General features: G+C 44.9%; 1 protein-coding gene across 1 annotated transcript; it reads right to left on the bottom strand.

Annotated features, from left to right (window-relative positions):
• Positions 1–33,759: 33,759 nt before the first annotated feature.
• Positions 33,760–130,433, bottom strand: CAVIN2 (caveolae associated protein 2). Its single transcript, XM_085648777.1, has 2 exons — positions 129,323–130,433; positions 33,760–38,515 (listed from the first exon to the last, which is right to left on the bottom strand). Exons 1-2 carry the CDS (start codon positions 129,809–129,811, stop codon positions 37,739–37,741), a joined length of 1,266 nt encoding a protein of 421 aa, XP_085504903.1. The 5' UTR covers positions 129,812–130,433; the 3' UTR covers positions 33,760–37,738.
• Positions 130,434–144,179: the final 13,746 nt, after the last annotated feature.

Genomic DNA, 144,179 nt, shown 5'->3' with positions numbered 1-144,179 from the left:
GGGTTTTATTCCTGTTGGTGTTAGTGATTGTATTACTGTTTTGAATATTGATGGGTTGAACAATAGTACCTTTTTAGCCTCCCATAATACGTACTTTGTGTGTGGAAATAAAGGTTATTACCGTCTGCCGGCTGGGTGGTCTGGGGTATGCTATGTATCATTTCTATTACCTCCTGTATTCTTAGCACCCGCATCTTATCATAAGGATTTGAAATTATTAAATAATGTGACTGTAAATAGGTATAAACGTACTCTATCAATTGATTATATAGATCAGACTGACACCAGTCTGCAACAGTATATTGATTTTAACTTAGGACTGTTTTTCTTTGTTGGAGCTGCCCTGAACAGTAGGAAGATCCGAAGATTAACAAGAGTGGTAGAAGCTGTGACAAATCAGACTGCTGCTGCTCTTGGGAATCTTACGGAGGAATTACAGATCACTAGAATTGTTGCATTGCAGAATCGTATGGTACTAGACGTTATGCTAGCTGACAGAGGAGGAGCATGTAAAATTATTGGAAGTAGCTGTTGTGTGTTTATCCCTGATCATACGCCATCAGTTTATAATGCCATCAATAAACTGCATAAAATTGCAGCTGAGATCCATACAGAAAACGGCACTTGGTCTTTTTCTGGATGGTTTTGGGCGTTAATTACCGCCTGGGGATGGAAGGTTCTAACTGGTCTCTGCATTATTGTAGCGGTTCTGTTTTCATGCTGTATTTGTATCCAATGTGGTCCCTTGCTCTGCTCATTATGTGTATCATTCTGTATCCCTGATAAGAAAGCTATTGCCGATGTTGCCCACCAAAAACGTTTAGCTAAAGAAGTTGAAGAAATGATGACAATTGATATATATGATGATTATCCTAACAAACCGGATGTCTTCAGTAAATGCTGAAAGGGTCGTCTGTTGTAAATTGAAACAACGATGTGATTAAGCATTTACTAAAGACATTAATTCCTCTGTTATAGATCGTGTTTTCTCTGTTATGTTGGCCGAAGCTTGGACTCCATTTTGTATTGTCATGCTTCCACGTGTTCCCCACGAGAAGAGTCCAACCTCTGTGTTAGTTGCTCTTGTAATCTGCCTAGTAACAGTCTATAAATAGCTCCTTTGTCCATCTGGCACATGCCCAGACTTGACCACATCTGTTATCAGTTAGCCTTGCTTGACCATGTTTTCGCGGGCTCAAGGAGTGCGTTAGCTCCGCCCACATATTGATTCAGTATCGAAAATGACCATAAATGGTAATGTTCTTCGTCTTCATGTTGTATCCACCCACTTATGAGCCCCTCTACTGTGTATAAAAGGGGACCATGTACGAAGGTTCTTTGTACTACTCTATGCAATACTGAAGAGTGTTGTGTGGATTGTAGGACCACCCTTAAGGGTTAATAAATGCTGTCTTTGTACTTTGCAGTTTCTGTGCCAACTTCCTTATAGATTCCATTACAGGAGAGCGAACCCTTGTGTCCTGCGGGCCTAGCTGGGGCCTGTATTCAACAGGTGCACTTGCCAGTCAGCATGACAGTACCAGACTGCACGCAGGTTCTGCAGTGGCAGACCTTAGACACACTTACCAGGCCGCTTATGTGGGTGGCACAACCAGTGCTGCAAGCCCACCAGCAGCATTTGTATTTACAAGCCCTGGGCACTCCTGGTGCACTTTACTGGGGTCTGATAGTAAACCAAAGAAGCCAATCATGGAATCCAACCAACATATACATTTTAAATAGGGAGCACTTGAACTGTGGCACTGGGTGGCAGTGGCACAGTGCTCTGAGCAGCTAACACCAGCAAAACACATGAGGCAAAGTGGAAGGGAGACTCACGCCAAGGTGCCAGGTCTAACATTCAGTCAATTACGCACTACACATACATTCATCTAAACTTTCACACACTAACATACAAATATAGCTCTTTTTTTAAACCAGGAAAGTTAGTTCTTACAAGAACTTTTTTTTTCTTCTTTTTTCTTTTATATTATTATTTTTTTGGTTTTCTGAACAGTTTTTTTACTGTTTTGGTTTTTGTGGAAAAAAGGAAAAAACAGAACTGGAGGAACAAAACAATGAACTTCAGAGAAAATTAAAAAATTTAAAAAAAACTAGCAAAGATGGTTTTCTGGCTTCCTGCAAATTAAGTCAATGGACTGCTCTCCGTAGCAAAGGACGGCATTGCATTTTAGGCAGAGGATTTTCAGTGTGGCAAACTGTGGATGGATGTCCAAGTGTTGGTCTGATGGATCCACGCGCGAAGTACTCGGCTGTGATGCCTGTGAAGGACCAGGAAGAACTCGCATTCTTCGGCACTCTTCACGTGCCAGGTTGACTGGATGCATGGTTTTGAGGTGTTTTTTCATGCTGGCTCTACCACATGAATACTTTTTAGTTGGATCGCCACGGGAGAGCACTCGTTGACATATCTTGCATGTCACTAAGGTGGCATTGGTTTTGGTTTGCCCCTCTGGAAAAGTTAAAAATGTCCAGACCACAGATGAATACCTTTCTGGGCGTGGTGGTTCAACCAGAAATTCATCTTCAGATGAATGTGCAGATGCTGGAGATGCCTGCTGCCCTGAAGCCATTGTTTGCAAAAAAAGTTTGATCCAAGTGTAAACTTAGTCAAAAAAAGTTCTTCTCAGCAGAGAGATGCTCCTCCAAAGAAGGTCTAAGGAGAATGATTGAAATGGGTGGGGTCTTTCAATAGTTAGAATAGGAAGTCTAATGAACCAATCAAATCTATTTTTTTCAGGTCACATGGGATCCGCGCACCGTGCGCATAGGCAGCACGCACCGAGCGCGGATTCATGAAATTGTATTTAAAAGCAATATAGGATGATTAAAAGTAAAAATATATTAATTTTATGAGTAGCTTAGATTATGTCCTCCCTTAATATTTACATGAAATACATATATATATATGTTTTTTGACATTTAAAATATTTCGCGGGATTCGCGCACCCACCGCGTCAACCACGCACATGACGTTTCATGGAAGTGCGCGAGCGTCGCGTAATGTATTTCGTACGTGTCGCTTATGCGCTTGGAGTCGCGTACATGAACCCTGTTTAATGTCTACATGGCCCCCCTTGAAGACATCGTGACCCCTTATGGGATAAAAATAGTAAACTACGCCGACGACACACAACTTGTCGTCTCTTTGTCACACCTAGATAAACACCCAGACAGCCTGCTGAACTGTCTCCAGGATATTCACTCCTGGATGTGCGATTCTTCCTTGAAACTGAACGGTGCAAAAACGGAAATCATGCTCTTGGGCAACAAATGGACCTCCATCCCACCATCAGTATGGCCGGATGCCTTTGGTGATATCCCCAAACCTAAAAAAGAGATTAAGACACTGGGGGTGTGGCTTGAACCTGATGTCACCATGAAGACCCAGGCAACCAAAACTGCTGGAACGTGTTTTGGCCTCTTGCGGTCAATTCGTAAGATTCTCCCCCTCCTTCCTCCTCTTTCCAGGAAATTATTGGTTCAAGGGCTCATCCTAGCCCGGCTGGACTACAGTAACGCCGTCTACCTCGGCGCACCCGAATTTACCCTGGCCAAACTCCAACGGATCCAAAACGCGGCGGCGCGGCTAATCATGAACCTTCCCCCCAGAGCCTCTGCCAAGCCGGCTCTCAAAGCTCTTCACTGGCTTCCTGTCCGCCAGCGTGTTGAGTTCACAGCCCTGTGCACCACCCATAAACTTATCAACGGTGTTGGTCCAGCAGTCCTGAAAGACATGATCACCCCCTACAGGGCTTCCAGACTCCTCCGCTCTGACGGCGAACATCTGGCCACAGTCCCTAGGTTTAAGAAGGCACGCACCGGTGGACGACGTTTCTCTGTCAAGGCCTCTGTAGGTTGGAACTCTCTTCCTCGCAACCTGCGTCTGGAACCCTGTCACGCTCTTTTCCGAAAAAAATTAAAAACCTTCCTGTTCCCCAAATAGTTCACTCGGTTTTCCTCTCTTGGTCACACAAAGCTATAGCGCGGGGATGCCTACGGGTCACCAGGCGCTTTATAAATCGCAAAATAAATAAATAATAAATAGCAATCGAGCACGAAAATACGTACCCAACGCACACCGTACGCGGATCCTACACTACAATCGTAAAATGGCAACTATGTTCCGCGCAGGGATCGAGAAAGGTGCGCATTGGGTGCACGAATCCAAAAAATAATTGAAAAAAAATAATAAAGTATTAAAAATATAGTTTACAAAATATTTTTAAAAATTATAAAACAATAGTTACAAAGAATTTACAAATATTTGTAAAAAAAATTTCATTAAAAACAAATAATATTTATTACTTTTTTAAAGAAATAAGTAAAAAAAAACTTACAAAAATGGTGAAAAACAATATAAAAAGCATAAATAAAGGAATTGATATACTGAAAAATAAAGATTTAGAAATCCTATGAAAATTATTAAAAATCATAGGTTAGAGATAAGTTATAGATAGGCATTAGCATTTAAAAAGCCTTTGAAATTCACTTAAAAAACCATAAGTTTCAGATATGTTATAGTTAGGAATTAGCATTTAAAAAAACCTTTGAAATTCACTGAAAAAAACATAGGCTTCAGGCACGTTATTGTTAGGAATTAGCATTTAAAAAACCTTAGAAATTCACTGAAAAAACCGTAGGTTTCAGGGGCGTTATAGTTAGCTGGACATTTCCCTCGTACAAAACCATTGAAATTCCCCCGTTATAGTTAGTTCAGCTAACTATAACTCGCGCCCCCGCAATGCACTGCTGATGACATCACATATTACATCACTCATGGCATGGTCAGTGACATCACTGATGACATCACTGATAACATCTCAAATGACATCACTGATGACATCATCCATGTGATCATCTGATGCATCTTCTCACAACCTAATATAACCTTTGATACACCCACTCTAAATGACATACTGCCATTCTCAAAACCATGGACACTCCAACACCAATAAGTACATACCCCATCACAGAGTCTTAGGTCTACACACCCATCCACTCACTCACCCGTACAGTCACTCATACTTATGGTCACTCAGTAGAGGACTATCATATGCACTCATGTACCTATATAGACACTCAAACACTGCTACTCATCCATAGAGGTACTCACACACGTACTCAGTCATGCAAATAATGAATCACACTGCCATTTACTCACCTATACAGTTATACACACACTAGCTCAATTACTCATACAAATACTGCTCTTATAGAATCAATGATACAAGCACACACTCAATCATACAGCCACTCACACGATCACACACTCTCACTTATAGTCATTTCTGTACTCCAACACACATATATACTGCCGTTCACATATGTACTAAATCACACATATACTAATGAAATATAGATTCACTCACTAACACAACCATACACTTACTCACCCACCCATACAGTCCATCACAGGCCTAGTCTTGAAACCATGCACCCAGTGAATCACCCACTCACATATCTATGCACAGAGTCACATACACCCCACCCACACAAACACTCAGGCACCCATACAGATACTCATACAACCAATCTATAACCCATATAGACAATCATGTAGCTATTTGAAACCTATACAGCCACTTACACACCAGTAGACAGACAGATACAGACAATCACACAGTTTACACCCTAACCCATGCATTCAGTAAGATACGTTTAATAACTCACTTATAGAGTCAGTCACGCACCAACAAAATCATCCATTCACACACTTATACACCCACTCATTCTTCAATATGCCTTTCCCTATATATAATAAACATATTTAAACTTTACAGAAACACACAGACACTGGATGATGTCATCAGTGATGTCATCAGTGATGTCATTTGAGATGTCATCAGTGATGTCACTGACCATGTCATGATTGGTGTAATATGTGATGTCATCAGCAGTGCATTGCGGGGCGCGAGTTATAGTTAGCTGAACTAACTATAAAGGGGGATTTTCAATGGCTTTGTGTGAGGGAAAAGTCCAGCTAACTATAACGCCCCTGAAACCTATGGTTTTTTCCAGTGAATTTCTAAGGTTTTTTAAATGCTAATTCCTAACTATAACATGCCTGAAACCTATGGTTTTTTCAGTGAATTTCAAAGGTTTTTGAAATGCTAATTCCTAACTATAACATACCTGAAACCTATGGTTTTTTAAGTGAATATATATATATATATACACACAAATATATTCACAGATGGACAAAACAAATAGCAGAAGGAGCAAAATTCATCCATCACAAAAGGGAAAACTACTTCCGTGCTACGTGGGCTACACTTATACGCAAGAAAAAATAACTGGAAACATATCCCATTGGAGATGTAGTAAACACTACTCCAATTCTTGCTATGGGAGAGCCACAACAGTAGAAACAAATGTAGTTAATATCAGGGAACACAACCATCCCTCCAACATCACAGAAATAGAGGTCAGAAATGCTCTAGAAACAATAGGATAGGCAAGCACCAGCTCCCAACAGACCAGTTGCCAAATACTAAAAAATGTATTAACTAGAGTCCCTGAACATGTCACAGGACAACTACTATCCATCCCCACTCTAAAAAGATTAATAGCCAGAACTAAAAGAGCTACCACCCATGCCCCAAACATTTGCTAAATAAAAATCTTAACAGAATACACGGTCACCCACAGAGAAGAGAGATACATTTTTCATGAAAATAACAGTCATAAAAAATGAATTATCATCTTTGCCACCAACAACAACATACAAAAACTAAAAAACAATGAAACGTGGATGATGGACGGCACATTCAAAGTTTGCCCCAAACCTTTTTACCAACTATATACCATCCACAGTGAATATGAAGACCCTAACATCCCCTTCACATACGCACTACTCCCTAAAAGCAAAAAGCACCTACATAGAGCTCCTTACAATAATAAAACAACACACAGACAACTACTTTCCACAAAAATAATCATTGACTTTGAACGAGCAATAATTCAGGCAATTTAAAAAATATACCCACACACTGCAATGCAAGGTTGCTATTATCACTTCAACCAAAGTATCTGGAGACATCTCCAAAAATCTTCTCTAAGTATAGATGAATCCACCAATAGCAACTTTGCCTATCAAATAAAAAAATTAATAGCCCAGGCCTATGTACCAACAACTGAAGTAGCCAACTATTGTAACATACTACTTGAAAGCCCTTTCTACCAAGCAAACAAAACCAAATTAACTCCCTTCCTAGAATATTTTGAAGACACTTGGGTGGGAAGACTACATAGGTCCGGGCACTGTAAAAAAACAAAGTTTCAAAATCCCTAGTGGAAAGTCTATGAAAGCACTCTAGCTCATAAAGCTAAAACTAACAACATGGTGGAAGGATGGCACAATGCCTTCCAAGCCACAATAGGAAGAGGACACACAACCTTACACAAACTAATAGAATCCATTAAAAAAGAACAAAGCTATCAAGAGCTAAGGCTAGAGCAATCCCTCACTAAAATAGGCCCTAAACTAAGTAAACAAACAAAAACAATGTATGAATACCTACAACATAAAACTCGACTATTTCCAAACACCAAAGGGCTAGAATAGCTAGACATGATTGCTAAATCGATACTATAAACAAAAAATAACCCTAAACATCATAAGTATTTTTAAATGACAAAACATTTCAACTATACAATTCTACTCTCTTTTAAACTAATAATTATAATTAATTTAAAAATTAAAAACGTACATATAAATATATGACATAATGTAATTATTAAAAGAAAAAACAAACACAAAAAACAAATATGACCAAAAACATTTCCCACCCATAATAATAAAAAATAACTTACAGTTACTTTGCAGTAGACGGTCCTTGAAAATGAATAAATCCATTGGAAAACAAAGCCCGCCAAAAAATGCAAAAATACAACTGTCCAAAAAAGGTTCCAACGACGCAATCCTCCCAATAAGGAAACACTCATAAACCAGATTTTTTTTTTACAAACACAAAAATAGAACTGTAGAAAAAAGGCTTCAACGACGTAATCCTCTCCATTACAAAACACTCAACGACCCAAAAAATAGCTTGGAAAAAAAACCGTCAACAAACTTGAAAAATAAAAGGAAATATAAAAAATTCACTTGTTTCAAAGAAACAAAATACATTTATCTTTTTAAAAAAATGCACGTCCACGAAACGTAAAACCTGCAAAGAAAAAAAAAGAACACCCTCTCACAATAACTTGTAAAAACTCACAGACATTAATATCAACATTAAATACAACATAACATAATTAAACAACACATAACTAACACTACATAACACTCTACTTCTATCTAACACTACGTCAAACACATAAAATACTAAACTACCAAAACAACACCTAACTACACCAAAATCAAACAATTAACGGCCGAACAAATCTAACTGCACTACTACTACCTCATCCCTACCCTAAAACTACCTAAATCAAACTTACACTAACCGATATAATGCAGCTCCCAACCGCGAGGTTCTGTCTTGGAAAATGACCTAAAAATGAAACAGATAGACAGAAATGTAAAAAGAAAAATGGCAACGTAATAAAAATGAAAAAAAGACTAACCACCCATAGGCAAGAATGGAGAATTAATAAGAAAATCTATTGGTGAAGGCGTGGTGGGGGCCCAGGTCAGATGGAGCCCCAGAGTGGATGGTCTTCATGGTAGCAACAATTTCTGTAGTGGTGATGGCAGGCCATGTGGTCAGTGTTCATTCATTGGCTGTGATGGGAAGTCGAGCTGAGATGGTGACAGGGTCTGGATGAAGGTAGAAGTAGCTTCTATGGAGGTAATTCTGTTACAGAAGAATTCCGAGAGCTTGTTGTGAAGGTCATGTGAGAGGACGATGTTGTTGGAGGTGGCAGGTGGTGCAGTGAAATCTTTGATGTTGGTGAATATTTCCTTCCTGTTGTTGGTGCTTTTGCTGAACTGCAAGAGATGTGTGCTTGTGTTCCATATCTGCTGGTGGTAGTGTCTTATGGCAGATTTAAAGATGTTTTATCTGCCTTTTGGAGCTTTTTGCCTTCTGAAGCCATTTTTGTGTCTAGGAAAGGTTCAGTTTTGCTGTGGTATGGCTTCATATGAAACCTGTTTTAGAGAGGTGTCATAAACCTAATTTTCCCAGTGAGTATTAAAACCGTATTAAAATCTCAAGGGATGTTTGATTTCTGGAATTGAGCTGGATCATTCTATCAGTAAAATTCGATATAACTGATCAGCAGTTTCATTATGTACGTTGAAGTCAACTTCTTGTTTGGGATAATGTGAGGTTTTTAGAACTCATTTGAAAGAAACTCTTCGTAGAAAATGTTCAAGGATAATGAAAGCAATTTACAGTTTGGCAGAGAGGGTTTGCCCATTTGATATGACATCAAAATGGGAATCTAATAGATACTTCCAGATTTCATGGCGTTTGAGTGGGGTATTGAGTCCCCCCACATTCCAGGACAATGTGACAATCATTCCTGGGAGCTAGTGTAAGGAGCTCTCGGACCTACCACTGTCTTGGCGCCCTCCTCTCCCTTCCCCACCTGCCAGCTACCCACTCGTACCCTTATTGTAGTCCATCTAGCATGCCTAAACATTCTTACCTCCTGATAGGCCTTGGTGGCATTCTCTGTGTTTACTGAGCAGAATATAAAAAATAAAAACCCTAACATCCCCTGAAAAAACTGTGGATCCTTCTGTTCCATACTCTCAGAACTAGATATCAACATTAACGTAGTATGAGGCGAAACGGTCAGGAACTGCCCCCAACTAGCAATAGCAATACTATAGTTTGGGCTGGGATTCCCTCATTCCGGCTGTACTGGTGTATCACTCATAGGTTATCTCTTTCCGACTAACCTAATTAAGTCCTCTGAGTAACCAAAGCTCTTCTGCCCCTGGTAGGCATCTATTGTTCAGCCTCGCAGATCCCTGGGAGAGCCAGGCACCTTCTCCTTGGGAGCCCAAAGGTTCCTGTATTTGAGAATCTTGGGACATTCCAGATTGCTGCCGCTCCTGAGTAAGGAGCCCCAGCACCTTCATTGCCACCAGTAGATTGGTCAGATGGTAGTTTTTATTCTGGTACTCGAAAGCCAAACCAAATGGAAATGTCAAATGATATCTAATGCGCTCCTTATTTCGTTTTTCCGTCACTGGTCAGAACATTTGGCATCGCACTAGAGTGGCCTGGGACAAATCTTGATATAAAGCACAGGTAGCCCCTTGAACGGACACCATGTCCCTTTTTCTTGCTGCTTGGAGTATGGCCTCCTTGACTTTAAAGGAGTGTTGTTTCACCAGGATATCCACCCTGTGCGCTCTTTCTACTTTGACCTTCATCGGCAATTCTCCTATTAGTTCTCCAACTAGACCCACGAAAAAGTCCTCCATGTCAGGGCCCTCTACCCCCTCTTCCAGGTCTTTAATTCTGATATTTTAACGTTGTGACCTGTTTTCCAAGTCTTCTTTTTTCAGGATGGTTGAGTGAAGTTGTGCCATGAGTCTTTGTACTTGTACCTCTGTTTGTCAAGTGAGTTGCGACAGATCCATTGTTTTTGTTTCAAGGTCTATTGTTCTTACCCCCACTGAGTCAACATCTTGCTGGGGTGTCATCAGAGGCCCATTTAGTTCTGATTTGAGCGCGTCCAGGGACGTTGTGAGTTTGGTCTTGAGCTCCTCTCGCAGATCAGGTTTAAAACCATGTAGGGACGCCAGCAGTTCTTCTTTTGTTAATATCATGAAGGAATGGGTTGCACACCTCATATTCAACCAATATTCTTTGTAAATTAGATGTCCAAATCCACATTATGCGTGCTTAACACTGGTGACGTGCTGAGCCCAAAAGCACGTGTGAACTAAACAACATCAACTTGGGGCTATCTTTTAGCCCCAAAACCAGTGGCACTGCCAATATTTCATTTGCAAATGTTTCTCTTTTCTTTATCAATTATGCTTCGTTTAATTCCATGTTTTCTCCTCTTTTACGCTGTAAACCGTTACAAATCCACATGCAAGGAAATGCAAATTTTCTAGGTTTCTCATGTTTAGGTGGGCCATCCGAACCTCTTCTCCAAAAACACGTACAAAAGCGAAGTTCATCAAAAGCAGTTTATTAAACCCAATGCATTTCGGGCCTCTGGGTGCCCTTTGAGAAACCTAGAAAATGTGCATTTCCTTGCATGTGGATTTGTAACGGTTTACAGCGTAAAAGAGGAGAAAACATGGAATTAAACGAAGCATAATTGATAAAGAAAAGAGAAACATTTGCAAATGCAATATTGGCAGTGCCACTGGTTTTGGGGCTAAAAGATAGCCCCAAGTTGGTGTTGCTTCTTTTGTTAATGCCATTCCTGTTGTCTTCTCTGGTTCCCATGTGAGCTCTTGTCTATCTGTCTTGGCAAAAAAACTAGAGACCATGTTAGGTTGTGGGTGGGATTTCTTTGGTGGCATCAAGATAAGTCCCCAGTCGCACAGGCCAGTTGGAAGCTGTTCCACACCACCTCGCCTTAGATTCACCCTGCTACTGGGAGACCCACCTACAATGTCCACTTTGGATGTGGTCTACACTCCACAAGCATCTTTCTCTACCCCTCCATCAATCCAGTCTCTGGTGCACTCCCCTCTCTTTTTCTTAATACATTAGCGCTTCTGGGAAATTCTCCTAGGGGCACTCTCTTTCCAACGTGTCCCATGCGGCGTCTCCTGGAAGCCACTATTGTTTTCCTGTTAGCAACTTTCTCTCCAGGTGGTCTCTTCCCCTCACTTTCTGCTGTGACTCCCATCGGCACACCGACATGCCGCCGTTTTGGAGACAGTGTTAATTACAAGTTGAGAGCTTGTGTTGAGCTGCGCACAATTCACCTGGTGTATCTACACCTCTGATTCAACAAATTCCTCAAGATTTATCATTTTATTCATGAAATGAAAATAAATTTACTGTTCCACTGGTACATATATTCAATTGCATTAACGCAAAACAATAATACAAAATGAAGGTTTTACATGCTAAATGAATTGGAATACATCATTCATTTATATGACATAGATGCATGTTTTGAGCAATTTATCTGACAAACACGGAAAAACATTCATAAATAGTCACGCCCAATGCATTTCGGAACCGGGCGGTGTCTTCCTCAGGGGAAATTCTGAAATAAGAATAAAAATAAACAATGCTCTGTCAATGTTTATGTGTTTGGAGGCTCAAACCATTATTTGAAAGTAGTGTTTTACTACTTACTTGAAAACTAGAAGTATTAAAGTTCGTACCTGTATTGTCAAAGATCAATTTTCCAGTACGGTGGGCACTAAAGAAAACCATACGTCAATAATATGTGTAATATCCCGTTATAGTTACTATAACTCGCAGATCATTGAGCTCTTTATGAAGTGTTATGGCGAAGCTTACCTCTCTACGATGTGTGATATTTGCTGTCTAAACGATAAGACACAAGAGTTTTGTAACGTAAGTATACTGCTGAAGAAAATACCGTTAATACATATGGGCGACATTCTTACCTCTAAGTTGTCTTACTCGTGTGATCTGAAAGGCGGAAAAATACGCATTGAGAATTACTAAACGCCGTCATGTTGAAAGTCCGAGATGTTAACAAAGAAAAAGCAGTATTCACAAGCTTCTTACCTATAAGGTAGTCATAGTAGGTAGATGATATTCACCATAAAGAAGATTGTTAAGATCTCCCTCAAGTTCCGCGTTTAAAACTAACTGACGGAAAGATGTTCAAGAACAAAGAAAACGGACTGTTACTTGCAGATCGGACTACGATCGCATAGTAGTTTGGGCGCCATCTTGATGAGGGTGCCGGCTTGATGTAGGCGAATGGTATATAATGATGATACACTTTAATAACAAAAAAAGGGTATATAATAATGTGCTAAGATATGTAGTATGATACTCCTCATCGGTCGATATTAATGAGACACAATTAAAATAGTGTGTCTGAAAATATTAATAAGATGACTATGTAGCTCTAAAAAAACAGAAATACGTCATAAATAAGGAGAGGTAAAAAAAACATTATACCGTTTTTTTCAATATCCCCTAATTGTGAAGCGTTTCAAAAGAAATTAGAGATATACCGAATGTCACAATGTCCTTTCTATGTACTGCGTTTAGAGACGTGATACATAATATTATAGTATATCTCTGAAGTACTAGAATTATTACTACTAAAATCCATAGTTCCAATGTTGCTCAATATACAGAGCGAATATAGGTTCAAAATGCTGAGAGTGTAATCACTGACTCATGAATGTCTGTGGATCTAATCAGTCTGTGTTTTTTGTGATACTGCATAAACAAAAGGATGTTATCATTACTCCAAATGTGAGTTTCTCCCAATGAATACCAGTTTTGAGTGAAATCTGTAGTGATGTTAGGATGTTCATGTATAAACCATCTGGTGATGTGATGCCATACCTTACATTATATGAAACAAGACATATCCGGTCTATCATTCATTCCCTTTGGAATTATTGTATCCAGATATTTTATCCAATATACTTCTCTTTGTAGTAATTTAAGGTGATTGTTAACTCCTGGTTGGATTTTGATTTGTTCAATTATCTGGAATCTGAGTTGGGAGATTGAATGGTTGGCCTCTATCCAATGAGTCACTAGTGCTGAATTTGGGCTTTTGGTTCTTATACGACTTTTATGTTCTGTTTTCCCGATATAGATTTTTCCACATGGGCATTTGATGCCATATATAACTTTATTGGTGTTGCAATTACTTGTATGTCTCAATGGTATTGCTTTGCCTGTTGAGGGGTGTATCAAAACATTTCCCAAGATGACATTATTACAATGTGAGCAGTTTAAGCATTTGAAAGTGCCTTTGGGTGTTGTTTGGATGACTTGGTTGTCTGTTTTGGCCAGTAGTTCAAGCAGGTTTTTCCCTCTGGTGTAGGCATGTAATGGGGGTTCTTGAAATATTTTGTTGAAATCTGGTTCATGAGCCAAAAGTTCCCATCTTGTGTTAATTATTCTCTTTATGGCTGGGGAACTTGTTGTGTATTTGGATACAAATTCTATGTTGTTTGTTTTCATTGTCGAAGTCGTGGTGAGAAGTTCCCTGCGGTTTTTCATGGCTGCTCTCTGTGCACATTCTTGTAAAGTCTTTTTCGGATAGCCTCTTTGTTGGTACCTTTGTTTATGTTCTTCTATTTTGTCATTACTCACTTGAGGATTCGAGCAGATACGTTTGATCCTTTTTATTTTTATGTTTTTTATTTTATTTTGATTTTAAATTTTACAATAATACGAAAAATGACAGGCATACTATATAAAACATAATAATATAAAGAAAAAAAACAAAGAAAAAAAAGAAACTACAAAAAATGTCCAACGTGAAACGTGAGATATGAAATAAATCACTATTTACCTAAGTAAATTCAGATCCTAAATACTAAACAAACATTGGCCTATTGAGACTTGTGCTATGAAAAAGGTCAAGAATAAACGGAACAAGCATGAGAGGCAGGGGGACGACATAGATAGACAACTGTGCAGACAAAACCTAAACCAAATCAATGAGACCCATCAGCCATCAGACCAGTCCTTGAAGGGGACCCAGATTCTAGCCCCAAACTCCCGCCTTTTCCTCCCCCTTAACAGAAATACAGAAGACTCGAGATTATATAATGCTAACATCCTGGCTCTCCAATTACAAAAAGTTGGAGCTTCAGTACTAATCCACTGGGATGTAATACATAGCTGAATCATTGCCATTGCTAGAAAAAGAAAGGCAGCCGTATATCTGGAGCCCCCATTAGACCCATTACCATCGTACCCCATTATCACAAGTTCAGGGGAAATTTTAAGACCACGTTGATAAAATGCTCAATCTCATGCATAAATACCCCCAACTTAGGACACACGTAAAACATGTGCACTGCATCCGCAGCCTGTAATCCACATCTGGCGCATCTATCGCCCTTCTGTCCCCCCCATTTTGAAATCTTAGCGGGTGTATAATATAGGTCGAACATCGCCATAAAGCTTTGAGACTGTAGGCTGCCTGAAACTGAAACCTGGCTTGCTAACTGTATCGTGAGCCTAGTATCAACCCCTGTCTTACCGAATTTCCCATCCCACTTTAAATCCTGCGAATCCAGATCATCTGGTAGACAGGATAAAAGATACTGATAGACCATGCCTATTCTTGCTTTCTTTCCAGCCATCTCAATTATAGTTCTATTTCCAAATTTAATAATCATCTCATTTCGGGATTTATCAAGAAAGCTTCTGATCTGAAGATATTTAAAAAAATCGTGGGTATGTAAATTGAACTTCTCCTTAAGAAAAGAAAAAGTAGATATTTCCCCCCCCCCCCGAGCACAGATCACCAATAACCTGCAATCCACGTAGCTGCCATCTTAAAATGACTTGATCCTGAAAAATTGGTGGCAACATATCAGCAGCGGAGAGGGGCGTATATATATTAATATGTGCAATGACACACCTGCGGCGAATCTTCCTCCAGATGACAAACGCCGCGTAAATCACTTTGAATCTTGTTTTTTTTAAATAACTTGGTTCTAATATCTTTACCAGAATGCCTTTAGCCGCATCTCCCAGGCCAATTTCATAAATAGTGGGCCTGTTTGCTAAAGGGACAGCTGCCCTATCCCCTACTAAAAGAATTCCAAAGTGTTGCAGCATAGCTGACCAATAATACAATAGCAAATTTGGGACCGCCCACCCCCCTCAAGCTCTTGGGAGGCACATCCATTTAGCTGCCCTCCGTGCTCGACGATACCCCCAGAGAAATCTCGAACCAGCCCTCTCAGCACTACTCAGCGAGGCTAAAGAAAATTCTAACGGAATAGTTCTGAACAGATATAATAATTTCGGCAAAACTAACATTTTAAGAATATTACAGCGGCCATATAAAGAGAGATGCAAATGATCTAGTCTTCCAAGTTTCGAATTAATAGATTTGACCACTGGGAGCATATTCATATCAGGGATATCAGACACAGAAGCAGAGATTTTAACCCCCAGATACGTTGCTTCCGTAGTTATAGGGATGTCTGAGGGACACATAAAAGCTGAGTGAAGAATCTGTGTCTTGTCGACATTCAGCTTATATCCTGACAATGATCCAAATTGGTGTGCCAAATGTATTATAGTTGTGAACGCCATGGAGACATCCCTTGTTAAAATAACAATGTCATCAGCGTATGCCAGCGTCTAATAATCTGTACCATTAACCGTAACCGGCAAGATTGTTGAATCTTCTTGAATTTTAGTAAGATACGGGTCAATGTACAAAGCAAAAAGCAACGGTGAGCATGGACAACCTTGTCTTGTACCCCTACCGATGTTAAATAAAGAAGTTTCCAGCCCAGAAATACGAATCGATGCATGTGGGGAAATTTACAATGCTTGCCCGCTTGTATAAATTCGGAGCAGAACCCCTTCCATCGGAGCACTGCCCAAAGAAACCCCCAGGAGACCCAATCGAACGCCTTCTCGGCGTCCAATAGGATCACCCCGAGGGGAGATTCAGTGGCCTGGGCCCAATCTAGCAAGGCAATAACCCGCCTTACATGGTCGGCTGTATCCCTACCAGGAATAAAGCCATGTTGCCGAAGAGACACTAAAGGGGTAATTACCACAGCGAGCCTAGTAGCTATAATCTTTGAATACATTTTACTGTCCGTATTAATTAATGAAATAGGACGATAGGATGACGGATTCTGGGCAGGTTTATCTTTCGTTTTTAAAAAGTACAATAGTTGTTTGCCTCCAAGATGCAGGTATAATGCCCCTCTGAGCTTCCCTAAAAACTACTGAAAGGTCCTGTTGAATTACTTGAGCAAAGGTCTTGTAAAATTCTAACGGAATAGCATCCGGTCCAGAGGCCTTGCCATTAGCCAACGATTTAATAGCCAATTCAACCTCCTCCCATGCAATAGGGGCTGAAAGGATTTCATTCTGCCTTGTTGTGATTCTGGAAGTATCCATGTCCTGCAAAAAACCTTCAGTCATGGAGTCAACAGAGGCCATGGCCTCATCTTCCTTGTATAACTGAGAATACAATTTTACAAAAACATCCAAGACCCCCTCCTGAGTAGCCTGCAACTGACCCTGCTGATCCAGAACACTAATAATTCTATTTGCAACACTTCTCTGTTGAAGCCGTTTGGCAAGAACTCTGCCACAATTTTCTCCAAATTCAAACATCGTCGCACGATATTGAATGTATTTTGCAGCAAGGTCCTTACCAAAAAATTCCAGTAACTTAGATTTGACCTTGGCCACCAACTGTTGACTTTGATCACAATTAAAACCTCCTTAATATTCTGTGTCAATGCCATCTCAGCACCTCATAACTGCTCTAAACGATCCTTTATCTGAGCCTGAGTGATCCTCCAGCGATAAGCTGCAAAACTCTTAGTCTCTCCGCGGACCGCGGCTTTGAATGTGTCCCATACTCTCCCTACCACTGCCGAATCCCGATTGAAACTAAAGAATTCTCCAATCCATTTGACCATATGGTCCCGATAGATCTGATCCAAAAAAAGATTTTTTTCAAAAGTCCATGGTCTTGGGGCTCTAATCCCTCTTACCCAAGGACACTCCATAATCACAGCATTGTGGTCGGATAAAGTTCTTGGATAAACCTCAACCAAAGCCTCCCCTACCAATTGGTCTGACATAAAAAGCTAATCTAATCGCACCATTTTATTATGAGGAGCAGAATAATATGTAAAACCATTTTCCGTTTTATTATGCCACTGCTAAGCATCAGCAAGCCCGTGTTCAGAGATCAACGCCTGAAGGGTATAGAAAACCCTTGGCTTCCTCCCCTGATACTTTTCATTACCCGCCAAATTCCAGTTGCCTGGCAAATGAATATTTAAATCGCCACAGAGAATCATTGGGTGCGGCCAGAATGCTAATTCAATATTTAAACATTTCATGATCGCAGGATCGTCTAAATTTGACCCATAGATAGAGCAGATCGTAATAGACTCGTTACAAATCGAGATTTCAGCTAATGCCCACCTTCCCACTCCATCCACTTTAGTCCTTCTACAGACACCAGCCCCTCGCCTTACCAATATGGCTACACCTCTAATCATTGAGGATTGTTTTGTACAAGCTACTAAATCAAATCCCGGAAATTTCAGACATTCCCGCTTACCCCGTGGCACGTGCGTCTCTTGTAGACAGAGAATATCAAGTTGCATAGGTTGTAAAACTTTAGATAAGAGCGCACGTTTCTTTCCAGCGTTCAGGCCACAGATATTCCATGTGGCTATACGCAGCCTACCCTGCATCATTTAAACAATGTAAATATTTCAAGCTCAATTTGTTCTTCTATACTGCTAAAGAAATACCGTCATTTTTATTCATGTTATCACCGTCACCCACAACCCTAACATTATGCTTGTCATGCCTGAAAGACACCAAAACCCAATCACCAAACACCCCCCCCACCACCCTCAAGACTGGATCCATCCCCCATCCAGTCCCCCCCACTCCCGCCCACAACCCTGAACAACACCCCCCCATAGGAGGCAACAGGACCTGAGTCCTTATGATGGTTATGAACCCACACTCCCCTGAACCCCACCAACTGACTTTGCCCATCTTAGCCCAAGGATCGAAATGACAAATGTAACATCAACATCATCCACTAGAGAAAGAGCCTCCAGCCCCTTGATATATCTACGGAAAAAAAAGATATTGACCCCTACAATAGGAAACTTAAGCAGACGTCATAGACCTACAGAGCATTCAAAAATTCCTTCGCCTGGACCTCAGATAGGAAGAATCTAGTCTGACCCTGATATATTATTTTCAATTTTGATGGAAAAAGCAAAAAGGCTTGTGCCCCTTTTGCTTGAAACCCCGCCATCAGCTGGCGGAGCTGCCACCTCCGCTCAACTGTTGCCTGACAAAAATCTGGTCTGACAAAGAACTCACAGTCCTTCCCAACCCTCTTCCTATCTGGTCTTGCAAGGTTATAGACACTTTCTCTAGCTATAAAATTATTTAGGCAAATCAGTATGGCCCGCGGCTTGTCCGTAGCTGACCCCGTCTTCTGAAGCTTGAAGGGGAAACGATGTGCCCTCTGAACCTCCCGCTGCCAGTCCCATTGCTTTAAGTCTCGAAATGCTTCTGCGAAAAGCTCTAAAACAAAGTGCCTAGGATCAAAACCCTCTTTCCCTTCTGGAATACCTAAGATTCTTAAGTTGTTCCTCCTGGCCCTATTTTCCAAATCTGTTAGCTTCCAGACCATATCGTCCCTTTGTGCCTTAACCAGGTCCGTGAGGCCCTTTTGCGTTGCCAGGTCATCCTCCAGGGCTGAGATCCTTTCTTCGGCCACTACCGTTCTTGAGACTATTTCTGAACATGTTTTGACAACTCTCCGGATTGAGTTCTGCATCTTTCGACATGCCCCCTGTGTTCGAGAGCTCTCCTGACGCGCCTCCTCTCTATGGGCCATCATAGTCTGGTAGATAGTTGATAGCGTTATTTCAACAGGAGGCCCTTGAACGCCATCATTTGGTTTAGAAACATCAATAGTGGGGCCGGACTGGGTAGAGAACGAATAGTCCCATGCCATTGATGCGGCTGATTCCGCTAACCCAGATGCCTTACTTACAGCCAACCCTCCTTGACCAGGTGATTTTAGCCTTGCGGGTTTTCGCACAGTGCCCTCGCCACCAGGTAGAGGATCGGATTTCCGTGTACCTTGCCAGTCTATTAAGTCACTATCATCATCCGTCCATTCTTTGTCGAGCTCTTCATCCTCTGAAGAGCCTGAACCTGAGTAGTCCGACATAGAATAAAATTTGTCTGCATCTTCCAGCTCTTTAATTAAGCCACTACCTTCATTAAGAACCTGCATACTAGTGTCTAAGCCATCCGCTACCATCATGTCAGAATGTTTGCTAGATGCTTCCATATTCATTTGACTCGAGCGAGGTCCCTTAGACACTGAAGAAGAAAGGTGAACTACATTTCCCATAATTCCACTGGTCGAAGCAGGTAACGCAATATGGAGTGGATTATACTCTTTAGATGCCGCCTCTAACAAATTACCACTGCTTTCACCCTGTGACTCATTACCACTTGGGGAGACCGATCGCTGAGCCACCGAATCACCCCCATCCTGCTGCGAACGAGGGGTGATATTAGACTCAAGGCTAACAGGTAAGGCTCTGTCAATTACTTTATCGACTACACTCTGCTCCTGCTTGCCGGGAGTTGATCTTCCAGCCTTCGCCACCTTACCTGCCTGCAGTTTAAACAATGAGGGAAGCGCCTGTTTTGCTTTACTGGCTCCAGCGCTGGCCGAGAGAGCAGAGCCCGAAGCCCCCGTCACCATCTTCTCTGGAGCACGGACAATCGGAAGATCTTTCTCACGAAGGGTTTTTCCGGGACTTGCTGAGTGGGCCGGTCTTGCACTACCGGCGCAAGTTTTCGGCATCTTTGACGGGACTTTCGGTGCCATTACAGCAGAGAAACAACGGGATGTGGGGAGTCCGCTAAACCGAGCTAAATACAGCTGATACCAGGAAATTTTACTCGCTAAAGCTCCGTGACATTTGAACAGCCGCCAGAGCATAGCCGACACCTTCAGTCCTCCAAACACAGCAGTCCGTTGTATGGTTGATCATCCAGGGGAGCTCACAGCCATTGCTCACACAGCCGAATGACCGGCCGCCATCTTTGCTCCCAAGTTTAGGCTCAGATACGTTTGATCCTAATGAATTGAGAATACGGAAGGTTTCTGATGAGACTTCTGGGATGAAAACTGGAGTGGTCTAAAGCATTGTTGCGGTCCGTGGGTTTTGTATATATTGAAGTTTCAAGTCGTTTGCCTTCAAGTGGTTTGAAGATTGTGACGTCAAGATATTCGATGGATTGTTCATGAATTTTGTAGGTAACTTGAATCCTAGGATCATATGAGTTGATAGTCATAATCATGTGTTCTAATTTTTCCCGTGTTTCCTTCCAAATTAAAAAAATGTCATCTATGAAACGACAGTATAGTTGAATGTTGGTCCACCAGGAGGGGTTGCTCATAATGTACCTATGTTCGAAAGATGCCATAAAAATATTGGCATACGCCGGAGCCCCCGAAAAACCCATGGAGGTTCCTGAGAGTTGGGCGTAATATGTTTCATCCCACTTGAAGTAGCTGTGATGTAAACAGAAATGCAGAAGTTGCAGAAGAAATATCTTTTCAACATCGAGTTCGTCTAGTTGTAACAATGCCCACTCGACTGCTTCCATTCCTGCCATATGTGGTATTGACGTATACAGGGCCACCATGTCGATTGTACAAAGTAACCAAGATGGTTGTATATCAGAGTGTATGCTTTCCAATTTGTTGAGGAAATCTGTGGTGTCTTTGACATATGATGTCCATTTTTGTACAAATTTTTGAAGGTAATGATCAAGATATCTGCCAATTGGATCAAACAGTGAGCAACATCCAGATACGATGGGTCTAAATGGTGGATTCATCAAATCTTTGTGAATCTTTGGTATCATGTACAGATGAGGTCTCCGTGGGTTTAAGGTGGTAAGAAATTGTTTAGTGGGTTCGTCAATCCAATCAGTGATTAATGCTTTTTGTAAGATGTTTTGCAGGATGCCTAATAATTCCATTGTTGGGTCAGTGGGTAAAGGTAAGTATTTATCGGGGTCCAATACATGCCGATTAACTTGTTGTTGATAAAATTGTGTGTCCATAATAACTTTAGCTCCCCCCTTGTCTGCTGGTTGGAGGGTGATTTCAGGATAATTAGCTATAGCTTTGATGATGGTTCTGTCCTGTTTAGTCAAATTCTGATGTTTATTTTTACTCAAGTCCAGAGCTTTTATGTCTTTTTTGACCATTATCTCAAAAGTGTCAAGCATTTTATGCGAGACTGGCGCCTGGAAAGTACTTTTAGGTTTGAATTTCACTGGTACTTCTGATGGTTGGAATGATTCTTTGTTGACAATGTTAGTGAAAAAATGCCTTAACCGTAATGTGCGCATAAATTTAAATAAAGTTATGTCAATTTCCATTCTATTTGTAGAGTTGGTGGGCACAAAAGAAAGACCTTTGTTCAAACGTTTTTTGGGTGAGACGTAAGATTTACAGAAGAGATGTTGACTATTAAGGTATGTTCTTCCCGCTGCGCAGCGATTTGCCTGCCCTTTCCTCTCCTGGTCGGTCGATTGTACTTGGTATCTCTTTTTGAGTTACTGGTGGTAAACCTTGATCTGGGGCCTGCGCTAAAAAAGACACCGCCCTGGTTGTTTGTATCTGTCCAATGGATTCTATGGTTCGTTGCGATGAGCTGGCAGTTTGTGTTCCTGGTTGAATTGGAGTTCTGCTGGTAGAGATGTCTTTGTCAGTCATAAGACTTTCATCAGAAGAGTGGGTCATGGGTTTGCGTTGTTCAAATCTTATTCGAGCATAAATTTCTGCCCACGTGTAGACTTCGTTTAATTTATAGTCTATTGTGTCCCTCTTATATTTCCTCAGTTTGCCCTCTTGGAGTTCTTTGCTATATTTGTCCAATTTTTGGTTTAATCCCTCTAAGTTAATTTTCCATGTGTCATGTTCCATTCTTAATTGAAGTTCTCCTTTTAGAGTTATGATTTCATCCTCCAGTTCTCGTATCGATTTTGATAGTTCCTCAATAATCAGTAGAATAAGATCCAATGAGCATTTATTTAAAATGGACTACCATTTGTCCATGAAAGCCGGATTTAAATGAAATCGAAATAGCATGGGTTTGATTGAGAGTCGAAGTCCTCTAGGTATACGCTTTGCCTTAGGATACTGCACCAAGGTTGATGCACGTAGTTGTTGATTTAATTGTCTCCTTGTTATATATTCCAGTTGTTTTAATTGCTGTGATATTGAGCCCCCATGAGTGTCCATAGTTTTAACTTCTTGGATTAGAGCGTATATTTCTGAGACAGGCATTCATCTGTAGATGCCATGGCAACGCGACTACTTCTTAGTCCTTGGCCTGGGTCAATGTAATGGGTTATTAATGGCAGCCCACCTTTGCTGGGAGGAGTCGTTCCACCCCCTCTTCCTGTATTAAATGGATTCACTTGCGGGCCTCTGTCTGTGTTGCTGCCATGGCAGGGTCAGGAAACCGTGCCTGCAGTCCCAGTGTCCACAAGTTCCACTCCCACTCCCCGAGCCACACCTCACCTCTCCTCCTTGACAGGCTGAAGCTCTCCTTTTCCATCAATTGCGGTAAGCTGGCCGTCGGAGGAGCATGACTGCTGTAGATGCTCGCGGGCCTCGTGTGGAGCCCTCCCACTGCTCCACCACATGCCTGCACCCGCTCCTCCACTACACGGCCAAGTGTGTTCCGGATGGGCTGTGCTCGCTCTCCCAGGACTCTGCACTTTCTCGCAGCACCGGTCACACTCAGCATCCCTGCTTCTCCATGATTCCAGGTCACCGTTAGGGTCCGGCCACATTCAGGTTGTCATGCTGCCCCAGGCCCCCCCCCCCCCGGCTATCCTCCTTCATCCGGTGAGTTTTTCATTTTTTGAGTTTTCCACCCCAGTCCTAGTTTATATATGATATCTCCTGCCCCCAGACACCAGAGGAAGAAGCTGATCACCGCCTCAGGCCCGGCTTTCGGTGTCATTGATTGTGGAGCCTCAGTGGATTACATCCACACTGCCATCTTGCCTGGTCACGCCCCCATCATTTTAGTTTTACAAGTCCGTAAAATTTGCAGAGGGAATCACCCTCCTTGCTCAACCTTTAAACATTGAGGAGGATTGTCGATCTGGGAATTCAGTACCCTGTTGTGTCCACTGCTAGAACATGTATTTAGCCATCAAGTCACAGGTTCAAATCATGATGTGTTCCCCCTGGCATTTATCCTTCCCTTGATAAAAGGAGCACCACTGAGATTGGTAACAGTATACATTTGACATCTGTCACCACTTCAGCAGTGATCATGCACATTTCGAAATAGATCATGATTTTCATGACAAACTTGTTAAGTTATCGGAGACTCCACCTATAACACAGTGGCTAGCCATTTATTTGTGCCCTTCCTGCTTTTTCCCCATCACACCAAAACTGTGAAAATGTGCAGCACCGCTCCTGCAATAAAGGCATCTGCACCTTCAGAGTGACAAGGGAAAAACTGACTATCACACAAGCACAGTTATTGATGTTTAGAGCATTGATGCCTCAGTGGTCTGCAAAAGACAAAAGGGGCAGAAAACATTTCATTCAACTTTCCACGATGCTGCAAAGCCAATGACAGGACTTGTGTCATAGTTTCAGTGTGACTAACAGTAGAGAACCTGTAACTACAATCAGTCATCATGTGGTTCAAGCTACATGGTGATAGGCTGCATCACTGGCACTGAGATGTCAGTCGACACAAGGTCTGCCAGGCAGCAGGAGATAAGTGAGGGATCGCAAATCAAATGGCAGCTGAAATTGGACTGGATAGTTGGGAAATTATATAAATAAGACTAAATACTGCTGTTATGTGTGTGCTGACAAGTACATATGTTTGTGTTTGCATGCATGAGGGAGATCATGTGAGGTTTCCACCTTTATTTGGCCTGTTGATGCCCACTCCTGCTATAATGTTGACCTTAACACAATTATAGTAATTCATGTCCTATTCTGAGCATCCATGACATGATGGTGTCTTCACTTTGTATATTGCAGCCATGGTAAACTGATGATAATTCTTTCCATACTATGGGCCCACAAGGATAGCAACCACAGGGCTAATACTGGACATGATATATTATGGGCATCCATTGCATGACACAGTGATAAATAGACGGGCAAGATAGAATATAGCCTTGTGTCATTGTACTATGTATGTGCATTTGATGAAAGTCACACACTGCTGTTGGGGCATCAAACGTGCATTTATTGAAAATGAAAAACCTGGTATTGAAGGAAGAAAATTCACTTTTTTCATGTACTGATAAACTTTTGTTTTGGTAAATTGAGTTCATTTTCCCAAAATGAAAAGCTTGCATGTGATTGCAAAATGTGTTAATTTGTATACATCATTAATTGAAAAGCTGATGTTTCAAGTAAAAATGTCTAAATATAAATATATGTCAACTGGAATGAAGACACGGATTGCTTATGCTCGTGAGTGTGTCTTTGTTTTTGAGAAGAGAAAGACAGAGTCAGAGTGTGTGTGTGTGTGTGTGTGTGTGTAGTTTAATATGCCATTTATTAGCACTATGAAGTATGGCAATAGCACTGACTCACGAGAGTTGAAGCCTCTAGTGGGTCATGATGCCCCTCCCTGCTCTCAACAATGGTAATAAATAGCATATCATAATCTGCATATCTGCATATATTGGTCTGTAGTGTACTGCTAAGTGCCATCCACCTTTGGAATAATAGCTATGGTTGCTGATGGACATTGGCATGGATTTGTGAAAATGTGTGGACACTGGCAAAGAATGGTCAGTGCAGGGATTTCACAGATCTATCTAGGGGTGCAGCTTCTATTGGTGCAGCAGGTGCAGTGGCATTATGCCCCCAGAGGTCCTGAGGTTGCACTGAGCCCTAGTTCATACTGTATTTAATAACTGAAAACGCAGTCAGAAGGGACAGTTCCTACCTTACAGCAAGGACCATGACACACTGGCTACGGTGCTGCGTCTATAAGTGGTTACTGATTAGGTCCGAAGCGATACCAAAGGGGATGATGGACGGAGCACTTGTGCAAATCAAACACTCACCCCCAGTCAACTGATCTGGGTTTAATCCATCATCATTCTTTAGCTCACTCCACCACCCCAGTTCAGACATGGCCATATGCAAATAAGTCTGACCCTGTGCCTCATGGGAACAGTCCAGCCCGAACTGCCAAGCTTTGTCTTCCCTGGACCGGAAACAAGCATTCTGGGACCGGTTTCGCGTTCATAACCCTCGTCAGCCAGGCTATCTTGAATCCAGTGGCAAAGTGAGCAAGGGACCCACGTCTGGGCATACCCTGCCAACTTAGGGCGAACAAAGCGATACCAAAGGGGATGATGGACGGAGCGCTTGTGCAAATCAAACACTCACCCCCAGTCAACTGATCTGGGTTTAATCCATCATCATTCTTTAGCTCACTCCACCACCCCAGTTCATACATGGCCATATGCAAATCAGTCTGACCCTGTGCCTCATGGGAACAGTCCAGCCCAAACTGCCAAGCCATGTCTTCCCTGGACCGGAAACAAGCATCCTGGGACCAGTTTCGGGTTCATAACCCTCGTCAGCCAGGCTATCTTGAATCCAGTGGCAAAGTGAGCAAGGGACCCACGTCTGGGCATACCCTGCCAACTTGGGGCAAACAAAGCGATACCAAAGGGAATGATGGACAGAGCGCTTGAGCAAATCAAACACTCACCCCCAGTCAACTGATCTAGGTTTAATCCATCATCATTCTTTAGATCACTCCACCACCCCAGTTCAGACATGGCCATATGCAAATCAGTCTGACCCTGTGCCTCATGGGAACAGTCCAGCCCGAACTGCCAAGCCATGTCTTCCCTGGACCGGAAACAAGCATCCTGGGACCGGTTTCGGGTTCATAACCCTCGTCAGCTAGGCTATCTTGAATCCAGTGGCAAAGTGAGCAAGGGTCCCACGTCTGGGCATACCCTGCCAACTTGGGGCGAACAAAGCAATACCAAAGGGGATGATGGACGGAGCGCTTGAGCAAATCAAACACTCACCCCCAGTCAACTGATCTGGGTTTAATCCATCATCATTCTTTAGCTCACTCCACCACCCCAGTTCAGACATGGCCATATGCAAATCAGTCTGACCCTGTGCCTCATGGGAACAGTCTAGCCCGAACTTTAAAGCCATGTCTTCCCTGGACCGGAAACAAGCATCCTGGGACCGGTTTTGGGTTCATAACCCTCGGCAGCCAGGCTATCTTGATTCCAGTGGCAAAGTGAGCAAGGGACCCACATCTGGGCATACCCTGCCAACTTGGGGCGAACAAAGCGATACCAAAGGGGATGATGGACGGAGCGCTTGAGCAAATCAAACACTCACCCCCAGTCAACGGATCTGGGTTTAATCCATCATCATTCTTTAGCCCACTCCACCACTCCAGTTCAGACATGGCCATAAGCAAATCAGTCTGACCCTGTGCCTCATGGGAACAGTCGAGCCCGAACTGCCAAGCCATGTCTTCCCTGGACCGGAAACAAGCATCCTAGGACCGGTTTCGGGTTCATAACCCTCGTCAGCCAGGCTATCTTGAATCCAGTGGCAAAGTGAGCAAGGGACCCACGTCTGGGCATACCCTGCCAACCTGGGGTGAACAAAGCGATACCAAAGGGGATGATGGACGGAGCGCTTGAGCAAATCAAACACTCACCCCCAGTCAACTGATCTGGGTTTAATCCATCATCATTCTTTAGCTCACTCCACCACCCCAGTTCAGACATGGCCATATGCAAATCAGTCTGACCCTGTGCCTCATGGGAACAGTCCAGCCCGAACTGCCAAGCCATGTCTTCCCTGGACCGGAAACAAGCATCCTGGGACCGGTTTCGGGTTCATAACCCTCGTCAGCCAGGCTATCTTGAATCTTGAGAAAGAGAGAGTCAGAGAGTGTGTGTGTGTGTGTGTGTGTAGTTTAATATGCCATTTATTAGCACTATGGAGTATGGCAATAGCACTGGTCTCACGAGAGTTGAAGCCTCTAGTGGGTCATGATGCCCCTCCCTGCTCTCAACAATGGTAATCAATAGCATATCATAATCTGCATATATTGGTCTGTAGTGTACTGATAAGTATCATCTTCCTTTGGAATAATAGCTATGGTTGCTGATGGACATTGGCATGGATTTGTGAAAATGTGTGGACACTGGCAAAGAATGGTCAGTGCAGGGATTTCACAGATCTATCTAGGGGTGCAGCTTCTATTGGTGCAGCAGGTGCAGTGGCATTATGCCCCCAGAGGTCCTGAGGTTGCACTGAGCCCTAGTTCATACTGTATTTAATAATTGAAAACGCAGTCAGAAGGGACATTTCCTACCTTACAGTAAGGCCCATGACACACTGGCTACGGTGCTGCGTCTATAAGTGGTTACTGATTAGGTCCTACCACGTACATTAGAGGCCTCAGCAGGGAGCTGGCTCTAATGTCTAGCAGTTCCAAACATTGGGGCATATTTATAAGGAGATAAAGGCACCAGAAAGTCACTTTTTGTGACTTCGGGTGGCACTATGCCCTGAACCATATTTACAAAGTGGCGTTAAGCCGCTTTTTGTGGCTTAACTCGCTTTGCAAATATAGTACCCTTTCATGCAGGTATCTGCGTGAAAGGGGCATGCAGTGGGTATTGCTGTGGGCTTTCCACCACAACACCGATTGCTTTTTGCGATGCCCCAGATTAACAAGGAGGTGTAAATCTGAGGCAGCGCCAAAAACTAATGCCATGCCATAGCAGGCATTAGAATGGCACAGCGAGGAGAAATACTTTTATTTCTCCTCGTTTTTGCTTTTGCTATGCGTGCTGCATTCTGCAGAATACATGAAAAGAGCAAAATGCCTTCAATTATTGTTTATGTGAAGGAAGGTGTCCCTTCATGCACACACCCAATCATTAAATAATGGCGATTTGCTGCTTCTATGTGTGATGCAGAATGCAGCACACAGAGAAGTAACACATCACCATTATTAATTGTTTATATGCCTGCTTTGGCGCTAGGCAGCTAGTTTAGCGCAAGCGCCAAGGAAATCACAGGAGAGGGCTATATTGTTGGAAATACGGAGCATCCCTGAGTTTTGGGCATATTGGAGCACTGCGCTGCCAATTTTGCCTCAGCTTCGTACTGCGACCTTTTTTTGTGTTTGTTAAGTTCATGCCCCCTTCGGAACCGATATTAAACCGTGGCTAGATGCACTGAGACATTTGGCCCAAAAATGCCTTACAACAAACCAAATGGCAAGTATTTAACTTTTGTACTCCTTGATGTGCTAACTCAAGTTCTGACCTATAAAGTTATCTTTTAATTTATCTAGCTTTCATCAAAGTTGTACCACATTTTAATTAACTTGAGTATTCCAATGTGGTTTCTAATGTTCCATATAGCCCGACAAAAAATGATGCACGCTCTGAAATCTGGCTTTATCTTGTTCAAGTTTACTGGCCCATCATGGTATATGCACAACATGGGACATTAATGTTTACATCTGTATTTAAGTTTAGTTCAATTTGTACTTACATGCTGTAAAACACACCCATTGTCACAGTTAGTGCAGCACTTCTTCCATAGCTACCACATCCAACCTGCCCCATCTCCCCTGACACTGCTGGGGGGCTGTGCCCCGCAATTTGTACACTGCTGGCTACGGCCATGCCTCTGAATGATGCAAATTGTTCAAATAAATGAGTATCACTGGACATGGTCAAATTGGAATCTTTAATAAAAAGAAAAGGAAACGCTACCACTAAACAAATTTAAGTGATAAAAGTAAGAAAAATTCAACTTGCCTTTGAGCCTACTATTTTCAGACAGTCTTCATCTAGGTGGTCCAGATATTAGTTTCTATCGGGAGCTGATGTATCAGAGAACTCTGAACATATTGCTAACCTTTTCTGACTGCTGATTTGTGGATATTCAAGGCTTAAAGGTACACCATGTTCTACAAAAGGGGTGTATACAGCAGAGATCTTGATTCACAAATTATTGCAGGGAAAATGTGGGTTAGTAAGAAATGGGTTGGGTAATACAAGCTGGCAGCAAGTGCATTTTTGAACATGAGGATGCAATCAGAGTGTTGTGTACAGGACAGCTGTATTTCTCAGTAGAAGCCATAACCTTCACAAATATCTATCTTCAAACTGAATGTGGCCAGCAAACTCTTTTCAAGAATTGGAAATTATGTAACATTTTGTCTGATTGCTCTATGAGCGCTAAACTCTGATTGATGAGCTTATATGGTTGGCAAGGTATACGGTTAAGAAGAGGATGCAATAAAAGTGTTTCCATTATCTATATTAGTACTTTATTGGTCAGGAGTTTGGAGAATGTAGCTATTATTTCACATATTTTTGCAGTTATTTTGAAAGACACCTTGACATCGACTTGGCAGTTTTTGATCTGCCTTTCTAGGTGGTAGCTGCTCCTGGCTGTAGTTCTTGCTAGGTGAGACTTGGTGACGTCAACATGGTACTTGAGTGGGGTTCTCTGTAGTTTTTGTTCAAAGACATTCAAAAGTCGGAAGGAGCCCTGATGATTAGAGCAGTGCACGGAGATTCAGGGGATGTCAAGGCAAGGTGTTGCCATTGATCTTGAAGAACTGTGGAACTCCTGCTGCAGACCTCAAACCTGCTAAGAAGCCCCTGAAGGTAAGTCTGTAATAAAGAGTATCAAACGAAGCATTGATGACGCATAAGGCCATAAGACCGCCAAACATGGATCCATGAGGAAGCATATCTTTGTTTTGTGTCTGGGCTTGAGATCAGACTCATTGTGGCAAAGACGACCTGGCAATGGTGGAGTATGCTGCACATTAAAAAAAAATAAGTAGCGCAATCACCCTATGGATGGAAAACTCATGGTCATACTATGGTGTTTGTCCGCGTGATTATATAAGGACATTCGGAGACATGGTAAACACAAAGAATGCTAAGAACAATTATTTAGGGAACACCACACATACGCAGGGTCCAAAAGTTTGTCCTATATTCTTTTTCTTGTTCAAAAAGTTTTTATTGGTATTATAATAAGAAGAAAACAATACAGAAGGAAACAGCGCGTGAGAAAGGCTAAATAAAGTACTGGACAATTGCATGTTGTATACATCAATGTTACACATGATTGCTATAGATAGATTCGTAGAAGGGCATTAGCTGTCGGCCATACCCAGAGAGTGTGGCGTCAGGGTGAAGAGTCTATGTATGGGGAAGGTGTTAGTCTTGAGAAAGGCACACAAAAATATATGTAAAATGTACATATCTCCACACGTGTGTCTGGTATCATATCTAAGGTGAAAGGGGTGGGGGATAGGAGAGAGCGAGAGGTGGAGTCATGTGATTCAGTGCAAGAGGATGCAAAAATCTAAGTAGTGCTGACGAGGGTAGAACCTATGGCCAGGGGGAGATTTGGAGCATATCCGTTTAGGGTGTATGTTGTCTTTCAGGCCCTGCCTCCATCCTGGGTTCCAGAGGACATTTAATCATACTTTCTCTTTGTCAACAGGGACAGTGGGAGTGGGACTACCCAGCCAAGGTCAAACATACATCATTTGCGGTAGGAGAACCCATACTGTGGGGAAAGCGTTTGAGAAACATGATGAGCTCCAGTCAACTTCCCAGCTTAAAGGCATTTTGGTCATGAGATGATACAGTCAACCTCACCAAAGAAATATGGCTCCCTACAAAACAAAATAGTCCGTTCTCACATACGAAACTCCCATTTCCCCACACACAACCAAATGTAGACAGTTCCTACATACAATGAGACGACAAGGGAGAGGTTTATATCACCTGCATCTATCTTTTTAAGAAGCAAAGAGCACTTTGATGTATTCTTTTGAGGGACACAAAATAACCGGCTAATGCCTGCCTCTGATTCTTTTATCGTAATTGTTTGAACAGTGAACATTATTCGTGGGGATTGGAGAGATAAGACAAAACCCTGATCTTAATGTAGCGAACACCCTGTGCCATGCCCATTCCCTTATTCTCTAACTGCCAGAGCAGGACAGTCTGGGTGCACGTGAAGGGCCAGCTTGGACGTTGCTCTTTTCTGCCCCTTTGAGGTGTAGTGTGCATTCAATGGATTAACAGATACATGACTCCCTTAAAGTCATAAAAGCAGTTATAGGCAGTGAGAAGAAATACTGCCGCAACTTTTCCGGAGCCGTTAGCCGTACTTTTCAGTACCCCCACCCCCAAGTTGTATCCCTTTCCAGTAGAAAGATCGGGACACGTGCCAAAGCTTCATAATTTGCTCCTGCGCAGGTCACATTTCCACTGGCTCTGGGCAATATTACTGTGATATTTGCATCGCCCCAAGTTTGAAAAAAAACTGCATTTTTTATATTTGTTAGTCAGTACAAATGACAATTGAAAAAAAGAGTGCCTGACCATTAAAGCACGTTTGATGATATGACCCCTTGTATCCTGTGTAACTCTTGTAACCCTGCTGGAGGAACCTAATCGAATACAAAATGTCCGACAATGTGTCCGTAGAGTGGCATTCTCGGAGGGAATCCCGCTCCACCCGATCTCGATAGTCTTGGGGTTGTCACACTCGGATTTTTAGGGTTCAGAAACGCTCGGACCCGTGCTACCAACTGGAAAATCCAGCCGGCAAAATAACGCGTGCATCAGGCTCCAAGATCATCCTGACCCCCTCCCAGCCCCCTTCCAGACTTGGGAAAGCCTCCCCCCCGCTATCTCATTCCATTTCAGTATTTGACACCGTCTGCTCCATCTCTCACATCCTCCATACACAGGCCCCCGCTTCCATCACTTGCTCTGGGCAGCTTTTAAATGGCACTGAACGTGTCCTCAAAATGGGGAATACACGTACTATTTTGAACAGGGTAATTCCAGGTGCACCGGTTGTTCCCCATTTCTGGGACAAAAACTCAGAAGAGGCAGGTTTAAGTACAGAGATACTGGCCACAATTGTTACTTCTGGTAAGAAAGTATCCTCTCACCTACATCTGGCCCACTCGTGATTGGGACCGAAATGTACATAATGTGCTCATTTAGGACTATCACTTGGAAGGTGAAGATGGGACCTGAGAGACCGAATTGTTTCAAATATTATTGTGCAATTTTAGCAGTCACGATCAATTCTATGATAAAGCACTTGGATGTGAATCCCCTCACTGTCTTACTCATGTATTTACCCGCCAGAGAGAGCGCTGAAGGTGAAAGTGCGCCTCCAGGGCAGACCTCGGAAAATATATAAATGACGCCAAGGCACCATCGGGCCTTGTTACAATATTCCTATTAGCAATCCTACCAGTGACGTTTAAATGTTATATTCTTTCTAAATACGTTTTAATTCACGTCGATCTTGGTTTACCTGAGTACTTGAATTTGAAATGTTAGCACGGATGATTCCTGCCAGAAATATATTTTTCTTTTAATCGGGTCCTGGTTGGAGTTGAAACTGAATAAAGACTATATACGTTTCTGAAAATTATGGATTTTAGTGGATGCTGTTTTAAATTAGGGATTTTTTTGTTGATAAAATTAACTGAACAATAAATAAAGATTGTTCATACTTGTATGTTGATCTTATGACTACCAAGTCTTATAACATTGCCAGCAAGTGAAGATATGTACAAATAATCCGACCCAGGTAAACTGTTTATGCTTGGTACCTTGTGACTGTTCGAAACTTTAAGACAGTTTGTGGTGGGATTTGAGATTGGTATTGTCTTGCCGTGTCACAGGCTGGTTTTTAAATGTTGAAACTATGACGCTGTGTTTTCTCTTCTTGCCTTCAGCACTATATGTAGACAAAACCAGGACTTGTGGTAAACGAGTTGGAGGTGCGGCTCAGTTTATGACTGCCGCATCCTGTTTCAGCTCCTGTTTTTAAAAGAATAATTTACATTTGTAAACATAGTTGCAACTGTAAAAAATATGTCTCAAACCGAACCTGGAGGGAAGAAGCAATGAAGATCTTAATGGACAAAATGACGGTTTCTTGGTGCCTTTTCCAATATTTGGTCTTCCCAATAAATTATTCATTGAATTAATTTTAATGAAATTTTATTTACATGATGAGGTTAGTTGCATACATGAAATACACAATTCACATTAGTGGTACTAACACATGACTACGGTAGTAGTAACTTGCCTTCGGTGTTTTCATAGGTGCATGGTGAAACAGTATATTTTTAGGCTACACAGCGGCTTTCTCGTGAGCAAATGTTACAGAAAATGGTTCAAGGGGATTTACGAGGAACTGTTCCCACGTAGAAAAAGGCCATATTTTACCATAATTATAATAATGGGGAGAGGATGTGGTCCCTCGGCTACGCTGCCGACTTTGGCGCTGGAAACCAGAGTTGGAGCCTCGAGGTCGCGTCCACGTCCTGTGATTCTGGGCAAATCACTTAATCTCCCCGTGCCTGAATGTGTAATGTAAATACGGTGCTATGCAAAGCGCTCCAATACATATGCAACAACAAAAAAATATATCAAACAAGAGAGTAACAGGGGCTATGATGCAGGAACTTAGAACTTGTTTGAAAAACAGACAAATACATTTTACACTATTTTGGTGTTTGGGTAAAACGGAAACAAGAAAACAGATTTTGCACCGCTTCAGAGTACAGAAAGAATTTTGCACCAGACCAAAATGGAAAAATGAATTGTCAGAACCATTGCCAAACATGCACAAAGAAGTTATTGGTTATAAATAAATACTTTGAAGTGTTAATAAAAAAAATTGCGTGGAAATCCTTATCTATAAAGGAAATCATACTCCACAAATAACATTTTTGAGAATACAGAACATATTGCGCTATTTTTCTACTTATGTTTGAAAACAGGTTTGTTCCAGGGTACGCAAAGTGGCATTTTGTGCTGCCCCCCAATTCCTCGTCCCCAGTCCCTCTCTTGGTTTATCCTTTGATAGTCAAGTGGGCAAGCATCAGTCAGAGAAACACATTTGCACCTGGTTTATAATTCCGTTTCAGGAACAAACTTTGTACCCAAAACTGAATTAGTGGTCATTTGTGATCAGGCCTTTAGTCTCTAGTTCTGTCACTGCTATTATCTAAGATAATTCTCCCTCCGATTTGAAAAACTGCTCATTACTACTCCTTGTGGGATGTAGGTTCACACTTCCTGTGACAGTCTCGAGCTCATGAAGCACCTCCCTTACCAGGGATTGAGTGACCACCTCATGTGAACAACACTGCTGCAGGAATCTGTGCCCAGAGCAGTAAGTGGAATGACTCAAGTATTAAGTGTGTGGAACATGGAAGAAAGGAGGTAAGTGATCAGCAACTGTGAATACCTTAGAGTAACAAACACAGCAGGAGCAGTGAGCACAGGCCTATGACTGCGTGGGCCTGGGACTTATGGCTGTGGGATACAATACATAAAGCGACTGCAAATAGGTATGATGCTTACTTTTATTGAAGCCAGAGAAATGGTAATCCTTTATGGGACTGGAACATGAATGGCATTAATTTTCTATATATCGAATATCTAAAAAAAAAATTAAAAACTGGCACCTCTGGGTGAAGGCAATTTACCATTTAGAATGAAGCCAAGGTGTGAACAGCCTGAATAGCAGTCGCTTTTTCAACTGAAATGTTTTTGGATTGGCTGGTGATCTGCTGATCGGTCAGGAAAACACAGCAGACCGGTCCCATATGAATTCATAGTGGACCGAACCCCACTTGACCACTCTTCATGGACACTAGGGCAGATCTATGTATCCATCGCATGCCTCCATTACAACATGTTACCTACATGATACCGCTTCCTAACTCCCTCGTAGAAGCTCAATCACGTAGAACTTCAGAACTGCAGAAATTCCTAACTCATTATCTATGCACATAACTTTAAATGTGAAATATACCTAAATGTCTTTGGAGATATCAGGTTTGGGACTAAAAATAAAATGTAAAAAATAAAGGTTATACCATTTGAATTTCTTTACTCCGGTGAAGGTGCAATGAATATAAATTACTAAAATAGAAATTGAAATAGGTTCATGCCTTAATTCAAGAGTGAATTATTCATGGCGAAAGAAGATTCGGTTACTTAATGAGCAACCATTGTTCAGTTTCATCCTCGAGCTGCTTTTAATTCTTGTGATTTTTCTTTATTTTTTGTTTCCTTTTTTCCCACCTGGCAGATTTCACGCAGCACTTAGGGTTTGGTGGCATTTTACACATTTGTATCAGAAGTCACTGCCATACAAGCAATGCGTTCTCAGCAGGAAATACACTTTTACATTAGTTCATGTACTATATGTAGCATAAATGGCATGGTGATGTGTTCTGCATCCAGTCTATACATTTTGCATCAGTGCTCGAGTACAACTAGCGAAAACAGACCCCAACGTTAAACAAACATGAGTCATTAGCAATGCATAGATTTTGCACCTAACCCTGCATTGAAGCACGCAATGTCATGGAATTATTGCAGAAATATAGCAAAGAAGGATTATATGCTATGACTAAAATAGTGTAAGTGTACTACTAATGGAAGAAATATATCAAGAAGAACGTAAAACATATCTTAAGCTCCACTTCGTGGAAGTATACATATACTATTGCTAGGCATATAAAATGCAAAACACGCTCAGCTGTTTTCACAACATTTCTACATATTTTGAAAAACCTCATGAAGATGGTTGCAAATCTATGATAATAGCTGCATGCTTGGATAGAACAAATGTAAGACCACGCATACAATATATGATCAAAAGTAATGAGGACGTGTTTAGTTTCAAAAAGTTTCACAGAGAAATTTCAAGATGGCAAGAAAAGCAGAAATACCCTTAGAGTCTGATTTCCACAGCTACGATACATGGTCCATTCTGTTGCTCAAAGAGAAAAAAATGAGAACTTTTGTTATGCCACACAAATGTGAAAAATACTTGGTCCCTCAGGCTTCCTGCAATCCCAACTTTGCTTCCTTCGATGGTTTGTTTGCAGACAAATGGGCCCTTCTGGAAATCAGGACACTTCCAAATTGACCAGCCTGTCTCTGCTAGTGACCGCAGACCTTGCAAGCTGTCCACATCACTGATAATACACTGTGACTAATATGTGTACAACAGGTCACCATAAGGAAGATCTGTCTGGAGACGGCTATCACTGAGCAGGCCTCATTTCTGAACATTTAAACTCCCCCTCTTGATCATAGCCTTAGCCTCTCCTTCAACAGATTCAATAACATATCTCCCCCCTGCTGTTTGTGCAGAAAGAGTTCTGCCAGTCAAGGTTTATCAACATGCACTTTGCCTCCAATGAATCAAAATGTTCTACCCAACACATGAAAAGTGATATAAGAATTCGAATAATACCATTGCAATCGTTTGACAACAATGGTATGGGAAATTCTTCCCCCAACTTGATACGCTGGGCAGTGTTCAAGGCCTGGTTTTGCAAAAGGCCGGTGGCGCTGTCCCCGTCTCTGTCCTTGCTGTCGCAGTCCAAGTCAACTTCCCATTGTTTTGGTGACAATGCAGTGCACTGAAGCTGTTTTCATGTATCCGCTGTTTGCTATGTGACAACACGTATGTTGCAGACATCTTTCCAGAGGTGATACACAAGGGAAAACATAAAAACAGGCCCAGATGCTCTTAAATACTCTACTATAACTGCATGGTGTGAAATATTTTGACCTCCCTTTTCAGATTCATTCATGATTTTGCCCTAAAATACCATACCATTTATTATAACCAACCTGACCTTAACTTTCGTAGGCCCCATACTTTAAGCAGACTCATTCTTCTGAGATGCAGAATGTCCCATGAATTACTGTGAAACCTCATTAAAGAATTAAAACAACAGGAAGCAAGTGCTTGCGATAATTTTCTAAAGGGCATCACCAAAAGCTGAATGTCAGTTTGTTTTGAGCATCATTGTAGTAAAACACAACGTGTAGAAGAAGTTAAAGAAACATGGAAATGTAATGTATGCTTTAAGAAAACCAAATGAGTTCAACTCAAAATCTGCATTTACGAAAAAGACATCACTGTGTAGTTAGGCAGTAAGGTTTATCTGGAGCACTGCTGTATTTGGGGTTTGCTCTTCATGCAGCTCTTCCTCATCTTCAGATTCTGCCTTAGGCTCAGGCTTGGACTCTCTCAAGTCAGATGTTTCTTGTGCCTCCTCAAATTCATCGTTGTCTTCAGTGATTGGGAGCTCATTGTTCTTGCTTGTTCCTTTATTTTCCTCTGTTTCTTTTTCCATTGCATCTACAAAAGCTTTGACCTCTTCCTTTTCGGTTGATGCCATTTCTGAGAGCAATTCATTCACTGATATTTTTTCATTCTCCTTGGAAAGTTGAACTTCTACTTCTGCTTTTTTGGGCTTCTCGTGTTCACTGGAATTCTCTCCTTCACGAACCTTCTTGACACTGAACGTGAGTGGTGGCACTTTGAAAGAAGAGGATGCTTTGTGGTGGGTATGGGTGAAAGACTTTTTAATTTTCTCCCTTCTTTCAGGAGACACAATCTTTGTGCCAATCTTATTCATCTTCTTTTCAATATTTTCACGGGAAAAAGCCTTTTTGAGGCTGTCCACCTTCTTGAGACTAGACCATTTGATTTTATCGGCTCTGGATTCTTCAAATTTGTCATCCATATCTTCTAGACCGTCAACATCATGGGTGATTTCTTCATCGGATGACAGTTCCACAGTATGCAATGTTTCTTCCACAGTTTTGTCCTCATTGTTCGGCTCTTCCTGCCCTTCGGTAATACTCGGAGTCGATGGTGGCTCCTTCACAAACACATTGGCAGGGATTTCATTTTCCTCCTGAAAGAAAAATTTAAAGTGTTGAGTGTTATACTTTTTATAAAATCCTAAAAGGACAGACAAAGAAAATGTTGCACATTCTTTTTTTATTATAAAGCACTAGAACAAAATTATAGCTTATTTTAATTTTTAAATGAATCTACACAATTAAAACCTTGAAAACCATTTCGAGACTTTTGAAAAATTCTCGGTAAGCTGCCACTGAAAACGATATGCTTAAGTGATTTACATGGTGTCTACTTGCCAAAGTCTTAAAGCAGACACAATATGACACATAATGAACACAAGCAAGCAGGACAAGGCAAGCACCTGAAAATCTTCTCAAACAACAGACCCCGTCCAACTATAAAAAGTCAGAAGACTTACAAGTAGAAAAAGGAAGTTTATACCACAATGATTGACTCATTATAGAAAATAGTGACTCCATTCCTATGTAGGGCTACCTTGAATGTTTTTTCAAGTATAAACATAAGTACACCGAGAACAAGCCGAAGCACAGAAAAACATTCTTCGGTTTGAGACTCAGATAAAGTATCCATCTTGGCTTCTTAAATTCCCCAGCTTGTTTGCTCTTTTGTCTCTGTGACATCCCTACGAGTATTGCTGATGGCATCAACATTTAAGCTCCAGACAGTTTTACAGCTTTCGTCATCCATTGGTCTGTTTTTATGTCATTTGCATTTTGCTTCTACCCACTACAGCATACAGCAGGGGGCAGGGGTCTGCCCACCTCATCTATTGGATAACTTCACTATGTGTGATTGCATTTGCTCTTGCACAAGGAGCACATCCATATACAAGCTGGTTTATTTGCCAATACTTTTGTTTCCTATTTATTACTTTGATGGTCCCTTTGTGTTTAGACTCTGATGTGATGGCAGGATGCTTTATACCGGTGAGCCAGGTCATGTCACCAGCCACATTCCACACTTTATAAGTTCCTGTCTCTAGTCAATGCTGTGTTCTATATGGAGTGTCCATCTGACTGCTGTTATATCCCAGCATAACAGATTGCCTCCATTTGAAACTGTTCTGTATTTAGTTGTTGAAAGCTACATTATTACACATGTGAATTCATAAGCAGATAATTCTTCAAACACAATTATTCTGGGCTCCATTTCACCAATGGTTCTTTAATAAACTTTGACCAGGAAGAAAACCAATGTTTATCGTGTTTAATCTGCAGCACTTGTAACACTTTTTGAAAAAAACGTTCTTTCTTACTTTCATTCTTTTTTCTTTCTGTCTTTCTTTCATTTTTTCATTCATTCTTTCATTCTCTATGGAAACGACTGGCACGACTGGCAACAGATCTAAATTACTAATATTGCATGCTTTAGAGAGCGTCTTCAAAAGGGCATTTTTATATATCTGATACACCTATCTACAGTTTTCCTGACACCCCCTTTAAATAGGTATATTTTATTATATAAAACAGTGCTTAACCCTCTGGTAGCTTGGCACAAAAGCAGGCAGGCTTAAGTTACAGTGCAATGTGTAAAGTTGTATGCAGCACTCAAGCAGTAATAGAGTGAAAACACAACATAGGAAAATCTAAACCAATTTAGAAAAACAGAGTACATTTTAATTTTAAAACATGACACTGAAATTACAAAAGTCCAATAAGTAAAACCGGAGTTATAACTTCTAGAGATTTAAGTAAAAATGGCAATGAGAAGCACAAAGCACCAATCTTGGCTATCTGATCGCCCTGGGCCAGGTCAAAGTCAAAAGTTCAGGCTGACTGTGATAAAGCGCGGGTCAGATACAAAGACCAGGTTTGCCTCGGTGGTAGTTAACCTTGTAACTCAATCCAGTTCCACCCAATGACCCTCAGTTGGAGCTTCGCATTGGCAGGGGACCGTGAGGAGATTGTTGTTGGCACGAAGAGCTTAGCGCCCGTCGGAGTTTCCCATCAGCAGGAACATGCAGATAGTTATTGCTGGCTCAAAGAGAACTGCGTGAGTGAAGTCTAGAGTCTCCTGCCGGCGAGGTTGCGCTGACAGTCAGATGCAAGTCCCATGTTAGTGTTGGTGAAGTCCACTGGTATTTGTGAGTAGACTAGGGACAGTTCTTTTTTGACAGAAAGAGACCAAAACCTGGAGTCCAGTTCTTGGTAAGTTTGCAGATTGGAGGAGTACACTGTGACACCAGCCAAGGGCCTTGATTCTGGGGAGGCAGCTCTCAGGATCAGGACTCCAGTAGCACAGTTCAAGCAGGTCCAATTGGTGCTGGTCATCTGGCCAGTTGCAGGGAAGGCCTCTGGAAGCTTGTTGTGCCACTGTAGCTAAAACAGGAGGTCACTGCTGGGATCAAGGACTCAAGGCAAGCAAGCTTCCTTCTTCATCCAACAGGCCAATCGTTCTTCTCATCTTCTCAAGTCTAGGGGTGATCTGATGAGAGGCTTTGAGGGTGCTACTTTTATACCCAGTGCCGGTCTGTGTGTGGGTTCACCCTCTTTCAGTGGCACAGCTAGCCCTCTGGCGGCACGTGGAGGTTCCTGATTTTGTTGCCCCGTGACGGCCGGAGTGAAGGGGGTGGGGGGGGGGGGGGGTAGGGGGGAGCTGGCGAGATCTCCAGTTCCTTTGCTGCCTGTGGTGGCCGCTTGAAGAGCGGAGAACGGGAGTGTCTGCCACGAGACTGCAGGTAAGATCAGTGGGAGGCAGTCGCCCTGAAACTCATGATGCTCGGGGCAGACCGTCCCTCTCTCACTAGCTACGCCACTGCACTCTTTGGCTTACCCTAAGCTGGTTGTGGTCAGTACTTCCCATTCCCTTGGGTTTGTCTCCACCATGTCTAGGGTAACAAAGGGCAGGCAGGCCATGGTGTGGGCTGCATTTGCAGGCATCTTCAGAAGTCATGTGGATGTAGGCACAGCCCCCAGGCTACCTTTTAACTATTGAAATTTGAAAGAAAGGTTTAGGTCTGGTAAAAGGTTTATTTTGTCACATCAAAATGGCAGTTTAAAATTGCATTACATGCTGCAGTTGCAGGCATGAGGCATATTTTACTGACCTACTGTAGTGGGGGGCACAAGGGGTGCTGCAGCCCATTAGTAGCGTTTACTTTAAAGGCCTTAGGTGCAGGTAGCATCATATACTAGGGACATATAAGTAAGTTAAATGGAATAATCCGGTGTTAACCAATTTTTCCAAGCTTAGAAGGGAATACACAAGTACCTCATCACTGGTTAGCAGGAGTAAATCATGAGTCCTAAAACCAATAAATAACAGGTTAAGTAAAAAAAGGCAAAAATCTGGGGTGACCCTGCAGAAAGGGCTAGGTCCAGCAGGGATCATATTGAAAAACTCTACTTTGACATATAGCAGACTACTACATTTTAGTAAAACATATATTTTACATTAGTACATCCTGATATTTTATTTTTTACTGTAAATACACAGGCTGTACATTTGAAGATTGTTAAACTATTTAATTTCGAATTGAAATTTTATATTGGTTTATTGTCAAATCCTTAAAATCTTGGGGGCAGATCTATATTGGAGATGCGCCACTTTTACGCCGCCGTCGCGTCACTTTTGTGACGCAGCGGCGGTGTAAACACTGCGCCACATTGCGCCATATTTACATCGTGACGCATCTATGGAGATGCGTCACGATGTAAAGCCCTGCGCCACGTAATACCTGCGTCAGGTTTCACGTGGGCGTGTCGACAGAGGGGGGGGCGTTCCGTCGCAGGAACGCCCCTGAAAAGTGACTCAGTCAAATCTATAAGATTTGACTGAGTCACTTTCCCAACGCTGATGCGCCAAAACCCTGCGCCTGCTTGAAGCAGGCGTAAGGCTTGACGCACCATGTTAGGGATAGGGTAGGTTGGAACAGTGCTGGAGTTGCGTCGCGCTTGCGACGCAACTGAAGCACTGCGCCAACCTTACGCCATCGGATGCGTCACGCATCTATTTATTCCTGCGCCATGATGCGCAGCATTGTAAATGCGGCGCATCATGTGTGGCGCAAGGGTAAACTTGCGTGACGCATCATTCCTGGCGCATCCTTGCTGATTTGCAGGGAAGCGCCAGGAAACATAAATCTGCCCCTTGGTGTTTGAGAAATGCTTCCATTTTACTTAATTTAATGTATCTGTGATTGCCTTTCAAAAAAGAATACTCAGTTTTCCGTGTGCTGTGGAGACGAAAATGTGTTTGTTTTAACTAATGCCATGTCAGCCCTGTTGTCTGTACTGATTAGTCAGAGGGTTAGGATACCAGCCCAGATCACAAAACGACACCTCCCTGCTTTACATCAGATTGTGCTTCTAGTGGGTTTGGGCACTAGCCCTGGCCAAGCTGCGGCAGCCATGTACCTGCATAGCATTGGGTCGCCATTATCGCAGTTTGTGCAGATTTCTGATACATTTACTCCTATTGAGGTCTCAACACTGACCCTGACTTTTTTATAAGCATGTAGCTTTTACCTGAGGGTAAAGTACAGAAGAGAGGGACCCGAGAGACCTTGGAGTAGGGAAATGGTGATTGAAAGGGGTGGAGACAGGACCTGTACCAATGACGCCTGATCGTTATGTGTAGGCTTTCCAACGTATCCATGACAGAGGAATGGGAGAAGTGGAAGAGATTAGGATGGGGTCTGGCTTCAAAAGATGGATGCCCAGTCAGGCTACGGCTGGTCATGAAGGGAGGTAGATGTTCGCTAGCAGCCTTCACTTCTCTTCTACAGAGAGATACAACACTGAAGGTTAATACCTACATTGCTGGACTGTAAACAGCCAGCAATGTAGGTACATTGTGCACATCGGTGAATGATTTGGGTATTGGAACTCGGACAACTTTATATTCAATTTATTAAAGTGTATGAGGAGAATTGTTAGTGACTCCAGGCTTTCTTATGCACGAGTGATCACCGTCCGTGCCTGAGAATGTATCCGATGAACTGGCACATGCTCAGCAGTATCCCTGCTCCTGTAAACTCTCACTCACTAAAAGGGATGCAAGTGAGGCTGAAGATTCCTCTCGGTATTAGATTGCACTAAGGTGCATCGTGTTCAGAGCCTTCCTAATGTTGGACGGAATTGCCATGTGTTGACTGATACGTGTCACCTGATATGTTTCATACCTGTCAAGCAATCCAAGTTTGTTTTTTTATCAGACTGAAGTTTGCCGTCTTTATATGTTAATTATTTTGATGATATCTCTAGGACCAACGCAGAAGGAGAGCGGTTACCTCAAGGATCTAGATACTTGGGCTATGTTTTTCCTTACCCTGTGAAAGTCTTAAAACGTTCTGATGAAAAGAAAGATAAACCTGACTACAATTTTAAGACAGTCAGATGAATAGACCACTTTAAGCCAGTCTTCAATCTACCCAAAGCCAGACAAAAATGTAGTAAATCAGACCCTAAGTGAAACGACAGCAAGAAATAAGTTAAAACGTGTACAATTGTAAGCAGTCTAATGTAGATACAAAATGTAAACATATAAATCTGTATGATAATGTGGCAATGACAGTAAAGTTCCTGTTTGACATTTTATAGCCCATGTCCTTGTATTACTATTTAAATGTGTATTACAGTGAACATGGATGAGCATTACCTATTTTTATTCTTGACATCACTTGAGGCCAGAAAGAACAAAGGCATTTAGTGGTTGCAAGCCCAGTGATGTGCTAAATCACTGGGTTTGCGACTGCTCAATGGCATATAAAAATATTCTAAACCCAATGCACTATGGATCACAGTTTGGCAGGGAAGAGATTAGGGCGTCCCTTCCACATTCCGGTTCACATACCTATTTTGGTCACAAACCATTGATAGGTACCGACGTCAAAGGAGGCGGTAGGTAGCCCATTCATATATGGGAAGGGGTGAGAATGAAAAAAAACTGTTTGGAAGTTGGCAGTAGTCCAATGGATCACTGGCAGCTCATAAGCAAACATTTTGAAATAGTACTCTGTTTTTCTAAAATGCAGACCTGTTTCCCTTAATGATAATGGGCTGCATTTAAAAAAAGAAATATATATATATATACCATCTCGGTAATAGCATCCTATCGGAGTGAGTCTCAATTTGCAACCTACCTCATGAATATTGATGCAGTAGGTCATTTTTCAACTGACTCCAAATGAGGTCTTTGCGAACTGGCCATTTAGTAATTAGGTTGAATCGCAAAATTCGTTTTCATTCGTAAACATTTAGTGCACAATTAGTACATCTGACCTAAAATGTTCCTGTACACAAACATATTAAGTTAACATTTTTCTACCCCATAGTACAATTCTCACCTCCAGTGTGCCAAACTATAGCTTATCTATTTTTATGACATAAAACGCTTTTTTGTTTAAATTAAAGTTGAATCAAATGGAATAGTGTCAATTTTCAAGTCTGAATATAGTCGTCAAAATGTAGTTACTTTCAATTGTTCGCAGTCGGCAGGCACCCTTGCTAGGTGAGAGCTACCTACTAATTGTGTGACAAAATGCAAGAGAAATAATCTGTACCTACGAAATATTACTATGAGCTCTATGTTACAATCAAGAAAACCAGATTGCCATTTTATTTCATTACACCAGCCAAGTTCAAGTTAGGACAGGCGAATATGATGTTTAAGAAAATTATGTTTTTATATTAATTAAAACATTAGCTTTGATATTGACATGAAAGGAATAATTTTCAAAACGGCGACATAGAGTTGGCTCGTGAATTTCATGGCCCAGGGGCCACGAGGTCTGTTTTGTGGACTAGCAATGAGGGAGGTGTGTTTAAATCACATGCAGGCAAAAGTCAAGAAACCTTGATTGGTACATATTCGGGGCCAGATTTACAAGAAAGTGACGCATCTGTAGAGAATCGTCACTTTCCCTGCGCCACCCTGAGAAACCCTTGCGCCATCATTCGGCGCATTATAGCGCAAGGATTGACAGATGAGTCAGCATCTACCAGAAATTCTGACGCATCTGTTGGAGCAATAGTCACTCATTGCTGGAGTGTCGTGTCACAAGCGCGATGCAACTCTAGCAATGCATTTTGAGGACTGTTCCCACTACACTGCATCACTCCTTATGCCTCCTTCAAGCAGGCGTAAGGTTTTGACACAGTGGGGTCCTAGAAGAGACGCAGTGAAATCTTGTAGATTTCACTGCGTCACTTTTACAAGGTTTTCCTGCGTGGGAACGCCCACACTGCATACATTATACCTGACGCAGGTATAATGTGACGCAGGGCTTTACAATGTAACGCATCTCCCTAGATGCTTAACGTTGTAAATTGGCCACATTTTTTTATGCCGCCGATGCATCACAAAAGTGTCGCAATGGCGGAGCACAAGTGTAGCTAGGGGCTTGTAAATTTGCCCCCATGTTTCTAATTTTCAAAAACCTGTGGACATCCAACTTTGCACATACTGCTGACTAGTAGCTACCACGTGTCAGCCCATGTTTAATCACTCATAAGCTTGGTAGATACAAGATCTAAGAGATAGGGAGATAAATGGCTTCACTACAGAAACAGCCTTGACCATCTTCCCGTGGTAGACTGTTAACAGGTGAGGACACCTGTTGAAGAAATCCCGCGAACAGGTCGATGTACAGACCGAACCTAATTGTAATGATGACCCACATTACCACTATGCGAAAATGGTGACTTGGCATTATATTCCTGCTGAGCATTGAACATACACTGTCCAAAATAAAGACGATCCTGCTGTCTTTTTTGGGACAGTGGAGAAAGGGGTACAATTGTTCTCTTTGTAGCCTGCTTGCAATTAATAACCCAAGGGAACGGTAAGCACCCTAGTAAAGAGGGCAAGAGATCACTTTTGCCCTTTGGGGCATGACACTTTTGGGCAGGAATCAAGTGGCCTTCAGGGCAGAAAAGGCAGGCAGGAAGGAAAACCTTACATTGGTACCTTTCCCAGTCATCTGGTAAAGACGGATTGCTTTCTGCAATCCCTCTCTACCCAACAATCCCCAATCCATGCAAAGGAAACCCTGTTCAGGCAGACATTACTTTTACTCTCAACGTGATTTGTGAGTGATTCCACTATTTGGTCAATATGTGCTCGACTCAAAGATCTCTTGTGTTTTGTGCAAGCCCATTTAACCCCTAGTCCACATCTCACTCCTAAAAGAGAATGCTACTTAGACCAAGATGTACTATTGTTCTGGTCATAAAAAGCAGCCACAATTTGCGGCCAATTGTTTTTGTGACCAGATCCCTATTTTAAGGACTGACTATACTAATAGGTCAGTTTGCATAATAAGGAATCACAGTGGGTCACAGTCCAAACAACCAGGTTAGTTGTAAATCAAAAGGATGGTGCCTTGCAAGGAATGATCATAAATAAAGTAAATTATTGTTTTTTTTAAAAAAAAAAAGCTTTTAAAGATTTCTTTACAGGAAAAGGGCTTTTAAAAATTGTTTAAAAGTTTCACCGAAATTGTCAGTGGCCCATGGATCGCTGCCTTGTCTCCCTAAAACGTTTACCTTAATTTGCATACATTTAGATTTGAACAGGGCTTCATCCCAGTGATTTCACTAGAGGGTGTGATAGTTGTGCCAGTTTCACAATACAGACAAGCTCAACAGGATGTCATGGATGGAGCCACCACCACCTACTGGCTGTGAGTTGTTCCAAGTAGTGATGTGGCTTAGTAGCAGCAGAAAGGGCTGAAGGGAGACCGGGTGGAGTCCATGATGGGGCTTTTTTTCTAGAGATTATTAAAGGCTGCTCTTGTGTCAAGGGCACAAGCTGGTCAGTTAGTGACATGGCTTCCTGTACTGGAGGTCCCGGAATGGTTTTTGCCTTCAGTATCTCGACCTTACCTTGAAACTAAAATCAGCATTTTTCCAAGACTGGCAAAAGTTCTCAGTTTTGAAAGCAGACTCAACCAAGAGCTTCTTAGGTTTTCTTGACAGGACAACTCTTTTCGAAAGCTTTTGTTTTTTGGAGCTCGTCGGCAAGGGCCATTCATGAAGGTTATTTTCCTTTGCCTTGTCTCATGCCCGTTGTCACTTTTCTGACACCTTTTAATTTTACTCTGCATTTTTTGCCTCTCAGAATAGCCTACACATTCCACATGCTTGCTTTTTCAACATTTCATGGTGGTTAATGGGTTACTAACTTATTTGATTGCAGTGACCTCAGTCACTGATTTCTTACCCTAATCTTTTTAATTAATTCAGAAAAGGTGACTTGCTGTACAGTATATTTCAAGGTTAGCTTTTCGCACATTAAATGTGCCCTTCCAATCTAATTTCCAGTCGTAGCAGCTTATTCACGCATCTTTTAATGTTCATTTGTCTAGTATGTTACATTCAAGTGTCTCTAACTATCCGTTTGGGTCAAAACATCATCAGTCTGAAAAAAGCATCGCACTGCTTTCCATTAAGGACTGGCACACCATGAACTGTAGTCCTTGTAACACTCTAAAAAATATTGCTGATAATGGCCAGATTGTTATTGTCAGGCTACATACACTATGGAACAGATTTACATGCAAGGTCACGCAAGCAACAAAAGCCCTTTTTAGTGGGATTTCTAAGCCACACAAAGCCCCCTTGCATGGTTCTGCATCGCTTAGTGAATCCAGAGTCGCACAAGGTAGCACAAATTGCTGCCGTGCATTGCTCTGCGCTGGGAAAGTGTTCCATGGGTGGAGAATAGGCGTTCCCGTGTGGCCACCTATGGCTTTTGACACAATCCCAGATTTACTAACATTAGTAAACCTAGGACTGCATCAAAATACTACGCCTTCCCAACAGAGGTGTAACAAAGAGAAACATCTTTATTTCTCCTTGTTATTTCCTCTTTTGTTCAAAGGATTGTTTTTGTGCAGAAAGGTGAGCCTTCCTACACAGAAACAATCCTGCCTGCAATTAAGGCTCCCTTGCACCATGGTGCAAGGGTGCCAGCATTGTGACTAGACAGCACACAGGGGCTAAATTATGAGAACCCTGCATCACTTTTGCACCACGTAAAGTGGTACATGAAAGATGCAGCACTCTCATAGAGATTTATGAAGCCTCGCAAAGCTTCCTTGTGTGGCTTTGAGTGGCCTCACAAATCATGAGTAAGGGGATGCATTGCAAATCACTGTGCCACCTTACTCTGCGCCGCCTTACTCTGCACCCAGGATGCGTTCCATGGGCATTGCAGTGCATCTCCCATGCAACATGCAGGGAATTTGATGCTGCCCCAGACAAAGTGATATAAACCTGGGGAAGCGCCAAGTCCATACACCTTCCGAGGTGAGGCATAACCAGGAGAAATATATTTATTTCCCTTCATTTTTTCCAATTTCCATATGTGCCGCAATCTGCGGCACACATAGAAACAGGAAAGATCCTCATTGGATTGTTTTTTTGCAGCAAGGTGCCCCTTCCTGCACAAAAACAATCCTGCCTGCAACAGAGGCACCTTTGTTACATGGTGCAGGGGTGACTACATTGGCGCTAAGCTGCCGAAACGGTGCCAGTGCAGGTAAAAAAGACAGGAATGCACCATATTGCCTAAATACAGTGCATTCCTGCCCTTTCACTTGGGCATAGGGCAGCACAGCAAGATGGCTCGCTGCACTGCCCTACACCAAAATGCCTTAAATGAGGCACTGAGTGTGCCAGCACAGGGAGAGAGCAGAGATGCATCATATCTTAGAAGACATGGCATATTTCTGCTCTTCCCCTGTCATGCAACACAGCATGACATGATAAATCTGCCCCTATGATTTTATTTCCTGTCATTGCATATTTGACTAACTGATCACTGCTGCTAATCAAAAAAAGGGTACAAAAAAATCAATGGATTTTACCCAGATCCGTGACTAGGGGTGAGTGTTTCATTTGTTCAGCATTCTGTCCATCACATGTTTTTTTTTACTTTTGTCACCCTGTGTGGGCAGGGTATGCCCAGATGTTGGTCCCGTGCTCACTGTGCCACTGGATTCAAGGTAGCCTGGCTGATGAGGGGCGATACACCGAAACCGGTCCCAGACTGCTTGATTCTGATACAGGGAGGACCTGGCCTGGCAATTCAGACTGGACAGTTCCCATAGGGAGCAGAGTCAAGACTGATTTGCATATGGCTGAGTCCAAGCTGTGGTGGCGTGCTGAGCAAAAAACAGATGGATGTGACCCAGATTTGTGACTGGGTGTGAGTGTTTGATTTGCTCAGCATTCCATCCATCACCTGTTCTTTTTAAAATTTACATAAATGTACGGCTTAAACCACAACTTACTTGGATTGTACGTTTTATAAGGCAGACGTTTGTTTCTTTATATACACATTCATGTGGTATTGAGTAGCAGGGTTGGTACCGGTAAGCTTACAACTGCTTTTGCAAGAATTTTTATTTACCCTTATATATATAGACAGAACCATTGTTTAGTTATTGCAAGGCAATCTCTGGCAGGCCCAAGAGTATGGTGCATTGCCCCAGAGGATGATTCAGCTCGGTTCGCAATAAACCTTCCCCTGCATATAAATAGTTCCAGACTGCAGAGGATGACCAGCCAATCAGGGACTTGCTAGTTTACAAACGTAAGGCTTCAGTGACTAGTGAGCAATAACTGCATGGAATACTGCATTCACTGGTGCTTTACGTGCCAGGGCATAGAACAAACTGTTTCCCAGACTGATTATTGTGGCCCTTGAATAATTTTAGTCATTTAATTGTATGAGTTTAGACACGCCGATTATAAAAGACATAAAAGTAGGACAACACCCCGAAAACGACGATAGAGATAGAAGGATTTACAATGAAAGCACCTTCCAATGTAGCATCTAGGCTAGACAGAAGAAAGACCAAAATGGCCCCTGTGTTTACAAAGTTGTTTGTTTAATCTCACCTGTTTTCACTAGCTCAGAGCCTTTATATAGCAGCACTCTATCCTGAGGGGAGTCAGTGTGCTTAATAATCAAACAAACTGAGCACCTTTGTCTCAAGAAACATTTTTAGCCAAAGAAAAGCAAACACGTAGGAAAGTAACGTTTGAAAGTATCAAAAACAAACATGCAGTGGAGTGAGCAGGTATAAAGAGGAGGATGGTGTAATGTTGTGACATGTGCTGGGCGCTAGGACCAGCACATGAGACTAAGAGATGGGGTGGAGACCTGGGTGGCAGAAGAGGAGGAGCGAGAGAGAGGGCAGGGCAGAGCAGTGATAGGAACGTAAGGGATGCAAGTGAATAAAGCTCCCTTGAGTAAAGATAGTGTCTGCGTCATTTGTGCTGACGCAGCAACACTACAACTGGTGACGACGGTGGTCGTAACCTGTGCATGCTGCCTACCTGTCTCCTGTCGTGCGTGCGCTCCGCTGCCTCGGAGCTGTACTGAGTCGCGGTCCGGGTGCCCACCCCGGTCACGTTGTGCCCACTGTGTTGCTGTTCGCTCCGCTGCCTCGGAGCTGAAAGGTCTGCTGCTGCGCCCTGCATCCCTGGAGAGGATTTGCCATTACCGCGACCCGGGAGCCCACCCTGGTCGCGTGTGCTGAGGAGGCGGCGCTGTGTCCTGATCACGATCCAGGAGATCACCCCGGTTGCGTGCTCTGGGTTGTAAGTGTCCGTGCCCAAGTGCCGCCTGGGGAGGAGTGCGGGGTCCAGTGCTGTGCCCGGTGTGTCTGAAGTCATCCGGGTTCGAATGTCCGTCTGTTCCCGCGTTGCTGCTCTCACCGGCTGAATTAAGCCCGAAATCTCGCGAGGAGCGAGATTTCACCTACGGCCATCTTGAAGTCAGGCACCTAACCCAATCCCCTGCAGGGAGTGCCCAGCGGCCATTTTGAGGTCAGGCGTCTGCTGCAAATTTGAACAAGCATTGGCAAAGGACTGTGTGAGGAGCTTTCAGGTGCCTTATGGTAAGTTACAAGGGCATATTAAGGGACTTATGGGACTGCCTCCTCATCTGGTCGCCTGCCCTTGATGTTTAGGGATACAAGTGGCAAAATATATATTTCAAGTAGCTGGTGGACTGCTCTTCTGTATAGGTGCCCTACTATTGACCCTGCACGATAGCGTAATTAAAGAGTGACGCTGACGGTAACATTTTGAACTGAGTGGCAGGCGCTGGGAAGCTTCCTGTGATTTGACCATCCTTCACAAAGCATTTGTTATACCATATTCATATGCGACGTCTGGATCGCCAACGTAAAGACAGAGTCATGCCTCTACCAGCACCAGCACCAGGCAGGAGTCACCTACGTCCACAGTGCAAATGGGTGGACACAGACTCGGCTTGATCGGAGTCCCTTTTCTATGCCCGCCGGAACCCTTGGTCCTCATATCGGGGGAGGTATGGGCCTTCGCTGGCAGGAGTGGCCAGAAGACTTTGAAGAGTTCATGAAAGGGTCTCAGGTGACCGAGGAGGAGCATCAACTGATTGCATTATGCAATTTAATCGGGAAAGATGTTGATCAGATTATAAAGGTGCTTCCGGTTGACGCTGCTTCGTCCTATGCCAATGTGCGTGTCGCACTAAACAGAAAATTTCTTCACAAACGGAACGTTGACTACGAAAGATATACATTCAGTCTGGCTTCTCAAGAAAAAGACGAGCCCATGAGTACTTTCATCACGCGACTTAGACATTTGGCCAGCTACTGTGAATTTGATTCTTTCTCGACGGAAGATGCCCTTCGCCTGCGAATCATAGAAGGATGCCAGTCTTACGCAGTTACGCAGATGTCTACCAAAGAAAAGCTACTCTCTGGATGAGATTGAAGAAATGACGCGAGTGCATGATCAGGCAGATGAACATGCCAAGAAAATGGAAGCTGGAAGAGGCGAAAAACGTAAACAAGCAGGTCCTCCCCTGCAAAGCAAAGATCATCCAGACCCAAAGTTCAGTCCCATTATACAAGTCATCGGCGTCGCAGTTCTAGCCGGACTGACAAATGACAGGAGAGTCCACTTAAATGCTATCGCTGTGGTTATGACTTACCTCACACAGAGACATGCCCTGCATTAGGCCAAAAATGCAGGAAGTGTGGTCGGGACAACCACTTTGAGAACGTCTGCGGAGCCCCTCGCAAAGACACTCACAGAGACAATTACAGACAATCCAGACAGTCTAACACTCGCCATCATGCCAAAGCAGTGTGGGGCTACAGTGATTCTTCCACTGGTTCTTCACAGTCCAGTCGTCAGTCTCATGGGTCATATCGATCCCGTCGATCACAATCTCGTGAGTCAAGGTCGCTGTCACCAATATCGCAAAACAGTGATGAGTACGTCTGCATGGTTGCGGACTCGGACCGGCTGAAGAAATACCCGCGACTAGATATTAAAATGGACACACACTGGGCCAAATTTGTTCTGGATAGTGGAGCATCTCTCAACTATATTTCAGTTGCAGAATACAAGAAAATGAGTCCACCACCACATTTGCATAAAGCCAACGTGCGGGTGTACACTTGGATGTCAAAGAAACCTCTTCCGTGTTTATGACAATTCCCGAATAATCTCACATACAAGGACAGAACCATTCCAGCCCACATTCAAGTAATTGATGGTCCTGAAGCTGATTGTCTTCTTAGCTTGCCCACGGCGGAACGACTTCGACTAGTAGACATTTTGTATAAAATCGATGATGAACCGGACATAGTTCACAAGTTTCCGAAATTATTCATCGGACTTGGAAAGATAGCTCACTGCCAAGTTCGATTGCACGTAAACGAACGAGTGACTCCTATAGCACAACATCACAGGAAAATTCCATTTCACATTCAACAGTCTGTAGAGGAGGAACTGCAGGATCTTCTCCAGGCTGACATCATTGAGAGAACATAAGGACCCACGCCCTGGGTCTCTCCAGTGGTTGTTGTGCCTAAGAAGGGCTCACCTGGCAAAGTGCGCCTCTGTGTAGATATGAGGGCACCCAACACCGCCATTGAAAGAGAAAGATACCTGGGGCCTCATATTAGCGACATGATTGCGTCACTCAATGGCGCACAAATATTTTCCAAACTAGACCTTAGCAAGGGTTATCACCAATTGGAACTTCACTAAAAATCAAGATATATTACCACATTCTCGACTCATCAAGGTTTGTTCAGATACAACAGACTCTGCTTTGGGGTCTCTTCTGCAACAGAGATTTTTCAGGAGGTCATCAGAAAGGTAATTCATCACATTCACAACACTCTAAACAACAGTGACGACATCCTGGTCTATGGAGCAACAATGCAAGAACACGACACAGCACTGGACCGAGTCTGTTATGCTCTATTGGAGGCCAATCTCACTTTAAATAAAGACAAATGTAAATTCCACAAATCCACATTAAAATTCTTATGACGCAACTTCTCAGGCGCAGGAATGAAACCAGATCCCGAAAAGATTGCCGCTCTGAATGACACCTCCAGGCCGAGAGACGCAGGAGATATACGTTCCTTCCTAGGCATGCCAACAATCTTGCAAATTTCAATCCGAGAAGAAAAACTGAAATCACAGTGGATGCGAGTCCCGTAGGACTGGGAGCGATACTAGCTCAATATGACAAAGAGAGTGATCAACGGTATATTGTAGCATATGCCAGTCGGAGCCTCACAGACACAGAGAGAGCCTACTCCCAGCCTGAAAAGGAAAGCCTGGCGGTAGTCTGGGCCTGTGAGCATTTTCACATCTTCATCTATGGGAAACACTTCACACTTATCACGGATCACCAGGCCCTGATAACTATCTTTGGAAATCCCCGAGCTAAAATGCCACCCAGAATAGAGCACTGGGGCATCCGCCTTCAAGAATACCCATATACTATCATCCACAAGCCGGGAAAAGCTGTGAATCCTGCTGAATATATGCCACGACATCCCAAGGCAACGTCCAAATCCAATCCATCATTAGCTGAGGAATACATCCATTTTGTAGAGGCTCAAGCCAAACCACCCGCAGTTCCCTTGGAGGCCATCCTTGACGCTACCAATGAAGATGTCACACTGCAAAATGTAAAACATCGCATTTGGACAAACAGTTGGAGGCATTTGGAAGAATCCGGACAGAGTGAACAGATTGACAATCAGGAACTATCCTCTTTCAGACATGTGAAGGAGGAACTGTCCATCACCTCAGATGGTCTTGTAGTAAGGGACAAGCGTATCATCATCCCGAAACAGTTGCGCCAAGGAGTCATCAACCAAGCACATGAAGGTCACAGAGGTATTGTAGCCACAATAGAGAGCACTGCGGAATGGGTCTGGTTCCCTATGCTGGATCAGATGGTGGAACTTACACTGAAAGATTGCCCACAGTGTCAGCTAGTAAGTCAAGAGGATCCCCCTGCGCCGCTTCAAATGTCTGAACTGCCGGATGGCGTTTGGCATCATGTCGCAGTGGACTTCTTTGGACCACTACAATCCGGAAAGTATGCACTGGTCATAATGGACGAATAATCACGCTTCCCTATTGCGCACCTCGTAACGTCAACCAAAGCCGCCACCGCCATACCGGTACTTCATGAGGTGTTCGCAGCATGGGGCATACCGAAGGTAGTGAAAACAGATAATGGCCCACCATTCAATGGACGAGACTTCGCTGAATTTGCCAAGCACCTCAATTTCAGGCACCGGAAAATCACTCCTTTGTGGCCCCAGGCCAATGGAATGGTGGAAAGATTTATGACCACTCTAAAGAAGACCATCTAGCAAGCCGAATTTTCAACGTGTGATGTGCAAGTGGCTCTAAATGAAGTATTACGCGCCTTTCGAACCACACCTCATACTACCACGGGCAAATGTCCAGCAACCTTAATGTTGGGTCGCACCGTGCACACCAGAATACCAACTTGGGAAGATGCAACTAGTGGTTTGTCTCAAGACTCTGAGCACGAAGAATTAGCAGCCACAGACAAACTGAAAAAGGAGAAAATGAAGGAATATGAAGACCAACGGAGAAAAGCTGCACAGCTATCCATCCATGAAGGGGACTGGGTATTGTTGCGACAAGAACAACAGAGAAAAGCAGACTGTTGATATCATGCATGCCCATTACTGGTGACAAATCAAAAAGGGACCATGATTACAGCTGAGTCGGAGAACAAGAGGGTCACAGGGAATGTGATGCATTTTCAAAAATGCACGCCCAATGTCCGAGAAGCATTGACTGCACCCCACAGTGTGGCAACAGGAGATGCATCAAAGTCAGTAAGTGATCATCGACCTTCCATATCTCCTAAAGAAAGGGAACAGGTGGCTCAAGAGGCCCATCTCCGGCCGCAACAAACTCATCGAAGACCAGTTCGCCTAATTGAAGAACTGTAACTATGTTGTTTTATATTATAGTTTAATCGGGCATGCACGGACACATCTAAAATAGTTAAAATTGTTTAAGAAGGGGGAAGATGTAATGTTGTGACATGTGCTGGGCGCTAGGAACAGCACTAGAGACTAAGAGATGGGGTGGAGAGCTGGGTGGCGGAAGAGGAGGAGCGTGAGAGAGGGCAGGGCAGAGCAGTGATAGGAACGTAAGGGACGCAAGTGAATAAAGCTCCCTTGAGTAAAGATAGTGTCTGCATCATTTGTGCTGGCGCAATAACACTACAGATGAATGAGAGGAAGGAAGGGAAGCCAAGTATCAGACAGAAGCAATGAGGTGTATGTTGGGAGTGTCAATCAAAAAGTGTATATGTCGTTTTAGAGGTTTAGTGGGTGTAGCCCCAAGTCAGGTACGAGCAGTATTACAGATTTCTTTTGTACTGTTTGCTCTGGTAGTTGAAGTTTTTTATTTAGTATTGTAAAATCAGGGCAACATACCCCAGCATGCACAGTTAAAATAAGGACTGAATGATCTATTGACCCCTGAGACCTCTACTAACTCAAGGAAAGAAAATAAATCATTGATGTTACATAGTTGACAATAGACTCCTCAATAGCGCGCATCCTGCTAGGTACTACATGATAGAACACTGATGGAGCCAAGCAGCACTGCCTGGAATGTCTCATGGCTACCTCAAAGGCATTCCGGTGACTTACAATAAGCTTAAAGAGGCAAACTAGAGTAAAATGCAAAGGCTACTTAATTGACTTGAGCAGCAGAAGGAAGCATTTTAGAACAAAGAATAATGAATTAATGTCTGGAAAACCACGTGTATCTGTAATATCCTATCGCTATTCTATCGCTTACTGCCAATTTTACTACATTGATTACTTTGTGTCATCCTAGTAGTTACATCATGAGTTGTGAGACAGACACCCAACTACTTATCTAAAGTTACTGAGACAGGGAGCTCTACTGTCACATAATGAAGGAGTGCAGTGATAGGTCAAAAAAAGTGAGAATTACTTGAATTCTGGAGGGAGAGTTGGACCCAACTTAATACTAGATCATTAATAAACATAAGAGTGGTAGAGGACTTTGAAGTGGATAAAGTAGAGGAGCAAGATAGAGTACAGAGACCCAGGTACAAGAAGCGAGACGGGGCCAATCCCCAACAGACCTAAGAACTAGATCCACAAAATGACCGGCTAGTCAAGAACTTTTGGTTGAAAGCCAATGATTAAAAGACTCTTTTGATCAAGCACAAGATCTTTTTACAGGATCTCTGCAGAGAAGCATGCAATATGGCAATCACGCAGTGATATATGCTACAAAGAGACGGTTCAGACTAGTGATCCCCCGTTTCAAACAGCTCCTTCGAATAAAAAAAGAGCAACAGCTGACAGAGATGAGGAGAGGTAGAGGAAGAGAGTGATGAATGAGGCAGTAAAAACAAATCTATATCATTTTACTGAAAGTGACAATAAATGATCAAATATCTAATAAAACTGATTAAACAGTAATGATTACACCTTGGTGTAAAATTAGAAAAAGATAGATGATATTGATATCAAAGAGACTAAGCCCTGTCCAGACATTTGTTCGTCTCTTCAAAACCTATTAAAAGTTTGGAATGGCAGGTGGGTATGAGTTGAAGTGAGAAAGAAATGAAAGGGGAACGCCTTGTCGATGGTGAACAGTTGAGCATATATTGGGACTCCAAGTAAGGCAAGAGATGAGAAAGGTGACACAAAAGACAAAAGCAGGTATAAGTGACTTATGACATTATCACTAACAACAAACAATGCTGCTCCAACAGTGTGATTGGGAACATCCTACACGTGTGAAAGTAATTCTGAAAAGGAGGCCTTTGATTGTAGTATTTGAAGTGTGCTTCGCGCACAGAAGGTGAACAGGGTTTTCTTCTGAGTGCTCGAACACTCCACAGCTGACAGGTTAGTACTAGTCATGGCTCTACAATAAAGTAACATTTAACTTCAGCTTTATCTCATCTTTAAATTGGTTGTGAATAGAGCCAACCTACAACCCAGAATACCAATTAGCAAGAACAGGCGACCACTCTCAGCCCATAGCATAGAGAACTGCTAGAAGAATTACATCAGGGAAAAAGGATGAACAGGCCTTTCTCTTAAAATTCAGAAACACAGGCACTGAGGCACCAGGGCATTGGGCACTGTGCTGGCAGGGGAACTATACAATTAATATGTATAAAACCACAACTCCCACGAGGTGGTGAATTGTTGTGGAATTCCAATTCTCTTGGTCCATGTAAGTGAAAGTTAAGGCAACTGTGTGCTATGGAACATATCTACAAAAAAAGTCATGCATCGCAGCACAGCAAGTCACCTTGCTGCGCTGCATGTCAGAGAAGGGCAGCAATGCAGTGTATTAGAAATAATATGATGCATTCCTGTCCTTTACCCTGCGCTGGCCCACAATGGGCTGCCTGGCGCCCACGCAGGCACCCTTGCACCATGGTGCAAGGGTGTCTGAGTTCAATGCAGGAGTGTTTTTGTGCAGGAAGGAACACCTTCTACAAAAATAATCCTGAGAGGCTTTTTCCTCTTTTTCTATGTGTGCTGCAGAATGCAAAGGAAAAATCGGAGAGAAATAAAGATATTTCTCCTAGTTATACCTCTCCTGGGGAGGCGTATCTTTTTGGCATATTCCCACCTGTTCTTGTAAATTTGGGAATGCCTCAAAATCCATGTATGTTGCATGTAAACACCCATGCAACACCCATGGAAATGCCTCCCTGACGCAGAGTAATGCAATGCAGGGATTTGTGCTGTGTTACATTGCTCAAGATTTATGTCGCTACGCAGGGCCGCACAAGGTGGTCTTGCTTGGCTTCATAAATCTGATTTTGGAGTTGCGTCACTCTTGCACCACGTTGCATGGTGAAAGAACGACACACTGGAGCTTGTAAATATGTCCCTATGTGTACTCATTCTACAAAGCACGCACACGAATCCCCATGAGCAACGCCCGTAATAACAGTGCCCAAGTCTCAGAGGAGTAAGGGGAGGCCTTGTGCTCTGTTTAATGATGATGGGGCATATCATCAAGGACCGGCGATAATTATCGCTAAGCGCACTTAGCGCTAGGATAATTATTGTCGGGTAAGGTGGAATTTTATCGCTGAGATAGAGAGCTATTAGCAACGCTTATCTCAAAAACGATAAAATTCCAAGCGCTAACTGCCAAATGTAAGATTATCGCTAGAAATCCAGCGATAATCTCACAAAGTTTGGCAATAGCTTGATGATAGGGCAAGGCATACTTAGCCATGATATCCACCTTACATAGGATATCATGGCTAAGTCAGTCTTGAAGCAGGCGTAAGGAAAGTAGCGATAACAGAGGTTATCGCTACTTTGCTTGTCACTCTGCAGGTTAGCGTGCCCATTGATAATTGGAGAAATGCCGCTTAGCGACATTTCTCCAGTTATGTCAGGGCAGGAACGCCCACTTTGCATCTCATTAGAGATGCAAATCTGGGCATTCAGAATACGGGGGCTAATGCAAGGTTTCACGCGATAGCGTGACCTTGCTGATTAGGCGATAAAATTATCGCCGCTTTTCGTCCGAAAACGGACGCAAAAGCGGCGATAATTTTTTATCCCCTCATTGAGGATATGCCCCGATGTGCTCCCATTAGGTGGAAGCAGTGAAATAAAAGATGGACATGGGAGGTATTGTTTATATTTAGATCTGATTGCACCATATCATTTATATCTGCACCATTACCAGATTTTGATACAAAAGTATGCTACAGCAGTCTTGAGCAAAAATAGATCCTTTATACTTAACCCACTATTCAATGATCGAAAAGTATTGTCTTCTTTCATATTTGAAGACTTGGCTTTTTACATTTCACAAAATATATAAACCTAAAAGTAAAAAGAACACTTCAAAACATTTTCTTTAAATCATTTTCTATTACACTAATGCAATTTTTGTGAGGGGTGATTTAGTAACAACATTTGATTAAATGGAGGTTGCTGGTGCACACAATAAAGACATCCTCCTTACCCATCTTAGGAACGAGCAGGTGGTCATAGATTGCACTCTTCCATTTTGGTTCAAAAGTGTACGCCCAGCCTTCCATACTTATTGGGCCAAGCCCCAGAAAGCTGGAGATGAAAGCTGCATGGCACACAGATGTGAAGTGTTCCTCTGGTGCTGCTTCTCCTCACCATGTGTCAGCAGGAAAAAAAGTACTGACAGGATGGCGCTCTGCACTGGAATGCACCTCAGACGCTGCTCCTCCGTCGAGAGTCATACCTGCCGCTATTACAAGTGATCCCCGTGTGTGCTGCTCCCTTCAACCTCCATTTCATAAGGCTGTTCATAGGGCACGCAATAGCTCAATGGGGACTAGTGTACTGGAGCCAGATCAGCACCTTTGACTCTCTACCTGCTAATGCATAAATAAAGTGATAAACGTGTGTGAGGAGTACTGCTGTGCCAATTGTCCGGTGGTGGATACTGTGATGGCAAACTGCGGGGGAGAAGGTGGAGGGGCAGCGCGGGGGAGAAAAATAGGGAAAATAAAATATTACTTACCGGCTGGCTGCAGCCTCGGTGGTCTTCTGCTTGTCTGCTCCTGTCGACTCCCTGCAGCCAGTTCACAGGCTCACAGGCAACGCATGGCCAATCCTGACACTGCTCCCATGCTGGTGATTCCATTACCAGCAGGAGAGCAGCACCAGGATTGGCCTGAGTGGCCTGGTTTGGCGCTCAGACAGGGACTGGGAGCCTGTGTCTCTTCGCCTGGCTGTACAACACAGCTCGGGTTGGAGAAAGGCAAAGTGAGCATGTCGGTTTGGCAGGGCTTAGACAGCCGGCCAACGCACATGCGCAAATAGTGCCTACCATTCCTCCTCCGTGTTGCTGACTCTCCATCAGGACGACCCCGCCCCCAATAAACGAGTCAGTGACAGCAAAAAATAAAAATAAAATAACGATAAACTTGTTTTATTATCATTTTATTTTTCCTGTGCGCACTGCTGAAAGAGCAGTGGGGCGCTGCTCCTCCGCCTTCAGCGAGCGGAGGAGCCACCACTGCAATGGTCCAATGGCTGTTCTGGAAAAGGACCCACAATATGACTGGTATTGCCAATTAAGCGGTGGTTGAAGGGCGCTAACCCTTCCTCCCACTCTGTCCTGTCAGAGCGCGAATAACAACACTCTGACAGAGCAATGGCTGAAGGACGAGGAGACAAGGACTCCTGCTGTATGTAACAGTGCTCAGAGCATGATGCATTCATTTTCATGATAACAGTAGGCTAGAGAGGAAGCACAACTCTTCCTGGGACAGACATAAGCCTGAAGTGCGCTGTACACTTTACAGCCAAGTGTACAACATGCAGCACTTGACCACACAATGACTTGACAGGATATGAATATTCCATCCTATGCCTGAATTCATGTAAGATACTAATCCCCTCGCTGTGCCAGCTGCATGCCAATAGAACCGTAGTAGAAACAAGGAGCTCCATTGTTTCAATCCTGGGCCAAGGTCCCCTCCACACTGTGTTTATTTTGAGCAGAGAAGATACATTCTCTAAGCGATGGGGGTTGAATAGATCCTTTGCTTGCATTGCCTTCAGAGGATAAGAAAAGTGCATAAGAGAGTCACTTCATAATTTGCTGCTCTGCAGGAACAGCATTGCAAGAGTGTAAGGACTAGCTATGCAGTGCAGCACAGGCTGTGCGTGGATTCCACTTTTAAAGAGCAGCTCTTCCGTAATGTCACACTTTTAACCATACGAGGGACATGGCCTGATAGCACAGAGCGCAAACTAATCGTTTTTATTTGTAGAATCTGATTTGGAAAAGTCTTAGCACATTCTCAAAACGTATGCTGTCAAAAATGGACGTGGAACACCAAACCTCCCCTGATGTGTTACAAACAGAAGAACGTGGAAGGCCTGAGGTTCATATAATAACATTAGAATAAAATGAAATGAAGTGTAGGTGCAGCAATGTTTTGCGATATATATATATATTATCTACTGGCGGTCGCCAGTAGATAGTTATAGTTAGGACCGAGTTCCCATAGGAAATTTGAAAATTCTATTTTGAATAACTTTGGCGCCGGTTGACTTATCTTCATGAAATTTTCAAAACTAATGGGGCGCTCCGCTCAGCTTCTACCCTGAAAGTCTCGGGGTGATTCGTCAAGCGGGGGCTGAGCAAAAAGGGGGGTCCCAAAACGCGTTTTCCCCATGCATTTTCCCATAGGACCTTTAGTCGAAGGTACAGCCCGAACGGCTGAACAGAATAACTTGAAATTTGGCAAAGAGGTAGTCCTCAGGTCAGGCATGTGCCTTTTGCATATATGGTGTCGATCTGTTCAGTAGTTCCTGAGAAAATCAAAAGTAAAATCACATATATATCTGGGCGGAGCCTAACTACACATCTCATCGTGAGATCTGATTAGCTGTCAGCACTTCATCCAAGAAGTGTTGGCAGCCATCTTGGGACCAATATACATGATAGCACCTCATTAAAAAGCATTGCAGTTAATAGAAGGTTTTAAGACTTTAGTTACATTATAAATCATTTGTTGATGGTACCATACTCATTTTAGGTATTGTGGTGTGTTCTAAGGTGATTTTACCATGTGAAAAAGCTTTCTGCTGTGATATCATGAATCATGTTTGAGAGAAAACTATTTTCTCATGCTTTTCCCAAAGAGGTTTGGAAGGTGATCATAAGCTAAACTGAGAGCATATTTTCTGTAAATTCACATTATCTTTCTCAGTCACGTGAGAATGAAGTCGGACATTCTCAATAAAACATGTACATCCAACAAGGGCAGAGACTGTCAGTTGATTCCTTTGTGTTCTACTGCAGCTTCCCAGAGTGTTCTAAAGGACAACTAGAGCGCTAACAGGCCTACTTATTACAAACGTATGGCACAACTGAAGCCATCTTGGTTGGAATAAAGTGGTAACTCTTACAACATTTAATTTAAAAAGGAACAAAATGAGGGGGTTCATTTTGCCATAGAAAGTATGATTTGCGCTGCAGAAAGAAAAATTAGGGCACATTTTGAGTGACTTCTCAAATCCTCTTCTATTTTATTAAAAGATTCTGACATGCAGACTGAAACATGCACTTTCAATACCAGCAGCAGACTTCCCTGGTGAGCAGTAGCTTTACTACAGTGATCTAATAAGCAACTAGTGTGCTAACATTCAGAATTTATGGCAAATGTGTGACACATCTGAATGCCTTCTTAATGGAATCAAAGTAAAAAACTGAAAGTTTTTCCTACTGAGGAGACTGTAGTTAATGAGGAAATTAGGAAACATCATAACAAATAAGTCTCCCAAAATGGCCACCAGAGACAAAAGAGCCCAAATGTAGCCCAAATATCACCAAGATGTAGCCCAAGTATAGCCCAATGACAGAATATCCCAGAGTGTTCTAACGAACAACTAGAGCGCTAACAGTCTTACTTATGACAAAAGTCTGGCACACCTGAAGCCATCTTGATTGGAATAAAGTGGTAACACTTAAAACATTTAATTTACAAAGGAACAAAATGAGGGGGTTCATTTTGCCATAGACATTATGATTAGTGCTGCAGAAAGAAAAATGAGGGCACATTTTGACTTCTCAAATCCTCTTCTATTTCATAAAAAAATTCTGACATGCGGACTGAAACATGCACTTTGAATACCAGCAGCAGACTTCCCTGGTGAGCAGTAGCTTTACTACAGTGATCTTATGAGCAACTAGAGTGCTAACATTCAGAATTTATGGCAAATGTGTGACACATCTGAATGCCTTCTTGATGGAACCAAAGTAAAAAACTGAACGTATTTCCTACTGAGGAGACTGCAGTAAATGAGGAAATTAGGAAACTTCATAACTAATAAATCTCCCAAGATGGCCACCAGAGACAAAAGAGCCCAAATGTAGCCCAAATATCACCCAGATGAAGCCCAAGTATAGCCCAATGACAGAATGTCCCAGAGTGTTATTAAGAACAACTAGAGCGCTTACTGTCTTACTTATGACAAAAGTATGGTGCACCTGAAGCCATCTTGATTGAAATAAACTGGTAACACTTAAAACTTCATAACAAATAAATCTCCCAAGATGGCCACCAGAGACAAAAGAGCTCAAATGCAGCACAAATATCACCCAGATGTAGCCCACATGTAGCCCAATGACAGAAGTGTGCAAAACACTTATTTTTTGTGTATTTGCAGTTTTATATAGTGCAGACTTGTCAGGTATTGTAGTGCTTTACATGAGCATTGGTTACATCACACAAGATCAAATTCATTTTGGTTGTAGACATGGGGAGATCAAGTGATTTGACCAGAATCACAGAATGTTGAGCTGAAGCAGAAACTCCAACCTGGTTCCCCAGTTGCAAAGTCTGCAGCTCTGGAAGTAACACCACATCCTCTCCCCTAGGTGCAACATTTAATCAAGTGGTCAACTGGATAAAAAAACATAAAGATTACAAATAATTTAAAAGTTCTTTGTCGCTATTTGAAAACTCAGAAAAAATGTCCTCATTTTAGTTTTTTAGAGCACTAACCATAATTTTGATGCAAATAGGACCCTCTCATATATGTAATTTCTAAAGGAAATACTCTAGGTATTACAGTTTTGATTACATCAAGATGACGTCAGGCGTTCCACACTTTTGTAATAAATATAGAATGTTAGCAATCTAGTTGTTCATTGGGATACTGTTGAGAGGCAGAGGCCAGGGGCAAGGACTCTGAAAATTGAAGGCAGGTAGGAGAGTGCATAGGCAACAATTTTACCACACTGGGCAGGCAGGAAGGGCAGTGGCAGCACAACAGACTATGGAGGGCAGTGGAAAGGGGGGCAGGGGCAACAAACCAACAATACAGGACTGGCAAGAGAGGCTGTGGCAATATAATAGACCATTGTGGGCAGAAGGAAGAGGCAGTGGTAGTACAACCATACATGCCAACAGACCCGTTTCAGCCAGGAAACGTCCAATGTTTTTAAGCTCAAATGAGCTTTATATGATCTGTCTCCTGTCTACAATCTCCTCTTTTTCAATGTAACTCAAAGGGGAAAATCAATACCCCAGTTTTATTTCAAAATCTCCCTCTTACCAAGTTCAAAATGTTCGCAAGTAATGTACATTGGATCATGGTAGGCAGGAGGAGTTGAGGTAGGGACATGGACTAGGATAACAGAGGACAAGAGGGACATGGAGAGGGGCACCAAACTGACCCTACAGGGCAGGCATCAGGGTTTGCAGTAGCACAATACACCACACAGCGCATGCGGGACGGGAGTGCAGCACAACAATCCATAGAAAGCAATAGGGAGGGGACAAGACCATGCACATGGACAACAGAGAACAGAGGATAAAGAGGCAATGGTAGCTAGCTGACCATAATGGACAGACAGGAGAGAAAGCTGCAGCATAACAGACCATAAATGGCGGAAGGACGGATCAGGGGCATTACAATGGAACAGACAAGCCAGGAGGGAGGGAATAGGGGTCTGCACATGGAAACAGAGGGAAGGGGGCAGGGCAGGAGCAGCAAGATGACCATGGAGGTCAGGCAGGATGGGCACTAGAAACAAGACACACCATGGAGAGCAACAATGAGACTATGATGGCATACACACAGACCATGGAGGGAAGGTGGGAGGGGGTCAGGGACAGCTAGCTGACCACACAGGGAAGGTGGGAGGGGCCATGGCAGCACAGAAGACCATGCATGGCAAGCGGGAGGGTTAGTGGCAGCACAATGGCTATGATGGGCAAGAAGGAGGGTGCTGGGGCATGCACAAAGGACCATGGAGGATAGAAGGGAGGGTCAGGACCTGGCACAGACAAGAGAGTTCAGGGGAAGGGGCTTCTCAACAGACCGCGCGGGGCAGGCAGGAGGAGCAGTTGCAGCACAACAGACCAGGGAGGGCAGAAGGGTGTGGCAGTAAAATGGACCTTGGAGGACAGGAGGAAGGTGATAGGGGCATGGCATGTGGACAGGCAGGGTGGAGGTGGCAGGGACGAGTTACAGTCATCTGACAATGCTAGGCAGGTGGGAGGGGAGTGGCAGCTCAACAGAACACTCAGAGTAGATAGGAGTGGCAGGTCCATGGTACATGGTGGGCAAAAAGGATGGAGCAGGAGCATGCACAAAGACATCGGAGGGCAGGGGGAAGGAGAATAGGGGTGGCAAGCTAAGCACAGAGGCTAAGCAGGAGGTCAATGATGGGTCATGCTAAATGGAGGGCAGTGGCAGCACATCAGACCATGCATGGCAGGAGGGAGGAGGCTAGTCCATGGATTCAGACAACAGAGGATAGGGAGGAGGTGGATGGGGCAGCAAGCTGACTGTTCAGAGAAGGTGGGTATTAGGAACTTTATTGTTTTTAAAATGTGTGTCTGTGCGAACTACTTAAAATATGAACAAGTATGCAGCATAATCTCACTTTTATTCAGGAAGAAGAGGACGTTTGTGACTGTGACTCCGGGCTCACTTGGCAGAAACAGCCCCAGACCCTCCACACCCCATCGCAAAATGTAATGCCCGTGAAAAGGGTAGGTGGACGCAGTGTTATATAGAACATAGTCCTGAGAGCACGATTGAAAATGAAAACTAGATATAGTATATGGTATAAACTATGCACCAAAAAGTGTGATATAAGATGAACCGGGGCTTGAAATATAATATGCAATACATTGTGCGCAATGACAGATTCATTGGATAGCACGAGATAGCACAGGCACTAGCGTGTGCTATGCAATATGCGCCTTGAAGTGTAATATGCACGGGGCAGTGTTGTGTAACCTAACTAGTCTCTAAAGTTGTAATATAAAATATGTGCTGGGGAGTGTAACGTTGCATATGCACTGTGACAAAGATATGGATCCCAGATTGTAATATGTATGGCATAGCACTGTGCGTTATAACATAGGCATCGAGGAAGGCACGTTAGATGGGGCAATATAACCTGTGCGAAGGCAAGTGTGGCATGACTTATCCACGGGGTGGTGTTACAGTACACATGGGCTAGAGAGTGTCATAGCATACGCACTAGCTGGCGGAATACAACACAGAGGTGTGAGGCACTCGGCGGGCACTGGTGGGTGTAACACAGCATTAGGCTTAGCCCGGAGCACGCTGGGACTCTCAAGTGAGATTCATCTCCTTTCCAGAGAGTAAAATAAAAAGTATTACACATCCGGTGGTGGATGTGTATTTTATTAACCGTGAGGGGGGTTTCTTGCATAGTTTGGTCGAATTTTTGTCGAATCCCCTTGGAATGGCTTGGTGTGCGTGTATATTAAATGTGCCATCAATAGATATCCATGTTTGTCTGAATAAACGACAAGGGTGTCTACTTGGAGAGTACCCACTGGCGGGGACGCCGGGATTAGGCACGGTGGGTCGTCAGACACGTCAGAGCTTCACTAGTGGTGTAAATACATTCCACGTGGATTCATTCTATGCATAGTCGCCTTTTAATGAATATCACGCAAATCGTCATGGTGATAGGTACATACGGTTTGTCCAGCATGTCCTAGGTGTTTCTATAAATATATATTTTTTTCAAATAATAAAAAACAAAGGCCGGCCCCGGGGGATGGGGTCCCCGGGGCCATAAGTGGCCTGAGGAGGGGGGCCACGCAGCCCCCTCCTAAAGAATTTTTTTTTAAAAAGGCCATGACCCGGGGGTTGGGATCCCCGGGGACGATTAAGACCTTGGGAGGGCCAAATTAATTTTTTTCAACAAAAAAATTAGGGTGCAGACCCTGGAGGATGGGGTCATCAGGGCCAGTAAATTAGAAAAAGAAGGGGGGCCACACAGCCCTCCTTCTTAAAAAATAAAATAAATAAAAGACCGGCATCGCACCGGAGGCCACGCCCCCTCCTTGCAGCACTCTGCAAACGCGCCCCCTGGCCAGTTGTAAGTTGGGGAATTAATTCCCCTTCAGTACTGAGGGTCCCTGAGGGCCAACTAGCCCAACAGGTATCTCCAGTATGCGCCAGGGAGCTGCGTTGCAGACAGGTGTTCTGAGGCCACGCCCCTTTTTACACCTCTATGCAACGCAGCTCTGTGGCGCTTACTGGAGGTACCTAGTGGGCTAGTTTGACCCTAGGGACCCTTAGGATTCAAGGGGACTTAATCTCTCAACTTAGAACGGCCACAGGGTGCATTTACACAGTGGTGAAAGGAGGGGACGGGGCCTGAGGTGAAGTGTGCAAACACGCCCTGTGGTGCGTTTTAAGTTGGGGAAATAATTCCCTTTCAATCCTGAGGGACCCTGGGGGCCAACTAGCCCACCAGGTGCTTTCAGTAAGCGCCACTGCGCTGCGTTGCAGAGAGGTGGTCTAGGCTGTGCCTCTTTTTACATCTCTCTGCAACGCAGCTCTGTGGCACTTACTGGCGGTACCTAGTGGTCTAGTTGGACCCTAGGGACCCTCAGGATTCAAGGGGACTTAATCTCCCAACTTAAAACAGCCACAGGTCGTGTTTACACAGTGGGGAAGTGAGGGGACGGGCCTGAGGTGACGTGTGCAAACACGCCCTGTGGCGCGTTTTAAGAGGTAGTTTTAATCCCCTACCCTATTATATACTAGGGGCTTACAGAGGAGGTCATGCTGATCACACGGTGATCCCAACGCATAGTGTTCCCTAGTGTATGTAGGTGGTTTCACTGTATTCTGAGTGTCTTTTAACATAGCACTGGCTCTAGGACTGGTTAGTCAGACTCAGTTACCACCAGTATCCGTCTGAAAAAGTTGAGGGTACAGGATGATTTTGCAACAAGGTTTCTTTCTGCTCCTCTGATTGTTCTTTCTGCACGTTATCCTTCTTCCTGCACTTTTCTTTGTCTTTGAGGACTTCTGTTGCTTCCTTCTGCATTTCTTTTTTTTCTTTCTGTGCGTTTTTTCTTCTTTCTTCACATGTCCTATCTCTGTAGGCATAGTTAGAAGTTAGCATTTAAAAAACCTTTGAAATTCACTGAAAAAACCATAGGTTTTAGGCACGTTATAGTTAGGAATTAGCATTTAAAAAACCTTAGAAATTCACTGAAAAAAACATAGGTTTCAGGGGCGTTATTGTTAGCTGGACTTTTCACTCATACAAAACCATTGAAATTCCCCCGTTATAGTTAATTCAGCTAACTATAACTCGCGCGCCTGCAATGCACTGCTGATGACGTCACATATTACATCACTCATGACATGGTCAGTGACATCACTCATGACATCACTCATGACATCTCAAATGACATCACTGATGACATCATCCTTGTGATAGTGTGGCAGACCTCCTCTCCCCCTAATATAACCTTTGATACACACATTCAAAAATAGAAACTAAAATTTTCAAAACAATTGACATACCAATATCAGTTACAACAACCTATTCAGTAATTCTGAGATCCACATACACATCCACTCATTCACCAACAGTCCTATACAGTCACTGATACATGTACTCACTCATCATATGTACTCATACACCTGTACATCCTGTTACACAATGCCACTCATCCATAAAGTTACTCACACACATAGTCACTCATGCTAATAAAGAATCAAACATCCATTTACTTGCATATACAGTTATACACACACCACCACACTTACTTCTACAGAAACTTACACATACTTAGTCTTTTAAACAATCACTTATAGAAACACATACTTATTCATACAGGAACTCTTTCAATATCTCACTCTCACATATACTCACTTATATACACCAATAGTCACATATATTAGTTTAAAACATATGTAGTTACTCATAAAGACACTACTGAGACAGTCATTCACTCACTAACACACCTATGCACACACTCATCCACCCATACAGTCCTGCACACGTTGTCTTCAACACATACAAACAGTGAGTCACTCATTCATACACCTATGCACTACGTAATACCCCCACCGAACCATACAGAAACTCAGACACTCATACTGATGCTCAAAAAACCAACTAATAACCTATATAGACACTCATGTAGCTACTCATCAACCCATGCAGCCACTTATACACAAAGTGAGAGACTGATACAGATATTTACATATTTAAACATTACTCACTAAGCCGTGTATTCACTAAGATACACTCAATCAGTCAGTTATACACTCAATTTTTCAAAAACAAATCATCCATTTAGACATTTATATACCCATTTATTCTTCCATCGACCTTGAGATATACATATATAAAACATATGTAATTTTCAGAAAAACACACATTCACTGGATGATGTCATCAGTGATGTCATTTGAGATGTCATCAGTGATGTCATGAGTGATGTCACTGACCATGTCATGAGTGATGTAATATGTGACGTCATCAGCAGTGCATAGCGGGCGCGTGAGTTATAGTTAGCTGAACTAACTATAACGGGGGAATTTCAATGGTTTTGTACGAGTGAAAAGTCCAGCTAACTATAACGCCCCTGAAACCTATGGTTTTTTCAGTGAATTTCTAAGGTTTTTTAAATGCTAATTCCTAACTATAACTTGCCTAAAACCTATGGTTTTTTCAGTGAATATATATATATATATATATATATATGTCCATGGTGTGGCTTTGTTGGCGTGCTTCCAAACCACTGGTGGTGCAGGTCGGAGGCGGATGACACGCATGCCTCACTAATATTAAATCCACTCCACTCCCAATCCAGAAGGAGCCTGCACTCAAATGTGAAAAAAATTATTTTATTTGGCAGCATATGCTTAAAATAACAGGAACGCGTTTCGCTGTCCTTGCAGCCTTTGTCAACCTGAAAGTGTACGATTACCACAACACATTTAAATACTGCCCACAGGTGTTGCTAGCCACGACATAGAAGAGTAAGTGCTGTTTTTCAATTTATCTTTAAAGGCACAATCCTCTTTACCAGCAATCACCTGTGAACTATATTACCTACTGGCGGTTGCCAGTAGTTAGTTATAGTTAGGACCTTGTTTCCATAGGAAAAGTGTTTTTTGATTTGCCAATATCTTTGGTGCCGTTTGACGAATCTTTGTGAAATTTTCAACGAAAGGGGCTCTCCGGTCAGCTCCTGGCTTGAAAGTTTCGGGGTGATTCGTCACGGGGGGGGGAGCTGAGAAAAAAGGGGGATCCCAAAACGCGTTTTCTCCATGTTAATTTCCATAGGAACTTCTGACGCGGCTACATCAAATTTGGCAGAGAGGTAGCTCTTGGTCCAGAGTGCACTCTTTGCTTTAAATGGTGTAAATCCATTCAGCAGCTTTTGAGAAATTTTAGTATAAAAAATATTGATATCTGGTGACCACTGTGGATCCGCGAACCCTCCCGATCACGAGCTTCATTTTGATTGGCTGCCAACACTCCAAACCAAGAAAAAAAGGGTTGAAAATGGTTAAAAACACAAAAGCGGGCAGGGTAGAAACACCCTGCTCCTCTAGGCCTGATCAGGGCGTCCTAAAAGCATTTTTTTCCCGGCTGGAATCCCATTGGGTTTCCGAATCCTGCAGAAAATGTTTTAAAAATGAAGCGCTGTCTCCCGTGCTTTGTTTTTTTAAGCCCCCGGGTGGGCCAGGTCCCGGGAGCACTGTTTTATTGTGGTGCAAGGGGCCGCGGGGCCCCTGCAGCCCCCGGGTCCGCCACCTCCCGGGGCTTTCCTATTAAAATGAGTGGGGGGGCTCCTTCACCCCCATGGTGCCCCAGCGACCGCCACCTTCACAGGGCTTGAAATTAAATAGGGTGGGGGCCTCGATAAATTAAAATGAAAGCCGGTTCAGGCCCCGGGGGATGGGGTCCCCCAGGGCTATAATTGTCCTCACTAGGGGGGCCACAAGGCCCCCCTCCAAATTTTAAAAAATAAATTAAGGCAGGCCAGGCTCCGGGGGATGGGGTCCCCGGGGCCAATCGAGGTCAAGGAAAGGGGGGTCACATTGGGTTTCCGAATCCAGCAGAAAATGTTTTAAAAATTAAGCGCTGTCTCCCGTGCTTTGTTTTTTTAAGCCCCTGGGTGGGCCAGGTCCCGGGAGCACTGTTTTATTGTGGTGCAGGGGGCCGCGGGGCCCCTGCAGCCCCGGGGACCGCCACATCCCCAGGGCATTTCTGATAATGTGCAGGGGCACGCGGCCCCGCCGCAGCCCCGGGGACCGCCACCTCCAGGGGCTTTCTTATTAAAATGAGTGGGGGGGCTCCTTCACCCCCATGCTGCCCCAGGGACCGAAACCTCCCCAGGGCTTGAAATTAAATAGGGTGGGGGCCTTGATAAATTAAAATCAAAGCCGGGTCAGGCCCCGGGGGATGGGGTCCCCCAGGGCTATAATTGTCCTCATTAGGGGGGCCACAAGGCCCCCCTCCAAATTTTTTAAAATAACTTAAGGCAGGCCAGGCTCCGTGGGATGGGGTCCCCGGGGCCAAGCGAGGTCAAGGAAAGGGGGGCCACGCGGCCCCCATTCCTAGAAATTAATATACATCTATTTTAAAAACAAGGCCTGGCCCCGGGGGGTGGGATCCCCAGGGCCGAAAGTGGCTCAGGGAAGGGAGGCCACACAGCCCTCCTCCTGTACAAATTCTTTAGAAAAAAAAAAGAAAACAAGGCCATGTCCTGGGGGATGGGGTCCCCAGGGCGAAAATCGGCCTCGGGAGGGGGGCCGCGTGGCCAACTTCCTGTTTTTTTTCTTTCAAGGAAAAAAATAAGTGTCAGGCCCTGGGGGATGGGGTCCCCAAGGCCCAAAAAATACTAAAAGAGGGCCACACAGACCTCCTTCTGAAAATACAAAAAGAAAAGAAAAGTCGGCATCTTGCCAGAGGCCCCGCCCCCTCCCTGCACCACTCTGCAAACGCGCCTCCTGGTGCGTTCTGGGTTGGGGGATTAAGTCCCCTTGAATCCTGTGGGTCCCTGGTGGCCAACTAGCCCACCAGGTACCTCCAGTAAGCCCCACACAGTGGGATTGCTGAGAGGTGGTCTAAGGCCACGCCCCTTTTTACACCACTCTGCAAACGCACCTCTTGGTACATTGCTGGTGGGCGATGAGGTCCTCTTGTGTCCTGAGGACCTCAGGATTAAAGTGGACTTCATCCCCCAAGCAGCAGTGCGCCAGGAGGTGCGTTTGCAAAGTGGTGTAAAATGGGGCCGTGGCCTCGGACCACTCTCAGCAATCCAGCTGTGTGGGGCTTACTGGAGGTACCTGGTGGGCTAGTTGGCCCCCAGGGACCCTCAGGATTCAAGGGGACGTAATCCCCAAACCCAGAATGCACCAGGAGGTGCGTTTGCAGATTCGTGGAGAAAGGGGGCATGGCCTGTGTCTACCTCTCAGCTATCCCACTATCTGGGGCATACTGGAGGTATCAGGTAGGGTAGTTGGCCCCTAAGGACCCCCAGCAGCGAAGGGGACTTTAATCCCCATCCAAGAGCTCGCCAGGAAGTGCGTTTGCAGAGTAGTGGGGAAAGGGGGCGTGGCCTGGTATGAGAACTTAGCAATCGTGCTGTGTGGGTCTTACTGGAGGTCATAGGAGGGGTAGTTGGCCTTGGGGGCTAACAACCCCTCCTGTTACCTCCAGTAAATCCTACACGGTGGGATTGCTAAGAGGTATTTGGAGGCCACGCTCACCTTTCTCTACCACTCTGCAAATATGCCTCCTGCCAGAGTACTGGTTGGGGGATGAAGTCCACTTTACTCCTGAAGGACTTTGGCAGTCAAGTAGCCCTCCTGGTACCTCTTGAAAGTCCTACGCAGTGGAATTCCTAAGCGCTGGTCGGAGGCCCAGACCCCTTTCTGCACCACTCTGCAAACGCGACTACTATGTTATAGTTAGAAATTAGCATTTAAAAAAACCTTAGAAATTCACTGAAAAAACCACAGGCTTCATTGACGGTATAGGTAGTTGGACATTTCACTCGTATAAAACCCGAGAAATTCAGCCGATATAGTTAGTAGAGCTAACTATACCTCGCGCCCCAGCAATACACTGCTGATGATGTCACATATTACATCACTCATGACATGGTCAGTGACATCACTGATGACATCTCAAATGACATCACTGATGACATCACTGATGATATCCCTGATGACATCATCCATTTAATATTTGATGCACCTCCTCACACCCTAATATAACGTTTCATACACCTACTATAAAATACAGACTAACATCCCCGAAACCAGACACACAAATACCATTTAGTACATACCCATTTCCTGATTCATAGGTCTACACACACATCCACTCACCCATACAGTCACTCATGCATGTAGTCACTGATCAATACAGCCACTGATATATGCACTCATACACCTATACAGATACTCACATACCGCCACTTACCCATAGAGTTACTCACACACCTAGTCAGTCACCCAAAGAAAAAATCACACTGCCGTTTACTCATTATACAGTTATACACACACCACCTCACTTATTCATACAGATACTACCACATACTTACTGTCTTATACAATCACTGACACAAGCGCACTCATCCATACAGCCACACTCACAATAACTCACTCTCAACATATAAGCACTTATATGCTCCAACACTCACATATACTGCCTTCCACATCTGCAGTTACTCATACATGTACCATTGAGACATTAATTCAATCACCAACACAGCCATACACACGCTCACCCTCCCATACAGCCCCTCACAGATGCACTCATGAACCCATACACCCAGTGAATCACCCACCCACACATCCATGAAGGGAGTCACACACCCCCACCCAACCACACAGAAACTCAGGCACCCATACAGGTACTCAGACAACCAAGCATTAACCCGTATAGACACTCATGTAGCTACTTACCAGCCTATGCAACCACCTACACAACAAATCGCAGACTGATACAGACATTCACTCACCCATGCATTCACTAAGACACGTTTAATCACCTACTTATACAGTCAGTCACACACCCACAAAGTCATCCATACAGACACCCATACACCTGCTCTTTTTGTTCAGTTCACCTTGGCGTGTATATAGATAACATTATTAAACTTTTCAGAAACACTCAGTCACTGGATAATGTCATCAGTGATGTCAACAGTGATGTCATTTGAGATGTCATCAGTGATGTCATCAGTGATGTCACTGACCATGTCATGAGTGATGTAATATGTGACGTCATCAGCAGTGCGTTGCGGGGGCCCGAGTTATAGTTAGCTCTACTAACTACAATGGCAGAATTTCTCTGGTTTTATATGAGTGAAGTGTCCAAGTAACTATAATGTACCTGAAACCTGTTGTTTGTTCAGTGAATTTCTAAGGTTTTTTAAATGCTAATTTCTAACTATAACATCCCTGAAACTTATGTTTTTTTCAGTGAATATATATGTGTGTGTGTGTATTATTCAAAACATATTATCTCACGTGAAAAGCAGAACTTTAAGGAATAGTTATGGCAAACCTTGTACTGCACTGTCAGTTATATTCTTTGCTGTCATGTGCTAGAAGAAAAGACTCTGCAGTTCTAATACCATTTTCTGTGAAACTATTGGATTCATTGTGGTTTATTTAAAATAATATTGTGGCAAGGAGGCACTTTCTATCACTAGCTCAACAATATTTACAGAACAACAACAGCATATTCTTTATAGGAACCCAGTAAGAAAAGAGCATCAAACAATAAACCCTTGTAGTAAAGCATCAAAATGTCACACCTAACACTTGGATGCATAAAGAGAGTGTTTTTCCCAGACACTTCAGCGGTAATGTTTGTGTGTTTCTTGAGAATATTCCTTCACACCTCTGAGAGATCTGCAGAGTGCCATGTGCTTGCTGGCTCACTTCCCAGGACTGTTGCAGCCTTGGGATATTGGTTGTAGGCCATCTTTCCTTCCCACTGCAAACTCCACTTTAAACAGTCATCTCATTCTGCAGACATGGTTCGCTGCTCTGCTCAGTTTATATATGGTATACAGCAACAGTTATTGGGTGAAAGTTTATATAGATGTGAAATGTAAGCAGACCTGGAAGGCATCTGTATAAAAAACTGTCAGTTTGCCGGATTTAGTAGATTCTAGCAAGCTGTAGCCTTTTATTCTGCTTATTGTATAGAAGATTGATTTTGCGTCTGCTTTTCTACATTTTAACCTTTGTTTAACTTAAATTATTTAGGAAGGAATCCCAGAAGCAAGTAGAGAAAGGGTAGAGTTATGTATTCATACAATCACATAGGTTTCGGCATAGAGAAGTGTAGATGGATTCTTTGACTAGAGATCAACAGGGGTGTTCCTAGAAGGAACGTGGGTGCCCCAGGGAGCAGGGTCCATGGGGGCGGGGGGCTCGTTCTGACTGATGGAACAGCTGGGAAATCGAGAACATCAAACAGCCAGTGCCCTTTGAAGGTCTTTATTATCAATGACAGGATAATTATTGTTTTGAACATGTCATCTTTCGTGCAAAGAACGTATCGTCCCTGCTTTTGCCTCAAAGCTGAAGTCACTCAGAGAAGAAACCGTTTCTTTGATCCTCTAGTTGATGCCAGTTACAGAGAGCATCCCTCTGCCTGCCAATCAGGGTCACAGCTTGAAGTGGCTACACAGAGAAGGATTTCTGTCAATGCAAAGCAATTATTGGTGGTAGCAGAACCAGGTAAGTGATTTCCCTTTAGGGTTTTCAGGGTAGGGTAATGGCGCTGTAGAATGGGTAAAGTGCCATTCAGCCTGAAAAAGACAGGGCACATATGTTTTATTTTGAGCCATATTCTTCCCTGGTTTTTTGTGGTTTCTATAACAACCCTGCTGAGCTTCCAATTCTTTCTTTGTAAATGTACATCAATATGTAATTAGTACTGATCCGGCAAGCCAGTCATATAGGCATTCCCCAGGGACGCTGGGCCTAGGGGGCGGTGTTCGTGGCTGCTCATTGAAGTCTGAATCACCCCAGCCTGCCTCTTCTATGAGCAGAGCCCATTGGTTGAGCTCACAGCCACTCACACTCTCCTTTCTGCCTGCCGGCACAGCTAAACTCTACAGCATGTAATTAGGTGCAGCTGTGGTACTTGGCACTGAAGTGTGGGAGCCACTGCTTCTAGATCCCAATGCCAAAGAACAATTCTCACCTTCAAAAAGGTGGGTCATGCTTGCTGCTTGCACTGCTCATGTCACAGCTCTATACCCTAGTACCCAAGCATGCAGCCTGCCTCTTCACAGACACTGCCCCAACACAGAACAAGATGGCAGGGTTTCCCCAAGGCCACTCTCTTTAGGCTACAAGGTGCCTGCTCTATACCCTTGGACCCAAGCATGCACCCTGCCTCTTCACAGACACTGCCCCAACACAGAACAAGATGGCAGGGTTTCCCCAAGGCCACTCTCTTTAGGCTACAAGGTGCCAGTCAGACGAGGAGGGTGGGAAACCTCCCTTTATCCGATCTCTATACCTTTGACTTTTCTCTGGCTCTTTCCTATGGCATTGTCATATTCCTTTCCCACTTGTGATAAGACATCCCCCAAGACCACTTTCCTTTAGGTGACCTACAGAACCTCACCCTCCATCTTATACTGCAACTCTCTTTTAATGTGAAAGTGCATGGCTTTGTACATCTCTCAGTTGAACCTAAGTCACTTGTGTCACTCACGCGCATGCCCGTCCATATCTGCACTGAACTGAGTCATCGTCTCCCGGGCGAATCTAACAGCTCTTCTATTTCCTGCCTCGCACATACTATTTCATTGTGGAAAGCAGCTTCCAGAAAGAAGTCTCCAGTCATCTCCACTGAGGCATTCTTTGCATTAGATACAATATGTAGATTGTGTTCACAGTCCAACAAAACAGTGCTAGGAATTTTCAGATGTGCTTAGGAATTAATTGGTGCTACTATGCCACTCTGGGCAGGATGCTTATATAATTTTCAGTTCATCTACAACTCATAATTGCATCTTGCCTTTAGTTGGACAAATCTCAGTGCACTTTAGTTATTGTGTTTCGTGATATGGCAGTTTACTCCTTTACACCTTGCTTTATGCAACTATTTACCGTCATTCTAATTATTGAAGAGGTAATACATTTCCTCACTTTTATATTCGGAGAAACTGCTGGTAGAGACATTGCTCTGTTTGAATGTCATCATAAGAAGATTTCAGTGCTGCTTTGTAAGCTGCTAATTTTTCACAGCATAGTGCATCAGTCCCTGTTCAGTCACAGCTGTGGCACAACCAGCACATGGGATGGAACAATTTAAATCCAAATTACAATGTGGGCACTTCAGCACACCAGCATAAACACATTTCAGGAGTGTGTCTTGGCTTTCGTGGCTATTCGGCAATCAATCAATCAGGGGGTTTATAAAGCAAGCTACTCACCCGTGAGGGTCCCAAGGCGCTGGGGGTGGGGTGGTGCAGCTCCGGTTCAGTCGAAGAGCCAGGTCTTGTGGTTCTTCCTGAAGGTGTGGAGGGTGGGGGAGCATCTGATGTTCACTGGGAGCTCATTCCAGGCTTTGGCTGTGAGGTAGGAGAAATCTCTTCCTTCTGCTCTGGTTCTGAGGATGGGGGGGGGGTCTCTGCGAGGTCGAGGTTCCTCTTGGGTACGTGGAAGGAGACTCTCTTGTTGAGGTATTTGGGTCCGATGTTGTGGAGGGATTTGTAGGCGTGGGTGAGCAGTTTGAAGGTCACTCTCTTCTCGACGGGGAGCCAGTGGAGGTTACGTAGGTGTTGGGTCATGTGTTCGTGCCGTGGGGTTCCGAGGAGGAGTCTGGCTGTGGCATTCTGGATGGTTTGTAGCCTGTGTAAGAGAGTTCTGTTGATTCTGGTGTAGAGGGCGTTGCCATAGTCCTATCTGCTGGTTATGAGTCCGTGGGTGACCGTTTTTCTGCATTCTGGGGGTATCCATTTGAAGGTCTCGTGGAGGATCCAAAGGCAGTTGAAGCTGGTAGATGCAGTGGGAAAGCAGATAAACAGCAAGGGAGGAAAGCCAAGAAACACACCTGGAAGCATTAATGTTGGTTTGCTGGAGTGCACCTACAGCAGGTCTTCTACTCTTTGCATCAAGTTCCCGCCTTCTACGTCCATTACAGCATAACCTCTGGGCGACTCATCTTCTGTGGGAAAAGCCTCATCTTCTACCTCGTACTGCGGCATTTGATTCAAGAGACAAAAGCCCATGCCTTTTAACAGGCCTGTGTTGAACCGAATTTCCCACCTCCTGGATCTCTGTTCCTGAATTCCAAGTTCATGCCTCACATATTCTACTTCATTTTGTAAGTTTTTAAATCATCTATGAAAAGGCAGTTTTCAAGTTAATAAGTATTAGTTTCCATAAAACATAAAACAGATTGTACATCTCGATCATATATAAAGTTTATTGAAACTAAACATTTTGGACTTTCGTATTGTACAAAAATACTGCCCACATTTGGAAGAATGTCATTCTTAAAAATGTTGCTTTACAAAATGTTTACGTTATTTCCAGTTAGCTCAAAAATAATATGATGCCATCTCCAGCCCCATGCCAGGCTGATTTCTCCCGCTGAATGCTAGTATACTCTATTTTCTTTATTCGGTAAGTTCTTTACAACTTCAAAAATATGCTTGATATTTCAAATTGCTTACTACAAGGTCCGCACAACGTGTGTTCTAGAGAAATATATCGGAAACAGTTGAACAATTGTATAGTTGGGAAATCATTCAAGCAAAACGTCATGAATATTGGGCTGCGCGCAAAACCTACAGACAATATTCTAAAAGGGAGCAATACTTTAAGGTACATGGGCGCCAACATTTTAAAATGCGATTTTATTTTACTATACAGTGAATTCTGATCATCATTACATGACCATTGCCAGATTGGCTTTTTTTTAAATAACAAAATTAGCTGTTTTAGTAGTGTGGCAATCGATCAAAATGTGCCCCTATGGCAGGCACCTGTACATTTTCCATAAAAAGCACACAAGTTCCACTCTGTCATTTTAATCTCTACCAGAAAAGCAACAGTAGACTGAAGAAATCCAGCTTTGAAGGGCAAAGGGCGGATTGACGCTGATCGCCTTGTAGTGAAATGGTAATCTTTTTCTGGGCCGAAGAAGACAGCACCAAACGTTACTAAAGAGGGAAACACTTTGGCGTTAGGTCCAAAACATTAATTGCGGCCCCCCGCCAGCAATCCAGCATTGATCACTGGCAGGGTTGCTTTGTGAGTTTAATAACCCTGCCTCACTTCCTGCTCTTCTGTTGCTCTGAGTATCTTCTCGATATACATCGCTCATCGGGTATATCTCAATTACATCCTGCCCTTGGGTTCCTCAGCCTAATTCTCTAGTCTCAGCGCATCTGTGTTGATGTAGTAATACGTGTGCTGACTTAGTGTGTGACAATTTTCTGCGATGAACTGCTGCTGCTGGTTTAATTTTTGACGAGGTAATGCAAGCGCTCAGTTGTAGCTTCGAAGCACCTCCGGGTGAATACAAACAAAAAGCTGTTTTAAAGCAGAAGGAAAAGTCCACAATTGTCCCCTACTTTCAAACTTTACTCACTGGACTTCAATAATAGCAAAATTGTTCTCCTGTCACGAACCTAGAGATTACTGCATCAGTAATTGTGTAGTACCAGCAACCTGAGGCGTCTGCTTCGGTCCCTGAGAACTGAGGACAAAGGGTCGCTGCTCAGCTTCTCTCGTCTGTAAATTATCCGACTGCCTGCCGTTGGTGATTGTAGTGTTTGTGCATCCTCTCTTATTTATGTCACACATATTTTGTTGCACCAGGAGGCACAATGGGGGATGGCTCTCTCCCATCTGCACTTCAGGCATCAGGACATGCTAACGTTTCCCAAACGCTTCCTGCTGTGTGTAGATCCATGCTAGAAAACATCTTTCTTCTGGAAAGCCACCCACAATCCGAGGTTAGTGGCTAAGGGCCGGATGCATGCGCCTCTGCAAAACTCCAGGAAATGGATCTGTTCTGACACTGTAGGTTTTGAATGTCTTTGTTATCATAAGAAGTCATCACGCTATAAGAGACATGGCTTGGCAGAGAACCCTCTCTTACCATAAGCAATATCATACTTAAAGAAAAGAAACAGTTCATCTACCATCTTGTTTAATTTCAATCACTAATGTAAACAACCTCATAGCCAATACCCATGACATGCCAACTTTTCATGTGTTAACATTAAAGTTCAAACTTCAACAAGCAACACCTGTTCCTCAATTCGCTCTCTCTTCTCAGCCTGGTGACCTGGCCATCTTTATTGATTTCTTTCTTTCTTTTTATTTATTTTATTATGTTTTGCGAAGTTTTTTATAGCGCTGGCTTGACCCGGAGGTATCAGAGCGCTTTACATGAGGATCAGAGCGTTACAGGTTACATAATTACATCAAGTTACATGCTTCATGTAAAGACATAGGAGAAAACAAAAACATGAGATGAGGGGGAGGGGGAGGGAAGGAAACACAACGAGGCGACGAGGAAAACAATGTCAAATGTCCGGCTGGGTATGTGTCGGCCGAGGGGGTGAACCAGAGCCGAAACTCCTCTATAGCTGCATAGGACAGCTCCACTGGGCATTGGCCAAGGTTGCTCGGGCTCCGAGGTAAGTACAAACAGTTAAGTTCCATCGAAAGGCACCGGTCGTGGTGTTACTGGGAAGCGCCTTCCGCTACATTCTCCAACTGGCCCCGGGACAAAAGTGGTGAGAGGAGAGGTGGAAGGGACAGATTCCAAGGTCGGCAGATTGTAGGACAACCCATTGTTCTTGCCTTCAAATCTCTTGGCAGGGGAGGAGCTGAAGAAGAGTTGTGCCTAGAGACCTGATTCTCATCAGATTTTAGTCTTCTATAGCCCCCCACAGCGACATTGCAAATTTGTTCTGGGCACCATTTTAGAGTTAGGCAAGTCCGGGCTGACCTATTCTTTGAATAAGCAGGACTCACTGTGCCCCAGTATATAGCGATGATCATAGGGAGCCCCTTGGAGTGACCCAGCCGACGTCTATTTTTTGTGGTGCTTTCGACCTGGATACCTGGTTGTGCACCTTCGGGCTTCTCTAGCGTGAGAGGGTGGTAGCTTCCCCCAGACAAATGTCCCCAGTGGCGGCCATCTTGGGGTCAGGTGCAAATTGAGGCTCTGGATTCTCCTCACATCCAATTCCCACGCTGCATCCTTTATGGACCTCGGGGACTCATGTTTATAACCTCCCCACCAACTGGCACCTCCTGCGCTACTTCAAAGGAGACCTACCCACTGGGGTGCTGCTCCAGCCATCTTGGAGTCAGGCGGCACGGCGGGTGTACCCCCGGTAGCCCCATTGTCACGCACCTTGTTGATGCTGTTCAGTCCCAGTTCAGTCCCAGGCAGCCCAGGGGCCCACCAGGCAACGTGCACAACAAGCCGGCTCTCCGGTTTTGGAATCCCACGTGCCGCGTCTGCACCTGTGTCTCCAGCACTCCGGATCTTCAGCAGGGCCCGGCGCTCGTCTTTGCCACACTCGACCCAGCCATATGAGTCCCTGCAGGATTCCGTAGACCTATTCATTATGGTCCTCTCTGATGGAAAACATGTCACCTCATGTTGGCTTACTCGAACCTCGGACATCCCTGCATGCTCTCTTTCATCCCAGGCGCCCCTTACTTCCGTGTCTGATTAGGGCTCATACTCGTACTGCAACTTAACGCCCACTGTGGGCGGTGGCCTGCACCTGCTGCAATCCATTGCAGACACACTCAGGTCTAGAATTCCATGCGGGCATGTGGGGATTTATTGCTGCTTTTCTGCTCTACCCGCCCCCTGGCAGTGCCTCCATGACAGCACATTCAACATCAATGCGCCAGGAAAGTGCTCCGTGCTCCCTCGATTACTTGACTCCTCCCCTTGACACTCAGCCTAACCCATATGTTTTTCTCTAAGGGTATTTCTGACGTCGTCCTGCCACTTGAAAATAACAGCTGCCCGTGTTATGCGGCCAGTTTCCTCCTGACTGTGCCCCTCGTGTGGGTGCTCCGCAGACCATCTCTGCCATCAAAGACTCAAACCGCTGGCTGCTGCTGAATGTTGAGCTGTTGCTTAGCTATTAACACCTCGGGCACCGCCTTGCTCTCTGGCTCTTGCAGTGTGGTTTTGAAATTTGCATTATTTTGTTTTGTCTTCATTTTATTTCTGTTCCTTTTCAGTATCAAGGACAGATTCGTTGACACGAGGGTGTTTTTCAATAAAATGATTGTAGGCTTACTCGATTTTAGGTTATTTTCTGACAAGCTGAAGGGGATTTCCAGCTTTAACAGTTTTTTTCTGGAATGTTAAGCACAGAAACATAATTTCTTTTGGACTGTACCTTATCTTGACCTTTTTTACATTCTCCTTCTCCATTGTAAAGCTGGCAATGCATAGTCCTGTTTTTATGATTTCAATCACTAATTAAATACATATCCACGACCTCTTCCCCCCAGCCGTATCACAGCATCACCACCATATGACCTGCCCAATTTCAGGTCCATTTGAGGAGACACTATTCAGTGCAATGCATATGGTTGTGAGTATTTGCTGTCTATGCACAGTTTTAGACAACTGGTCGACTTTCAGCTCGGACTAGTACCTAAAATATGTCCCATTTTTTATTGCTCGTTTGTGCACACAAGGCAACAAAAATACAATGTGTGATCCAGGATGACCCTGCGCAGGAAATTCTGGAACAGGAATGGGAAAGAGGAAATCGGTGGTGCTGCAGAAGCAGCAGCTGCTCTTCCTAGGCCAAGCTTCAAAATAAAATGGTAATAAACAATTTTATTATAATTGTATTCTTAGTCCTGCAGGCTGCAAGCCGAGCCCACCGAGAGTCAGAGCCAGTCTTTAGGGCGGGGCAGGGCCATCCATTCCGACGACAGCAGCTGCAGCAGGGAGGAGGCGTGGTGGGGAATGTAGGCATGTCGGTTTGTCCAGCTGTCTGAGGACGGCCAAACCGACATGCACACTTACATCTCTCCAACCCAAGCTGTGTTGCACCGCTGGGTGGAGAAGATGCACAGGCTCCCAGTCCCTTTCTGAGCGCAAAACCTGCCCGCTCTAACCAGTCTCGGCTCTTCACTCATGCAGGGAATAGTATTACCCGCATGAGAGCAGTGTCTGGATTGCCCTAGGGAAGTCTGGGAGCCTATCTGCAGTCCACCCCCATGGACTCTCTACCTCTCTCCATACTGCACACCCTGTTCTCTTCACTGGCGCAGTGTCATAAACTTGCCCACTATAAACGGTGGCCCCAGTCTTGTGAGAGTCAGTGGCTGGAATGTGAGCTGCTACGTTCTGTCCATGGTGGGAATCAGAGCCGGGATGTTTGATAACAGCATTTCAGGGGAGTGAGAACATAATCTCACAGTCCTTGCATCTCACAAGGTTTGTAATTGTCCAGTGTGCACACCGAGCAATTTCAACAAAATCATGTGGTCCTGGAAGTGGAGGTTCAAGGATCTTGTTTAATGCACCAATTTCTACCTGATCATGTTAACTTGGTAGGTTTGCAGTGCACATTCATTCATCCAATATACGACGTATTGTGCATAGGCCACCAGAATATATTGTTCCAGATCTGACACCATGGATCTTTCCTGCTTATATGGACCCATCTATCTACCCCAACCCACATGAGCCGTATTACCCACCACACTAATCTGAGGAGCAGGGCACTCAACGTCGCCAAAAAAGTGTTTACCGTGAGGAGGGGGAATGCTAACAAAAAGGTCTAGCAATTTCGGGATAATTAACATTTATATTAACAGAAGGCTGCCTGCCAGTGACAGTGGGAGAGCGGTCCAGATCCATGAAGCAAGAGGGTCCATAATTATCTTGCACCATCTGCTCCCAATCTCTATCACTAGTTGTCCCAGATACCATCCCGATCCCTCCGGCCAGACAAGCAGGAAGTCCATCACAAAGCCATGGGTCCCAATGGGCTGGTGAAACATGTCTGATTTTGCCCAACTGATTCATAGCCTGAATAGCATCCAAAGCGTACAACATCCTGTATGATGGTGGGTAAGGTAACACTGGGGACTTTGACGAACAACAGAACGTCGTTCAAATACACAGAAGTCATAGGTGGCTGAGTCAGGTAGCACCTGCATTAGAAGGTTCAATCTATCTACCCAAAGTCTTACTGCCCCCATTCAGCAGGGATCAAAACTATATGACTCCATTTCCTTAGGGTCCTTGCCGGGCTTTAGAATAACGGGTGTGACCTAGACTAACTCCCTTCTGGGCTTCTAGGCAGGTTCTACTGTTCTGAGGGCAGGAGAGGGGCTGTGATTCAATCAATCAATCAGGGTTGGTAAAGTGCAACTACTCACCCGTGAGGGTCTCAAAGCATTGGGTGGGGTTGGTGGCTCCGTTGAGTTCTGGTGTCATCCAAAGATCCAGATCTTGAGGTCGTTCCTGAACTGGGGCAATGTTGGAGACTGCCAGGAGTGAAGGAGGAGGGTTGTTCGGGCTTAGGCTGCGAGGTGGGAGAAAGACTTTCCTCCCGTTCTAGTCCTGATGATATGTGGGACGGTGGCCAGAGAAAGCTGAATTGATCGGAGGTGTCTTTTGGGTGCGTGGAAGGAGAGGTGGCTGTTAAGGTATGCGGGTCCGGTGTTGTGAACGGCCTTGAAATGCGTGGGTGAGGAGTTTAAGGGTTATTCTTCTTTTGACTGGAAGCCAGTGGAGATCACAGAGGTGTTGGGTGATGTTACTTTGATGAGGGATGTCGAGGATCAGTCTAGTTACGGCATTCTGAACATTCTGGAGTTTGCAAAAGAGTTTCTTGTGGATTCCAGTGTAGGGAGCATTGCCGTAGTACAGTTGTGCGTTACATTTTTTCTAGATTCAGTTGGGATCCATCTGAAAGTCTTTCAAAGCATGCAGAAGATGTTGAAGCAGGTCGAGGATATGGCGTTGATCTGGCGGTTCATTATGAGCGATAAGTCAAGTATGATGCAGAGGTTTTGTTCGTGGCCCGTCGGGCTGCGAGGATATCCGAAGGCAGAGGGCCACCAGGAGTCATCTCATGTAGAGGGGGTGGAGTCAAGGATGGGAACTTCTGTCTTTCATGAGTTGAGTTTCAGGCAGCTGTTCTTCATCCAATTGGCGATGGCTTTCATCCCTTCTTGTACGATGTGTTGGGTTCGTTGGTGAGGGAGAGGATCAGCTGTGTATCGTCAGCCTAAGAGACGATGTTGAGCCTGTGGTTCCTGATGAGGGTGGGGCTGAGGGAGGAGCCCTGGGGCCTCTACAGTTGGTCTCTGTCGGTTCCGAGAGGTAGGGAGGGAGTCTGACCCACTGAGTTTTGCCGGTGAGAAAGGAGCTTATCCATTCAAGGGCCTTGCCGCAGATGCTGGTGTCTTGGATGCAGGTCTCATGGAATCTGGTGGCTAATGGGAAGTGGGTGACGGTGTTGAATGCAGCAGAGAGGTCCAGGAGAATGTAGTTCTGCCGTGGTCTCGGAGGGAGCGGATGTCGTTGCTGGCGGCGATTATGGTGGTCTCAGTGCAGTGGTTGCTTCCGAATCCGGATTGGGAGTAGTCCAGGATGTTGCTAGCTTCAATGACGTTTGCTAGCTGGGTGTTGATGGCCTTTCGATGAGCTTGTCTGCGTATGGAAGCAGAGAGACAGGCCTGAAGACCTTGAGGTCCTTCGGGTCCGTGGAGGGCTCCTTCAGGAGGGGGTTGACTTTGGCGTGTTTCCCATTGTCTCGAAGGAGCAGTTGATCATCCGATGTAGTTCGGGTGCCATGGCAGAGGAGGCTCGTGGAAGACGTGGTGTGGGCAGGGGTCTGAGGGTGCTCCGAAGTGTATGCTTTTCATGGTCTTCAAGGTGTTTTCTGTAATTTTCACATTTCTGTTCAATTTTCACATTGTGGTTCACTTGTATGTCTCAAATTTTGTCTGTAAAATGAAGATAGTATATTTTGAATGCCCCGTTGAATATTGAAATGGTTGTATTACATGTCTTGAATAATACAAAGTAGTGAAGTAGGGTTCAGTGAATAGATGCACTGTTCCTCAGTCTGCTGTAATAAATAGCAGCCTACAAAATTGGTGGCCAGGTATCCTCTTTTTTCATAGGCTTTTGAGAAACAGCAGCCCTAGGCCAGCCATATAGGGTCTCTGATTAATATTCATATAGGATTGTGGCATGGAGTGCCAGGATTAGGGTTTGGGAACAAGGGGGTATGTGATCCTGCCACTGAGCAGCACTCCTTGAAGCACTGACGTCATGTGTGATACTGGCCGCACAAAGGAGGGCTGTTTCGGGCCTGCATAGAAAGAAGGTCCCTGATGGGATCTGTGCATTGAATTCAGTTTCAGGCCTCTACCTGCGAGTGTTTATTCCAGCAGGAGCTGAGCTCTGTAGTCTGCACTCAACTCTAGATGGGAGAAAGTATTGTCATCGGCTGCTCACCTTTGCACACATTTGCACAGAAAGAAATTAAACAGTAATCTTGTATTAGCTGTCATTGTGCCCTTTTAAATACCTCATACCAAAATGAAGTGGCAGTGGACGCATGCTTGTAACTAAATTAAGTATTAACATTAACATTCCTGCAAGACCTGGGAGAGAAAGTCTTTTCTATTCTATCAGCTTGGGAGTAGGAAAGATTGCAGTGGTATTTATAGCAAACGCTGCTGCTGCAGCCAGTCTGGATAGACATGTTACTGCGGTCGGCATACACTTTAAATGGGCTGAAGTTGTTGGACTGTACATTTTGTCCATTACAGTAAATGTTGAACCTAAAAATGCAATATGATATGGAGCAATTTTTAATGTGTTTAATATTTCAAGACTATGCGTTCCCAATGCTTTGTAAACCTTGCTTTCTCGCTAAATTAATTTCCTTTAAAATGCACCATTTGCCAATACTTTCCCATTTTATTCTTGGGTGAGGACCCACCTTGGACCTCACATTTGTCCATTAAGCTTGCTCGCTCACTACATAAAAGTCATCCCCAAAGTTTACGTGCACCATTTTCAAAGATCACCAGCTGACACTGAGCAGAAGACTAGTATTAAGTTGCGTGTGGAGCTGCTCAGCCATGGCAGTGCTGGGGTTAGTATGGTTTGGAGGACAGAACTCCTTGGGAAGGTGGCCAGGGATCATGGTTGGATGAGGTTGCAGGTGAATGGGCCGGCTGTGGCAGGGTCTGAGTGGACTGACGGATTCTTCTTGTATAAAATGTGTGCGTGGGACCGCACTCCTTCTGGGGATTCCAGGGCTTTCAACAGAGGAGGGGAAGGATGGCTGCCAAGTAGCACCTGTCTCTCTTTGCCTTGAGCTGACTCCAATTCTTTTTTTAACTGCCGGAGCTACAATCTTTGTGAAAGAATTACCAGAAATTGCAAGCTGTGAGTCTATACAACTTCACACGCCTATTCATTATGCAGGTTTTCTATTGTTTACAGAAATATATCAAACTAGCCTCTGGAAAGCCTTCATTGTCAGCAGGGAGTATGAAAAAACACACTGCCTTGCCTACAGAAACATTGCTCAAGTGTAAACGCCTGAAAAATACATACAAAATGATCTGCAGATATTGATCACAAAAGGAGCTCTGAGTAGTATAAGTTACCAGAAGCGGAGTAGAATCATACACACTAGAAGAAGGAAGGTAGGACAACAAGAAACTGGGAGTGGAACATCTTCCTTCCTCAATATAATTAAAACTCCTATCCCGTTTAACGCTTCATCTACAATGATAAATAGACCTAAATGTGCGCTTAGTTCTGTTGCTTTTGAACCATAATGCTTTTAACCCTGATTTTTTTAATCATATCAGTGATGAATATTTCTCCCATGAGCCTATACATTTTTTGCTTGGTGGTGTTGTCTCTCAGGGGATGGCCTTCAGTGTGTTAGCTTAAACAAAAGCATATAGACCAAGGGTATCCTGTGTTGGCGTAAGTGTTGGTCTTCAAAGTCTTTGTACAGTTTGTAAATCAAGCAAGCGGCATTGGAAACTGTTTTGTTTTACCCCTCCTGCTGCTCTGGGGCAGATGTCACTCTACTTTTGTAATACCAGGCATTAATTTTGCTTAATGCCTGGTGCACACAGTCCTGAATAATTTTCGCCTGGTAGTCTGTAGGCGTGTAAACTGAGATTCATTCCTCCATTGTAGAATTCCTACTTTTAAAATCTAGTTAGGTGCCACATGAGTTGGAGGTATTTTACTCCTACTTATTTCTCCTGAAATTAGTTAACAATTATCGCTTCTGGGCAACCCGATTGTCCCAATCATTTTCCTTTTTAGGTCGAGCCTAGCGCATCGCGCATGCACTGCTCTGCTCGACTTTTTATAAGGGCTTTTGAAATCTCACTACACGCTTGCACACGCTTGTGCGTGTGCTTTTTGTTTTGTCCCAGGCTATTGGGCTTTGCATGCGTCTTTTTAACAAAGACAGCATGCTATTGACCAAAGGCGGGGTTTGTGTCAGGCGCACCCATGCTAATGTTTTCCTGCTTACTGGTGCCCTGCGTAAGGTTCTAGGCCCAAGGCCTACTTAGTATATGCCTAAAGTGATGTATGCAAATATGTTATGCCTAATACTTTTATGCTGATTGCAATGTATGCGTAACGTATTCATGCCATGATGTTTTCCTTCCAGGCTTGCGCATAATGTGTTTATATGCTGACCTGACGTTTTCATTCTAGGCTCATGGTTAATGCCTCATACCCCGATATTTTTTATGCCTACCGAGAGGCAGAGATGTTTTTGTTTCATGCCTAATGCCAATTTGACAAAGGCCTAGAGCGATTTATGCTATGTGCAGGGGTTTGCCAGCAGCGACTGGTGGTTACATGTTCATTGATTGACTCCACATTTAATATTCTGTATCCTTTGTGTTGGTTCTAGCAGCGGCCCAATTGGCGCTGCTCTGTATATAGTCCCCCTGTGAATTATTACCCGGTGCCGGCTGGCACAGATTATCTGCACCTGTGATTCCCTTCTGATGTGTTTATTTTACAATACACATACTGTTTTTCACCTAAACTGGTGTGGTCTCTGTTTGTAGTGTGCCTCGTGTGTCGCCTGTGTGTGCTGCGTGGATGCTTTACACATTTTCTCCGGAATTTGGCCCACCGGCTCTGCACCACGCTACCCCGTGTCTAACATTGGTGTTCAGCGGTGGGATAGGACTTCTGTTTGCGCAGTACCACAGCGACAACGGGTTGCAATGCAAACTGAGCCTTAGAGTAATCTCAGGTTTTGGGGGATTATTGTTTTTCTGATTGTGCTTTCCTCCTGAAAGTGGTATTTGTGAATTGTGTTCCCCTGTTGCACTGTGGGTGGTGTGTCCCGGGTGTACCTCGCCATGATGGGCTTAACCTACAACGAGGATGACCTTGGGGAGTACACGGAGCAAGAAGTGATGTATTTCTGCAGAGAGAGAGGGATACCCCCAGTAGACAACACGTGCAGGAAGCTGTTTCTCTAGGAGGCCCTCAAGAGGGGGGAACCCTTAGAGCCCTGTGGGGACCTTTCCGATTACCCCTCCGCATATTTAAAGGGTGAATTTAGTGGAGACCCGGAGGAGGACCTCGAGTGTGAGGAGGACTCTGAGAGTGAGGGTGCCCACTCTATAACCCCGGAGGGTGGTGACACTGACGAGGAGGAAGAAGATGACCGGGTGGAGATGCCAGTATCGAGTGAGGACACCAGAGTTACAGAGTCCCATGCTGGGTCCAGCCCCGGGGGCACTGCCCCGTCCATTTCCCTGTCCCCAGAAGAGTGGGTAGATAGGAGGGAAGAAAGGGAGCATCAGCTGGCGCTGGAAGGACTCAGAGTGGAGCTAGCGTGGCTGAGTGTGGAGGAGAAGAGGCTAGAGACTGAGAAGGTCCTAGCGCAGGAAAGGATGGCTGAGGCAGAGAGGGCCTTTGCCAGGGAGAGACTAGCTCGGGAGGGTAGGTTGTCCCCTGAGAGTGGTTTCTGTGGTCTGGATTCACCAGTGAGGGTGGGATCCAGTGGTGGCAGCGAGAGTGGATCCAATGCAGGGAGTCCCACTCCCAGAGCCCGGGAGACGGTGTCTGATCCCCAGGAAGAGGGGGACAGGTTAGAGTTCAGGGGCAGAGGAAAACTGTCCCACCAGTCCTGGGGGGAGTTTGCGGAGGTGTGTTGGACTGCATTGGAGGATTGGGTGGTGAATAGAGCAGTGAATGATTGGGAAGGGCTGTGCCAGCTAGTTGTCAAGGAGCACATGCTAAGGAGTTGTTTCCCAAGGTTGCGTCACCACCTGTTACAGTGTGGGCTCTCCGACCCCAGGGAGCTTGCACGGGAGGCAGACCTCTGGGTGAGTGCCAGGGTGTCTGAGGAGGCATTGGGGAGTGACCCTGAAGGGAGTGGTGCAGGGATCTTCCAACCCAGCGAGGTGGAGAATAGCCCAGCTATGTCCCAGGGAAGTGAGAAGGTTGTAGGGCCTCACGTCCTTTGTACAGGGAGGAGTGAGACAAGAAGGTGTCCCGAGGTGTCCCAACCGCAGTCTCAGGGCCTGGAGAGTTCCATAAGGGAGCCCCAGGTTGGGAGCCTAGGCTGTCCTGATGTGCCGCCCAGTGGAGGGGATCCCCTAGTGTCAGGAGAACCCGTGGCGACTGTCATCAGAGCGCCTGAGGTTCTGGGGTCAGCCCAGTCGCAGGGTTTAGATAATGGGCTGGGATGCCAGGTTCAGGGGTTGCCAGACCTGGCGGAAGGGAGGTCTGTAAGCAGTGTCCCTACCAGTTTGACTTCTGGGGGTGCTTCTCCAGGTGGGAGGGTGCGGAACTCTGGAAGGGGGTGCAGAGGGAGGAAGGTCTCGCCTCTGGCACCAGCTCAGCCACAGGACTTAGATCCTGGGTTGGGAGGCCAGGGACAGGTGCTGCCTGACCTGGCGAGTGGGACATCTGTAAGGAGTGTCCGCCCAGAATTGTCTTCCAGGGGTACTACTCCAGTTGGGAGGGTGCAGAACTCTGGGAGGGGGTGCAGGGGGAGGGAGGACTCGCTCCTGGCACCGGCCCTAGCACCGGTTCAACCTAAGGGTTTAGACCCTAGGTTGGGGAATCAGTTGCAGGGTCAAGGCCCTGGACTGGGGAGAGAGTGGTGGTCTGAGGGTGCCTCGCATGGGAGGAGGGTGAGGAACCCCAGAAGGAGAGGTAGGGGGAGGTGAGCCTCGCCCCTGATGGCTGGTCAGCCTGAGGGTGCGGACCCCAGGTGGGAGGAGCAGTGGCAGTTTGGAACTGCAAGGAGGAGAAGGAGAGTGGTCAACGGGTACTACAGGCCTGGGGCTGCTGCCCCCCACTCTGTGAGACAGCAAGGGACAGAGACATCTGGATGGCCTAGGGGCTGGTCCTGGCCACAACCAGCTAGGAAGCCCCAGTGGGGTGGCTTAGTTGGTCAAGGGAGGTTTGAGAGAGGGAACCATCGGGTTCCAGAGTGGCGGAGAACCTGCGGGTGCTCCAGCAGTTGCGGGCCTGCGTCCACGTTTTCTCGCCCCAAGCAGGGAAGCCCATCAAGGCATTGATCGGTCAACCCTGGCTTTTGGCTGAGAGGGGGTTGTGTTGGACTTGGCCCTTGTTCCCTGAATTGTTTTGCTTTCCCCCCCTAGCCTTTCTACTGACAGGGGGTGGCTGAATGGAAAATTTTAAATACTGCGCAATGGCGTGCAGAGGGTTATTGGCGCTGTTTAAAAATGTCATGTTTAAAATGTCACCCTGTTTAGGGTGCTGTCTGCCTTACATAGGCTTATATTAGGAACTCCCCCCCCCTTAGGGCACATCTCCCCCATGGTAAGAAATGTAAATGCCATGTGTGGTGTGAGAGGAAAATAATAAATGCTGTGTAATGGCATACGCACCTTTATTTCCACCATTGTAGAAATGCACCTTTGTAAAATGTCAATTTTAAAAATGGACGCCATTTCTGTATGCTTGCACCGCCTGCCTGAGGTGGGTTGGTGGTCTAGTGTCTGAAGTGACAAGGTGCTCCAAACTTCCCCCACAGTGACAGTTGAGAACTGCCAGGAGCCTTCTGGAAGATTCTAGCCCTTGTTGGTAGGTGGGAGGAGGGGTAGATATGTAGAGGAGCTGTGCCTCCATGTGCTCAGACTGAGCGTGGACCTGAATGAGAGGCGACACTCTGCCAGGAGGTACCGCCGCATGGGCCTGTGTGCTGGCCCCTGTGCCCAACTGTACCCCTCTGCTGTCCACAGGGCTAGTGAGAGCCCTATTGCTGGAGTGAAGAATGCGATGTCAGGAGGAGTGCCACTTTATGGGAGATGACTGCTTCTAGGAGCTGCTGTCCTGTACTGATGAGTGCCCACTGTCTGCCGATCTTGCCCAGCCTGGCCTGCCTGTTCTGCTGCCCTAGCGCCTCGTGAGTGCTATACTTGGACTGCCTGTATTCCCAGGAGGTGAGGATTGTGGGCGCTATTCCCTTGGGTGGGACCCTGGGACTGTGAGCTGTCTAGCGCCTCATGAGCGCTGCCTCCAGCACCTGCCCAGGAGAAGAAGATGCGTGGGTCCTGCAGCGCTGTGCTGCCAGAGCGCTATATTCGCAGTGACTGTGCTCTGTCGGCTGTCTAGCGCCAAAGGCTCATCTGCAATGTTGGTGGGGTTCGCAATGCGCACAGCTTTCCCCTAATGTTGCTACGGCTTGTTCTGCATGTAAGGAACTGTTCTGCCAGCAGAGCCTAATCTTACAAGGATGAGAACTGTTTTTGTACGCCCCAATACTGCCCATCTGAGAGACAGCTACTTCCAGGGAGTGGTGGCAATCTTTGCAACGTGTGTGCATGTATGAGGTTCACCCTTCTGACTTGAGGTCTAATGCATTTCTACGCGCAGTGTCATCCTGCCATGATGTTCATGCTTTTATGCTAATGAGAAATGCCCTAATGATGCCTAATGTACCTGCAAAGGTTCATGCCTAAGGGGTTTATACCCCAGGATTGGTGCATAGGGTAGTTGAGGACGCCTAATGCTAAAATTATGCATAACGTGTTGTTACCCTAAGGTTGTTGCTTTCATGCCCAGGTGTATTTTGCGAAGTTTTGCGAAGTTTTTTATAGCGCTGGCTTGACCCGAAGTTGCTGAGGTTACACCTAATATGTCTTACAATCATGCTCCAATGCCTATTGTTGCGCCTAATACATCTATGCTGATGATTTACTGCCTGTGTTGCTCAGGCTTTGAGGCTAAGGAGGGTGCCCTGGGCCCACATGTTTATGCCCCATGCTCAGGTGTTCATGCACACTGTGACGTATGTGGATAGAAGGCATACTGTGTTCTATATCCAAGAGTTAGCCCTAGTGCTTCCATGCTTTGATGTTGATATGATGATGCAGGGATGTTTTCCTTCTAGGCCTCATGTGTAGGTCCCATGCTGAAGGTCTGCACGTTGTGTTTTCGCGCCCTAGGAGGTGCTGTGATCCTACCTAATATCTTTTTCCGAAAGGTTGGCGCAGCTGATCCCAGGCCTGAGTGGGGTTTGTGTCAGGCGCACCCATGCTAATATTTTCCTGCTTACTGATGCCCTGCATAAGGTTCTAGGCCCAAGGCCTACTTAGTATATGCCTAAAGTGATGTATGCAAATATGTTATGCCTAATACTTTTATGCTGATTGCAATGTATGCGTAACGTATTCATGCCATGATGTTTTCCTTCCAAGCTAGCGCATAATGGGCCCGATTCACAGAACTAACTTAAGACAAAATCCTAAACTTACTACCATTTTGATATTCACAGAAGGCACTTACTCATTTTGGTATTCACAGAAGGCACTTACTCATTTCGGTATTCACAGAAGTTAGGAGTCCTAACTTTAGGACTCCTAAATGCCTTCTGTGAATACCGAAAGCCTTAAAATTAGGATTTTTCTCAGTTTAGTAGTAGTATAGTTAGGACTCCTAACTTTAGGACTCCTAAATGCCTTCTGTGAATACCGAAAGTCTTAAAATAAGGATTTTTCTCAATTTAGTAGTAGTAAAGTTAGGACTCCTAACTTTAGGACTCCTAAATGCCTTCTGTGAATACCGAAAGCCTTAAAATTAGGATTTTTCTCAGTTTAGTAGTAGTAAAGTTAGGAGTCCTAACTTTAGGACTCCTAAACTGAGAAAATCCTAATTTTAAGATTTTCGGTATTCACAGAAGGCATTTAGGAGTCCTAAAGTTAGGACTCCTAACTTCTGTGAATTCCGAAGTGAGTAAGTGTCTTCTGTGAATACCAAAATGAGTAAGTGCCTTCTGTGAATACGAAAATGGTAGTAAGTTTAGGATTTTGTCTTAAATTAGTTCTGTGAATCGGGCCCAGTGTGTTTATATGCCGACCTGAGGTTTTCATTCTAGGCTCATGGTTAATGCCTCATACCCCGATATTTTTTATGCCTACGGAGAGGCAGAGATGTTTTCCTTTCATGCCTAATGCCAATTTGACATAGGCCTAAAGCGATTTATGCTACGTGCAGGGGTTTGCCAGCAGCGACTGGCGGTTACATGTTCATTGATTGACTCCACATTTACTATTCTGTATCCTTTGTGTTGGTTCTGGCAGCGGCCCAATTGGCGCTGCCCTGTATATAGTCCCCCTGTGAATTATTACCCGGTGCCGGCTGGCACAGTTTATCTGCACCTGTGATTCCCTTCTGATGTGTTTATTTTAAAATACACATACTGTTTTTCACCTAGACTGGTGTGGTCTCTTTTTGTAGTGCGCCTCGTGTGTCGTCTGTGTGTGCTGCGCGGATGCTTTACACATTTCCTCCGGAGTTTGGTCCACCCGCTCTGCACCACGCTACCCCGTGTCTAACAACGACATTTTAAATTAACGAGGAATGCCAGTCGTTGTAGTAGTAGTGTAGTAGTGGGCCCTGCAGCTGACCCTCTTCTTCAGATGTCTCTTGCGCGATCAATCTACTTAATTTAGGCTTTAAATGCTTAGAGTGAAACACAATTGCAAGCAGCCTATTCTGTTCCTTCTTGACGCCTGGTATCAAGCGGCATGCCGCAAGATACGCTTCTGCAATATTTATAGGTGTCCTTGTAACCCACCGGAGACAGATTAAAAAGAAAAACTGGAGATTCAACAACTGCTGTACTTCAACAAACGATAACACAATTGGAATGACAAAAGGTGCCAACTCATGTCCAGAAAAAACAAGGCGGCCAATGCTTAAAAAGACACATTAGATTGTATTTCTTGAAAAGTTGAGCACTTGGAGAATTCCACGAAGCCATAAACGGTACTAGACAGATAAGTGACAAGCCAGACATTGCTACACTTAGCGTGAACACAGTGTTTCTGCTACCCAGAGCTCAAGGATCGAGAAAGAAAAACCTTTTTATCGGTGCTCATTCTGCTTAATAGCATGTTTGTGAAGAACAGAACAGGATGGATTATGTTTCCAAGTGGCTAGAGATGACGCAGGCTGGAGGATAATAATATGTTGTTACGAATGGACACTCAGAAAGCGAGAAAACTTAAATGTGATCTTAGTACTAGAGGCAAGCGTGTTGTACTCTAACCATTCTCTGTACATGAGCGAAATGTAATGGAGCAGGCACAGAAAGATGTGCACAGAAAATGCCCTCATAAACCATTGGAAGGGTCAGTAAGTGTATGCATGAGGGTATCCTGCATCAAAGGAGATACATGTGAAAAGGTGGGGCGGGAAAAGGGAATCACCCAGTCTTAAATCCGCACAATTAAGCTAAGCCTTCCCATTCTAATTGAATGCAGTAAGCTGAAACTTGGTTAAGAGATCAGGGGAAGTGTTGGGCAAAGGTTTAATGATAAACAATATTAGAAAGTGAGTGTGTGACCCAAAGACACTTATCAAAGTCCAATAAAAACTGACAACCCACTCTACTGACCACACAACCCCACAGAACTGAATCAGACTATTTAGAAAGTCCCTCTTTGGACCTCTCAAAAGCACTGTGATGCCACATAATGGCAGAATGTGTGCTGTGTATGTGCTACTTGGCAATAGTATTACCTTCAATAAGTATATTGTAAAGTTGTATTGCATAGAATGCTGTTTTAATGTTTCAAGGCGCTTTGTTGGATACCAAAGACCAGCAGGTGTTTAACGCAAGTCTTGCCCTTTTTCCCTTTTTTCAGTGCTGGACTAGGCTACTTTACAATTATGATATTGGCACACAAACAATATTAGCCGTGGATGGGAGAATAATTCCTGGTAACTTGGAGAAGGAAATGATCTGCAGTTGGCAGAGATCGAATGGAATGAAAATTCATAAATGTGATGGGTGTTCCATTACTTGTGCAAAGGTCAGGTAGAAAGACTCACCTGTACAGATTGCATCTGCACCAGGTGCCTTCCAAGGGTTTGCATCTGATTTACAACTTAGTTAAAAATGAGCAATAATAAGTACAAACTCTACCTGCGCACAGTTTGTCGATTTTAAGGCAGTATATACTAGTTTTGCTCCCCTGCTTGAAGCTAGTGGCATTTTTGTTGTATAAAAGCTGAAGCAACTATTTGTGCCTTTTTTCAGCTTTAACAAGGTTAATATAATAAATAGAGAGCGTTTATAATTTTCATTTGGGTCACCTGAAATCAACTAGATAGCAATTGATGCAAGAGTATTTTTTTCTACAAATGGTAACAACTATGGTTTTGCATGTGTGAAATTGACATTACCAAAGCTTCTCCATACAGCTACCCTTCTTTGTATGATCATTTAACAAGTGGTCAATCACTTGAACCCTGAGCTTATAAATATGTCCACATTACGTTAAGTAAAGGTTTTATGATAGTCGAGAAGACTGTAGACGTCAAAAGGTTAAATAGATTTCAAAAGACATAAATGGGACATTTATTTTCCGAATTTCCTAAGGAGTCATTAAACACACTTTGAAAGAGTTTGTATACCATACACACAACTGATATCAAATAAAAGTTACATGTCTGCACATGACTGCAAATATTATTGCAAAAATCATGCTCTCTATCTATGTGGATTCGAGCTAGGTAAAAACCACAATTGTATTAGTGGCAACCACAAATCGTAACCCCCTGGAATGCTGCACCGAAGTATCCAGAGGAAAAAAACACAAGCATTGGCATAGCCAATAGGTCTCGCCTTTGAGACCTTATAAGTGTTCAGCCATGCAACAGTTGATGTTGTTGCACCAATAATATTGTGCTGCATAACTAAATATTTATAAGGTCCCAAAAGCGAGACCTATTGGCTATGCCAATGCTTTTTTTTTGTACAAAAGCACCAATTACAAACCATGCTGTAAGGGGGAACAGATGCACAAGAGCGAGGGATGTCGTCATGTGAGGGGGGCTAGAAGCACAGCGGTGCGGGTGCAGCGTGGAGGCTTCTAGCGAGTAGACATTAAAGGCGGTGGCAGGGCGACTTATGCACAAAGAACATTGCAGGCAGACGATGTTTGGTCTCTTAGAAGTGGGCGCTATTACACACCTGCCCCACATAGGCAAATGTCTTGAAATAGATGACCTAAGCACCCTTCCCCCACCCAAACACATGCACACATTTCACGGAAGTAGTAAAAGGTTCAGGGGTTTGGGATTTTTTAAAATGATAATTACAACCTTTCTATACGACCCTTGCAATGTTACAATAACATACATTGGGTTTGTACTTTCGTTACGTTGTTAATGGTGCATTAACATGGCACGTTTTAATGCTATTTAGTTGCAATGAGAAATTAATTTTTCCAGGCATTGTCCATAAACGATACCACATTTACAAACTATATTAAACCTGTTGTGTTATAACATTGTCAAAATATGCTGATCAATTAGGATGACAACAATGATATCACCTGAAAAACACAGCAATTCACTTGAAGAAGCAGAACTCGGAGTGTTTGGGAGGTAGGGGCAAATGGGGGTGATGTCTAAAGCTGATAAAGAAAACCTCTTCACTCACACGTTAGCCCAATGGCGTCTTGCACTCTATATACGTCTCTTTTTGGGCATGGCACACGCTGTTCAGTGATGGTGAAGCAGGAGAAAGTGTACGTTGGTTGGAGGGGTGATTTGAACATCCATGAGGCTGGCAAGACATTTCTTCGAGTTACTTTGAGTGGAGGAGCGGCAGCCTCCTATGTCCTAACGTAGGACACCAGCACCAAGCGGAGGAATCCACTGCCACAGAATCCTCCATCGCCACTACAATTTGACTGCATTAGAACAAGAGAGCCGAGGAGTCCAGACCTCAAACCCTCCCAGAGATTTGCAGAACACCAACAACAAAAGTAGTTTCACATTGCTGCAGTTGTTTTGTCCCCTTTTTCACAGCGTTTTACGACTCACAAATACATGTTATCAATAGCTCTTGTACATGTGTAAAGGAAAATCAGATCGAGCTGCTGAGATATAACAAGTAAATTAAGTGATTAAATCAGCTTGTCCCAGTCGGGTGAAAGGCAGTGGCTATCAGTGGTGGTATGTGGGGCCGGCGGCAGCAGAGGCCATTAAGCAGCTTTTATTGGAGGTCAGCTGCTCTAGCGGGCTCGCTTGTGTTACAGCCACAAAACCGAGTGCAGGAGTGAAAAGGCCAAGAGCAGGAACAGACCGAACAGCAAGCCTAGGATGTGGCCAAAGTGCACTTACGGTAAAGAAAGAAGCTGCCACATGCTGGTGACCTAGAACTGTTTAAAGCTAAATAAACAAGCTTGGTGCGCGCAGACTGGAATTTGAGGTATGCAGCTGGCACCCGGCGCGCTGCTGCTCACAGGAGAAAGGGAAACTAATCAAAAAAGGTATGAAAACCCAATTGCTTCCTGCAGACAGGTTGTCACCATTGCCATTAGAAGTTACCAGTGTTACGGCCAAATGGCTGACCCCAATTCCTGCTCACATTGGACATGCGGATTGCGCCGGAAAGCGTCTATGATTGGTACACACAGCTTCCACTGTAAAGTGTTCATAATGGGTAAACACGAATGGCTTCCAATGAAGTTGTGCAAGCAAGCTCAACTTCCGTGGATAATAACCATGTTTGGAAACACACTGATATCTATGTTGGGTCATCGTCAGCGCCTTTCATTCTGAGTTTACTTTCTGCATCATTAGCTGTGTGCGTTAAGCGTGCAGAAGTAAGGACCACCATAGCGAGCACAAAGGAGAACCTAAAATCCGCAGCCAAAGTTATTACATTAAAATAAACATGCAAAAAAAACTGACATCTAAAGCATGGCGCCAAAAACTACAAAGAAAATTTGGAGCTAATGATGAAATGTACTAAACCTCAAGGGCAACAAGCGCGCGCGCCTCGCACTAAAAGTAAAAAAAAAAAAGTGGCGGCAAAAGTGAATGCGTTTCCCTTGCGGGGGCGAGCAGCGCCAGGAGCGATAATTGCTAACAAATGGCGCCAAAGCTCGCTGCCGCAAGGGAATCGCCAAACGTGCACGGGTGGCCATTGAAAGCAATTCAACGCGTGCACATTATGGGGACAAAAGCGGATCGATTCCAAGAGGTCCCCCCTAAGCGGCGCATGCGGGCTGCGTAGGCGAGACCTAAAAACGTACATTTCTGCAGATCCCCTGCTCTAAGAAATCCAAGGAGGGATCACTTGTATTTGTTGTGCACATTTCTTGTACCGATAAAACCCTAAGATCCTTCTCATACGCACAGACAACTCTGTTTGAAATACATTTCAGTAGATTAAAAGCCCTACAATATAAAACGAAGGGCCAATAGCTTTTGTCAGGCACTTTTCCCCTCCCACAAACCACAAAAAGCTGCTGCATGCTGCAAAACACTATTTGTTTCAAAAGTGAGCTGTAAATGTCACTCCATCCCATACTTCCTCACCTCACAGAAACACAATATCGTTCCTAGAGCAGCTTTTGATAGGGTTATACTGTAACTGTAGCTTTTGGTAAAATGTGATGTTTCCTGGGATGATAATCCCTGCAGCCACAGAAAGCTGCCCACACCAGACGATATGGAAATGCAAGATTTTATCTGTGCATTTCTTCCAGCTTCTTACCCGGGGAACAATAGCTCATTTCTCAGAATACCACATGTTCTCCTCAAAGTAACCTGAAATACTGCTAGCACTGATTGCCCATTTGTGTAATGTTTCACAGGAAAAAAAAAACCTAGATGCGTTGCACTTAAAATAAAAATCCACACGGAACAGTATTACTTACTTTGCACCCATGGCAACCATACATCACACACGACAGGTGTATGATTGTGCCTGATTGCATAAGGGAAAAGAACTTAAAGCATCATGGAAAAATATTACTCTAATAAAAAATCACTCTGACTTTGAAAGAGGGGACAAAGAACTTCCATAAGGGGTGGCAGTTCCTTAATTCACTTTCAAATTGTCAGTTTTGGTAAAGAAAGCATACAACACATGACATAAGCAGCAGAAGTTTTCTCCATTGGGGGGGGGAGGAGCGTCACCTCCCCCTTCGCTGTGAGTGCAACAAATGTGAAAAAATAAAATGGCAATAAAATGAATTTATTACCATTTTATTTTTCACTGCAATCATCCTGAGTCTAGTTGGAGGGCTGGGCGGGGCCATTGCTGATGATTGGCAGTAGGGGTTAGTGGTGCCCACTCCAGTTCAAAGTGTGCATGCCATTTTTGTCTGGCTTGTCTTGGACCGTCAAGCCAACCCCCTCCAACCAATTATGATACTTCTCTCATGCTGCCTAACATAATAAGCAGCATGAGAGCAGTGTCTGGATTGGTACAGGAGAGCTGGCACTTGGGCTTGGACTGCAGAACAGAAGAACACAGAGGTTGTGTGGATAAGCAGTAAAAATCTTTACCCCTTTATGCAGCGACAGTCGGTGCAGGTAAGTGCAGTGGGGCGTTGGTGGGGCGATGGATGTCGACAGATGTTGAAACAGGATTTATTTATTTATTTAATTTTCCTATTCCATCGACTTCCACCCAACCCACCTGCCCCACTTTGCTTACCTGCACCGGCCACTGCTGCCTTAATGTTTACCTTTTTGACCCACTGATAGGCATTGCTTATATTCTTAAACTTAACTGGTGAATATCAGTGGTTTATTGCATTTGAGCCTCAAACATAACTCAGTTGTTCTATATTTTTGTGAATTTACTTTTCGATTTACTTACTGCGCACAGCCTATAATCGTGCACAGATTGGCCTGCTACCAGGCCCTGCTTCCGGCCAACATGACTGCCCAACCCACTCTGCACATGGCCTTTGGCTGTACAGTGAGGGTTGGCTGAAGGGCTATGCCCTATGTGCATCTCTCCATGGTCAGTCAACCCTCGCTGTGCACGACCTGCCATGTACTCATTCTGTGTTGTGCGGAGTCTTCAGCCAGACCCTTTACCCAACGACCTTTGGCTATAGCTAGCTGGGGTTGATTGTAGCACCTGTTTGGTTGTGCACTGGGCTGAATTTGCTAGTTGGCAAATTTCATGAAGATGAATTGTAGAGCGCCAAAGTTGTTAGTGAATAAAACTCTAATTGCCCTCTCATTTATCTTTGTACCCCCCAATGGATATTATAAAAACTGGACATAACAAACAGTAGGGCCACAAGGATGACCCCTGTAAACTTCCTCCATTAACTGGGACAGACCCCTCCCTCAGCACTATACTAGCCACCCCTGAAATGTTTCCTCCAGTGGGCGGTGGTGCTCTTTTTTGGAAATGTGGGATCCATTTTGCAGTTTCCATATTGGTAGCACTCATAGCACTTGATGGGTTTGGGCTGCTGACTTTGTCAGGGTACGTTTTCTTCTAGTGGCTAGTTTGAGATAGTGAGCCAGTCTCCTTCCCCTGTGAATTATTTTGGGGGCCTTTAGAGAACTACTTTTATCTGCCCCCAAATTTTTCTGGTGGGAGTCCCTCCCAGATAACTTTTTGGACACTCTGGTGCTAATTGAGAGGTCAGCCTTCTTAGTAAGCTTCCTGCCATCCATAAGCTTGATTTCAACCAAGGAATGTGCTCCTTCAAAAACAAGTTGTACAACCCTTCATAATCATTTACTATGCTGCCCCTCACCCAACCCTTCAGCGCCTTTCCATCATAGTCCAAGAAATCCACCCATGTTTGTGTAGTGAGATTGTGACTAACCCTCAACCATTGTCAGTACCTTACTGACTAAATTGGTCTTCATGGCAATGTTGATGATCTGGTCCCCTACCTCTAGTGCAAGGCATGTGCCCCTCCCCACCAGGGGCCGGTACCACCAAAGACTACCCCTCCTCCCATGGCTTCTCTGGGGCCTATTCACTTCAAAGCCACTTAATAGGCTGCCAACCATTTATCAATGTCATCATCCACATTGTATCTGGGCACCAAATCTTTTGGGATATGGAATCTGGACTCATGCGAAGACACTGCAGGTATGCTGCCACCCTTATTGTTTTTGCGGGCTCCCACTTGGAGGGCTTTGATATCCAGCTCTCTGCAGCTAAACTCATGGGCCATCTTCCTTTCCTTCATGGCCAGCCTCCTCTCTTCTAGAGCCTATTCTTTCTCCAATTTGGCATTTTCTAACTTTAGTTTTCTCCCCTCCCTCCTGTCCTCCAGCTCCTTTGGGGTCAGGCTCTTTGAAGACACACTGTTGCTTGCTCTAGAGTGGACAGCCAGTCCTTGGAAAAAAGTGTCGCCCTCTGTAGGCTGTATGTTAAAACCCTCTTAGGTCCTGCTCTGATCCTTCCTCAGACATAGACCCCTCCTCATCCACTTCTCCTTCTGGGTGTACTGCTGCCCATGCTCTCAAGGCTTTCTTAAGCTTTGCCTTCTTGGCACTTCCCTTGAGAAACACCCCTTTCTCCCTGCTTGAGCTGCGCCACTGTGTATGCTTCAAGGTCGGCCAGTTCGAATTCCAACTTGCCAGGTAGGACCACAGATGTTACAGCGAAAAATGGACCTTGGACAAAAGGACTTTGGAAAAATCAAAAGATGTTAGATCAGGAAGAATTCAAAAAGGCTCAAAGGGGTCTCAGTATGTAGTTGTAGTGAACAATGAGTTACTATATGGTAGTGCACAATCACAAGTCCTATCTTCACCGCTGATCACCAGTGTTATAAATGGGATTCATGATTGGTTGAGGTATGCACCCAGGCCAGGCAGGAACCACCACTCTAGTCAGGGTAACCTAGATACACACTAAAGGATGGGGTTGAGATACAGCAAACTGCACCTATCACTTCTAGTGACTTCTTAAAGGTCCATATATAGTCAGTGCAAGGATCAGGAAGATTCAACCCCTAACCTTACACAATGGAGTCAAACTCCGCACTATATAAAAAAAAGGATCAGCACGCCCCATCTCCTACGTACAAATGATATCCTCAGCGGTGTTGCTGGGATTCACATTAAATCTTCATTCAGACTTAATGGAACAATAGAAAACCATCTGGCTTACCATGCGTGTTTGAACAGGAATAGGTTTGAAGTCAGGCTGACTTTGAAACAACAATAGCAGGAGATTGATTTTCTGGACTTGAGACTTCTTTGTACATGAGGGCACCATTCATAGTGGCATCTCCAGGAAAGTCACTACATACAACAGTGTTTTGCATGCCATGAGTGCTCACCCCAGATCGACCATCAACGCCATACCATATGGCTAGATAGTTAGAGTTTGATGGAATTGTAGCCAGGATAGGGCTTTCCACAAGAGACTTATTAATATTAGAAGTGACTTCAAAGAACAAGGTTACAACGATGATTGTATCAACAAAGCTGAAGTGAAAGTTAAGAGACTGGATAGGAAACAGTTCCTCTCCACCAACAGGACACATAAGAGAAAGACGACTTGCCAAAATAAGGAAGTCATTTTCACCACACAGTACAACATGTATGGTAATCATATGTTTAACATCCTATGTAACAATTGGCCTATTATTCTTGACTATATCACAATGCCCAAGAACATTGTATCATCAAAACCCCAAATTGTATATCGGAAGGGTACCACCCTAAGGAAATTCCTTTGTCCCAGTTATGTGAAGGCTACTTAAACTGAATCCAGTTCAGTGACTTGGATGCCATGGACGCTAAACGGCTTCTTCACTTGGGGGGGCTGCTCTGTATGCCACTTGGGTAAAAACAGGGCACTCACATTTAGCTATAATACACAAATGGAACACAGGATACATTCTTTCATAAACTGTAATACCACCTTCATTGTTTACGTGGTTGGATGTGTTTGTGGTAAAATATATGTTGGGCGTTGTACACGACAACTAAAAATGTGCATCCAGGAACACATTAGGGCAATTAGACAATGAGATGGCAAGTATCCTGTGGTGATTCATATACATCAGGGCCATCCCACAGATACATTTATTTGGTTTCTTGCAATTGAACAAGTCATGAATAATGAAAGGGGAGGAGATAGGGATCTTCTCCTTAGAAAGACAGAAGCTAAGTGGATATGCTGCATCAGAGCTGCGCATGTGGGCCTCAGCTCCAATAATGAGTTCCGCTATTTTTTATAGAAACTGTATTGGAACAAATCCCGCCAATCTAGGCTCTACACACATTTGATACGCCATTTCAGCCTTCAGGATAGTGCAATTCTGACTATCCACAAAAAGATGTGGAAGTCATACGTAGTTTGTAATGGCATTGCTGTGGGGGGCTCTGAATCTAATTCCAATAGTAAATACATTTGATGCTATAGGATCAACATAGACTGTGTGTTTGATGGTTACTCATTCAATGGTCACCATTGAGGTGCCTTTGGATGTTTTTATTTCATAGGTTAAGTATGACTTGTGTTTGATCGGCGGCATGTAATACACCTAAGATGGTGGGACTAAAGTGCAGTTACGTACTATATGAAGCTATCGGGTGGAGTTGGAACATACCCACAGATGGGACTGATTGAGTGGATCTGCATAAATTAAATGGGAAAGTTTGAGGGCATATTGGCCACTCAAATGCATAGACACCGTTGATCGGAACACACCGCACATAGGTAAGACATGTTGAAAACTTGGGATTCTGTAACTTAATAGTGGGGACTCTATCAGCATCTGGGTGCCATGGCCATATCGAAAGATACTAATGCATTGCTGTCAATATGTGTTCCAATATCAGTGGCAAATTCTTCTTTTTTTTAACCCATTAGATTGTTTGTTATAATGTATTGTGGGTATAGCGACATGCATCACTAAATGCAAATCACGGTTTGGGTTTTGTACACAATGAAAGGTGAATTGACTGTTGGCTGAAATATATGGTTGATGTGGTCTTTTGTCACTGACCAGTAATAGTTTAAATCGACTGATGTTGGGAATAAGTGGCGCAGTGTGGTCTATTGATCTGAAAGAAACACGTTAGTTAGATTCCTCACCTTAGAATATCCCCAGGCGTCAGACTGGATCCGGAAGATTTTTGTAGCAATACCCCTTGCGCGTCGCTAGGCGTCGTCTGCGGCTCCGCGTACGTCGTTGGCGTCGTGCGCAGGAATGAAGTCGGAGTAGTACTTAGACGCCGCCCTCGCGCGCTGATGTCAGTTCTTCTTTTTTCCGCGCCAGTAAGCGCCGATCCGGGAGAGCTACCCCTTTAGTCAATTTTTGACTAACTTTTTCAACTCTTTTTGGTCACTTTCTCGACTCTGGTGCCGGTAGGATGCCTGGTTTCAAGGCCTGCGACGACTGTCACCGACTGATGTCGGTGACCGATCATCACCGCCGGTGACTGTACTGCTTGGGCCTCGACCACGACGCGGAGTCGTGCTCGGATTGTATGGCCCTGACCTCGAAAGCTAGGCGGGAGCGGTCCGGCAAGCTCCTCGAGCTTCGCCACTCGGCTCCGCGCCCCTCTGGATCCCGGTCCAGGAGGAGGTCCAAGGATCGGTCGCGGAGCCGCACTCGACATCGTCACTCGTCTGGCTCGAAGTCTTCGGGTAAGTCGAGGCGCTGTAAGAAGTCCAAGAGGCGACACCGCTTTTTGGACTCCCCTCGCCGGTCGCACGACTCGGCCGAGGGTCAGGGTGGTTCCACCCCCGCGGCTCCGCCGGAGCTGCAGGCGCCGCGCAAATCCCCATACCCGCCGGTCCCTGGGATTGACGCGACGCCGGCGGAGGTCAGTGCCTTCCTCTCGGCCATGAGGAGCCTGGCCCCGCCGTTGATGCCCGCTGACGTGCCTTCGGGCCCCGCGGACTCGACTGGGCGACCTTGCGTGCCGGCGGCTCTGGCCCCGGCGCCGTTGGAGGCTCCGGCCCCGACGCCGCAGGTCCCCGAGGGGCCCAAGACTGGGCCCCCGTCGACGCCGGTCGACCTAGTCACGCCTCCTCTGCCAGCGTCGACACCGGTACCACCTCCGACTCCGGTCGACTCCGGTCGACGTCGATCCCCGGTTTAGCCCCTGTCCGGTCCCGACGCCGATGCGGCGCCGCCCGACGCCGCATCCGACGCCGCTAGAGACACATTACGTCTATCGACCGGCTCCGATCATTCCTCCTGTTTACCAGGAATCGGATGACGGGGGCGACTGGGAGGGGTCTGAGGACCCTATGGCCCTTCAAGGGCAACTTTCACAGGACTGGGCAGATGAACTGGGGGAGGCCAGTGGGTTGGATACCTCACCAGACACTGGATTCATCTCTCCTCTGACTGTGGCTTCGGAGGAGGGTGCAGCTTTTTCTGTGGTGCTGCGCAAGGTGGCCGCGGCCCTTGGGCTTTAGCTGCCTGCCGTGGCTGTGAGGACTAACATCCTCACTGAGGTGCTTCAGTCTGCCGCATGCTCCACTGAGCCTCTGCTGCAATTCAATGAGGCCCTCACTGACGTTCTGCAGGGCACCTGGTCCAAGCCCTCCACAGTCCCTCCTGTGGATAGGAACGTTGCCAGGCGCCACCGCCCTGCTCCGGGCGACCCCAGTTTTCTGTCCCAACACCCCACCCCCGAGAGTCTGGTTATCCAGGCCTCTACCTCCCAATCCTCCTTCCCGTCCGCTCCTCCGGACCGGGATTCCAAGAGACTGGAACAGTTCGGTAAGAAGCTGTTCTCCTCGCTCAGTTTGGGCCTGCGGTCTTCAAACACTGCCTGTCTCTTGGACCGTTATTCCCACTCTCTGTGGGATACGGTGGAGGACGTGCTGCCACTGTGCCCGGAGGAGGCCCGGGCACGGCTTTCCTCGGCTCTGGCCGATGGGAGAGATGCAGCGCGCCATTCCATCCGATGTGGACTCGACACTACGGATTCGCTGGGTAGGGCGATTTCTACCACGGTGGCGCTTCGACGTCACGCCTGGCTGCGGTCCACGTCCTTTTCAGGGGATGTCCAGAGCACACTCATGGACATGCCTTTTGATGGCGCTCGCCTTTTTGGTGAGAAAGCGGACAGTGCGCTGGCTCGCTTCAAGGACTCCCGGGCTACGGCCAAGTCCTTGGGCCTCTCGGCCCCGCGACCACAATCTTCCGCTTTTCACTCCATTCGTGGCCAAGGAAGGGGCACCTCCTCACGTCCGCCTAGCCACCGGCCGCAGAACCAGCCTGCACGCGGTCGCGGACGTGGTTTCCCCCGAGGCGGTACTGGAGGACAACGCGGTCAGTCCACATCCACCCCGGCAGCATCCGCCTCAAAGCCTTCCTAGTCCGAGCTTTCAGGCCCATTCCTCGCCAGTGGGAGGCCGGGTTCGCCATCACCTGCTCCACTGGCCTACCATTACTTCGGACAGGTGGGTGCTGCAAATAGTCCGAAGGGGCTACTCCCTCCCCTTCGAGACGACCCCTCCAGCCATGCCACCGCAGCACCACCGTATCTCGGAGGATCATTTGAATCTTCTGCAAGAGGAAGTTTCGGCCCTCTTGGCCAAAGAGGCCGTCGAGCGCGTTCCGAGCCCAGAAGTAGGTCGTGGTTGTTATTCCCACTACTTTCTGGTTCCCAAGAAAGGCAAAGGAGGCCTACGCCCTATCTTGGACCTCAGGAACGTCAATACCTTCCTCCGGAAGGAACGGTTCAAAATGTTGACTTTGGCTCAGGTTCTAGCTGCCCTAGACCCTGGAGACTGGATGGTAGCGTTGGACTTGCAGGACGCATATTTCCATATCCCCTTCCTGCCGGCCCACCGGCGTTACCTGCGGTTCACGGTGGGTCAGGAACACTTTCAGTTCACCGTGCTCCCCTTCGGCCTTACCAGTGCCCCTCGGGTGTTCACGAAAGTGATGGCGGTGGTCGCAGCTCATCTGCGCAGATCAGGGGTTCCAGTCTTCCCCTATCTCGACGACTGGTTGTTGAAGGCGGGCTCGCCCCAGACAGTCGTCTCCCACCTCCAGACTACGGCGGATCTCCTGCATTTGCTGGGGTTTTCCATCAACGTGCCGAAGTCACACCTTAGCCCCTCTCAGAAGCTCCTCTTCATTGGAGCGGTTCTCGATTCGGCGCAGTTCCGGGTCCATCCACCGGAACAGCGGGTCCGGGATATACAGGCCCTGATTCCCATCTTTCGGCCTCTATCCTGGGTTTCGGTCAGGCTAGTGTTGCGGCTTCTGGGGCTGATGCCCTCCTGCATCCTACTAGTGCATCACGCCAGGCGGCGCATGCGGGCTCTGCAGTGGGACCTGAAGTTTCAGTGGGCCCAGCATCACGGCAACCTGTCCGACCATGTCTTGATCTCGGAGGGCACTGCACAGCAGTTGCAGTGGTGGCTCACGGACCGCGATTGGGTCACGGGCAAGAGCCTCTCCCTACCCCTACCGGAGCATGTCATAGTGACGGATGCGTCCCTCCTGGGATGGGGTGGCCATATGGGAGAGGCGGAGATCAGAGGTCTCTGGTCTCCGGCGGAGTCTCGCCTCCACATCAACTTGCACTGAAAGCCTTCCTTCCCTCTGTCCGGGGAAGTGTCGTGCAGGTGTTCACGGACAACACCACCGCCATGTGGTATTGCAACAAACAGGGCGGGGTGGGGTCGTGGACCCTTTGTCAGGAGGCTCTGCGCCTCTGGACATGGCTGGAACACCAGGGCATCACCCTGGTGGTTCAACATCTGGCGGGCTCTCTGAACGCCAGAGCAGACGAACTCAGCCGCCGGTGCATGATGGATCACGAATGGCGTCTGAACTCCGAGGTGGCGCAAGGTCTCTTTCAGCAGTGGGGAGAGCCTTGGTTAGATCTATTCGCCACCGACGAGAACGCGCAATGTCAGCAGTTCTGCGCGTTGGAATTTCCAAGGCGGCACTCGCTCGGCAACGCTTTTCGTCGCGAGTGGAGTTGCGGTCTGTTGTACGCCTTTACGCCTATACCACTTCTGCCCAGAGTGCTGAAGAAGATCAGGCGCGACCGGGCTCAAGTCATCTTGGTGGCTCCGGATTGGGCATGAAGGTACTGGTATCCCGAGCTACTCAGTATGTTGACCGATCCTCCGATACGTCTGCCCCTTCGGGAGGATCTTCTGTCGCAGCAGCAGGGGACGGTCCTCCACCCGAACCTGTCCAGCCTCCACCTACATGCGTGGAGATTGAGCGGCGGCAATTGATGCCATTTGACTTGCCTCCTGAAGTCTGTGATATCATTCTGGCAGCCAGGCGTCCCTCCACAAAGACGGTATATGCCTGCCGGTGGAACAAATTTGTGGCATGGTGCACAGCAAAGGCTGTGGATCCCCTTTCCGCCCCTCTTTCTGAGGTTCTCCTCTTTCTTCTTTCTTTGGCCCGGCAGGGCTCTGCCCTGGGCACCTTGAAAGGTTATCTTGCTGCCATCTCTGCCTTCTTACGGCTTCCTGATCAGCCCTCTCTTTTCAAGTCCCCTGTAGTGTCACGCTTTCTTAAAGGCATTACTCACACGTTCCCTCCTGTCCCTTTCGTAATGCCTCAGTGGGACTTGAATCTTGTCTTAACATTTCTGATGTGCGCTCCCTTTGAGCCTCTTCACAATTGTCCTCTTCGTCTTCTCACTCTTAAGACTGCTTTCCTGGTAGCCATCACCTCGGCTAGACGGGTGAGTGAGCTCCAGGCTCTATCGTCCAAGCCTCCTTTTCTATCTGTTCATCCGGACAAGGTTGTCCTTCGGCCTCGTCCTTCCTTTCTACCGAAAGTGGTGACCCCCTTTCATCTTGGGCAATCTGTCACCTTGCCCACCTTCTTTCCGCCTCCGCATCCTTCCAAAGAGGAAGAGCGGCTCCACCGTCTGGACCCAAAACGTGCGCTCTCCTTTTATTTGGACCGCACGGAACAGTTCCGGGTGGACGACCAGCTTTTCGTTAGCTACGTGGGTGCTAAGAAGGGAAAAGCTGTGCACAAACGGACCATCTCCCAGTGGGTCGTTTTGTGTATAAAACTCTGTTATTCCTTGGCAAAAAAGGACCCTCCTGTTGGGCTGCGAGCCCATTCTACTCGGGCCACGGCGGCTACTACTGCTTTGGGACGGGGAGTCCCTTTGCAGGACATCTGTCAGGCGGCGACGTGGGCTTCGCTGCACACGTTTGCCAGGCACTATTGCCTAGACAGCCAAGTCCGGAGGGATGGCTTCTTTGGCCGTTCTGTCCTCCAGGACTTTCTGGTGTGATCTTGGTTCGCAGACCCACCACCGGGGTTGGTATTGCTTGGGTATCTATTCTAAGGTGAGGAATCTAACTAACGTGTTTCTTTCAGATGAACATGTTACTTACCTTCGGTAACGATGTATCTGTAAGAAACATTAGTTAGTTAGATTCCTCACCGACCCACCCATCCTCCCCGTTCTGCGAACCGACATCTAGGGTTAAGGCTATCTTTTTCAGGCCCCTAGATTTTTTGGCACCAGTGTCGGTCTCTTGCATGGCTCTGGGTTCCTGGCGCGGAAAGCTATGTACAAGAACTGACATCAGCGTGCGAGGGTGGCGTCTAAGTACTCCGACGACGTCAATCCGGCGTACGACGCCAACGACGGATGCGGAGCCGCAGACGACGCCTAGCGACGCGCAAGGGGTATTGCTACAAAAATCTTCCGAATCCAGTCTGACGCCTGGGGATATTCTAAGGTGAGGAATCTAACTAACTAATGTTTCTTACAGATACATCCTTACCGAAGGTAAGTAACTTGTTCTTATTGACCAGTCATGTTTCATATTGACTATGTGATGGGCTGTAATGCACTGTGGTATACGTAGTCCTTAGAGAAAATCTTTCGCACTGACAGGAAGTCAACAACTCAATGTTGCCGACATAAGGTGAAACATGAATGGCATTTCTTTGGGTAATTGGAATAGGTAGCTTGCTGCAAAATATTGGTATATGGTATACCAACTGTGGGAAACTAAGGTTAGGAGTACGTGGAAATCACAAATTTGTACACATTAATGAGTCCGTTTTGGTTGTAGTAACAGAGGGAACCGGGAACCACATAATGGATAGAGAGCGTAAATAATTAGTAATATAACGAAGAGTCAAGTGTTATGCCAAGACTATTGTGGAAATGGACAAGCTATAAATGCTTGATAATCAAGATTTATGAGGGAACACAGGGCTCAACTAGGTAATGTTTGTGTTATAGACATGATTACCGAATCAGGACGGAAGATAGATTACATTTCATGGACCAGATGTACGAGTGAACACAGTGTTCAATCAAATAATGTTTGTGTTATAGATACAATTAATGAATCAAGGGGAAAGGCGGACGGTGTGTTGATCCATACCAGGGAGTCTAATCAATAAGGTACATTTTAATGTTACTGTAGAATAGATATTTGTATAGAGAATGAAATGCTATGAATATATTATGGTACGGATTATTAAACTGCGTATTAACTGCTTATGGATGATGTAAGATTGAATCGAACAGTCACACTATAGTCTATCCCGATCTGTAATGAGTTGTTTTTTATAACAAATATCAGATATATAGTGCACAGAGGATATATATTATAAAGTCTTATTGTAACATGTTATTTATTAGGCTCAATGGATTTATGACATAATACGCAGGAAGAAAAATATCTTGTGGCATAAATGTTTTTAATGTATATATATTGTCTGTATTTCTGTAGCCCTGAAGAAGTCTCATGTAGGAGGTGAAACGCTTTGGCTATTTTGGCTACTTCTGAAGAAACGTTTTTATCATAAGAAGAAAGAGAAGATGTGAATAAAAAGAAAATGTAAAGAAAAATAACATTGAGTCAGTGCCTTAAGTCTGAATAAAGATTTAATGTGAAACCTGGCAACACAGCTGAAGGTATTATTTGTACATATGAGTTGGGGTGTGGTGATCCTTTTTTTGACTTACTAAAAGATAATCTGTGCTCACCCTCTGATAGTTTGGCACAAAGCAGCCAGGCTCCTCTAAAGAGGCAATGTGTAAAGTATTTGTGTAACACACACACACACACACCATAACATAATTAATACACCACAAAAAGAGCCCACACAGGTTTAGAGAAATAGAGAATACTTATCTGAGCAAAATAAGACCAAAAAACACAACGTAAATCAGTAGAAGTTGAGATATTAATTTTTAAAGATTAAATGCTAAAATTGTGCTTAGAAGTCACAAGCAGTCACCTGAGGTTATGAGGAACTGACGCAAATTCGGGCCGACAGCAATCGATGGCAGACTGGCTACAGGACCCAGACAGGTCCCACTAAAGAAATACATTGGATGGATCTTTTGTTGACGTTGAGAGTTAACTGGGTAGTCGTCGAGCCACACAAAGCTGGTCCCGCATCATCATCAAGCTCCGTTGAAGGGAATTCAATGCGTCATCATTGAGCTGCTCAGCCTGTGGAACTGCTGTCATCGGTCAGCCTCTGCATTGGCATCGGACCACAATGCAGCAAACTTTCTCACACAGTTGATGCAATGCATCTGTTTTTGATGAAACCACTGCACAACCCGCTGCTGAGGCCAGAGCTTGGAGGGGGCACCTCAGACAAAGGTTGGATTCACAGAAGGCAGAGTCCAGCAGCACCAAGAGAATTGTAGGAAGCCTTTTGTGTCCCTGAGACTACAGAAAACAGGATGCAAGCCAGCAAGCCCTCGGAGATCACTTGGAGGGAAGGAAAAGTTCTTCCAGCAGAGTCAGGGAGCAGCAGGCAGTAGGTCAACAAACAGGAATTCAGTCCTTAGACAAAATCAGTCCAACTGAGTCCTTTAAGAAGCACAGCAGTCTATCTGACAGAGGTTTAATTCAAGATACATAATTGTCTGATTTGTAGAAGTTAAAAACTCTGTATTTATACCCCAAAATGCCTTTGATATAGTGGGTGAGTTCAAAGGAACTCTCTAAAATGAACAAGGATCCCTTTCAACCCAGTCCTGTCAGCCAGGCTACATGTGGTGGGTAATCACTACCTATTGAAGTGTAAGTGTCAGCCCCTCCGATTCCTCCCATCCCAGGAAGACCCATCAGAATGCAGATGAATGCAGATGAGTGCTCAGAATGCAGATGAGCCTCATCTTCCTGTGTTTGTGGCTATCTATATGGAACGCACAAAGTGTAGCTGTCACCAAACCCAGATGTGTATTGGAGACAGGCTGTCAGGCGCCAAGAGCAGTAAGTACAAAGAACTATCCACTTTCTAAAAGTGATATTTCTAAAACAGTAATATTAAATCCAACTTCACCAGCAAGGGGGATTGATAGTTACCATTCCAAACATATCAAACGTAAAAAAGCTACTCCTTTCCCATCAGGAATTACAGCTTAAAAGTGTATTAAGGATTTCCTAATGCTGGCCTATGAGAGGGGTAGGCCTCGCAGTAGTGAAAAACGAAATAGGCTGTTTGTCACCACAAGGACATGCAAAACATAAAGGTACATGTCCTAACTTTTACTTACATAACACCCTGCCCATAAGGTTGCTTAGGGCCTACCTTAGGTGTGACTTTTAAGTAATATAGGGGGAGTTTAAGGTTTGGCAAGCAGTTTTGAAAGCCAAGTCGAAGTGGTAGTAAACTACACACACAGGTCCTGCAGTGGCAGGCCTGAGACCGGTTTGAAAGGCTTATTTTGTGGGTGGCACAACCAGTGATGCAGCCCACTAGTTGCATTGAAGTACATGTCCTGGGTATATGGTATACCACTTTACAAGAAACTTACCAGTACAACAAATATGCCAATCAGGTATACACCAGTGTCATCATGTTTAGGGGAGAAGCACATGCACTTTAGCTCTGGGTAGCAGTGGTAAAGTGCTGAAAGACCTAAAGCAAAAAAAAAGAATCAACAAAAATGAGAGGCAAAAGGCAAAATGTTGGGGGAAAATACACCCTAAGGATGTCCGGTCTAACAGTAAGCTAAACCTGCTAAATTTTGTGTGGATTTATTTAACAGTCACACATTAATTAGCAGATGAACACTTCATTCACACCCTTCCCATTAAATCCTCTTTATGGAATCTGTATGATATAGAGAAGTCCATAAGTAGGGTAAGTGTCTGCCAAATGTTGTGCAAATTTATCTAACAGTATCAAAGTTGTTGGTAGAACAAAAAATGGTTCGACTCCTTTCTCCTCATCCCCAATTGAATGTGGTCAAAACCTTAAATACCTGCACTTGATGTAATTTGCTAACTGCTTGCCACATTTTATGAAGATTAATCAAACATTGCTAAAGTTATAAACAATTGAAACTGGTATTACCCCCATTTATCTTTGCCCCCCAAAATTGAATTGCCACACAACTTTTCATCATAAACAAAAAACAAACCTTCCAAGCTTCTGCCAAATGACATGCAGATTAATCACACACTGCCTATGCTATGCTATTAGCAAATTAAATACTTTGCCCACATTTTTTTTTTACTTGCCCTGCATAGGTGGATACTAAAAGAAGGTTAAATGTGCTAAGTTCCTGTCAAATTTCATTCATTGGATCTTTGTGAAACTTAATATACTTGCACTGGATGTCACTTGGTAACTACTTGCCCCAACTGACACAGATTGATTAAGCAGTGACAACGTTATAAGTTAATACAAAGTTTACTGATTTCTCCCTTTAAATATGAACCTATTTATAGTTTAACAGAAAACTTGACATTACAATAGAAACCTAATCCTTCCTACCTTCTGACAAATGTTGGCTAGATTAATCACACAGTACGAAACGTATTAGCATTTGAATACGTTTTTGCCCCTTATTTAACTGGCCCCTTTTCCAATATGGATATGCACAAAACCAAAAATATCAATAGCAATCTGAATATATTAAGTACCTGCCAAATTCAAAGGTTATGCATCAAACAATAGCAAAGTACAGAGATGGCCCTCAGAGCAGCAACAAACGACACCCGAATGATCCTTGACAAAGGAGAAACCGGCAGCCCTAATCCTACTTGACCTCTCTGTAGCTTTCAACACAGTCTTCCATCCCATCATGTTCAGATGACTTCACACAGCTGGCACTCAAGGGCCCGCCCTCCAATGGATATGCTCCTTTCTTACCGGAAAAAAACAAACAGTCAACTTGCCAGCTTACTACTCAGAAGCCCAGAAACGTATGTGCAGAGTCCCGCAGGGTTCCTCATTCAGGCTAAACTTTTTCAATATCGACATGATGCTGCTGGCTGACATAATCCGAGCACACAAAATCTACTTACTCGCCTGCACCAATAACACACAACTCATACTGTCTCTCTTGGACAAAAACACAACACCAGGAACAAATTCAACTTGTACACGACTGAAGTGCCCACCTGGATGAAGTCCAACTGCTTCAAACTTAACACAGACAAGACAGAAATGGTGATCTTCTGAAAAATGCCTTGCTGTGGCATTCCTCCTAGCGGCTTATTGACCTAGGACCTACACTCCCTCCAAGCACACAAGCAAGAAACCTCAAGATCATTATCAACAGTACGCTAAACATGAATGCCCAGGTCAAAGCCATCAACACAGCTGCTTCCATGCTAAAAGGATGCTGCAAAAGATATTCAAGCGGCTTCCGAGCAATATCAGGAATATCATCACTGAAACCGTCATCACTAGGAGACTGGACTACAGGAACACCCCCTCGGTAAGAATCACCATTAGACTTACAAAAAGGCTTCAGACCATCCAGAACGCAGCTGCCAGACTGGTCCCCAACTTCCATGCTGGTCTCACATCACACCACACCCAGTGCTCACAGATCAACTCCTCACCCACACATACAAAGCACTACACAATATGTAATAGCTGCGTACAGTTTCACAAACCCTATAGACAACTCTGCTAGGTCAGACTCATACTAGCACTCTTACTAGTACAGGTGCCATGCATATGCAAAAACAGAGCAGGAGGTTGTGCCTTCTCATGCGGCACTCCTAAAGCATGGAACAGCCTCACACACAGCATTAGAGCCGCCTAATTGTTTACGCATGAAGCTGAAGACCTGGCTCTTCAAGTGAGGTTCCTCGAGGCAAGTTCCACATACTAGCAAAGCATCTGCATGTCCTCACGGGTGATAAGCCACTATAAAAACCTACATAAAATAAGTTTAAGGCAAATTAACAAATGGCTTTTTAATTGACAAGCTATACAAAAGTGTTGCTATTTCAAACCCACATAGCACCTTTTTGAAATGCTTGTATCTCAAAACCTACTTAACGGATTTAAACCAAATCAAAATAATATGTGGTTTCTGAGTATAGTTCTACATTCAGATCACCAACTTGTTTAGCTGTTGCTTAATTGCCTTACAGGGGCCGCTACCAACCCCCTGCATCGGTTTTGCATGACCTTCAGCTTTGCACTGTAGAATTTGGCCGAGTAACCTGGCCTGCAGCTGAGCCCTGCACCTAACCTCTCCTGGAGTCCAACCACCGCTGCGCACAACCCCCCCACCTTTGGCTCTTCCCCATTGTCTGACACCCTGTCTTTATCACTTTTTTAACCCATTAATAAAGTCATGAATCATGTCTGATTCACAATTTTGTCACAAGAGGACAGACTATTCCACTTCTTGAAATGGTGGATCATGTATTATTGTTAATTTGCTAATCATGTGCTGCTTTCTATGGTTTTCTGGGTCTGTTACTCAAGTTTTGGGTACCCCACAGCACTCCCCTCGTGTCAGACACCACTCCAGCAGATGCCCACTGCTGTGGAATTATTTTTCCAGCTCTCGCACGTTGGAAGAATTGATGCATGATTTTGAAGATGGTGAAGAACATTCTACAGAGCCCTTCACTATGTACTCACATTTGACAAGGAATTCAAATGTGACAGAAGTCGAGAATCATTGAATCCCAACATTAAACAATAGGGATATGCAAATGTGTTAACCCTTTCAAGCCCATTAGTTCCTAATTTAAATGTTTATATATCAAAAACTACTGAATAGATTCACACCAAATCAATAAAAGCAGTATGTCTGAAAAATGTTCTACCTTCATTCCAGGTTTGCACTAATTTTGTTTTTTTTATTGTATGAATAAGAAAATAATCCTATGGCGGACAGAAATGGAAAAACACATGTCCTCCCCCCTTTTAACCCCCCCCCCCCCAACAAATGTAAACAAATTCTGTCATACTGAACCTTAACTGACTAAAGTTTTCGTTTGCCAAATTTCATGCAGATCCATCCACTGGGATAAAAGATATAGGCAGATCAAAAAAAGTGTTACCAATGGAAGGTTTGTCTAACCCATAATTACGTTGTGGCTACTGAAAAAAACAATGAACAAAGTGATGTTATAGCTAGGTATGGTGATAAGATCTTCCCTTCCGTTAAAACCTTTACTGCAGTTTCTTACAAGGAGGTTAAAACCTTTACTGCAGTTTCTTACAAGGAGGTTAAAACCTTAACAGCAGTTTCTTACAAGGAGCTTTAAACCTTAACAGCAGTTTCTTCCAAGTACATCTGTCTCTAATGATAAGAATGAAAACAGCCAGCTTAAGGAGTACTGAAAGACAGGCTTCCTGAGATTCCTCATGGAAACGGTGTATTGTGGAGGCTAAACTGGATGTATTTACAATGGTACAGTGAGGTGGCTGATAGTTAAACAGAAGCATGTCATGTTAATTCGCCTGCCATAAAGCCAGGGATGCTAGTGCTCAGAGCAGGGTTAGAAATTGACCTAACTGCATCATTTGAGGGTAAAATCATGAAGTGGGGACGAATATATGTCGTTACTATGCATTCCGTTGCAACGCATGCCTTTACCACGCATGCGTTACAACGGAATGTGTTTTCCACGCTTTGCCGTTACCTTGTTTTTACCTTTACTCCGCTTTTTCTTTTTTGGGGGGGAGACCCCCCCAAGCCCCCTTTCTTCTTTTTTTTTTCCTTTTTCCGCAGGTCTCCGCCGACACTGAAAACGGACTGATGCTTTTTTTCGGATTAGGATGACGTTGTTCCGTGATGACGTTGCTTGCGTGGTGAAGATGGTCGTTGAAGCATTACGCGTTGTGAAGACGTTTACGAGGTAAGTGTATCGTTGTAAACGTAATGCGTAGAAATTGCTTCGTGGTAAAGGCTGTTTCCCAGTGGGGACTAGAAGAACCCTGCTACCCTGCAACGTGCTGAGGGTTGAAGCCCTTACGAGCCTTTCTGGTTAATTGGCCACAACACATGCATAAAGTGCGAGCTGGTGGGACACGCTCTCCTCATGGCAGCATCACAGAATCCTGAATGAACCTGGCTATGTAGCGTCCAAAAGATTAGTGGGGGTTCAGCAGGGTCCCAAGAGAGCTCAGAAACATTACAACAACCAATAAACGCGCTATGAATTCAATATTTCTAGGTAGTTCACACTTCTCGTGCTGTATCCAGTGAAGTCTTGAAGGATCACAGGCTGTGGAAAAAGCCATAATGTACAAATGGCATGCCCCATGTAGCCTATTTACGTATCAGTTATTTATGGGATTTATAGAGTACAATCTTATAACAACCCACTGACTTTAGAACATCTTTACAGCTTTCACTTCCCACTGCATTCTGAATGAGCAGTACAGGCGCGTCTACCACTCTACCTCCAGACCGCTGTTTGAATGCCTACCGCTGTTCCCATTGGTGAGAGTGTTATACTAAAGAGGTGGTAGCTTACAATGTCTCCTGTTCTTCTGTTATGCTTTTCTTCAATAGAGTGCTTGAAATAGGAACAAAGTTTTTACCCAATGGAATAGTTCCTTCTCTCAATCATCTGTGATCTGTTTACAATCCCAAGCAGCACTCGTAAAACGTTTGTTTTAGCTAGACTGTAAGTCAGTGGCACATTTGGATAATATGACCTGGCTCTCAAAGATTTTGTGATTTTACATTTACATTCAGCTGAATTCCCAGGAGGAAACACACCCACCTACTCATGGAAGACAACTGTGGAACTCGGATCCGACATATTACTGTGGAGTCCACATACATTATGACTCTCAGACAAAAATCATGCTTTAAGTAAAACATGCACACCCTATTTCCGCTGTGCTTCGCTGTATATATTCACTCCCCACGCTGAACTGTAGAGCGAGTCACACATTGAAGCAGGGAGACAGAGTGCTGCCATGAAAGGCAATGCAAGCTGGCACAACAGAGCCCAGTGCAAAGCTCTGACTCAGGCATCCTGCTCATCCTGGCATTCAAACTATTGTGTGTGCAATTTCACACCGTCCTGTCAATTACATCAGCAGGCCTGGCTGTGCGAGCCCAGGTCAGACAAAACGATGCTGCCAGAGGATCTGTATATGTTACTTTGCTAAAAATTCTTGAACACAAATTAAACCAGGTTCTTGGAAACTCATAAATTATGTGTGTGTGACAGTGAACGCGGTGTGCGTATACGTAGGAGTGGTGTGAATCTGTGGTTTTTATGGTGCATATTTGTGTATCGTGTGGTGATCAGAGTCTATCGTGTACAGTGCTTGTGATATGGGCTGCACGTGCTGTACGTAATGTGTATGTTATGTATGATGGTTATCAGGGTCAGCCCGGCCTTTCATCCACCAAGATTTTCCTTGGTGGTCTCCAGTCCTCTTTCCCCATCTCCCTGAGGTTATTTACAGCAGGCATGGGGAGGCCTTCAGGGAGCGAGAAAGAGATCTAGGGAGGGGAATGTAGAAAGAAAGGAACCAGAGAGGTGGAGGAGACAGAGGGGAGGTGGATAGAAAGAGAATGGAAAGAAGGAAAGGACGAAAGGAAGAGAGAAAGGAAGGAAGAAAGAAAGAAACAAACAAACAAACAAACAAAGAAAGAGATAGTGCAAGGTGTCGAGGAGAGCGGGGCTGGTTTGAGCATTTTGGTCGGGGCAGCTTTTGTTTTTTCAGTGTTTTGCTGTGTTTTGTGTTCATTTGTGTGTATGCATGTCTATATGCTATTTTTCTGTCCAGTTATGGGTAGTGTGAACATGCATGGGGGCATGTGTCTGCGTGAAGTATGATACATAGAACATGGTGTGTAGTTATTGCGTGCAGCTGTTCATTTTAATGCACGCGTGTGTATGTAAACACATGGATGGTGTGGGAGTGAAGAAAAAACTGAATTGTTCGACTTTAGCTTGCTTTAGGGTTGTTTTTGAGACTATTTTCTAAATAAAATGTGTAATTTGATATTGTCTGAGAGATATCAAGTGTTGCCTATGGGATTACACAGGCGCCAAATGCAGGGTTTTGTGATGTTAAACCACACCCTTCTTGCTACAACTTCTGAAAAGCAAACTTGATTCAAATGCTAAAAGAGAAGGTAATGCACATTGATTCGTATGCTGCTATGTGATTGTTGGTACATCTGACTCCAGTAATCTAGTACATTTTTCAAATAATGGCATACCTTGTGTGAAGGAGTGCCGCTGTAGTGATAGAAGGAGCTCCTTTCTGTCACTTTTTACAAGGTTATTGTCCTGCATTGACACAACACAATGAGGTTCAAAGACGACCTGCAGCAGGATTGAGTCTCAGAAATGGAAAAGGGCCTGCAGCTTTCAGCTTTTGTCCGGCGAGGGACTCGGGTATCGGGTTGGTATTGAGCATTAAGATGCCAGTGTATCCGATTGCTCGTCATGTTACAATAACACTCCTGTTCTGTTGTGAACACAGCCCCTGGGCAGGACACAATCGGAAAAGGATCACAGGAGCAGGCATGCTAATGCAAAAGGCGTCAGCCAGCCAACCCTAGGGAGAGAGGGCGCCTCCCTGGGCCTTGTCCAGCATCTAACCGCAGAATGGCAGCGGTGATCGAGTTAGCGTGGGGATTCCCTGGTAAACCACTGGGCTTTCTACTGACCCCATCTTTGTTGGCATTTTTATGTATTTCTTCTCTCTGACTCAGAGATTTTGTTTAGTAGCTGAAAATTCAATTCCATTCTTAGGTGTGCTGGAATTTAAAAAAGGGAGGGTGGGGGGCACTGCTCTCTAAGTTGCCATCAATGGAAGTGCTTGGAGTGCACCATTTTACTTATCACCTTAGGTGCAGCCGAAGACATGGAGTCGTGCTGTACAAGATTTCTCACTCTGTGGGGTTTTTGGTCCATATTTTCCTTAAATATACCCTTCATAGATGTCCACTAAAGTAAACCTTTTAATGCCATCACACATACTGAGCTTTGAAATGCATGTCCTTTACTTGGTGTTGGGAAACATGTTTATTGAATTAAGATTAGAGGTACGCGTAGTTGCCAAGTTGGGAAACGCGTCTGCTTAAAAATGCACAAGCTTCGCAAAGTGTGATGCTTGTGAAGCATTAAATAAGGCCATCTTCCGCAGCCATTTGCAGCATCAGGAAGCTGTTCCTGCTGCTTCTGTGACGGCAAGTGGCAGCCAGCGGAATGTAGCAGCTTGGCACCTGTCCCCCATCATGGTCTCCATCACCATCATGTCCCCTGCTGCATCCCCATCCTTTACACAGCCCCCTGCTCTGTGAGTCTAGTCCTGCCACGGCAATAGCCCTTTCATTTTTGAGCCGCACCTCCACCCTGCACTGTTCCTGTTGGCTTCAGGTGATGGTTTCCCGACACAGAGTGTCCCAGCCTTAGTAACTGGGTCATCCTGTGGCTGGACATATGCCCAGAGAGCAGTTTGTCGGCAGAATGAGCTTAGGCTACTGCCGGGGTGCACACAATTATAAATTTGCTGGTGAAGTTTTGCAAACAAAAACAACTTTTGAACATGAAGTTGCGAAGTTTGTCTACTTCACCCAGCTTTGTCACTGGAGCCATTTTTTCTACAAAGATTTTTCTCCAAATAATAATAGTTTTTTTCAGCAAAAACTGCACTTCATCAAAACCTTTTACCCACTTTTGAGGAAAAAGGTTCACCAAGGGATATATTTCACACGTAGAAATAAGGTGGTCACACACTTCTGAAAAGATATAGGACCTGAGTTACAATCCTGAATTCCAGATTTGCGGCTTTTTTACACCTGTAGATCAAACTAACATTGTGGGTGTTTGGGGACGTTTGTAAATTCAATTCACACACTTCTGTGCACAGTTACATTACAAACGAAAGGCCCAAATGTACCTTTTGCGAGGGAGCACCAGGCATCCCAGTTTTCACAAGATAGGTTGAGGAAGAAAGGAAATGTTAGAGAAATATAGGGGCATATGTAAAAGGGGATTGCGCCACCAGAGCGCCACTTTTTACGATGCTCTGGTAGCGAAATGTCCTGCTCCATATTTACAATGCGGCTCTAAGCCACTTTGTGTGACTTAACACCGCATGGTAAATATCGTACCCTTTCATGCAGTTTTTAGTCTCAAGGGAGCGTGCAATTGGTTTTGCTGTGGGTGTTCCACCGCAAAACCAATTGCTTTATGACACTGCCCCAGAATTGCAAGGATCTGTAAATCTGAGGCAGCACCCAAAAATAATGCCAGTGAAAAGCAGGCATTAGACCGGCCCAACGAGGAGAAATACTTGTATTTCTCCTCGTTTTTGTGCTCTATCTACGTGTGTTGCATTCTGCAGCATACATAGAACGAGCAAATTGCCTTTAATGATTGTTTATGTTGAGGAATGTCCCTTACTGCACATAAACAATCATCCCTTCAACGCAGGCACCTTTGCACCATGGCGCAAGGGTGTCTGTGTTGGCGCTAAGTAGCTTTTTTAATGCTGGCACAAGCGAAAACACAGGGGTGCACAGTATCCTTGTGAATATGGTACAGCCCTATGACACAGCGCAGCGCTGATAATTTGCTTGCGGTGCCGCTCTGCGTAGTTTTTTTTTTTTTTTAAATATACCCCATAGTGAAATGAAATATGAAAAGGGTTCCAAAAGAGATAACATATTTGGTAACTTTTCCGTTACCTAAACTAGTGTTTTAGATGCAATGGGGCATATTTACAAGGGCATTGCGCCGCTAGATTGCCACTTTTTACGACACTTCGCTGGCACAATGCCCTAATCCATATTTATCCATATCTGATGCTCTGTCCATCACCACCCCTTTTTGTACCGTCTACTCCATATTTACACTGCAGGCCTAAGCCACTTTGTGTGGCTTATCTCTGCATTGTAAATATCAAACCCTTTCACGCAGTTTTCTGCATCAGAGGGGAGTGCACTGAGTGTGGCTGTGGGCGTTCCACCGCAAAACTCATTGCTTTTTGACACTGCCCCAGACTGACAAGAATCTGTAAATCTGAGGTAGCTGCAAAAACGAACGCCATTGAAAAGCAGGCGTTATTGTGGCGCAACAAGGAGAAATACTTGTATTTCTCCTCGTTTTTTGCTCTTTCTATGTGTGCTGCATTCTGCAGCACAAATAGAAGGAGCAAATCGCCTTTAATGATTGTTTGTTTGCAGGAAGGTGTCCCTTACTGCACATAATCAATCATCCCTTCAATGCAGGCACCCTTGCACCATGGCGCAAGGGTGTCTGTGTTGGCGCTAAGTAGCTTTTTTAATGCTGGCACAAGCGGAAAAACAGGGGTGCGCCGTTTTCTTTTTTGAATGACAGGGTGCTGCTAAATTGCTTCCAGCACCGCGCTGCGTCCTTTCTTTGTAAATATGGCCCTCAGTGTGAGATATGCACATTACGGCTTGGATAACAGGTGTGCCTCTTTAAATAAAACCTGTTTGGTAAAAGTATATCTTAAGACAGTCGTCCACTTGGGAGGGCAACTTTAGCAAGTACTCTCACAGAGTTCAGATCTGAACAGAAACAGATATATCCACAACCATCATAATGTATTAATATTTCAGTAAAACACCCTATTACTATTCGTGTACATTAACATACTTTCCATTGTGTTTGTTTAAGATGTCAGAGTGTCTACGCCTAGAAGACAAACCATGACAAGTAAACACATCTATTGCAAGTCAAATCATTTACATTTGAGCCCTTCATTTACTGAGAGTCCACAACTAAACTTCTTGGCGAGTTGAGCATTCGGATGCATGAAGGTTTCTTCCCTGTTGTTCTAAAGGCCGCGTTTTATGTCTCTTCCCTGCTGATCCACAAGCTCTGATAAGGGCACCAGCTAAATCCTGTCATGGAAACAATTCCGAGCTACCTTCCATTCAAGAGTTAATGACCTGCTTTATGAGACTTGTTCCCTGAGTTTCCACAGACGGCCTGTGCTCTGACAGAAGAGAATGTCAAAAGGATCTTTGCTTTCAGCAAACTGAAGAAGTGAATCTGCTTCAGCACAGACACATGTGCAGCATTCCCAGCACCAGGGATTTAAGCCCTACACCTGGAGTTTGGGGGGGAAATAGTGTCTGGAATTGACCCGGTATTTCCCCCTTCAAACTCCAGACATCTCATAAGCAGCCCCGGTGATGTATTTTGAGAGTTGACAACGAAAAAGTGGGTCTGTTTTATTTAATTTTCTTTAAATGACAACTTTAGTCAGGACGACCTGCGATAATATTTGTCTTAAACATTTACCAATTTGTTTCCATTCTTACCGTCTTTAAAAAGAATGATAGAAGAATAGCTTTGAATTTAGAAAGATGAGAATAACTCAACTATCCATGAAAATGAACTTGTCAGATTGTTTTTTTTTTTGTAATTGACGAAGGTGATAATAGATTTTAAAAAAATGTCCATGTATAGCTCTCAGTGACCACCTACCTGTTAAATGCTGAGGTATCACCTACAGATCTACGGCAAACAGCTCCATGGGCAAAATGAGCCAAGGACCCGGAGTGGGCGGGACAGACCATTGCCAATAGCAGAGCTTGAGACAGTCTCAGGTGAGACAATGGGATATTTTAGGGGTAAATGCTGCAGCTAATGAGCCCCACACATCTTTGTATAGTCCTGTCTGAGAGTACAACATAATCTTCTAGCATGGTGAGGTTAGAACTCATTAACTACCCACGCAGACTACTGTCTGACTTTGACTATTTTATTATTAGCTGCAAAGCGAGATCAAATATGTCTCCTGCATACACAATATGTGTTTAGAAGAGAGAAATGTGCTGTTTCACTTGAAATGTTTCAGTTACTTTTCTTTTACTTCCCCCACCAAAAAAGTCTGGCAACTTAGAAGTAGAAAATGATGTTGGCCTTTGGCATATATTAGGTGTGTTGCACTTTTAAAACATGTATAAGATGTAAACCCCGTTCAGATGCAACTCCAGCCTGCAAAGAGCTCTTAAACTGTTCTACTGCAGGGTTCTTATTTTCAGCTGGCCTTTTTCTTTTTGATATGACATGTTGTTATATTGCTCAGAGTCTGTCTATTACTTGGTCTCTTAGCACTTTAGAAAGTCTGTATTACGTCCACGGTTGTTATTTTTTGCAAAATAGAGTGGTAGTGAGGAAAGGTCCTCAAGTTATCCTTTAGCCCATGTGGGAGTCGCTGAAGTGGTTTGGAGGGTGAAGGTTGTTCCCAACATGATGCTGTGTGGTGGAGGGTAATCTAACCTAACCCGTGCCCTCATCACATACACACAGGTTGTCTCTGAGAGGTGTTAGACTGTGGGAATTCATATCTTAAATGGCCCCCTACCCAGAACTTTAGCTATAATGGTGACAAAAGTCAATTTTAGGGCCTTGGCCAGCCTAACTGTGGTGGACAGGCCAACAACAGTTTTTGATGGCGAAGCCAGCTGAGGCTCCACCGCTGGAAACCAAGCATTTTCTCCAACCTCTAAATGAGGCCCAACATGGCTTTGGCCCCATGTTCTGCACATGAATGACAGGGATCTGTCTAGCGTGTTCTATTTGGAAACCAAATTTATGGATGTAATTGGAAAGGTGTACAGCGGTGGATGTTGCAGGACAGAAATTCCAATTAGGTATCTAATAAAAGCTGATCTGATTACAACATTTCAGAGGTCTGCTATGCGTGTATGGTAAGGTCTTTCTACTGCGCACTGATTGGGTGCGTGTATGATGGGTGTGGGTAATCCTATTAGAATTTGTATCATAGCTTTAACACTGTTTAACTCCAGATACATTGCACGTGGAATGTATACAACAACTCTTCAGGGCAAAAATGATAATTGAAAGCACTTCAGGTGATATGCTGTGAACTTTATATGAAATTTGTATCTAAAAAGAAAGGTACAGAATTACGTTAATTGTGTATTTTCATTTAAAACTTATCAAAGATTGCGATGGGACATTTGGAATAATGCAGCACAGCAGGGGTTTGGTGAAGGCAGTGGGAGTTCACAATGACTTTGAAACTTTAAAGACCATTCATACCCAAACGCGAGGTGCCGAAGTGGTTTCGGTGACAGTTACACACGAAATGAAGATATTACGGAAGGCTCTGGGGAGTTTTCCGAGGAAAAGGAAGATGGCCTCCAATTGCTGGAGATAAAAATTGCATGAGGGAGATTAGGCGTTAGTTTTTTCAAGGCAACAGTTCTTTGAGAACATATGTTTACGTTTGTCTTTTCTTTTGTCTCCTCTGCTTCCCACTGCTAGCTTGAGCACACACCTTATTTGGATCCATAGCGCCCCTGCTGCTGCCTCTCAGCGCTGGCAGCCTTTCAACCTGACAGGGTGGCCGGCAGCGCACACCCAGTTCGAGAGCTTACCAAGAATTATTTTGGCTAACAATTTGTCGAATAAAACCATTTCATTTGAACTTAATGTGAAGGGCGCAGCAGCTCCCTTGGTGGCGATACCTTAGTACATCAGGGTAGGTGGGCATGTCCACATTTTGAGGTGGGAGGTGTGTGTAACTGAAGTGTCAATGACAGCATATATACCTGAGACCCTTAAAACACACCAACAAAGAAATAAACGCGCAGCTAAGAGGTAGAGCAAACACAAAATCTAAAGACGGGTATTTTATGGCTCGTGGTCTCACAGTAGCAGGAGGGTTACTTGAAAAGAATATCTTTCTTTACCTGGAATGTGATTCTTTCATCTTTTTCTCTTGAGGTGTGGAAGAGTTTTAGTCTAGGTGAGCAGTAAGGAGGCACCGGCACTGACATGACAGATGAGCATTGCGCACTTATCGCTTGTGGGAGAACAACATGGAGGCTTTGCATCTAGCACTGAAACAGGGGTTCGGCACAGCGCTGACCAAAACCCACTTAATATTATCCAAATGGGCAGCACATACAACCAGGAATCCATGCATTGGAGGTTCAAGACTGGCTTTGTCCCACCTGGGCAAGGGGTGTGTCACTGTTAAAAGGATGGGCTGAACTTCCGGCATTGCCATCCTGTGGATGAGAAGGAATGCTTGAATTGAAGGGGTCATTACACATCTGGAAGATGAAAAAACTGGAGCGGTAAGTAATGGACAGTCAGAGGATGACAACTGACCTAGTAGATTAGCACATTGAAGCTGTTCCTCCTCAGCAGGTGAGGTGTATCTGTTAAGGACCAGAGGGAAAGTGCTACTGGGAAGACAAACGCGTTATTTGAAAAGAGAGGACCATGGCCCGTGTGCTCTTTTGGAAGATGAGCTCTCTGAGGTTATTTTTACTGAACATGTTGGGTGTCTGTATTGGGCACCAGGAGTTTTGCTCTGTCCATGAAGAACAGACCATGAAGTTGGTCCTCCTGGGTAGGATGGGTGATTGTATGAAGGCCCACTGGCTTTGCACTGGCCTGGAATATGAGTACACTGCAGTTGTTCCTCCTCAGCAGGTGGGGCTGCTGGGTATTAAGGACACGGAATGAGCATTTTAGGAAGATGAACACCTTCCAGGACGGTGTCGGACCATGGGTCGAGTGTTGAGTGTATATATTAAGCACCAGGGGCCAGATTTCTCATAGTATTGCGCCGCCGCAGTATCACGTCTGGTGTCACAAGGGCAACAAAACACTAAAGTCAGATTTATTAAACAATGCAAGGCCAGCTCGCCTGGCCCTGCGTTGCTTGGTAAATCTGGAGTAATGCAAGGCAGACCGAGTCACTGCCTAGCGTTCCTCTGCCCTGAGAACATATTCTATCGGTGGAGCATGGGTGTTCCCACACATCATCCCAAGGAATTTGGCTCAGTCCCAGAGTTACCAAGACTGGTAAACCTAGGAATGTTGCAAAATGCCACGCCTTTCCAGGGGAGGTAGAGTGAGGAGAAAAATCTGTATTTGTCCTCATTGCATCCTCTTTCTAAGTGTGCTGCATGCAGCACACTTAGAAAGAGGAAATAGCCTCAGAGGATTGTTTTTGAGCAGGAAGGTGTGCCTTGCACAATAACAATCCTGCCTTCCATGCAGGCTCCCTTGCACTGTGGGGCAAGGGAGCCTGTGTTGATGCTAGGCAGCAGATTGTGCACCAGCACAAGCAGAGAGAGGAATGGGCCATAGATTGGTACATTTGACTTTCTGCGTTACATGTAAGATTGATACATCTGGCCCCAGGAGTTTAGCTCTATTTATGGAGATAAGACCATGAGCTTGTTCCTCCTGGGCAGGATGGGTGAAGGACCGTGAGCTTAACACTGACCTGGAAGATGAGCACCTTGAAGTTGTTCCTCCTCAGCAGCATACTGTGGTTGCTCTCCAGCTTCTTCACCTGGCTGTATTGCCGATCCATGCGTTCACGCACATCTCGCATGTTGGCACTCACTTTGCGTGACTTGTCAAGCATCTTGCTGACCGCGTTGCTGGTTGAGGTGTGGTTCTTGGTCAGTTTGGTCAGATCGCCCTGAATCCCCTTCACAGAGCCTTCCAGGTCTATCTGGCGCTTCTCCATCTTGAGCTGGTTCTCCTGCACAGAGTCCAGCATGACCAGCAGCTTATCAAGCAGGGTGAGCACAGTGATGGCGTTCACGTGTGTCCCATCCTGGATCGTGTCGGCTGCCCCTGGGCTGGGGCTGGACCGGGGAGACTCAGCCGGGCTGGGGACCTGCAGCTCCTGGCTCTCAGGCTCCGAGCTGTGGAGCTGCAGATTTCCACTACTCACCCTCTCTGCCTGCGTGGCCCCTTCCCCCATAATGACCTTCCCCAGCACCTGCTTAAGGCTGGCGCCGCAGACCTTCTAATACCTGTCACGGCACCTTCACAGGTGGCTCTCACAACAACCTGGAGTCTCTCGCTAAATCCTCGGCTGCCTTTCACTGCGCCCTCTAAAGCCTTTCACTGCGCCCTCTGAAGCCTTTCACTGCGTCCTCTGAAGCCTTTCACTGCGCCCTGCCTTTCACTGCGCCCTCTAAAGCCTTTCACTGCGCCCTCTAAAGCCTTTCACTGCGTCCTCTGAAGCCTTTCACTGCGCCCTCTGAAGCCTTTCACTGCGCCCTCTGAAGCCTTTCACTGCGCCCTCTGAAGCCTTTCACTGCGCCCTCTAAAGCCTTTCCCTACACCCTCTGATGCCTCTCGCTTTCTGCACCTTCTGAAGCGTCTAACTGGACTTTTTCCTAATCGAAGCTTTAGAAAGAAACTCCCTCAGCGCCTGCCCTGCTTTTCCACCCAATAGTTTCTATCTGTGCAGGTCCAACAACTTAGGGTTTTTCAAGGAAAACGAAGCCTCCCTCTGCCCGCTGTCAGGGGTCCCAGCTCCGCTCTGAAGTGACTCTCAAACTTTGCTTCGCACACGAGAAAAACCACGCCCAGCCTTTGGCACCGAGCAGCCGCCCACTTTCTAGTGGGCGGGCGGAGGGACGCTCCATAGCTCCCCTGCACGCGGCCTTGTGCTCAAGTCCCACCCACCGGGAGGAGTAGGGTGAGGGGAACTCCCAGGTCACATACCTCACCCACCCGTGGAAAGTGCAGCGCGGCCACTCCTGCATCCTCCCTCAAAGGGTCCTGCGAAGGTTATGTCTCTTTTGGCATGCCGTGTTTCCATCATGACTTCACTCAGGCCAGGGGGAAACAAAACACCCTCGGATTGGGCAGGCGCCAGGTTGGCCTTTGGCTGCGTAGAGTAAACCTTTCCCCTTGCTGCAGCCCTTCAATGGCAGCACCCGCACGCTCCCCCTGCTGATGTTTATTTCCAGGAGGAAGCATTGTAGTCTTTTGACTTCTCTTCAGATGCGTGATGTGTTTCGGCTTCACTCTGTCGCAGATGTGTAGGAGAACAATGGGTTCCAATTTCACAGCAATCAGTCATGCCAGCATGTGTTATGGAAATCACGGGCTATTAAAGAAACGCAGCGGTCGGCGCATAAATCCCCGGCTGCTTCTATCTAAAGCGTATTCCCAATAATATCATGTTTAAACCACGTTCACAATTCTTCGTCGTGCAGTCAGCAAGCTGTGTGTGTTCTTGCTTGATGCTTTGTGAGGCGTGAAGGGAGTCCAGGCACCTCCCTTTCACCTACAGAGGAATGTTATTTTGCGTTGCATGTTTCTTTGTTGTGCAGTGCACCGTACACAGATTCAAGCACGACTCTTATTTATATGAAAATTCTTGGTGGTCCGTTTGCAACACTGAGGATAAAAACACAAGACCTCTGATAGCATGATGAACAGTAACCATAATATTCCCTTCTGCACTACTCAGCGCCTTGAGACGCTCACAGGCGAGTAGTCGCGCTTTATAAGAAACCTGATTGATTGATTGACTCATCCAGCACACAGCATTACAGAGGAGATCATAAATGACACGATCTATGACATCACTTGTTTAGTAAAAACATTTTACATTGCCTGGATATGAAATGAAGCAGTCATTTCTCTCAGAAGAAATGAACTAGCATTTCAGAAGTTGTTGTGGGGTCCTGTTCAACCCAATCAAGCAGACCTTCCTTGAACGAGGACTTCTTTCAGAGTTTAATAAAAAGGTCCTGTGGGCAGGGCCACTGGAATTATGCGGCAGGGGAGGACCAAATTATGTGACAAGGGTTCACTAAATTATGCATATTTCCCGATAGCCTTATTTCATAATTTTGTCATTTGCCCACATGTTAACATTGCCTGGGTAAAAGCTTTACCTCATTAGTACCAACTTAACAATCAATTACAGTAATAAGCAACTGAAAGATGACCTGCTAACATTTGCATTGGGCCTTCCACTGCGCGGCAACACAGCTTGTTGCAATTTAGTAAACTTGATCTGTTTGATCTAGGAACGAATTTTAGCTAAAATCTGCAGATTATGCAGCAAATGATGGATTGTGTAACAAATGCAGCAAATCCATAACTGTGGAAAACTAGCTGCAATAGCTTGTAGCATCTGCTGAAGCCATTTTGTTTGTGGCAGCCATTTTAGTTGGCCATGTGCTCACCATGTGCTTTCTCCCTCTTCACTGTTGACTGCCCTTGTATTCTGCTGGTGTCATCTATTTTTGTTAACTCCTTCAGCACTGAGCCAGAGCATTGCACATGCTCAGCAGAGTCTGTAGCTGCTCATGCACCTGCCTTAGACTGTAACTGTCAGGCTGTTCTAACTGATGTCAGCAACTCATTATTCCTCCTACTTGTTGACTGTGCATTTTCTGTATGACCATCTATGTGTGTAACTCTTCTCATGTATACTTCTACCGCCTCCTTTTGAACCCCTGTGTGGGTATAAAAGGCCCCTGTTCTCTGCATTCCTTAGACTGTCTCCTACAGTGGCCTGAGGGTACTGTATGACGCAGTCTCCCTCATGTGAGGTTAATAAATACTTCTTTTTGATATTACAGCTTTTGTGCCAATCTCTACTTTATTGGGTTAAAGGACCAGGTGTATCAGTGAACCCCTAAAAAGGTTTTTATTTCTTCATAACTATGCGGATAAAATCGCAACTGCAGATTTGCAACATTCCAGTGGCCCTGCCTATAGGGAAAGAAAAAACATAACACTTCTAAAATCTGGTGCTCTGCAGGGGGATTACCCATGTTAGCTGCTCATCATTAATAATTCGTAAAATGTATAAATGAATATGGAGCTCAAGCGTGGATCCTGCAAAACAGTGCAAGGCCTGGGACAACAACCATTGGCAAAGCCAATAGCACTCTACTTTGTGATCTATTTGCTTACCCAATTTCTTTTAGTCATGTGCAGCATGGCTAAAGTAGAAAATAAAACATTTACACAGCCGACCGCACATGCACGTGCCAAAAAAGTAACACAGCCACTTTTATGTTGTTGTTAGCTACTGATTGAAGTTGGATCGGTCACTAAAAACAAAACAACAGGCAAAAGTGTATGTTTTCAAAACTTATTTTAAGCAGGCTGGCGGGAGTGGAAGCAATGGGGACAAAAGGAATTATGGTCTAAGCGATGTGGGAATTGAAAAGGAGTAGGGGTAACATGGAAGCAACATGGTGGAGGGTGGGTAAAAGCAAGCAACACGGTGGACAGCAAGAGACACAGGAGGAACACAGTGGAGGGGATGCCAGAGAATGCAACAGAGAGAAGCACACCGGCAAGCGCAATAGGGAAGGGGGCTAGGAGAAGCACACTGGAATAGGCAGCAGCACTAAGGGGGAGAAAAGTACACAAGGGAAATGGCCTGAAAAACACATGCACTCTCTGAGAGTGCTTACACAAAAAGAAAAAAGTAGTTCCCATATATCGAACACAGCCATCAGGCAAACAAACAAATGGTAAAGAGGCAATGCTCCATGGGAGGGGCAAGGTTGAAAAGCTTGGAAACAAGCAAATGAGAGTGCTACGGAAAGCCAACCAAAGGTAAGCAATGGACGGGCTCTAAGTCCTTCTTTGTTCATGGTAAGCATATGTCACATATGCCACACAACAGACAGCCCATGTGCTGTCTAGCATGCTCGACCTAAAATTTACCCCTTTGCCCTGCCTCTCCCCCGACAGGTTTGACAATCTATATATTGACAGGCGGTAAAGCCAGTTACAAGGCTGCAATACCACGTTCAACATCCAGGTGTCCTTGTTTGTGAGCTGTACAGAGGAAGGCTGCTGCAGTTGCACTCACAACATATCAATATGTTTACAGATTTCAAAAGCAGTGAATGGCTGCAATACCACTGTGAACATCTAGATGTCTTCAGATTCAGCGCATGCACAAGAAAGGTACTTGTAGCTGCTCACCCTACTCATCCTTACTGCGAAACATTTTAAAGGGGGCAGTATCATTGTTGACATTAGCTATTCCTGCTATATCTGCATTGATAATAATTTGGCTCCAGTTGTGCTCACAAGCAACAGTTATGAATAAACATTTCACTTGCAGTAGTAAGGCAGCAGAACTGATGTCAACATGTAAATGTCCCTGCATCATTTAATGGGCAGGACGAAGGTTGTATGCCTCTTCAACAAACATATATGAAAAAGTGCAACATGTGGCTTCTGTCATATCATAAATGTTACCCTTGATTAAGCTATATGTTGCATCACCATTGATGTTATTTGTTATGTACTTTATGATATCACAAATATTCTAAAAAGGGTGGCTCAGTGACTTAAATGATCGCTGCTCAATTATTCAGGGCGCAAGTTGATTGAATTCCATCAGCTTTGCGTTCTTCAGAGGTTGGAAAATTGAATAATTGAGTATCATTAATTGTAATAGTATCACCTTTTATTTACAGTGTTTAGAGATGGCAGACATGCAGTATGAAGTGCTAAACAAAAAGCAAGGTATTATTGTGAAAAACCCTAACCATAATAGATAGGCCCTGCAATTTATTACATAGTTTTGTTCGCTCTGCTCATTTTGCGCAAGTATTATAGGAGTACATTGTCCCTCCTAATATAAGTAAATACTAATGTATCACGTTGAGTCCAAATGTGTGATAACTGAGATCAAAACAGAATAATACATATTCAATAAGCATTTACTCTAACACCTTTGATATACGGAGGCGGATGCACCAGGGTTGCCCTCTAACTCCACTTCACATCCCTCTATAGATGGAGCCCCTTGCTAAGGCCATACCATGAACACACAGATTACAGGGATGACCCTGTATATGGATGATGTCTTTCTTATGCATACAAACCCACACACCACATTTTCCATCCCTTCTGCATGAGTTGGAGACTTTTAGCAGACTGTTAGGGCTGAAAGTCAATGCTCAAAATCTAATATACTTAGGATTACCACGCCCAAGGAGTGGTAGGGAACCTGATACTCAAATACTAATGTACTGGGTATTAACACCACCAAGGAGTGACAGGGAACCCAGCGGGAAACTTTCCCCTTTTCCTGGGCTCAACATTATATCAACTACCGAGACAAAAAAATCTGTCCCTCAATTGAGTGCATGGCTGCAAAAAATTACTCGGATCTCTTACGCGTGTTCCGCATAGACCTACACAGCTTATAGATTGGTGGGTTCTCTTATCTGGGATGTATAGCAGCCATTAAAATGATACTCTTCCTGAAAATAAAATTCACCATACAGGCCCTTCCTTTACAGCCTCCCCTGGGCATACTAAACACAATACCAAAACTCATCAATGGCTTTATCAGATCACCCAAACAGCACTCCTATACACCAACAGTAGAAGGATGAATCAGGATCCCCTACCTCATATATTATTATATTGCAGCCCAACTTCAAAGCTTGGTCGAATGGCACCGCAACGCCTCTGAGAAACACTGGTGCTTCGTGGACCCATTCAGCTGCCGGGGGCACATTTCAAAGTTCCTCTGGCTGGCCAGGATACACAAGCCATGGGGGTGCCTACAGCTCCCAGATGCTTCACACTACTGTGGCTGCCTGGGATGGTATGGCTTCTACCCTTGGTTAGACGTCCACGCCCTCCCCGATGCCCGCTATCATTGGCAATGTTATCTTCCACCGTCATACAGGGGCAACAAGTACATCACATGGCAACTAGTGAACTGTCAGGGAATTGGAACTTTTTTGATCAGGATGGAGTGCAGTTCTTTGAAAAACTGCAGGAGGTGTTTTGCATACTGGAGACAGAATAAATGCGAACACAACATTGGGTGATGCACCCAACCATTAAATGGCACTTGCATCGCCCTATGACACCTTTCGAAACATGGAATATCACCAAATCCAGCGACACACACCTAGTCTCAGATCTCTATAAAATTCTCCAGGAAGCCACTCCCTTAGCATGGACTGTGGCACAAAAGAGGTGGGAGGTGGAGTTGGAACACACATAAGAGTGGGTCTGCTGCTGTTTTTGGGTCGGAGGTGTTGTGCTGTCGTGTCGAGCTGGTCGGGGGCCGGGCTCCGCCCCCCACATTGAACTCCAAAAACACCCACCTGGGATCCCTCCATTACCTGCCTTCGACAGCCGGGCTTTGCTCTGCTGAACTTCATCCCCCAAGAGCCTCAGGGGCAGGACGCCTCACACCAACGCGCCAGGAGGCGCTTAAAGGCGGTCCCTGTGCTGAGCCCCTCTGTCTGCTGCTGTTTTTGGGTCGGAGGTGTTGTGCTGTCGTGTCGAGCTGGTCGGGGGCCGGGCTTGGCTCCGCCCCCCACATTGAACGCCAAAAACACCCACCTGGGATCCCTCCGTTACCTGCCTTCGACGGCCGGGCTTTGCTCCGCCGAACTTCATCCTCCAAGAGCCTCAGGGGCAGGACGCCTCACACCAACGCGCCAGGAGGCGCTTAAAGGCGGTCCCTGTGCTGAGCCCCTCAGTCTGCTGCTGTTTTTGGGTCGGAGGTGTTGTGCTGTCGTGTCGAGCTGGTCGGGGGCCGGGCTTGGCTCCGCCCCCCACATTGAACGCCAAAAACACCCACCTGGGATCCCTCCGTTACCTGCCTCACACCAACGCGCCAGGAGGCTCTTAAAGGCGGTCCCTGTCCCTCGCCCTGCGAGGACGCGCACGGGACGCGCCGGGAGAAGCCCGGGACAAGGGCGGGACCGTCTGTGGCCGTCCGGGGCTGACCAAGGCTGGGCTGGGCCACCCCCCTGATAAGTTATCTGTGGCTGTATGTCCAGTTAGCGACTATTTGGTTTGTTGTCTTTCTGTTAGGAAGTTCGTACTATAGGCTTATTCCACACATACTGTATAGAGGGATCAAGTTAATGTCTACCCGATCGGGCAAGAGTTTGAGAGGGAGTGGTGGGGGAGGCCCTGGTTGTGGACCAGTTTATTACCCACGTTGTCACAGTTATCGAGAAGGAAATCGCCATGACAGAGCGGCGTCTTTCTCGGGGACATCTTGCTGACAAACGGTCATCGCTGGGTCCGTTGGCTTTAGCGCCATCCCCAGTATGTCCACTTGATCCCTTGGTGGCTGCCTCACCCCCCTTAGATCACCCACGGGTAGCAGCTCTAAGGGCCAGTTTGGACAGGCTGGAGAATTTAACAGCCATAGTACAGCTTAATGATGATAATGCTGTACCAGTCCCACTTCTTAGTGAGTCCCTAGTTCCCATGCTCCCTCTTGTTACTCCTTCCAGCAATGGGGTCTCCCTTCCTCAGCCAGTATTGGCTACGCTGGCAGTAAACAATCCAGCCCTTAGCAAAAGAAAAAGAACTGCTAGCCCACGCAAAGGAAGCCATGCTAAATTTTATAAGAAGCTTAGGAGGTCAGGTGCTAGGGGGGGCGGGACCCAGAGAGTGTGGCAGGGCGTTAGTTGCCCCCAGGGGGAGAAGGGGGAGGTATCCCAAGGTATCATAGCAGAGAACACCTGTGTCGACCTGACGGCTGGTTCTGTTGAGGCTCCATCCTACGAATCTCTCTCCATTGCCAACTTAGAGAAAATGATGAAATCACTATTGATTCCGGTTCTGGAGAGTGTTAAGGGGCTCTCAGAGCTGCTGGATAGGTTTGAACAGGTAATCCTGGACAATTTTTACTCTATAAAATCCCTTATTAAATTACATTCAAGAACTAGGGAAGATGACCTAGAGAGGGAATTTGTACCCCGGGTGACACCTATATCCTTACAGGGCCCCACCACTGTAGCTGTATCAGCACCCGGTGTGGTCGTGGAAAATGTTCCCGTTGTACATCCTGTGGCTTCCTCCGGGGCCGCCTAGAAGTCAGGGTTGGACAAAACAGATGGCATAGTGCGACCCAAGACACCTAAGGCTAGTACCATCCCAACAAAAAGGACTGCTTGGACAAAGGATGCTGGTAGTAGTTGTCCAGCTAACTTAAAGAGTTCTGGAAATAGTAATGGCCCTGAGACGATTAACGCTAGTACAGACAATATGATGACAATCCCCACCCCACAGCCAGGAATGGATTCGGACGCAGGGCCGGTCCTTACTGTTAATTTACCCCCTGACTGCCAGCCTTATGTGGCAGTTCTTACCGGGGTGCCAGTCCTTAAACCAGGCAAATTTGAGACTTATGCCGAACTTAGGAACAAAACACTATTCTGGCTAAAGGAAAATAGACCTTTGCCTAGCGCAATGGGTGGACGGGTCATCCACGTAAGAAGGGTCAGCTGGATAGACACTAGGCCAAAAGATATAAGGGGGGACTGCATTATAATTAATTTTGATGACCCTAGGGTTGCCAGCTATGTGTGTAGTCTTTCGACCAGAGAGGGCAGCCTAATTGGAGGTAGTGGAGGTATTGGTATGTATGACCTTAGCTACTTTAATCCCCGAAAAACCCCTGTTAGGCCAGCCAGATTCCCTGTTTGGGAGGGATGGGTTGGTAGACAAGCCCACCAAAACCTGTCACAATTTAGCCTGTTTTGTAATGATCCATGTCCACCGCCCAACTGGTCATGCTATGGCTACTGACACGCTGTCTGCCAACCCACAGCGAAGCTATTTGCAGTGCTTGGGGAGGATGATTGCGGTAGTCTAGCCACAAGAATGGAAGTAGTGAGGCCACCTGCTTACCACCCTTCACCTTCTGTTATTAATGTCGGCCTTTCAGGATGGGAGTGTACTGAGCAACCTGAGCCTGCTACGCCCATCTTGGTGGTCCCAAGTGGGGAGGGCCTAGTTATAGGTGTGACATCTCATTCTGGCCCTAGGGATAGCTCTTTTTCAAATGGGTCTTCACCGGGGCAGGCTGTAGATGGCAACAGGACTTTGAAGGTTGTCAGCTGGAACATAGCTGGTCTGGCACGCAACATCGACATTCCCGAATGGAACTCATTTATTGAATCATTCGGGATAATTATGTTCCAGGAAACTTGGTGCTTGGAGCCCCGGCATAAAGTGGGCTATACTAGTTATTTTGTACCAGCTATCCCATCGCCCGGAGGGAGAAGTCGCCCTTCCGGCGGCCTACTAATCTGGGTAAACATCTCCTTGGGTTATTCTATTCGGTGCATAGATACTAAGTCCCTCGACCTACAGAGACTAATAGTTAGAGGGCCACGTGGGGGGAGGGCGCTTGAGATTCTTAACATTTATGTTAGAGGTTCTAGGGGTGGTATGTCGACATTGTCCCTTACGGGCGTCGATGACGAGCTTAGTTCTTGTGGTGCTGATTCGTTCGTCTTGCTTGCTGGGGACTTTAATTGTACTTTCGAACCCCTAGCAGCGGAAGATATACTGGGAATCCAGGAGGACGACGCTAGGAGAGGCATCCCCCATCTCTCAGTACCACCGATTAAGAGATGGACTCAAAGTGCCATTGATCTTAATGCTCTCTCCTTGGAACACGGTGTAAGGGCTGTAAATGGCAGGACAAAGTCAGATTCTTGTGGGGCACACACATTCAACAGGGTTGGCCAATCCTCCAGAATTGATTATATCCTGTTGAACTATAAACTTTGGGGTCACTTGATGGAAATGGTGGTTCTTCCTTCTACTGATAGCGACCACAATCCACTGTCCTTGTCTTTGTCCCCTTTGTGGACTGTAGGGTCTAATGAACAAACTCCACATGATTGGATGTCAACTCGTAAAGTATGTCCTTCAAATTGTGGGAGGCGGCTAAGATGGAGGAACATTGTTGGCAATGAGGATAAGATGCTGGAAGCAAGATCAATCATGGCAAATGTCTTGTCCAGCTTGGACCTTGCCACAATTAGTGCCCATGAGATGTCCACATTGTTTGTCCAAACCACTAAAGCCTTGGGCGACCTTTTTTTAGTTTGTAATGCAAGCACTAGGGCCAATAATAGATGTTGCCCAAAGGGCAATCCTGGCTGGTATTCGCCTGCTTAAGGACGGTGGTCTGATTTGCACTGCTAGGAAAAGTTATAGAGGTGCCATCTCTAGGGCAAAGCTAGAGTGGGAGAATCAGTTTTGGTGTGATCTGAAACTGGCAAGCTCCGCTAGGGACTCGAAGGGCTTTTGGGAACTGATTAGAGCCAGAGATAAACCTGTGGACTCGCTTATAACATGTAATATCCCTGAGGCCTCGTGGTTCGACTACTTCTCCCATTTATATAATGTAGTAACGGACAATGGGGAAGTTTTCATTGATGCCCCTCTATTAGACCTCCGTGAGCTGAGCTTAGACTCTATGTTTACGGCCAAGGAAGTGGTGGACGCAATTAAGTGTCTTGTCCCTAACAAAGCTGCGGGCCGGATGGCCTACCAGGGGACCTGTTACACATCAACCCGATAGAATGGGGGAAACTTATTGCCTCATTATTAAATGCTAGTTTTTCAGATGCAGCTTTCCCAGAATCCTGGAGGGGCGCTGAGGTCGTCCCGATCTTTAAGAAAGGATGTCGGGACGACCCAGCAAATTATCGCCCCATAAGCTTATTAGACTCCACGCAGAAGGTGGCAGGAAAGGTGGTCCTGGGGAGGGTTTTACAGTGGGCAGAGGAGAAGGGTATCCTGTCCGATTTCCAGGCAGGCTTTAGAACAGGTACTGGGACTATTGAGCAAACATTCCGGTTGTTGATGCTCTTCTGGAAAGTGGTTGTTCTGGGAAAAGGCAGTCTGTACCTGGCATTTATAGATCTGCGGACTGCCTTTGACCTGGTTCCTCGTAGCCATCTCTGGAGGGTGCTATCTGGGCTGGGTTTGCCTCCATATTTATTGTCCCTGTTAATTAAGATGCACGCTGAAAATTTTGAGCAGATCAGGTGGGGAAACCAGGGTCAAAAGACATCACGAATACCTGTAAACAGAGGTGTCCGTCAGGGATGCGTTCTAGCCCCCACTCTGTTTTCATTGTATGTTAACGGAGTGGTGGACCACCTTTTACAAATCCCTTCAGATGCCCCATCGTTGGCAGGCAGGAGGGTACCTACCCTTCTGTTTGCAGACGATACCCTACTGATTTCTAAGACCCCGGTAGGGCTACAGAACCTTTTAACTAGTTTCCAGTCTTTCTGTGATTTGAGGGGATTGGAAATTAATACTGGTAAGACAAAGTATCTGGTCTTGAATCCCCCAAAGAAGATTAGTAGGCCACCCACACTAAAATCAGTTTCCCTAGAAAGGGTCAAAGAATTTGACTATCTAGGAATTCGCCTCTGTGACACCATGAGATGGAATTGCCACCTCCACAAGATGTTGTTGAACCATCAGAGGGTGGTGGGGGCATTACTTAAAGAACAACGGGCCTCCTCCCTCAAGCCAATTACCCCGGTACTTGATATTTATAGGGCAAGAGGCGTGAGTGCGGCGCTCTATGGGGCGGAACTTTGGGGTGTGCAAAACGTGGATCAGCTGTTCTGCTCTGAAAATAAATTTCTCAAGGACCTAATGGGGCTCCCATACAGCACCCCAACCTTACCATTATTGCTTGACATGGGTAGTTGTCCCATTAGTGATCAGGCAAGGATGCGTCCTCTTCTTCTTTGGGCTCGCATTTGGAGAGTCCCCGAACTGGCCAGCTACGCAGACGGTTTAAAAGAGATCTTATTGATGCCTGGCTGGCCCAAAATTAGTTGGTTGAGGGAAGTTAAGCGACTACTGGTAGAATTGGGTCTAGAAGAAGCTTGGCAGTTAAGAACTGCTCCCCCTAAGTCTGTCTTGAAGAAACTGTATTGGAGATGGGTGTCAGACGGGTGAAACACTAATCCCAAGCAATGCAGGTCTACTGCTGAATTCCTATTAGTTAAGGAGATCCCATTCCGCGAGCCCTATCTCGATATTATATCAAAACCTAGAGATAGGGCATTGTATTTTAAATTTAGAGTAGGAATACTTCCTGTGGGTGAACTAACTGCTAGGTGGAAGGCCCCAGCCCAGACTACTCCTTTGTGTCCGCATTGTATGTCAAGGATAGAGTCAGTTCCCCACTTCCTATTCGAATGCCCTGCCAATGAAGCTCCACGTCGCAGGTGGTTGAAACCTCTTTGTAGAGAGTTAGGCACCAGACACCATAGGGAGGCCTTGCGAATTTTGAAAACGGACTCGTGGACCCTTTTTGCCTGTGGCCTGGCGAAGTTTCTAAGCTGGGCATGGTCGATTAGATCAAATAGGCTTTTGTATCTTGTTTAATCCTGGTTTTATAATGTATTCTTTTTATGTAATTTATTGGCGCCTTCGTATTATGAATTGTATGTATCTTTTGATACAAATTGGCTCCTTTTATCGTTTTTAAAAAATGTGTGTGCATATGTATTGCTTTTTAAGACATGCTTTTTGTCAAAATAAAGCCTTTCAAAATTGGATAAGAGTGGATAAATCCCGCTCATCTGCGACCAGCGTAGCGGGCAAGTAGGCGATTGTCTAACTACAGAGTATATTTGACTACACCACAGTTCCTATTCACTACTGGTCCCCTAATAAATACTCTGCATGCTGCAGGAGATGTAGACAGGAAGGTCGCTTAAACATCTTTTGTGGCATTGTACTAAGCTACAAAGATACCGGACAGATGCTCCCTCCTACAGCATCAATGAGATATTTTGCACTGACATCTATCCATTCCGGGCTTATATCCTTATGTTACTCCCAAACACAGTCACATACCAGCTACACTCTCCACAAGAGAACGCCATGATGCAAGCCCTGGATGCAGGCAAACAGACTATTACGGTACTGTGGGAAAAGGACACAGTCCCGGAGAATGGCTTCATAGACTGTGAAACCTTAGAAATGGAGAGGATGTTGTCTGTTACCTTGGAGGCAAGAGAAGTGGCATTTTAGAGCAGTTGGGGACGTTCATTACTTTTGTATAACAGGTGTTTAGGGAACTTTGCCCTAAGTATCTATGGGTGCTATGACCCACACAATCACTAACCACAGTCCGCCAGGTCGTGTGTACAACTTAGCCTCACTGCGTTGACATGAGACAGGGACACATGACACCTTCCCTTACAGATTATTCACTTGACCTATATGGAAGATTTCAATAGTGCTATGCTGGAGGAGGAAGAAGGAGGTGGCGGGGAGAATGTTGGAGAGAGGGGGGCTCCTTGGTTTTCACCGTTCAGAGAGTGTTCAAGCATTTGTCCACCGGCCTCTTTATTTACAAAAACAGTGGGTATGATCTGCCATAGGACTTCACTCTTTTAGGAATATTTATGTGCTGATTGTGAGCAAGGTAGACCTTTATTTTATTTTGCTATTTATATATTAAGAATATTATCAGTAAATCAACCAAATTGGGCTTGAACGAGAGGACCTTAGTGGTCCCATTACAAGTCAGCTGGTAAAATGGGGTAGGCACTGAGAAGGTGGGTGGAGAAATTCCGACTGGCGATGCCACACACAGTAACACCTGAAATCGTGCAGTGATTTCACCACTGAAAAGCATGGGGAAAAATAAAAGGTGGCAGGGATGTGGTGGGTCAGGTGAAAAAGATGAAAGAAGGTGGCAAGTAATAGATGTTGTGGGTAAAAGATGGATAGAGGCACAAGATGGATGAGTGACCTGAGATCCAGAAATAGAAAAGTTGCGCTCAGTGGCATATTGTTAGACTTGGGGGTCTCTAGTTGGCACAGGTATGCACTTGTGACAAATAGGGACCTCCTCCTCTAGTCATGGTAGGGGGGTACACTCCTAAAATAACCCCTGCTCACCCCCTTGGTAGCTTGGCACGAGCAGACAGGCTTATCTCAGAGGCAGTGTGTACATCATTTGTGAACACATACAGTAACCAAGTGACAACACTACAAATGGACACCACACAGGTTTTATATTAAAAATAAGTATTCTTTATATAGATTTACCACAAGACCATTAAACGACAAAAACACACAATACTGTTACTTTAGATGGTAGGATTTCGCTTAGTTCTCTTAAGTTCTTAAATGCGACACTTTAAGTCAATGTACCTTTTAGATGCTACACGCAGTGCAACAAAAGTGTTGCAACAATGTTGATGTGATGAAGTTTTTGGTGCAAAGAAATAAAGACGTGAAGATCTTCCAGATGCGGTACGCTTCTCCGATGTTGCGAGAAGACTCGAGTCGATGCTTCAGCTGCAGCGGCGACACACTTTACGAGATGTGACGACAGCAGCCTGGGCAGCGGCACTCTTCTCTGACGTTTGCGAGACGCTTCGGCTCGATGCGATGTTGCAGTGGTGACACCCCTTTACGCAATGCGACGACAGCAGCTCCGACGGCGGCACGCTTCTCTGTGGATGCGAGGCGCTTTTCTTGATGCGGTGCAATGCGACAACTAAAATGGCTGCAAT

This window comes from Triturus cristatus, chromosome 3_2, assembly GCF_964204655.1.
Source record: "Triturus cristatus chromosome 3_2, aTriCri1.1, whole genome shotgun sequence".
In the NCBI taxonomy this organism is placed as follows: Eukaryota; Metazoa; Chordata; class Amphibia; order Caudata; family Salamandridae; genus Triturus; species Triturus cristatus.
Note: the sequence above shows the minus strand (reverse complement) of the source record. Positions and strands in the feature narration are given on the sequence as shown.

Coding starts and splice junctions, on each gene's coding strand:
- CAVIN2 (XM_085648777.1), bottom strand. CDS start 129,811: ATGGGGGAAGGGGCCACGCAGGCAGAGAGGGTGAGTAGTGGAAATCTG. Junction 38,516..129,322: donor TCAAGGTGCTCATCTTCCAG/GTCAGTGTTAAG, acceptor TTTTTCTTTCAG/GAGGAAAATGAAATCCCTGC.